Source organism: Podarcis liolepis (assembly GCF_965112155.1).
Source record: "Podarcis liolepis genome assembly, chromosome: W".
NCBI lineage: Eukaryota > Metazoa > Chordata > Lepidosauria > Squamata > Lacertidae > Podarcis > Podarcis liolepis.
In genome coordinates this window covers 13,358,874-13,490,585 of record NC_139568.1, presented here as the reverse complement: position 1 = coordinate 13,490,585, position 131,712 = coordinate 13,358,874, and the positions used below count along the sequence as shown (strand labels likewise).

General features: G+C 45.5%; 1 protein-coding gene across 8 annotated transcripts; it reads right to left on the bottom strand.

Moving 5' to 3' along the window:
• Window positions 1–16,852: 16,852 nt before the first annotated feature.
• LOC310697663 (zinc finger protein 711-like) lies at window positions 16,853–81,502 on the bottom strand. Of its 8 annotated transcripts, none has more exons than XM_083484334.1 (9): window positions 81,184–81,502; window positions 72,098–72,199; window positions 61,183–61,707; window positions 35,146–35,304; window positions 31,038–31,184; window positions 28,791–28,928; window positions 22,521–22,568; window positions 21,485–21,628; window positions 16,853–19,696 (listed from the first exon to the last, which is right to left on the bottom strand). In XM_083484334.1, exons 2-9 carry the CDS (start codon window positions 72,180–72,182, stop codon window positions 18,519–18,521), a joined length of 2,424 nt encoding a protein of 807 aa, XP_083340460.1. In that variant the 5' UTR covers window positions 72,183–72,199; window positions 81,184–81,502; the 3' UTR covers window positions 16,853–18,518. The 8 variants fall into 8 exon arrangements, with proteins under 8 accessions (XP_083340460.1, XP_083340461.1, XP_083340462.1 ...); XM_083484335.1 differs by having other exon boundaries at window positions 22,521–22,565; window positions 81,184–81,496; XM_083484336.1 differs by lacking the exon at window positions 21,485–21,628.
• Window positions 81,503–131,712: the final 50,210 nt, after the last annotated feature.

Below are 131,712 nucleotides of genomic sequence, written 5' to 3'. Positions count from 1 at the left end.
GGTTTGGATTCTTAGATCACGGACTGCAGTTTCTTGAAGATGGACTTCTGGCAAGCGATGGGCTGCACCTCACAACGGTTGGGAGAAATGTTTTTGCCAAAAATCTCAGAAACCTCATCAGGAGGGCTTTAAACTGACTAATGTGGGGGAGGGAGACAGTGCTCCTGAAGGTAGGAGTCTATCAATTGATGAAGATGATCATCCAAATGTCATAGACCAAATGGAGCAAACAGCACCCAAACCTAGTGGTGGGAGGAAAAAATCCTTAAATAAGAGGCACGGGGGAATGATTAATGGACTTCAATGTCTGTACACTAATGCGCAAAGCATGGGAAATAAACAAGATGAGCTTGAGCTCTTGGTACAGCAAACTAAATATGACATAATAGGCATCACTGAAACCTGGTGGGATAAGTCCCACGATTGGAATGTAAAAATGGGGGGACACAATCTATTTCAGAGAAACAGACCAGACAAGAAAGGAGGAGGAGTGGCGTTATATGTCAGGGATGTGTATACCTGTGAAGAGATCCAAGATTTAGAACCTCAAAGCCAAAGTGAGAGCATTTGGGTCAAAATTAAGGGAGAGAAGAATAACAGAGACCTCATTGTGGGAGTTTACTATAGATCCCCAAGCCAAACGGAGGACATAGATGATGCCTTCCTGGAACAGATGGCCAAGCATGCAAAAGGAAGGGAGATAGTAGTAATGGGGGACTTCAATTACCCGGATATTTCTTGGATGTCAAACTCAGCCAAGAGCATAAGGTCAAACAGATTCCTCACTGGCCTTGCAGACAACTTCATTGTCCAGAAAGTGGGAGAAGCAACAAGAGGAACAGCCATTTTAGATCTGGTCCTAACCAATGTTGATGACCTGGTTAGTGGGGTAGAAGTGGAAGGATCATTAGGCGCGAGTGATCATGCTCTTCTGAAGTTTACTATACAGCGGAAAGGAGCAGCCAAGCATACTAGGACTCAATTTCTTGACTTTAAGAAAGCCGACTTCATAAAACTTAGGGAAGTGCTGGGTGAGATCCCATGGACAGTAATACTAAAAGGAAAGGGAGTTCATGATGGCTGGGAGTTTGTTAAGAGGGAGATAGTAAAAGCACAACGTCACGCAATACCAATGATACGGAAACATGGAAGGTGCCTAAAGAAGCCAGGGTGGCTATCTAAAGAACTTTTAACTGAGTTAAGATTAAAAAAGGATGTGTACAAAAAATGGAAAAGGGGGGAAACCACCAAAGAGGAATTCAAACAAATAGCCAGCACGTGTAGACACAAAGTCAGAAAAGCTAAAGCACAGAATGAACTCGGGCTTGCTAGAGAGGTTAAAAGCAACAAAAAAGGCTTTTATGGGTATGTTCGTAGCAAAAGGAAGAACAAAGAAACAGTGGGGTCACTCAGAGGAGAAGATGGTGAAATGCAAACAGGGGACACAGAAAGGGCTGAACTCCTCAATGCCTTCTTTGCCTCAGTCTTCTCCGATAAAGAAAACAATGCCCGACCTGAAGAATTTGGAGCAAATGATTCAGCAGAGGAAACACAGCCCAGAATAACTAAGGAGATAGTACAAGAATACTTGGCTAGTTTAGATGTATTCAAGTCTCCAGGGCCAGATGAACTGCATCCAAGAGTATTAAAAGAACTGGCAGATGTGATCTCAGAACCACTGGCAGTCATCTTTGAGAATTCCTGGAGAACAGGCGAAGTCCCGGCAGACTGGAGGAGGGCAAATGTTGTCCCTATTTTCAAAAAGGGGAAAAGAGAGGACCCAAATAATTACCGCCCAGTCAGTCTGACATCAATACCAGGGAGGATTCTGGAGCAGATCATTAAGCAAACAGTCTGTGAGCACCTAGAAAGGAATGCTGTGATCACCAATAGTCAGCATGGATTTCTGAAAAATAAGTCATGTCAGACCAACCTGATCTCGTTTTTTGACAGAATTACAAGCCTGGTAGATGAAGGGAACGCAGTGGATGTAGCCTACCTTGATTTCAGCAAGGCATTTGACAAGGTGCCCCATGATATTCTTGTAAAGAAGCTGGTAAAATGCGGTCTTGACTATGCTACCACTCAGTGGATTTGTAACTGGCTGACTGACCGAACCCAAAGGGTGCTCATCAATGGTTCCTCTTCATCCTGGAGAAGAGTGACTAGTGGGGTGCCACAGGGTTCTGTCTTGGGCCCGGTCTTATTCAACATCTTTATCAACGACTTGGATGATGGACTCAAGGGCATCCTGATCAAATTTGCAGATGACACCAAACTGGGAGGGGTGGCTAACACCCCAGAGGACAGGATCACACTTCAAAACGACCTTGACAGATTAGAGAACTGGGCAAAAACAAACAAGATGAATTTTAACAGGGAGAAATGTAAAGTATTGCACTTGGGCAAAAAAAATGAGAGGCACAAATACAAGATGGGTGACACCTGGCTTGAGAGCAGTACATGTGAAAAGGATCTAGGAGTCTTGGTTGACCACAAACTTGACATGAGCCAACAGTGTGACGCGGCAGCTAAAAAAGCCAATGCAATTCTGGGCTGCATCAATAGGAGTATAGCATCTAGATCAAGGGAAGTAATAGTGCCACTGTATTCTGCTCTGGTCAGACCTCACCTGGAGTACTGTGTCCAGTTCTGGGCACCACAGTTCAAGAAGGACACTGACAAACTGGAACGTGTCCAGAGGAGGGCAACCAAAATGGTCAAAGGCCTGGAAACGATGCCTTATGAGGAACGGCTAAGGGAGCTGGGCATGTTTAGCCTGGAGAAGAGGAGGTTAAGGGGTGATATGATAGCCATGTTCAAATATATAAAAGGATGTCACATAGAGGAGGGAGAAAGGTTGTTTTCTGCTGCTCCAGAGAAGCGGACACGGAGCAATGGATCCAAACTACAAGAAAGAAGATTCCACCTAAACATTAGGAAGAACTTCCTGAGAGTAAGAGCTGTTCGACAGTGGAATTTGCTGCCAAGGAGTGTGGTGGAGTCTCCTACTTTGGAGGTCTTTAAGCAGAGGCTTGACAACCATATGTCAGGAGTGCTCTGATGGTGTTTCCTGCTTGGCAGGGGGTTGGACCCGATGGCCCTTGTGGTCTCTTCCAACCCTATGATTCTATGATTCTATGATAATATCTTGCATTGCCTCTAGATGGTGCTAGAGGACCAATCACATCAGCATACACTCGCTGAAAAGCTTTGGTTACTTTCGTAGTCTTCTGGACGTTTTTCGACACGCCTGCAAGAGAAATCATGTTAGATTCAGATGCAGGGGGTTGGACTCAATGGCCCTTGTGGTCTCTTCCAACTCTATGATTCTATGACTCTCTGGCATACATTGAAGACACAGCACATTTCATTCGACAAGTTGAACGGTTACAAGTATCAGACGCTACGGTTTTAGTACACAAAAATTCCTCTGGAAGAAGTATGCCACATCATTCTACAATTGTGGGAATCTAGACAGGACCTGCACCCCCCTCTGAATTCCTATTAGACTTATTGGATATCGTTTTTGAAAATAATTATTTTCGTTTTTTAGATCAATTCTATTTTCAGTCCCAAGGTGTGGCCTTGGGCTCACCTTTAGCTCCTTTGGTGGCCAATATTTTTATGATCTCATTTGAAAAAACTCATATTTTGAATAACAATCCATATTCTAAGTCTTTGCTGCACTATTATAGATGTTCTGGTTTTTTTTTTCTGTTCAGCAATGAACATTACTTTTTACAGTTTTCTACTTGGATTAATTCCATACACCCTTCCCTGTCTTTTTCAGGACAACATAGTACTAATTCCTGCAAATTCCTAGATGTGGAGGTGGTAAAACAGGATGGGTACTTACTTGTGAAACCTTTCCATAAACCCACTAATTGTAATTCTTTACTTCATTACTCTTTCTTTCATCCTAAGTATTTTAAGGACAATTTAAGGACAATTTACCGTATGAACAACTGTTGAGGATCAAGAGGAATTCCTCACTACATAGTGATTTTCTAATTGGAGCTGAAACCCTTTCCAAATCTCTATTAACCAGAGGTGTCGGCTGCATCCCATTGCTGACAGAGGAGGAAAGTGTGGAGAGACAGGAGGAGGTAATTAGGCAGGAATGCAGAACTAGGGAGGAGCAGCCTAGTTGCAGTAGATGCCTGAGCTCCGAGAACAAGGAGAAGGAAGGGGGGCGTTCAAGGGAGAAGACACAGACTGACAGTTTAAGCTCGGACTCAGAGGGAGGGCCACTGGAAATAGCCCATCCCATGACACATAGGCACGCAAGAATTAATGAGAGGTGTGAACAGGAAAGGAAGTGAAAGTGGGGCTTTAAATGTGGGAAGAGGAAGGGGTGGAACTCAGACTCGGCAACAGCTAATTTGGAAGCAGACGCTGAGTGACTGAGCTCCAGAGCGATTTGTGTGTTTGAGAAATAAACCTGAGTTATTTACTGCCAGAGTTGTCTCACTTCTGTGGGAGAGACCCAACCATTACAGATTGCTGAGTCTCAAGTTATCTCTCATGCTGGAGGACAACAAGAACGTGATGGATGGGCAAGTACTGGACATGGGAAATGCAGCTGGAGGAGCAGAGGGAGGGGCAGGAGAGTCCTCAGACACCATATTAGAGTTGCGAAGCTACACACGGCAGCTCAAATCTCAGGTAGACGTTTTAGCAGGAGCGTTAAATGAACAGAAGTTGAGCTCAGAAAATGAAAGGAGCCTCAGAGCCAGCAAGGGGCTTGGGGTGCACCCTGCTAAATACAATGGAGACACAAAACACTATGCAGCCTTTAAAACTGAAGCCAGATACATCTTGGACATAAGATCAGCTGAATTCAGCTCAGGTAAGCATCGCATCGTGGTTTTGATCAGTTGGCTGGGGGGGGGGGGCTAGCGAAGGACTGGGTCATTATGCTGATGGAGGGCCAACACAGCGCTCTAGGAAACCTGCGGGAGTTTTGGGAGCTGATGGATTCCATGTTCAAGAGCCCGCTGGAGCATGTGGCCACGGAACAGCAACTATTGAACTTGCGACAAGGAAGTGGCTCGGTGGCCTCTTATTGGACTGCTTTCAATTTGCTAGTGCAAAGAGTTGGCTGGGGACAGAACACAGGGCCGCTTGCCGCCATGTATCACACAGGATTGAACCCGTCAGTCCTAGATGAGATGGCAAAGATGCAACCCATGCAGTTGCTGGATGAGATAGTCTGAGCCTTCCTATAGCTCGGCTTACAGCAGGAGCAACGGAAGCTGGAAAAGAGGGGGGCAGGAGGACTATTGGGGTTGGGGTCCACACTCCTAAGCTGCCGGAGCAGGGGGTCAGCAGCACACGTAGTCAAGGAGAAGCTGTTGAACCAATGCAGTTTGGCTCGGTGGAAGGGGGCAGAGCTAGAATGGCATGGAAGGAAGGAAGTCAGTGTTAGGATCGTCCTACTCACATGTAGGACTCCGATAGAGCCACATGCCCAACCGGCATGTTCTCTCCCTCCTGGTCGGTTTGGGAGCTTCAAAAGCTTTCTCCAGCCCGAACATCACAGCGACTGATACCAAGAGGCATTAGCACGCTTATGGAACCTGCAGAGTACTGGCAGTTCACATAACAGACTCAATAGCTCAGCATTTTGGCTAAACTACTTTATTTACGTATAATGCACTCGGAGCATTCTGACTCGGCTCCTTCCTCTTTCTCATCAAACAACAAAGAGAAAAAACAAAGGACAATAGTCCCATATCACGGAACACAGTAAGACAAAACATTCTGTCTCCATCACTTCCCACTGTGGAATGAAAACATACACCATCATGTGACATAAAACAATCCTGTGACTGCAAGCACGGAGTAAGAATCTTAACAGTCAGCAGCATAGGGAGATGCACAGTTGCTTTGTGTGTGGGAGGTAGGGGCATTTGGCTAGACAGTGTCCCGATAGGAAGACAGGGGGGTCCCTGTCAGGGGCCAGTGTTGAGGAGAAGCTCAAATCCCAAGCAGCACAGTCAGGAAACGGCTGATCCCAGCTCTCCAGGGAGGCCAGAGACTGGGAGGCAAGCCAGTAGAGGGGCCTCAAATGGAACCAGCCGTTCCTGGGATAGCTCTGCCAGTGATGCTACAACTCCCAGATGGTTGGAGGGTGCAAGTGCCGGGGTTGGTGGAATCGAGAGCCTCGCTAGATTTTGTAGATGCAGATTTCGTGAAGCAACACAGCCTCGAGACCCAGTGGTTAGACTCCCAAGTAGAGGTCCAGACGATTGATGGTTGGCCCCTAGTAGCAGGGGAGGTGGTCCAATCCACACAGCCGTTAGGGGTGGAGGTGGCAGGGCACAACAAAACGAGGAGGTTCCACGTCATCAAGCTAGCTACTTATCCCCTAGTCCTGGGCATGATGTGGCTCACAAAACACGACCCCGCAGTGGCCTGGGTTCAATGGTCCTTAACGTTCACATCAGCCTATTGCCAAGCAAATTGTTTGGAGCGTGAAACACCTAGAGAGGTGGGAGTGAAAGGGGTGGAGGTAGGAGGGAAACTCACGGGAGAAGAGAGTTCCATACCCCCACAGTATAAGGCCTTCAGGGACGTGTTCTGCAAGGAGGAGGCAGATAGGTTACCGCCACACCGACCTTATGACTGCAAAATAGACCTGGCGCCAGGGGCCCAAATACCCACGTCGTCTCTACACCATGTTGGAGGCGGAATTAGCTGAGGGTGTTATTGCAGAAGAATTTGGCAAGGGGTTTTATCCAGCCAACCAAGGCGCCAGGAGGAGCCCCCAGTCTTCTCTGTATATAAGAAGGACACCCCAGAGAAAAGGCTTATTGTGGACTACAGGAAGACCGACCAACTAATGATTCCTAGCCGGTACCCCTTGCCACGTATTGGGGATCTGCTAGAGAGGTTGAGATCAGTGAAAATTTTCACCAAACTGGACCTGAGGGGGGGGGGCTACAATCTGATACGTGTGAGGCAAGGCAACAAGGGGAAGACGGCCTTCAATACCAGGTATGGGACTTTTGAGTACCTACTGATGCCATCTGGGCTGCAGTCGGGCACTGCCACCTTCCAGGCCTTCATCAACAATATTTTGGCAGGCTTGCTGGACTGTAATGTGCTAGCTTACCTCAACGATATTTTGATCTACTCGGAGAGCCCTGGCGAGCACGTGCAACACATAAAGGAGGTGTTGCGACGACTGCGGGTGCACAGGCTCTACGTGTGAGAGAAGTAGAGTTTTTGGGATATAGAGTGTCGCCTGGCGGAGTATACATGGATCCTGCGAGGGTGAAGGCGGTGTTGGAGTGGCAGAAGCCCAAGACGAAGAAGAATCTGCAGAGGTTCTTGGGCTTCACTAAGTATTACCAGAAGTTCGTGCCCAACTACTCACAACTCACTGCACCCCTCACGAACTGCTTGAAGGGTAAGAAGCCGTTTGCCTGGACAGAGGAGGCGCAGTGCGCATTCGAGAGACTCAAGGAGATGTTCGCAGCAGAGGAGTATCTGAACCATGTAGATCCATATCGACTGATGGTCTTGGACGGCTTGTCAGTACCCGCATAGGAGAGCATCACTCCCGTATTACTAACCAAATTATGGAGGCACCTTTGGTGGATCACTTTGTGAAGCATAACCATTCTGATACAGACTTACTCTATACAGTCCTAAAACACGGTACAGTGGTACCTCGGGTTAAGTACTTAATTCGTTCTGGAGGTCCGTTCTTAACCTGAAACTGTTCTTAACCTGAAGCACCACTTTAGTTAATGGGGCCTCCTGCTGCTGCCGCGCCGCCGGAGCATGATTTTTGTTCTTATCCTGAAGCAAAGTTCTTAACCCGAGGTACTATTTCTGGGTTAGCGGAGTCTGTAACCTGAAGCATATGTAACCCGAGGTACCACTGTATAAGGAGGGATTATGTCAAACTGTTACATCAGGAAGAAGCTAGGTTGATTTTCCTATTTAAATCCCTATATCCGGGGGGATTAAACAATGAATTAGACCTAAATTGTTTTGTTTAATTTGCATGTCAATGTGGCTGTTGTCTGTAGTCTCATTTCTGTATATTGGATGCTGTACCTTTAAATTTTATGTTATTTCATTCACCTGCTAGTAGTCTTTATAATGCAACCATGTCTTAGCTAACAGTGTCAGCCTATTACACTGATTAGTGAAAGCTGAACCATATGTATCCTGTGTAACCTTTTGGACGTTTTACTTGGTAATGTATCTCTTATTGTGTAATAACCATTTATAGAATATTCAGGTATATCATCTCATTTATTGTATTTGCATGTAATTGATTCTATTTGGTATTATTATCAGCTGAGGAAGAACACTGATTGAAACAGTCGGTTATCCTGGAAGGACTGTCCTATTGCTGTGTCTGGAGCACCAACATTATTCAGCTTACTCTCTGCAAATACTGCATAAGACACTTACCTTGGAAGGCATGTTGCCTCAAGCTTTAGTGTAAAGGGAAGTCTTCTTTCTGCACATAACTGTTAGTCTTCTTTCTGCACAAAACTGCTCCATTTTGGGGAAGCCTTGCTCCTCTTTTCTCTTGCTTTCTGAGAAGTATTGCTCGTAGGTTTTTCCCTGCTTTTGCACACACTGTACGAACCTGCTCTTCACGCCTAGCTGACCACAACTACAGAACCTGATTACATTGTTACATGATATGATCAATCATTAGTAACAGACATCCTAAGCTCATGGAAAACAAACTGTACTTGCTCTCCATGCCTAGCTGACCATAACTATAGAACCCGATTGTTATATTGTTTGTGCCAATTAATCCCTAGTTACAATTCAATTAGGAGGCTTCATGCCTGTCTAGTTCTAGCTCCGATTCTCAGCCTTCTCTCCATCAATGATAAATGATCACATGTAATCCCCACCTCTCACATGTAATTCCCGCCTTAGTACTTATGTTAACCAATCACAAGTTTCTGTGTGTATGTATCAACCAATCAGCCACAGGCACACCTTTGGCAATGCTTGTAATATTCAATAAAAAAGGCTCTCAGGGTCCGCCCAGACGCCTAGCTACACCTGCCTCTCTCGTCTCCCGTGATTTTTCATTTCTACATAGTGAGTTTTCGTGACATTATACTAGCCTAAAATCCCGCATTTTGGGACATTTTCTTAACTCACATTAGTAGATAGGTAGCCGTGTTGGTCTGCCATAGTCAAAATAAAAAAAAACCTTCCAGTAGCACCTTAAAGACCAACTAAGTTAGTTCTTGGTATGAGCTTTCGTGTGCATGCACACTTCTTCAGATACACTGAAACAGAAGTTGCCAGATCCTTCTATATAGTGAGAAGGTGGGGAGGGGTGTTACTCAGAAGGGTGGTGGGAATGGGAGATAGGCAGATAGCTGGGAGAGCCTGTTGACGACTCTTAACGACTGTAATAGGTCTTACAGGAGAAGGCAAGGGGTGAGGAGGTGAGAAATGGTTTAGTCATGTATAGTGAGATAAGAATCCAATGTCTTTGTTCAGCCCAGGTTTTTCCATTGTTTTAAGTTTGGTAATGAGTTGTAATTCAGCAGCTTCTCTTTCCAGTCTGTTTCTGAAATTCCTTTGTAGTAAAACAGCTACTTTGAGATCTTGTATAGAATGTCCTGGGAGATTGAAGTGTTCTCCTACTGGTTTCTCTGTTTTGTGATTCTTGATGTCAGATCATCACACATACCATCTCGGGACTATTTAATTGCTCATCGTCTAACATTGTGTATGCCATCAAATGCCAACAGTGTCCTTCAGCTCTCTATATTGGACAAACAGGCCAAACCTTACGCCAAAGAATAAACGGACATAAATCTGACATCAAGAATCACAAAACAGAGAAACCAGTAGGAGAACACTTCAATCTCCCAGGACATTCTATACAAGATCTCAAAGTAGCTGTTTTACTACAAAGGAATTTCAGAAACAGACTGGAAAGAGAAGCTGCTGAATTACAACTCATTACCAAACTTAAAACAATGGAAAAACCTGGGCTGAACAAAGACATTGGATTCTTATCTCACTATACATGACTAAACCATTTCTCACCTCCTCACCCCTTGCCTTCTCCTGTAAGACCTATTACAGTCGTTAAGAGTCGTCAACAGGCTCTCCCAGCTATCTGCCTATCTCCCATTCCCACCACCCTTCTGAGTAACACCCCTCCCCACCTTCTCACTATATAGAAGGATCTGGCAACTTCTGTTTCAGTGTATCTGAAGAAGTGTGCATGCACACGAAAGCTCATACCAAGAACTAACTTAGTTGGTCTTTAAGGTGCTACTGGAAGGAATTTTTTTATTTTAACTCACATTAGTTAGTGTCACCATGTATATATTACAGATAGGTAGCCGTGTTGGTCTGCCATAGTCAAAATAAAAAAATTCCTTCCAGTAGCACCTTAAAGACCAACTAAGTTACTTCTTGGTATGAGCTTTCGTGTGCATGCACACTTCTTCAGATACACGTATGTATCTGTGTGTATCTGTGTGTATCTGAAGAAGTGTGCATGCACACGAAAGCTCATACCATGTATATATTGTAAGTTATCTGATTGTAAATTAAGACATAATTCAATAGTGATATAAAAGTATTGTAATTATATTATTAGCCTACCATGTTGCTTTTGGATTGTCAGATTGTTCTGTTTGCAACACAGGGGTTCTTTTTTATTAGCATACTGATGGTACCTTGCCCCAAACCTCCTAATGACAACTCCCACATGGCTTCATGTAGATATCAAATAGCACAAGAGATAAGATAGTCCCCTGTAGCACCCCATAACATAGCCGCAAGAGGGCCAAAACACACTCTCCTAATCCTACCTTCTGGACTTGATCCTGAAAGTAGAATTGGGAGCACTGTAATACACACAGTGCCCTCAATTGCCATTCCATGTCATTTGGCACAGGGTTGGTGCTCAGCAGCTCTTTCTCATATTTTGAATTACTATGACTTTATTGAATTGTATTAATCATTTTGATGAATTTGTTGTTTTTTGATTTATTTATATGCTATTGTGTTTGATAGTATAGTAACTACAATGATTGTTTTTTTAATGCTATTGTAATTACTGTGAGTTGCTTTGAACTCAACATTTATTGTTGGAAAAGTGGAATATAAATATTATATCAAATCAGTTCCCCAGAGCCAGTCCAGGAGGATACCATGGTTGATGGTATCAAAAGTTGATGAGTGATCAAAAAGCAGGAGCAAGGTTACACTCACCCTGTCCCTCTGAAGATGTAATCCATCAGGTTGACCAAGGACAACACAGTTCCGTAGCCAAGCATGAACCCAGATTGGAATGGATCTAAATAATTTGTGTCCTCCAATAATGTTTACAGCTCTGCACCACAGCCCTCTCCACCACTTTTCCTCCAAAATGGGTATTTGCAGCCACCCCCTCAAGCAGTGAAGAGTTAATCACACTCTGGACCCAGGGATCAGGGATGCTGTTGAGAAGCAGGGTGGTTGGTAGACTAGCAGCATCCAATACCTGTCTCTCTGGCCCATCACCAGGTGCAGACCACCCATCTAAGTCAGGCTTTACCAAACTTGGGTCTTCAGCTGTTTTTGGACTACAATTCCCACCATCTCTGACCACTGGTCCTGTTAGCTAGGGATGATGGACCCTGATAGATTCAGTCAGGCCTTGCAGGACCCTGCTCCCTCTGGTGGCTCATTGGGTGAGCTTGTTGAGAACGCACCTAGACGCCCTCTGTGACCCTGCAGAAACTGAGCCCCCTGGTTCACTGAGGAGCTCTGGAAAATGAAGTGGGACCTCAGACGGCTAGAGTGAGTATGGCAGGGTGCCCGCAACAGAGCGTCAAGAACATCCTATAGAACGCTTATGAAAGCCTATGAGATGGCAGTGAAGGCTGCTAAGAAGTTTTACTTCTCAGCCTCCATTGCATCCGCTAGCTCTCGCCCAGCGCACCTTTTTAGTATAATTGGGTCTCTAACGTCCCTAGAGGGATGGCCAAATTTAAATATGAATTTGACACACAGCTGTGAGGCATTTGCAACCTTTTTCACGGAGAAAGTCTTGTTGCTCTGCTGTGACCTCCCTGCCAACTTGTACAATAACGGAACTGGATCCCCCTCGACTGTCTTCGGGTCCAGTATTGGACCACTCCGATCGGATACTCACAGCCGATGTGGACAGACTCCTCCAAGCTGGAAAGCCCACCACTTGCCCTGTTGACCCTGTGAGGAGAACCTGAGCTTACAGGGTTAAACAGCTCAGTGTGTACGTCCTGCCTACTGTGGGGTGGGGAGAGACTCTGCGTCACTTCCGAGAGTCTCAGTCCTTTGTTCTATTCTGCTTTCGCTTTTACGTGGAGCAGACGTGTCTCACGATGCTGCGTGCTGTGTTAGACAATGGATAGCTTTGCTGTAAATAAACTGCTTTTAGTTTCTTAGTATCTCTGTGTGAGACTGCTTTGTGCACACTGAAGCACGGAAGACAGCAGCTTTCTCTGGACGCTTCTAAACTCTGCTTTTGCTCAGAGCTTTGGAATGCAGAGGCCTGGCACAGCATTGGAAGCGGGCCGGACGCCAGGCTTATCTGGGCAATAAATCAACTCTACAGACCCGTGCCCATCCTGGTTGATTAGAGTGTGTCCACATGAGGTGTGTGACATCATTAATTTGTCCTGTGGAGTGTGGTGGTTAAGGGTTAACCTCCTGAATGTCCTTTATCTGGGAAGGAGCTTCGGAACGGAAGCTGTTAAGTTCTTTGTCTGTGAAAGTTAGTTTCACTTTGCTCCGAGAGCGAGAGAGAGCAAGATGTGATCAAGTTCCAATGGAACTGTTTGTTGTTTTTGCTTGTAAATAAACACTGTTAGAGATAGAAGAACAGTGTCTGGACTTTCTTTCCTTTCTCCTTCTCACACGGAGGCAACCGCTGCTACTCTACAAAACTGCCTTAGGTCGTTTTTCCACAGAGGCTGTGCGCAGGAGAGGCGCACAGTAGCTTGCGCAGAGAAAACGGACAGAGTTTTGGCACAGAGGAAACGCACCTGACAGGCAGATAATCCAACAGGTTATGGAAGGCTTTGTTTATTTTGCTGGGTGTGAGAAGGGAACACAAGGAAAAGGCCAGTTCTGAAATCCTGCCTGGGGATGAGGCAGTCCTGATTTCACTGGTGAAAGCAGAGCTTGCTGCAGATAGCATATTCGAAGGACCGGCCAGCAGAAGCGTGAGTAAGCTTATAGCCCCGGGGGAAGATGGCTCAACCGCAAGCACATGAGTCTTACAATGTGCCTTTTGAGAGGCTGAATGGCAGCAACTGGGAGGACTGGTCGCACCGAATGTATTACTGGCTGTTGGGAGAACAGCTCTGGTCTTGCATGCAACCCCCTCAGGCTGCTGAGAGAGCTACTGAGGCAGACGTGGCTGCAGCTCTGGAAAGGGAGCAGAGTGTGCTTGTGCTGGGCATGCAAAGAACAAGCGTGGACGCTTGGCTTTTGCCTCACCTTGAGGGAATTAAGGAAGCCTGGGTCGCTTGGCAGGCACTGCAGAGGGCGTGTGAAGCCACAGTGGGAGCCAAAGACCGAAAGGGGGCCGTGAGCCTAGTGAGGGCTGAAAGCAACGTTCCTGGAAGCTGTTTCTACGCTTCAACACATCTGTGTGATGGACAGGGAGAGAGGCAGAGAGCTGAGAGGAAAACAGTTGCAGGCTGTTCCTCTGGAAGCTGTGCACCCAGGAGTGGGGGTGCAGGCAGCAGAAGCTGTGAGAGCTCTGTAAAAGCCAAAGTCTCCAAGAGTTGTTTTCGCTGTGAGTCGACGTCACACCATGTGAGAAACTGTCCACTAGAGGCCCAAGACTCCAAGGACGGCTGGAAAGGAATGCAGGGGAAGCAGATAAGAGACGGTTCTCGAGACGGTTCTCAGGCACAGTGGAGTGGGAGAGCCAAAGGCCGGAGTGAGAAAGGCAAGGAGAAAACATCTCTTTTCCACATAGCTGCATCCATGGCAACCCTGGAGGAATGTAAACAACCAGCTAGTTTCTCTTTTGTCGTCAATACTGGAGCGACTCATACCCTAGTGCCATCAAGTGGGCTTCTTCGGAACTGCAAGTCTGTGAAAAGTGGACATTTTGTGTCGCTGGGTGATGGGAGCAAAAGACCTTTAACTGAGTCTGGCATGTTATATTGTTCTTTCCTAGACCATGAGGTCCAGGCTTTTGTGGTTCCAGAAATTGCTAACTGTCTTTTATCCGTGTCTGCTCTTGTCGCTGATGGTTTCAGTGTAACGTTTGCAAATAACGTGTTCTTTTTCCAGGGATGGGAAGAAGCTGTACAGTGTTGAGTGCAAGAATAGGCTGTTCGTGGTTGAGATGCCTATTGCTGTTGATGACCCCCCTGAGGTAACACAGGTGCAGTGCGGAAACGTGCCACCACACAATGATTGTTTTCATCTCTGGCACCGCAGATTTGCGCATACAGGTTGGTCATATATCAAGAAGGCCCCAGAGTGTACTGAGGGGTGCAAGTTTAAGGGATATGACAAGTTCCTAGACTGCAGAGCCTGCAAGCAATCCAAGGTAACCACATGCTCATATCCCAGATCCAGTCAAAAGACTAGCAGGCCTTTGAGCTAGTCCATGCAGATTTGTGTGGGCCCATGCCAGTGGCATCTTTGGGTGGGTCCAAACATGTTTTGTTGCTTTTGGATGGCCAACAGCACTAGAGTTGAAATTTTTAAACATCTTTATGCGTGCCCTCGCCAAGCTTGTCCGGAGCTTTAGTCTGGGCTGCCATCAGTATGCTGATGACACCCAACTCTTATCTGCTGATGGATGGCCAACCTGACTCTGCCCCAGACACACTGGTCAGATGTTTGGAAGCTGTGGCTGGAGGGCTGCGTGCGAGCCAGTTGAAGCTAAATCCTTCAAAGACAGAGGTTGGGGTCGAAGTATGCTGGGTCGGGACGATATGGGGTTGGAGGGCCAAGTCCCATCTCTTGCGAGGGCGCAATTAGTGCCAGCACCTTCTGTCAAGAGTTTGGGTGTAATCCTCAACGCCTCCCTTTCTATGGAGGCGCAGGTTGTAGCTACAACAAAGGCAGCATTTTTCCATCTCCGTCATGCTAAGCAGTTGGTCCCTTACCTCTCTCGCCCTGATCTCTCCACTGTGATCCATGCGACGGTCACCTCCAGGCTTGATTATTGTAACTCACTCTACGTGGGGCTGCCCTCAAAACTGACCCAGAAACTTCACCGGGTGCAGAATACCGTGGCAAGACTCCTTACGGGGTCCTTGCCGCAAGATCACATTCATCCAGTGCTATACCGGTGGAATACAGGATCCAGTTTAAGGTGCTGGTTTTAACCTTTAAAGCCTTATACAGCCTAGGACCCTCGTACCTACGGGACCGCCTCTCCTGGTACGCCCCACGGAGGACCTTATGGTCTGCAAATAATAACATCTTGGAGATCCTGGGCCTCAGAGAGATTAGGCTGGACTCGACCAGGGCCAGGGCCTTTTCGGCCTTGGCCTCAGCCTGGTAGAATGCTCTGCCACAAGAGGTCAGGGCCTTGCGGGATTTGACATCTTTCCACAGGGCCTGCAAGACAGAGTTGTTCCACCAGGCCTTTGGTCAGGGCTCAGCCTGACTCTTTTCTTTCTGTATAAGAACTAATATGAAAGAGGCCTCCCAGCATTCTCACAGGCCCATATAAGATCAGCGTAAACAGCTGGGCCAGTGAGCACTTATTGTTCCCAACCCTGCAGAAAGCCATCTAATTAGACTTTAGTTTGATTTTGACCTGTTTTTAGGAGGTAATTTAATTATTGTTTGATTTTATACTAATGTTATATATCTGATGATGAGCCCGACTTTGGCCGGGGAGGGTGGGATATAAATAAAAGTTGTTGTTTTTATTTTTATTTTTATTATTGGAGTTGTAGTCCAAAAACAGCTGGAGACCCAAGTTTGGGAAGCCCTGCTCTAAGTTTATCTCAACACCTGCCTCAAACCCCTTGCCTAGCCTGGTACAGTACTGAAAACCCAGGTGGGCACAGCTGGGTAAAGTCAGGCCCACCCAGCCTTCTCACTGAAGTCTCGGTAATGCAAGGCAGATCAACCTGCTCACCCACAATCAAGTCATGGATGAGTATGGACTGATCTGGCATTCAGCAACAGCAGCACCAGACCAGGGGGCTCAGCAGATATTCTACCAATAACTTATGGTGGAGTGAAAGAGCTGGAACAAGTAATTGAGGCCAAGCAACTAAGCCTCCACCCCCAATGTTGTTCAGCCTCCACTACAACTGTGCCCTTGCCTGCCCACCACCACTGGAATTAGGGCAGCATCTCAACCACTCCCTGCTACCTGCTCACCCAGAAGCATTAAAGCACCACCATTCACCCCATATGCAGCTAGGGGATTGGACCACAGAATAGGAAACTAAGGTCCTGTACTATACGTGCCCCACACTGTAAGTAGATGCTAAATCTCCTGAAGCTTAAAATGAATTTCAAACCAGACTACATTTACTTTTTGTCTACTTTAAATGTTACTGTTACAACTCTCATTGAACTACTGCAAATGACTAATATTGGTTCACTGAATAGAACACAGAAGAAGGAAAAGCTGAATATGAACACAAAAATGCCAAGCAATCACACATGACCAGTTAAATGGGAAAAAACCATTCTACAAACCTTTTTCTCTAAATGGAAGTTAAATTTCTGCGCATTTAACTGAGAAAAATTAAAGACACTATTATTTCTCCTCTTTACTTACTGTGATTGCAATTTACAGTAAGTTCTCAAAAATAATGACCAGGCTATCAAACAATTAAATTATGAAATAAATGATGAGTGAGCAATGCATGCCTGAAGTGCAAGAGATGGATTTTATTGTATGCTCATTACAATGAGTAATAATAATCTTGCATAACAGTGACAACCTTATTTTACAGAGTGTACATCATTTTTTTACAGCAACATAAAACACAAGTAGTTTTCTAAGGTTTCCCAAACTTAACTTTCTGAAGTTTAGAAATATAAAAGAAAATGGTTCTCAAGGAACGGATTCTCATCTGATGGAAAAACCAAGCATGAATATTTTCTGAAACACAAAGCCATAAAATAGTAGCATGAAGTAAAGTTACAATTTATCATGTGAACAGCTGTGTAAAAACATGAAGCAACTTAAAAAAGTTTTTTAAAAGTACACATTATATGCATAACATTTATGAAGTTTTTAGTTATTAAATTGTCCTAGACCAGCTTGTTATACTAAGTGCTATTTTGATTTGCACCATGCTAACACAAAGCATTGTTTAAAGGGATGCATATTTCAAATGTATACACTGTAAACTGAAGATCCACCTCCAAACTCCAGCGGTAGCATAATGTCCTGGTTAACTACTGCATATATAACTTTATTATAGATTGAAAATGCATGTTTATAATATGTTATATGTTTCACATGAATTGATTAAAAGGTGCAACTTTCATTTCTATACTGAAACATTTTTTATTAGCACGAAAACACCACAGTAGTCCTACCTTGCCAGGAACATTGCCCCATAAAATTCTCTAGGTATTTCTAACTACTGCAGTATTGATATTCATTTTGTTTATTATTTTTTAGGGAATATAATAAGGAAGCAAAAAAAAGAAGTGTGAAACCTTAGCACCAACAGCCGCATCTATCTATTTGTTTTCCTTTTTTAAAATAATAACAATAATTTTATAATAATTATGTTGGTCAAAAGGTACTTTTTGTTATATGTGCCATACTGAACATTCGACTGCATTTTTCACGTAAGAAGGGAAATTATATACATACACATCTTTAACCTTAGCACCAAACAATACCTTTTGAGCTCAAAAACAATGTTGTATTTTTAACATCACATCCTACAATAAAATGGGCTAGCAGTTCTGGGGAAACATTTAAATATTGCTCATTGAACTTAAATAAATAACAGAAACAATGTTTCCTGATGAAATGTGTATTTGCTTTAAAAATGAAAAAAGACAGATCTCAAAATTTGACTTAATTCCTGAATACTATTTCCCAGCACAATTTAAAAATGTAATGACAAAGTACTGACTTCTATATAGTGTCACTGTTCAAAAAATGCATAATGTTAGATTTGCCTTAACATACATTTTTAAAGAACTCCATCCCTGATTTTCATTAAGGATTTAAATTGCATTGTTGGTAAAGGGCTAAGATAATTGACTTAAAATATTTTATTTAGCTTAGTTATGTATAATACTTGAAACAGAATACATTCAGTCTCTTTCTACATCTTTTCAAACGTTCATCTCTTTGCATTTTACAGTGTTCTTTAGGTTCTGATGAGCAACTATCATAGAGCTATGAGATCCCATGTCAAACCCTAATAATTTAAAAGACTTATAACACAAATAATGTAAAGTTATGATTTAATATCAAACTTTGAAAAGAGGAGAAACAGTTCATGAGAATTTTGTTCCCCAATTATGATGTCACAGTTTCTAAACTGCTTTCTTCTATAGCTCATATATTATATTAAGGCCTCTTTGTGATGCCTCATTATATGCTGCTTTTTCTCTGATGGTCTACGGAATCCCTTTTTGCAGTACTCACACCTGTGTGGATAGTCTTTTGTGTGTATTGATATGACATGCCGCTTGAAGCCTGATGCATCTGTAGTGCTGTACTCACAATATTGGCATTGGTAGACTTTTCTTCCACTGTGGGTCTTCATATGCTTCTTCAGTTCAGTGTGTTGTCTAAATCCTTTCTTGCATCTTTTGCATTTGAAAGGCAGGTCCTTAGTGTGAACTGAGAGGATATGTCCACTAAGTACAAAAGGATCTGAAGTCTTAAAGTTACAGTGCCTACACTGATGTATCTTTTTACCTTTATGTGTTTCACTGTGCTTTTTGAGCTCTGATGGACGGTGGAAACCTTTTTCACACACCTCACATTTGTGAGGAAAGTCCTTTGTGTGAACAGATATTATATGTCGTTTCAGGTCACTCGAGTTGGTGCTCTTGTGGTCACAATGTGGGCACAGATGAGTCTTATGCCCTTGAAACAACTCTGTGTGCTGCTGGAGTTCTTTCTCATCTGTGAATGTCTGTGGACAATGTTCACACTTAAAGGGCAGGTCAGTACCATGCTTGGTTTTGATGTGTGTCTTCAGATTGGACTGATCAGCACAACGGAAGACACAATGCTGGCACTGGTAAGGCTTCTCCCCTGTGTGGGTCCTCATATGCTTTTTGAGCTCAGAAGGATGTCGGAAACCTTTTCCACACTCAACACAAACATGAGGGAAGTTCTTGCTGTGGACTGCAAGCAGATGTCTATTAAGCAGTCCTTGCTCTGCAGTCTCATAGTCACAATATTTGCACTTGTGCAATTTAGGTTCCTTATCTCTTAAGATCAATTTATTTGAACTCAGTGGGCTTGCTTCACTGTATCGCTTGGTGTACTCTGTGAATTCGTGCGTTTTGTCAACTCTGTTGATAAGCTTATGGCTTTCCAAATGATTATGAAAGCTTACTTTCTTGTTAGTTGTAAAATCACAATCTGTGCATTGGTACTTCTTCTTAATCATGTGATCTGGGTGGTTTTTCATATGCCTTTTCAAGAATCCCCTGGATTTAAATTTTTTTCCACATATGTGACAAGGGTAGACAGTTAAGGGCTGTCCATCAGGACCTATTATAACAGCTGTTTTAAATAAACATAAAATATCATGAAATAAATTGTAACAAGAAAAAGAATAATTCTTCAATCAGTCAAACACAACACAATATCATAAAAAATAGAGAGCAGAGCAATCCAAAAGTGGGAGTGGAGAGAGAACTAAAGGCAGATTAACAACTTTTCCTATGACCCACCAGGCTCAGGCCAGCAGGGCAAAAAGTGTGCAGGAGGGCAGGGCTGCATTTTGCCTTTTATAAATTTTTCCTTTCCTGTTATCATTTTTTATTTCTTTTAAAAAGTTACCTTCCCATTTACAGTGGAACCTTGGTTGCCGAACGTAATCCGTTCTAGAAGACCATTCGACTTCCGAAACGTTAGACAACCGACGCGCAATGGGAGGTCAGCAAAATCCATTGAAAAAAATGGAGAAACAAGCCTCGGAAGCCATTTGACTTCTGAGGCACATTAGAAAACAGAAGAATTCACTTCCAGGTTGTCGGTGTTAAAAAGCCTAAATGTTCGACTTCCAAAGCGTTTGACAACCAAGGTTCCACTGTATTCCAAATGGAGGGAAATAAACAATGCCAGCTACAGGGTTAGCATAGTTTCCCCCCAATTCTGGGGACATGTCAGTGCAGTGGGAGGGGGATGGATTCTATGGATCCAGTTTCAGCACATTATTGGAATGCCTCCTTTTTACGCTCTCCAAAATCTCTACTCTAACACTGCAAATCGTTATGCAGCCTCAAAGAAGAGGCATACAAGGCCAGACCTTCCTCTTACAGTCTTTTCAGTTTAGCAACTTAGCAACTTTCTAGTGTGACAAGTTCAAAACACTTGTCAATGGTATTTTGGCTAACAACTCCTCATCCAATACCAGAAAGCAACTATTATATATGGATTGCTTTGAGAGACAATTTACTATCCCAAGCCAAGTTCCAATGTACCTCAGGGTAGTTCCAAAACAAAAACATATATGGTGTCAGGCTTCCATGAATCAGTTTTTGTTTGAAAAATGGCATGGGACAGTTTTACCCCAATGCTTTAGGTTAGCAGGAACAAAAAGCTTCCAAATATGGGATATTTTATTCCCCCTGGTGTTTGGAAACACACACACATGGTATGTGTACTGTACTTATATCAGTTTTCCTGGATAGTTTTTGTTTGAAAACTTTTACTCCAGTATTTCACACTGGCTGGAATAAAAATGGACCTCTATTGCAAAATTCAGTCATTTTCTTTGGATATTTTTATTCCCCAATACTTTTTTATTTTTGTTTTCAGACAGAAAACTGTAAATGGTAAGTGGCTAAATTATGAGAATATTCTCTACTGCTGTGCAGGTGACAATGCACCACAAGGACTACATCGTAGTCTTATTTCTATATAAATTCTGCAAACAAAATGAACCTGGGTGGGGATTCTTTTCCTCTTGCTGATTGGTAAAATATTTCAAATTACAATTTCTGCTAGCTGTTTTATGTGTACAAACCCACAATGCAACACACTAAAGAACAATATCTTATAAATTATCTTTTTGCCATTTCCAACCCATGTCCCTCCTACTATGTTAATGTAACAAGAACTTAGCTACTACATGAAATTGCAGTATAAGTCAGGAAATACCCTTCTGACAGTGCAGATAATAAAATAAGAGAAAATTGGACAAAATTTTATTGTAGTTTTCTCTTTAAACAAACCACCCTCCTAATGATGTAAGAATGTGGCAATAACTACTCTTTTTTATTCTAATTTAATAATGTTAAAAGCTACAGGTAAGTAGGTAAATTCTAGCCAAGAAAGTAATTTTACCTGTTTGCCACTGCCTTGCTTCCCCTCTCCTCCTTTTTTTGGCTTTCTGTTTAAGAAGTCTGTTTGTGCTAATGCTATCACAGATTTGCAGGTATTGTGTTGCATTACCATTTTTGCTTTCTAATCTTGCATCCAAGTTGGGTCCTGATATGAAAGACCAGATACGCATCACAATGTTGCAAGTAGCTTCCTTGTAGGAGCTTATTTTGAAAACTGAAGCTGTTTATAGCGAAAGAACCAGCCGCTGCAATTGTGTTTGCACTGAGAGTGAGACAATGAGATTCTGCTTCGTAATAAGATGCTAGAAGCACTCGCCGGAAATAGCTACATACATTGTTTAATATAACACATAGAAAGCAATTATTTGCTATTGTTTCTATACATCTTACATAAGCCATTCTGGAGTCAGCTGAAGAGCAGGGAAAATATTTTGAGTTAATCAATCAATCAATCAATCAATCAAATAAATAAATAAATAAATAAATGCTGTCAGCTAATATGATTCTCATATATGAGTCTATGTATATTCAGGCTGCAACCATATGCACATTACTTGAAATAACCCCCAATGAACTCAGTGGGACTTATTTTTGAGTAAACACGCTTAAGTAAACATGTCCAAAAGCACTCCTATAATGAAAGATTCACTGGTTCCATAACTGATAGGGGAGAAAGGAACAAAAATTGTCCCATCAAAGAACCTAATACACAGCTCTCTGCTCCAACTTAGTTTCCCTTCCCAAATTCCTTCTTGCTTCCTTTAGATTCTTGATAGAGACTTTCACCCAAATGAAGCAGAGGTGAAGAGGGTTTATTTTGGTAATGTCACAGCTGTGGTAACAACGGCTGCAGCTATGGACAGCCCTACCCAAATAACTGATTAATATCATACTGTAATGTTGCTTTCTTTTACATTTAATTTATCTGCTATTCTAACATTCATGTGCTGATTCTTATTAAATTGCTGATGGAGCCTAAATGTAGTTAAGAACTGCTTTGCAATACTAGACATATAAGCAAGTCTTCATCTACTCACCTGGTGTTTGACAGTCTTCATACCTCCGGGGAAGTCTTCTATCATCTCCTAGGGGAAAAGGTTAGCCTTTAAATGTTTGTGTGAAACTATTTTTAAAAATAACATTTGCCACATAAGCAGAGTACTGTCACACCATTCAGCAACAACAAGCCTCATATGAATGAATGAGATTGGATCTACACTGAGTCTGACCTCTTGTCCATTTATTCCAGTTCTGTTGATGACAGTAGCTTGCCAAGATTTTAGACAATTGTCTTTTTCAGCAGTATCTACCTGAGAACCTTACTAAATGGAAATGCTGTGGATTGAACCAGAGACCTTCTAAAAGCAATGTATATGCTCTACCATTGAGCTATTGCCCATATATGTGTGTGTGTGTGTGTGTGTGTGTGTGTGTACACACACACACACAGAGAGAGATTATTTGGCCAACCATCTCTCGACCCTGCACTATAACACTTGATCAGGGACAGCCTGCCCAAGAGGCACAGTAAGGCCATCACCTCAAACAGCAGGTTGCGGACAGCTGGGAAGGATGGTAGATCTGGCCTCCAAGGAGTGTGCTGCTCGCCACCTCTTGCACTTGTTGGCCACCTCCACTGAGCACAACATGCTACCCATTCCCACCATCATGCACTGCCTGCCACTGCCCACCCCTCTCCAGCCTCCTTTTACTCTCAGGCCACCTCCAGCTGGCTCAGACAGTGGCAGCTGCTGAAGATGTGGTGGCAGTGGGGAGCTGTGGCAGCAGAGCATCATTTTAAGTTTTGCCTCAAGTGGCCAAGCATCCTGAGCCAGCCCTGCCTTTATACCAGTGAAAAGGAACAGATAAGGGTATATATGGAATAAGGGAAGTAGAAAGGAAGTTTAAAAATTATGCTGTGTGCTTCTGGTCAGCCACTTATGAGACAGGATGGAAGGCACAGCAGCAGCAACAGCAGCAGCGGCAGCCTATATTGTCTGCTTAAAATGGGAAATGCCGACAGTTAAAAGAACAAAAGGGCAAAATACAATAGCTTCTTCTACAATAACCATGGCAACTGTGGTGATGGTATTTGTAGACACCTGCTTTTATACACTGGTCAGATAGCATATGACCTGATCACACTTGCAACAGCTGAATTTGCCATCTAGCAGCAGAGGTTCTTTTAAATGAAATATATTTTTTATTTTATTCTGCAGGTTTGTTTCAAATGCTTTTCTAATTTCATCAGGTGAGATCAACTATTTCTGAGGAAAGGAGAATAGGTGGAACAGGAGTTGCCTCAGAGTTACCCATAACCTCTTGAACTTTGTTGGTCAGCCGCGGTCCCCGCTAATTGATTTGCGACTCCAATTAGCGATTTATGGCCGCCTGGCACACTTCCTCTTGCGCAGCTCTCAGTCACATCTCAGCAGAGTTTCGCCCAGCGGTGTAAACTGTCACGTAGTTTGGCTTAGCATCCAGACAAACACACACAGCACCGGTTTGTCTATTTACAGCTTTTATTCCAACAAATCTCCGGAACAACCAGGACTGCTTGCAGCCATTATAGGACTGCTTCCTTTCCCCTCAAAGCATAGAGTGAGAATGACAAACTCCTCCCAATCTCCTCCCAGCTTCGAAAACTGACGTCAGAATGGTGTGGCATCATGGGAACAACTTAACTCGTTAAGTTCCAGCTCCAACACCCCCCTTTGCCGCCCATTCTGACAAGACCCTTTTGAGTTCAACACCTTCCCCTTTGCCTTGTGCCCCTTCCCGGCATCTTTCCCAGGCACCTGTTGAACCCTTTCAACACTCCCAGAATCACGCTGTGCGAATTTTGCCCACGCACTTGTCGCTTGGTACCTTTCAGGTGGAATGCCCTTTGTTGTGCGACTAGACCTTCTGGGCACAAACTCAGATGTTACCTCTGACTCACTGCCACCAGGAACTGTGTCCTCAGCCTCACGGGATTCCCCTTCTGACTTAAAGCGTTTTCGAATCCTCTCCATTACACTCACAGGAGAACTAGGCTCACTCTTGGCCTCTCTTTTCACAACCTGTGGAGACACTACAGATACCTCCTCCTGTTCCTGACTTTGGTCAGTTACCTGATCGTCATCATCGGACTCAGCCTCTCTTTCCTCCCCCTCAGAATCTTCCTGTTCTGAGTCAGAGAGACACTCTGAGAGAACATCACGCTTGACAGCAGTCTTTGACTTTTTATCCTGCTCATAGAACTCAGCGTGCTTGCTGATCAGCAACTTACTCTGATCACCTGATGGAAATGCAAACCTCCATGCACACGCTGCTGGCTCATACCCACAAAAGATCATTTTCCGGAACTTGGATCCATCTGGCCCCTGCAAAGCAGCAGGTGCTGACACAGATGCACGTGACCCAAACATACGCAAAAAATGAATCTGGGGTTTCCTGCCATGCAACAACCCAAACGGTGTGTCACCTACCATTGAATTGTAGGTCCGATTCCAGGTGAAGCTTACATACTTGATTGCCTCCAGCCAAAACCTTGGAGGTAACCCAGAATCTTTCAGCAACACCTGTGCAGTTTTAACCAGAGCCTGACACTTGAGCTCTGACACTCCCTTCTCATTGGGTGAAGTCACTGTGTGACGTATCCCTTTCTTGCGAAAGAACTTCTGCAAAGCAGAACCTGTAAATTGAGCTCCTCTGTCACTTGTGACAGCTTGCACTCTGGTGGAAAACCTTTGTTCCACCTCCTCAATCCAACGTTTGATCAGCTGTGCTGCATCATCCTTGGATTTGAGACCGTGAGTCCAGGTATTCTGCGTAAAATCTTCCTGCATCGTAAGCAGAAACCTTGACCCTCCCAGACTTGGTTCCTTTACAGGACCCCACAAATCTATGTGAATTTGTTCAAAAGGTTTTGTTGTTATCCTCTCTACTTTTGGATAACTGCATCCTTTTACCTTTGCCAGTTTGCAAGTTTCACAACTTACAGCATGTCCACATTCTGAGATCTTACACCCTTTAGAAACCTCCGGCAGCACCTGTAGTTCTTCTAGAGAACTATGAGCTGTTCGTGTATGCCAAGCATGAACACATGCATCATGATTGGGAATTGTAGCACGCAGTGCTTGTGCTTCCTCAACCTTCCCATCACCCTCCAGAGACGTTTTAAGAATGAAGAGATCATTCTGTCCCTTTTTAACCTTGGCAAGCATCCTCCCTCCTTTGGAGATTGTGCACACATCATCCTGAAAACAAACCTTAAATCCCTTTTTCAGTAAATAAGGCACAGATAAAAGACAGTGGTGCATCCCAGGAACAGTACAACACTGCAACGTTTCCTGTAAAATAGAAAAATGCAAATTTACAGAATTAGTCATATTTCTTTTCTGTCCATTTGCAAAGAGAACAGTCTTTCCAGCCGAAATTGCTGTGCAATTCCACCTCTTGACAGCAGGTGTCTCTGGAATCAAATTGCAATTAGCTGCAGAGTCAATAACAAAACTTAGCTCTGGGCTTGTCTCACAGCTTTCTTCAGCCAACGCCAGACTAGCCGTGATCTGATAAGTCTCTTCCTGGCACCTGGCACATCCACCAGCCTCAGTCCCACGCCTGGTTGTTTTTCCAGACCGGTTGCCATGGAAACCTGCCTGATTCCCATGAGAGGTGTCCTTGAAGCCTTCCTGTGCAGCTGCCCTCCCTCTCTGTGGGCAGTCTCTTTTGAAATGACTGTGGGATCCACACACGTAGCACCGACGAGTGGAAAAAGCCTGAACAAAGCTCTCATCTGGCTTGCCCCCCCCCCTTTTTCCCGGTGGAGCTCCCTGCGCCAGACTTGCTCTCCCTGAGGCGCCTCTCCTGTTCGTCAGCCAAGCGTCCTGTGACGTACGCCAGAGTCAGATCCTGCGGACTCATAGACTCCAAAGTTAGACATAAATTGTCATAACTTTTGTCCAGAGAGCTTAGCAAAATATAAACCTTCAATTCATCTGTAAAGTTCACCTGCAACAGCCGCAGTTCATTAAACACAGAGAGCATCTCTGTAACATGCTGTCTTATGTCCCCACCTGGACGCAGCTTCATCTCAAACGCCTGGTGGTGTGGATTTTTGCACCAGCCGTGGTCCTGTGGTGCACTCTTTCAAGAGCAGCATAAGCTTCATGCGCAGTTTCCAACCCCTCCACATGGGGCAACTCTGAACCCTCCAAACTGAGCACTATAGCTCCCAGGGCTTTCTGATTTTTCCTTTGCGAAGCATGTGCATCTGCAATTACTGCAGCTGCAGCTCCGGCGGCTGGTTGAGGCAGTGGAGGCCTTAAGACCGCCTCCCAAAGACCCTTAGCTACCAGCCAGGCCTTCAGCTTTCTGCTCCATTCCGCCCAATTCTGGCCGTTTAACTTTTCAAAAGGCACGGAGAATGAATCATGTCCGTCCGCCATCTCCTTCCGTTCTCCCAAGGGGGCCCCAAGCTGTACTTACAAAAACACCAGCTCCTCTGGCTTCTCTCCCTGGAGAAACGATACCTTGCTGCTCTCAGCTCTCAGCAACACAGGCACTTTCTGCGTTTTTCAGCTTGCTTGCTTGCTTGCTTCCGCCCCTGCCGTGCTTCTCTGCTCGACACCGCAGATTTCAAAGCTCCCGGCAGCCTCTCGTGACAGGTTTACGATCGGTGATTTAGGTTACCCATAACCTCTTGAACTTTGTTGGTCAGCCGCGGTCCCCGCTAATTGATTTGCGACTCCAATTAGCGATTTATGGCCGCCCGGCACACTTCCTCTTGCGCAGCTCTCAGTCACGTCTCAGCAGAGTTTCGCCCAGCGGTGTAAACTGTCACGTAGTTTGGCTTAGCATCCAGACAAACACACACAGCACCGGTTTGTCTATTTACAGCTTTTATTCCAACAAATCTCCGGAACAACCAGGACTGCTTGCAGCCATTATAGGACTGCTTCCTTTCCCCTCAAAGCATAGAGTGAGAATGACAAACTCCTCCCAATCTCCTCCCAGCTTCGAAAACTGACGTCAGAATGGTGTGGCATCATGGGAACAACTTAACTCGTTAAGTTCCAGCTCCAACAAGGAGTACTTGGAGTCCAAGTGTAGGTGGGCTGGCAACTTTCTGTAATTATAAACAGAATATACAACTAAGTGCTTGAAAACGCATTTTTTGAGCAAGACTTTGTACCTCCCTTAGTAACAGTAAGTATTAAACTACAAAACATCATTTTGAAGGTATTATTTCAACCCATATATGAACTGGAAAAGGTGGAAAGCATTCTGGAGCCTTTAAAACATGGGTCGACAAACTAAGGTCCGCGGGCCAGATCAGGCCCAATTGCCTTGTAGATCCAGCCCACGGACGGTCCGGGAATTGCTGAGTGGATTGCCAGTGCGCATGTTCTTTCCCTCTCCATCCCTCTCACGGCAGCGCTTTTATTCTTGAGGACAGAGCAATCTTGTCCCACGCCAGGCGTCATCAATGGCGGGAGTTGGCTCGCCTGCCCACCCGCCTCAACAGGGTGGCGCTGTGAAGGGGGCGTGTGACGCCGGGTGCCAGCTACTTCTGCGTTTTCCTCCTGCTCCTCCTCCCTCAGTCCACCCTCCCTTCCTTCTCCACACCCCTTCTCCACACCCCTTTTCCGCGCCGTTTCCGCGCCGTTTCCTCGCACACTTTCTTCATTGCTGCCTGCCTCCCTCCTTCATTCCTCCCATGGCGTTCAGACGGGTTGTTGCGGTGGCCGTGGCCGCCGCTTGTGGGTTGGCAGGCGGCTCTGTCTTCTTCTCTGCGGTGCCTCTTGGGAAGCAGCAGCAACAGGTGGTGGGTAAAAGCTTGTGATGCCCCAGTTCCCCTACCTCCGTCTGTGGCTCCTCAACCGGGGCTGCTGCTTCTGTCTTCGCTGGCCAACACAGCCTCCTACCCCGCCACGGTGCCTGGCTGGCTGGAGAAGCCCAACTGCAGCTATTGGGATGACAACTGGGACAGGTAAAGCGAAGCATCTTCAGGCCTCTTTGTGGGCAGGCAAAAATCGTTCTCTCCCCCCCCCCCCCAAAAAAAATACAGTCCGGCCCCCCACAAGGTCTGAGGGACAGTGGACCAGCCCCCTGCTAAACAGGTTTGCTGACCCCTGCTTTAAAATGAATTCATACTCTTTGGTACAACGTGTCTTATTGCTCTCTTATGTCCACAAAATAGCAAAACATTATTTGGGCAGAAAGAGATTGGTCAATGCAATTAACTCTATGGGAACACTGCAAATTAAGCAAGAGTGGAGAAGAGACTCTCATTAAGATTAAGATATAATCTAGCCTCCTACCATAAGCAGCAGCCCACGCAACAGGAACAAAAGTTTTATTCACACAGGAGTCTTCAAGCTGTGCGTCGGAAAGTGATGTTGCTTCTTCTTCACCAACAATAACCTCCATGTAGACTTCATCAGCTATTTCAGCACAACCTATATTCAGTTTTAAAGGGTATGGGAATTAATGACACTATCCATGCAACTTTTCATCTTTGCTCAATTAATCCATATTTGACTCAGTACAGTTATCTACTACCAGAGTACATCAATCTATGTGTGAAAACCAAAATCTGAATGCCAGATTCATGAAATTGTCTTGAAAGGTTTACCCCCATGACTAAGATTGCAAACCCATGCATATCTACCAGGAAAGAAGCCCACTTAACTTGGTTGGGGTTGCTTCTCAACAGAAGCAGCCAGCGGGGAGAGGCGCAGCTACACCTGGCCTCCCATCAGTGGCATCAATGTGCATACCATGAGAAAGCTGCAGTTCGGAGGTTGGTAAGGCAAGGGCTATACCTACTTCTAAATGAAAATGCTTACAATTGCATTGCAAAGCTATTTATTAGCTGTGACAAGTTTAACATAGTTCCTCAGCACACAAGATTGACCTAAATATGGTCGTCTTTTGAATTTATTCACAACATAATATAGCCGCATCATAGAGTTCTAAGAATGTAACAACACCACCTATTTCTATAGCATTTGGAGTGATCAAATAACTTCACATACGTAACCAAGTAATCTTTACACCAGCTATGTAATATCATTTTTTCAATTTTGCAGATTGAGGGAATGAGTGGCTTGCCTACGAATACTAACCAACTAAGTCATACTTGGGAGTAGACTTATTAAAATTAATGAACATGAGTAACTTAGAAGCATTGTCTCTGTAGTAAAATTTCAACGAGGAACAAAACATGCATCTGTGCATGGCTTAGACATTAATTTGTTGTTTTTAAAAAGTACAGATTTTTTTTTAAAAGCAAACACTAACAAAAGAGTGGGTTTGGTGATGTTTCTTTATATTATTAAGATGTACAACGGTATAAACAAATTTTGAATACTGAATAAAAATGCAGTGTAATCCTAACCTGTAGTTCTGGCTGGAGGCATTTGGAAGGGGCAGGGGTGCCTCAAAAGCCCCTAAGAGCAGGCCCATGAACTATTCCAGGCTGAAAATGGTGAAATGATTCCTTCATTGGCTTTAATTGGTGCGTGTGGGGGGGGTAATAAAAACCCACAGATCTGCAAGGTTTGTTTCTCAGACAACCTACTCCTTTTCAACTTCCCACCCTGGACAGCATGAAGAGGTAGATTGTCTGCCACTTCACTCTACACCCCACCTTGGATTGCTCTGCCCACTAATAAAATTGTACCACATTGTAGAAAAATTACAAATTTGCAAGTGAGAAATTATTGGCATTTATGGATCACGAGTACAATCCTGTGTGCGTTTACTCTGATGTAAGTCTCACTGTCTTCCATGGGGCTTATTCCTTAAAATAGTGTTTACCTGCTTACCTTGGAGTAAACCCTGTTGAACTCAATGAGACATTGTCTTTTGAGTAGACATGTACAGAATTTCACTGCTAATCTATGAATAAAAAATGTAAAATTAATTAATGAAGGGCTTATGTATATGTGCTCTATGTATAGGATGTCTTATTTTTATGTTACGGTAACGTGTTGACATTAAACCTGACAGTGCTGTAGTTCATAAAATCACTTCAGAACGTCCAAAAGGCATAAATAAATAAGAAAAAGTGAATGTTGACAATCACCTACTTTGATGATCTACATTCATGGGCATAAGTCTAACAAACGGAGAAATACCTAGTTATTTTCAGACATTCACAAAATGCCTCTGGGATTGTCAGCATCCCCATGTAAATGCCGGCTGCCGTAACATTACTGAAATTCACTTAAACATAAAATAAATAATACACACTGCACAGATATAAGTGTGCTACCAATAGCAGCTAGGCAACTGTCCATCTACATACTGGATCACAAGTCTGTGATGTGGCAATATAGTGCAAACAATAGGACACTCATGACTAGGTTTGCTATGACCTCTCCATATGGGCTTTGCACATAGCTTGAGGAGATTGGATGTGTTAGGATCTCTATCCTCGTTTGAAGTATAAAATGATCAGTTATCAATATATGGATAAAATCAATTTACTTTCATAGTAATTGCAGGGGGAAGAGAAAAATGACAAGATTACTCTCTTAGCAACACAAAAATAAAATTCTTACTAATATCTTCATCCTCCTGAGAGGAATCCTTAACAGCCATATAAAGCATCTTCTCTCGCTGTACTCTGCCAACACCTCCTTGCTCTAGAACTCCAGCTACAGAATGCCCATTATGAAAGTCACTCTCTGTTACAATTTCTGTTCCACCTTGAAGAGAATAATTAATTTTCATTTAATAACATTTTAAAAGAAACAGCAAGATGTTTCATTTCTCTCCTGTGTGCTTGGTGAAATAAGAAGACAACAAAAGTCACTAGGGGAAACGATAGCTTGATGGGACAGCATTATAATTTGTAAGTAGCATGACAAATTGCCATGGCCTGGGCATATGGCAGGCATGAACTAACTTAGAAGAGCCTTTACAAGGGCATGGGGAGAGAAGTTAGTTCTGAAAGTGGACTGAGATAACTGAGGAAGAAGCAGGGGTTGACTGAAGCTATCTGGAATCTACGGGCACAGCTTTCATAGTATTGCTATGTTATTTGTTTTTGATTGTCTTATGAAAAACAATACAAGAGGTTTAACAGGAGACCATTTCAAGGAAGTATTCATTTTACACAATGTAGACAGCAGCCCTGGTGGGATCCACTTCAGTGAAGGGCAAGGGCAAGGGCCACCCCCTCAGCATTGCCTTTGGGGGGGGTTTGCCCTAAGTGTTTGTAAGTGTTTTAAATGTTTTTTTATTTCTATGCTTGACTTTTTAAATTTGTTTTGCTTGGCTTTGTTGTTGCTGTTAATGTGTGGGAAGGAGGAAGAGAAATACATGTCTGTGAAGAGGGGACTTGGGGAGAGCAAGGGCCTCCCCCCCCATCATAGTAGTTCTGGACAGGGGGAGGTATGGTGTAGGAGGTGGCACAGGCCGGGGAAGGGGCACATGACACAGGCAGTTAGTAACTGTGCCATATGCCAACCCCTCTTCCAAACTGGGGAAATTGTGGTTTTCTTATCAGACAGCTCTCAAATCTGCGGCTGCTGCTGTTGAATGCCAGGTTGGCTCTGAATAAGATCTGCCTTATGCATGATCTGATTATGAATGAGCAGGCGAGTCTGGTCTGTATCACTGAGACCTGAGTGGGTGAGCAGGACGGAGTTGGCTGCACCCAGCTGTGCCCACCTGGGTACTCAATGCAGTGTCAGGGCAGACTTGAGGATCAGGAAGCGGGAATTGCTGTGGTCTACAGAAATTCTCTCTCTCTCCTGGCTCTCTGTCCAGTTGCGTGGGGAACAATAGTGCTTGTTCCTGGCATTGGGTAATCAGGACAGATTAGGGATTCTGCTGGTTTAGCACAACACCTTGCTGCCCAGCAGTTTCCCTGACACAGCTGGTCTCAAAAGCAGTGTTGAGGACCCCCAGATTGCTGGTTTTGGGAGACTTCAACATCCATGCCAAGGCAATGGACTCTGGGGTGGCTCAGGACTTCATGGCTGTCATGATGACCATGGGGCTGTCACAACATGTTATCAGCCCAATGCATGTGGAATGCCACACTCTAGACCTTGTTTCCTCAGAAAACAGAGTGATCTAAGAGTGGGGGATACTGACATCAGTCCCTTGTCATGGTCAGATCACGTCCAGTTGAGATTTAGGCTTTCAGCACCTTTTCCCCCTCTGCAGAGGCAAGGGCCCTATGAGGACAGTCTACCTTTGGAGACTGATGGATCCAATTGACTTCCAGACAGCCTTGGGTTTCCATGCTGATATGACTCCTGTCGAAGCCCTCGCTGACTTGTGGAATATCCAAATGGCTCAGGCTATTGACTTGATCGCCTCTGAGCACGCTCTCCCACTTCATGGACCCCATTTGGTTCCCCGGTATACTCCAGAGCTCAGGACAATGAGCCCAAGCTGGGAGACGGCTTAAATACAAGTGGAGGAAAACGCCAAACGAATGCAATCAAACACTGGGGAGGGCTCATCATCAAGCCTACTTAGTGGTAGTGAAGACAACAAAGAAGGCATACTTTGCTGCCTCCCTTACATCCTCATTGTGCCATCTGGCAGAGCTTTTCCAGGCAGTGCGGGGCCTTCAATAGTCTGGCCCAAAGGAGCAAGCAGAACTAATGGTAGCTCACAGTGACTTGTTTGCAAAGCATTTTGAGGATAAAGTTGCTTTGATCTGATGGGACTTTGACTCTGCTGTTACAGCAGATGAATCTCAAGGGGTGTCCAGAGCACTGTCTAGTCTTGTTGTGTTGCATGAGTTTCAGTTGTAAGGTTTGAGGATGTCAACAGCATGCTTGGATCAGTCAGGGTGATGACTTATGCTCTGGATCCTTGCCTCTCTTGGCTGACAGAAACTAGCAGAGAAGGGACATTTGGCTGTGCCGGGAAGGTGACTAATGCCTCCTTGTGAGAGTGGATGGTCCCTGCCTGCTTGAACCACTCCTCAAGAAACCCGCTCTGGATTCGCAAAATCTAAGTAATTACCAGCCAGTTGCCAACATCCCCTTCTTTGAGTGGGTGTTTGCAGAGCAGATCCAGGTACTCTTGGAGGAAACTGATTTTCTAGATCCATTTCAATTGGGGCTTAGGCCCAGTTTTGCCACAGAAACAGCTTTGGTCACCCTGTATGATGACCTCTGTCAGGAGAGAGACGGAAGAAATGTGTCACTGTTCATTCTCCTTGACCTTTTTCAATACCATCAACCATGGTATCCTTCTGGAGCAGCTATCTTGAGTTGGTGTCATGGACGGGCAGGAGAATGAGAGTTGGGGGGATGTGTGGGCAGAGGAGTCAGGTGAGGTTGAAAATCCAGGTGAAGAGGCCAGTGATTTGTGGGGGTTCCGTGCCACCCATGGGGCAGCTGCCGGAGTGGAGCTAGAGGTGGCCAGAGACCAAGTGAAAGGAGGTGGGGAAAGAGCTGGAGGAAGTATCAGAAGCTGAAGAGCCTGTGACGGGTCCAGAGACAGTTGTGCCTTTGGAATCCCCTCTGTCCCCCAATCTACTGTCTCCACACTTATGGAGAGACTTAAAGCAATGGGAGCAGCTGGAGCTGCCAGTCAGGAGAAGCCATTGGGTACTTGCAGGCACAGCATCAGACTAGTAAGTTTAAGAAAGCAGGAACGGGAGTGGCTATACTGTTGCTCAAATTGTCCAAGACAGAGAACCGGCCGGAGAGGTAGATTGCCTAGCCAGCTAGTTAGTGTGGAATAGTGTGCATATCCTTGCACCTTAGGAGCTGATGTAGCTGAGTGCTTTGCTAATAAAGAAATAAAATTCCAGTCACTTGTCCTCATTGGTCTGGGTGTGTGCAGGACAGATGGGCGGCCCTGCTTTGTGGTGGTCCCAGGCCTACTTGGATGGTCATTTCCAGAGGGTGATGCTTGGGGAGAGCTGTGAAGCCTTCAATGTGGGGTTCCTCAGGGTTCGATTTTATCCCTCATGCTGTTTAACATCTACATGAAACCGCTGAGTGGGGTCATCCAGTTTTGGAATACGTTGTCAGCAATATGCTGGAGACACACGGCTCTACTTCTTCTTTACACCTTCAGTTATGGAAACAGATGTGCTGGAATGTTGTCTTGCCTCAGGAATGAACTGGATGAGAGCCAACAAACTGAAGCTCCATCCAGGTAAGACTGAGGCACTGTTTGTTGGCGGTGCCCTAGTCCACATGGATGGGAGGTGGCCTGCTCTTGATAGGGTTTAGATCAGGCATAGGCAAACTCGGCCCTCCAGATTTTTTGGGACTACAATTCCCATAATCCCTGAACACTGGTCCTGTTAGCTAGGAATGATGGGAATTGTAGTCCCAAAACATCTGGAGGGCAGAGTTTGCCTATGCCTGGTCTAGATTACTGCTCTTCCCAGAGAGGCTTGCCTGGTTACTTCACTACATATTTTTAGGCACCAGGCAAAAACGTTCTTCTATAATCAGGCCTTTGGTTTATTAAACAATCTATGGCCCTTTACATGTGCTTGTACACAGGAGTTATTGATTTTTGTTGTTCTTATTATTATGATGATCGGTATTTTGTGTTTTCATTTTGGACTGTTATTTTGTAAACCTTGTGATCTTTGGATGAATAGTGGTATATAAAATTAATAAATAATAATAATTTTTGAAAACACTAGAAACTAGCAATAACAGAAGCTGGGATACATACCTATTTCCACATCATCCTCAGCTTCAGCTTTAAATATGTAAACTTTAATAACTTCAGAACCAAAACCATCATCTTTAGATACGTTTTCATGTGAAACCTCACTGTTGATTTTTAATGGTGTGTTTCCAATATGGTCGAGCTTTCCCCCAACATCATCCACTATAAAAACAAAACAAAACCAGTTAGAAGGAAGCAAGAAGTGTTAGCAATGTTGGTCCATTGTTCTTAGCTCATTTGTGCAAAACCTAATATGACTGGTAATATAAAGCTGGTGCACAGACCAATCACCTTGTTCTTGTTTATTTTGTGAAGATTACACATAATATGAAGAGATTTGTTTTAATTTTTTGTTTTACTGTTTTAATAAGTCAATGTAGTTAATTTCAGCATAAAAACGATGAAGTGCAGTGTAGAAACATTTCTGTTACATTATAATGTCTGATTAAACAACTAAATAAGTCAAGATACTTTGTTTTTGTATTGATACGCTTCCCTCCCCCTTCAAACACAGTTATATAGTATTAAATGGTAGGTTTGTTCATGTTACCAATTTTTTTTAAAAAAATTATCATTGTATGTATTTATCTTTGCAAGATCTTCAAAATACCAAACACTGCTATGATGAGAATCTCTTTGAAGGGTACAGGAGAATCGCCACTTATGTGGGGGTTCCGGTTTGGGCCGCTGCACATGTCACCAGGATGTGCATGAGTGGGGATTCCCCCGTTCCACTCCTGCCTCACCCCCTTTTGGTATGTGTGTCAGCGGGAGAACACATGCTCTTCACACGCAAGTAGGGAAATGCCTGTATAGCATTCCAAAAGATGAAAGGGTAACAGAACAACAGTGTAAAATGTTAGTGAGTCACCCTGTAAGAACCAGGAGAGATGTAACACTTAGAATTTCATAGATCAGAGCAGGATGGTACATTCAATCCCTGCATCTTACCCTTCCTCATAGTTAAGTTTATGTCAAACTAGATTTAACCATGGATAGGACTGAGGGCTTTTTCTTAACTAGAGAATTCAACAGTATGAGTTGTACAGGTGAAACTCGAAAAATTAGAAGTGCCACAGGCTGATAGCATCCATGCCACGCCGCATTGAGGCAGTAATTGATGCAAAAGGGGCCCAACCAAGTACTGAGTACATATGCATGCTTCTACTTCTCAGAGGTCCAATATTGCTCTATTTGCAGTCCTTGTTTTGCTGATTTCATTTAATATTCTAATTTTCTGAGATTGTTAATTTGGGGTTTTCATCAGCTGTACGCCATGATCATCACAATTATAACAAATAAAGGCTTGACATATCTCGCTTTGCATGTCATGAGTCTATCTCATATATATCTCATATATTAGTTTCGCCTTTTAAGTTGAATTATTGAAATAAATGAACTTTTCCACGATATTCTAATTTTTCGAGTTTCACCTGTATTCAACTAAGTCCTAATCAAAAGCTAGTTATGTCAATTCACTTCAATGGGTCTACTATGAGTAGGACTAGCACTGAGTATCACCCTATATCTTGTTTAAATGTAAACTATGCTTAAGGTTGGTGCCAATACAAGTCCTAACCTTAGTTAGCCTTACAGTGGAGGAGCAGGAGAAGGGAGGGAAGTGTGTGTCATATGAGCCCACTCCTGATCTCTTAACCATGATTTAAGAGATTCAGAACATTACATCTATAATGGGCTTAATTCTGAACTCACAAGCAACCCTTTCACAAAATCAGCAATATCATCTAATCCAAGTGCTTTAACAAAATTTAGCATAATTTACTTTGCTGGAACTTGGAATTAAATGCCCAAGATGATACCGCTCTGCAACTGGTCAGCAAGAGGTAAAACTCCTTTGTAGCAATTAATTCTTCCAGGAAATTTTCACATATACTTTCCCAAGTTAAAGAAAACTACATTCAACATGTACTAATAATATATAATGCTAATAATATATAATACTTAAACATAATAATGCATATTTGTTTTATGTGTGCTCATATTGCCTGTGCTGGATGTTATTTAACAATACCTGCTAAACCCTTTGTTGTTTTCGTTGCATGCTCTACAGTAGGGCTGACCAATACCTGCTTTCCAACATTGCAATATATTGCCAGCTAAGCTTTCTGATATGGCAGTATATTACCAGGTCAGCAAAGAGAAAAGAAAGAAGAAGAAGAGTTTGGATTTGACATCCCGCTTTATCACTACCCAAAGGAGTCTCAAAGCGGCTAGCATTCTCCTTTCCCTTCCTCCCTCACAACAAACACTCTGTGAGGTGAGTGGAGCTGAGAGACTTCAAAGAAGTGTGACTAGCCCAAGGTCACCCAGCAGCTGCATGTGGAGGAGCGGAGACACGAACCCGATTCACCAGATTACGAGTCTACCGCTCTTAAACACTACACCACACTGGCAGGTAGGAAGAAGGCAGCTGCCAGCCATGCATACAATTAGCATCACCGTGCACAGCAGCTGCCTCTTTCTGGCAAGGCTGGCCGACCGGAGCACATCAGCCAAGGCACCACATGGCATGGCACTGTGGAGCCGCCAGCCTCCCCCAAACCACCTCCCACGGCTCGCCTCGAAGATAGGTTTCTCACCACGCAAGCGGCATCTACCAGGAGCCACTGATCTGTTTGGTGGAAAAGAATTTACATTATTTTCTACTCTATGAAACTAGTAAAAGATCAACAACTTGACAGTCAGCATTAAGTATGTCTTTTTATTTGTGACGATGCATGTGTATGACTGGCTGCAGTAATATAAAATCATGCTTGGATTCAGTGATCTTTTATTTTCTAGCTCTAATCTACAACAGCACACCAGCAACAAACAACGTTAACAGCCAAAACGTAACAGCGTTTGCAAATGAAAGTTTTTTAAACATTATTTGCTAACAACAACAAAAAATGGAACAGATTTTTTTTTATGTTTGAACCATTTTATGTTCACGTCTCTTTGATTTTCCTGCTATTTTGGAAGCGGCAGCCATTTTCTGACTTGTGTCCTTAAAATTCCAAATTTGAGCCCCCAGACCAAAAGGCTGGTGACCAATGACTTAGCATGTTTTCTGAACCAGAGAGGTGAAGGTCTCTCCTCTTTAACTACAATCTGTAATCTTAACCATGATCCTGGGTTCAGATGACATGCTAAGCCAAATACTGGTTTAGATGCTGCTCTGTACTGAAAAGACCAAGGAGGGGCAAAGTAGGTGCAAACTCCTTGACCCGTCCGGTACGTTTCCACAGCAACAGAATTCCCGGACTTGTAGCAGAGCGGGCACAGCGAGTGCTTGACGTGTGAGTGAAGAAACAGTCCACACGCTGTAGTTCTTCTAAACTAGACAGCTTTATTTACATCAGACAGATAAAATAACAAACACTCCATCAGAAACAGCAGACATGATGTCTCTGCCTCTCTCCGCAGAAAAGTGAAAGTACCTCACAGACAAAGAACTCAGCTTTCCCGGATGTTGGGAAGGCTCCTCCCCAGATGCAGGACACACAGAGATGTTAACCTTGTAAACACCAAAGCTCACCCCCTCTTGTCCTGCACTGGGGGAATGTAAGTGTGACCACTTACCTCTAAACACAGACCTTCACAGAACTCCCCATGACGCTGGAAGGTCAGCGGTTTCGTGAACCCATCTGCCAGGTTCTTCGAACTGGGACAGTACTTCAGTTCCACTAATCCCAACTGAACACTCTGACACACATTCTGGAAACGGATACCTAGGTGTTTGGTTCTGGCCTTAAACTGCCCAGACTCTGCCAACTTCAGACAGGGTTGATTGTCCTCCCAAACCGTGACGGGCAAGCAACACTCTCCGCAGATCTCTTGAACCAAGCACACATAGAACTCCAATTCCCTGCAAATCTCAGACAGCGCGCTGAACTCAGCCTCAGTAGAGGAGAGCGCTATGAAACTTTGCTTTCGGGACTTCCACCCAACCAAAGAGTCCCCAAACTTCACCACCATACCAGAAACAGACTTCCTGTCCTCCAGATTCGCCCAATCGCTGTCTGCCCAGGACGTCAACTTGACATCGCCTTTGGCTGACAGCTTGAGACAGAAGTCTTTGGTATCTTCAGCACCCGCCTGACACCATTCTAGGCTTGGGTTTGTAGCTTCCCGGCTGAGCAGATTGGTAGCAAAAGCTATGTCAGATCTGCTCCACTGGGACAGATACAACAGACTACCCAGGCCTGACTGAAAGAAGTCAGCATTTTCAAACTCAGTGCTTCCCACTTGCTGACTGTCTTTCACGTAGCTTGTCTCCATGGGTGTCCTGACCCCTGCACATTCAGACATCCTGAACTTCTCAAGCAACTGCTCAATCTTGCTTCTCTGACTGAGCAAGTAACTTCCATCTTCAGTTCTAAAAATCCCCACGCCCAGGTAGATCTTTACTGCACCCAGGTTCTTAAGTTTAAAACGTTTACCAAGCTCTTTGGCAAACTTCTCCACCTGTCTATTTGTCTTTGAGACATGGACTATATCATCAACAAAGACTAAAACAATTTCCTGTGACTCTCCTGACCCTTTAAGGTACAGGCAGCTGTCAGAAAGACTCCTCTTGAAACCTAGCTTCTCTAAGGCTTCATTCAGACAAATTCCTGGCTGATTGTTTTAAACCGTAAATCGATTTGTGCAATCTCCACACAATGCCTTGCCCCTTGCCCTGAAACCCTGGAGGAGGAAGCATGTACAACTCCTCCTGGAGGTCTGAGTTCAAGTAGGCTACATCCACATCAAAGTAATGCACCTGCAAACCTCTTTGTGCAGCAATGGCTAAGAGCGTGTGCAGAGTTTCACTTCTGGAAGTAGGAGCATACACCTCAGTGTAATGCAGCCCCTTCCGCTGCGTGAACCCTCTGGCTACTAACCTAGCCTTGTACTGTGGTTCTCCAGTTTCTGTGGGTTTAAGGCAATAAACCCACCTGCTGCTCACAGCCTGTTTGCCAGCCAGCAATCTTGTGAGGGAGAACACACCTAGAAACTCCATTGAGCTCATCTCCTTCTGCATCGCCTCTTGCCATTTGCTGGCTTCTTCCTGAGGCAGTTTCTGAACATCCTCAAAACTTTCAGGTTCACACTGAGCCACCCCAACACATACACTTGTGGCCTCAAACCTGTCAGGTGGTTTACCTTTCATGGCCCGGGTTGACCATCTTAGTGTGAGCTCTGGTACCCCTTCTGACCCACTAGGGCCAGCTAGACCATCCCCAGTGTCAGAGAGGTCCCCCTCTGAATTGCTGCGCCTTTTGAACCTTACAACTGGACTTGTGGGCAAGGACAGTTCACTTTTTGGCTCTGACTTGACAGCTTTAGGAGAGGTTCTAGGCTGCTCCTGCTCTGGACTCTGTTCCTCAGCAGCAGGATCAGGCTCCACCTCTTCCTCATCAGCTGAGTCAAGACAACTCTCTGAAAGTATATCTGGGTTACCATGTATGCGTGTCCACCCACTTTGCTCACAGAACTCAGCACTTCTGCTGACTAGAAGTCTGGACTGACTGCCTTCTGGATAGGCAAATCTCCACCCCTTGGTCCCTGGTTCATACCCACAGAAGATCATCTTCCTGGACCTTGGTCCACCCTTTCCGCGTTTGGCATTTGGCACAAGAACCAAAGCCTCACAACCAAAAACACGGAAGAAATGCACCTTGGGCTTCTTGCCATGCAGCAGAAAATAAGGTGTGTCCCCTACAACAAAACAATAGGAATGATTCTGAGAAAATGAAGCACACCACCAGGCTTCAGCCCAAAAACATTGTGGGAGACCAGAATCAAAAAGCATAGCCGCAACAGCCTCTTGTAGCATTCTGTTCTTGCATTCAGCAATGCCATTTTTTTTAGGACTATGTGGGACTGTCAACCTGTGACGTATTCCCTTCTGGCGGAAGAAATTCTGCAGCACAGACGCGGTGAACACTGCACCACGACCAGACTGAAAGCTTCAGATCTTTGAAGAGAATTGCAATTCTACAGCAGAGATCCAGTCTTTCACCAATGCTGCATCTTCCCTTTTGTGTTTAAGCGGGAAGACCCAAGAATTCCTCAAAAAATAACCCAAAAGCAAAAGAATGTGTTTTGCCCCACCCAGACTGGCTACTGGCATAGGGCCACACAAGTCTGCACGCACCAGCTCAAAAGGCCTGGTTGTCACCCTACTAGACCAGGGGTATGAGCACGTTTTTACCTTGGAATACTTACAAGCTCTGCAAACTCAAAACTTATCACATGCCTTCATTTTGCACCCCTCAGTGCACCCTGGGGCCTTCTTAACGTAACCCCAATTCACATGTGCCATACGTCGATGCCACAAATGTTGACAGCCATCATGTGCTGGAACATTGGCACACTGCACATGTGTTGACTCAGTGGGACTGTTACCTGCAACAGGCATTTCTACCACAAACAGCCTGTTTTTGCATTCAACACTGAACAGTTGATGCCCACCCCTGGAAAAAGAACACGCTATTCTCAAAACGAACACTGAAACTGTTGGCAACGAGGGCAGTGACGGATAGAAGACAGCTGGACATTTCTGGAACTACAAAGGCCTGAATCTTGTCTGCAAGAAAGGACAGTACAGTGAGCCAGACATCATCAGAGCACGTCGACTTCCATCTGCCAACTTGACAGTTCTTCCATTTTTAACAGCCTTACAATCCCGCAGAAGCCCACCAGATGGCATGCTCCACTGTCAATCACGAAGGTCAGCACAGCGTCCTGTTTACAGCTCTTGACTGTTGCCATGGAAGCTGCCAGATGATACTGCAAAGACTTGTACTTGCTCTCAGTTCCTTTGGAACTTTTGTGCATTTTCCCACATCTTTGCACTGAGCTAATCTGCTTGACCTTGCATTCCTGAGCCTCTACTGGGCAGCCTCTCACGAGATGGGAGGGGGACCCACATCTGTAGCAGTGTCTCAAAGCAAACACTTTCACAGATTCCTCATTGCTTTTCCCTGCACCCCCACTCCTTGGTGCACAGCTTCTAGAGGAACAGCCAGCGCCTGCTCGCCCCCCACCTTTCTGTCTCTTCTCCTGTTCATCACAAAGATGCGCCGAAGCATAGAAACAGCTTCCAGGAACGTGGCCCTTAGCTCCCACATGGCCCTCGACTCCCTCACAGCCCTTGGCTTCCACTGTGGTTTCACAAACCATTTCCAGTGCCTGCCAAGTGGCCTGGGCCGTCTTGAGACCCTCAAGGTGGGGCAACAGCAGATCGTCCACGCTAAGCCTCAGCATGCTCAGCACACTCTGATCCCTCTTCAGAACAGCTGCCACGTCTGCTTCACTCCAGCAGCGGCCTGGATCGGTGGGGTTTGCATGCAATTCCAAAGCTATTTTCCCAAAAGCCAGTACTTAATTCTCCTCGACCAGTCTTCCCAATTGCACCCATTCAATCTCTCAAAAGGGACGGTGAAAGCCTCCTGAGCCTGAGTCATCTTCCTGGGGCTATAAGCTTACTCACGCTTTCTGCCAGCCAGTTGCTTCAAAGATGCCTCCTCCAGCAGGCTCCTGCTTTCACCAGCGAGATCAGGACTGCCTCTGCCCCTTCACAGCAGCAAACAAGATCTCAGAGCTGGACTTCACTTCTTATCAGGACTGCCTCTGCCCCTTCACAGCAGCAGACAGGATCTCAGAGCTGGACTTCACTTCTTCTCCTCCTCACACTCAGCACAAACGTGGCTGGCAACTTGCCATAACCTGACCGGTCCAGTAAGTTTCCACAGCAACAGAATTCCCGGACTTGTAGCAGAGCGGGCACAGCGAGTGCTTGACGTGTGAGTGAAGAGACAGTCCACACGCTGTAGTTCTTCTAAACTAGACAGATTTTATTTACATCAGACAGATAAAATAACAAACACTCCATCAGAAACAGCAGACATGATGTCTCTGCCTCTCTCCGCAGAAAAGTGAAAGTACCTCACAGACAAAGAACTCAGCTTTCCCGGATGTTGGGAAGGCTCCTCCCCAGATGCAGGACACACAGAGATGTTAACCCTGTAAACACCAAACCTCACACTCCTCTCTAAAAACTAACATATTTGCACGGTCCTAGTAAGCCATAGCTTGGTTTACCATGACTTGTGAATCAGGTTATTGACTTCATGCACACACATGTAGAGCTCATATTAAGCTGATTTTGTCACTGGATTTGATATCACAGCTTTATGCAGATACCAGAAAAATTAATAAATAAAAGGGGTGAGAGACCAGGAACTCCGTCCCACCCAGAACGGCCACCTGATATCTCACAGGAGCCCTCGTGTGAGCTTCCCAGAGCTTGGTAAGCAAGGCAGTGGGCTTAAGCAGCTTTTTCCAACACCATGTTTTTCCACCACGGAAAGAGTTTTTTAAGTAACCCTTCCCCCATCTTGCTTTCTAGGCTCTGGGAAAGTCCTGAGATATCTCAGACTACCCTGTGAGATCTTGCAGAAGTGTTGCAGAGCCTTCTAGAGGACTCATGTGACCTGCCCAGAGCCCCAGCTTGCATGGGGAGCAATGCCCACTCAGCACTTTAGAAAGTCTTTAGAAAGGTAGAGATGGTTGTGCAGGGCCGTTCCAGGGGTTGTTCTGGTTTTGCACAATTTTGCTTAGATGTGTGATAAGCCAGAAATATAACCCTCAAGTAAGAGATCTACCTGTATCTGTTCTCCTACTGCACCCAGCCTGTGTAAGCTTCAGTGCACAAGCATTGCATGAGATGAGATGTTAAGTCTCTGAGTTGATGACAGTAACTCAAGTATTTCAATGGTCAAGTGTAATTATATTCTCCACCATTTCTTGCCCACTTATCCTATCTAACTGTACTCTATCATAGTAGTGTTTGTTTTAACATAACTGCATGGGTGAGGAAGAGGAACCCCAGGAAAGATATTTGATCATAAAAATAGTACCCTCAGGTAAAATATTTGTAACAGTATTATTGTAGCACATAAAAGTGCATGAAGCATATCTTACCTTTATATATATATATAAAACTCATGTTAAAAATTGTTCAGTCTCCAGTCTGAAAGGCAGCAGTTTTAAATTAAGTGATATAATAATGAACTAGTATCCTAAAATCATCATCCCGGACTCAGAGGTGTATACTACACAACAAAATTAAAACTTGAACAGACAAGTTTGAATCCAGTGACAAAATGTGTGCAATGCATAGGGTATTTTAATTGAATATAGTAATTGCAACTTCTAGAATGTAGTTTAATATCAAATCTAGGCCTAGGCGATATGAGGGCCAGAGCACGGTGGAGGCTTCACCAGGCGGTATACCACGAGTGAAACCACCATTGCTCCCAAGTCCCTCCGCCCTCAGTGTCTGGCAGGAGGAACAAGAGCCCCCGGCCTGGGCTTGAGATTGGGTGGATAGGTGAAGGATGCTTGAAATTGGGGTGGTGGTGGGTGGGTGGAGGATCGTGGAGCATCAGGCAGGGTGAAGGAATGGTAATTGGGGGGTTGATGGATGAAGGAGTCCAGAGAATCAGGCAGGGGGTGAAGGAGTGGTGAATTTGAGCGGGAACACACTGGAGCCCAGAGGAGAAATCTGTTCCTCAGGAAATAGGCTGCCCTGAGGGGAAGGGACTGTGGCACTGGGGAGGTTAGCGAGTGATGCAAACCAGGGAAACAGTGCTTGTCCTTCCCCTTTCCTAGTTTGCTGTGTGTGTCTGTTGCATCCCTTCCTTTTCAACATTGCAATGTATAGTCATATCGCAAATGTTTCGCTGGTGATACATTGCGATGTTGAAAAGCTGACATCACCCAGCCCTAATCCAATCTATATTAGTAATATTTAAATGTGGAACTGTAAGGTGTAGTTTAGACACTACAGTGGTACCTCGGGTTAAGAACGTAATTCGTTCTGGAGGTCTGTTCTTAATCTGAAGCACCACTTTAGCTAATGGGGCCTCCTCCGCGCCACCACCGCACGATTTCTGTTCTCATCCTGAAGCAAAGTTCTTAACCCGAGGTAATATTTCTGGTTTAGCGGAGTCTGTAACCTGAAGCTTATGTAACCTGAAGCGTCTGTAACCCGAGGTACCACTGTACTTGCTGTCTAGAGTTCATACAGTAGGTAGTATTCCCTTTATACTGCTTTAAAATGTGAAATAGTTGCATGGATTTAGTCTGATGTAACCAAAGGGTGATGCTGGCCACATGACCCGGAAGCTGTACGCCAGCTCCCTCGGCCAATAAAACGAGATGAGTGCCGCAACCTCAGAGTCGTCCGTGACTGGACCAAATGGTCAAGGGTCCCTTTACCTTTTTAACCCTACCTTAAGTACATCCCAACTAGATGGGTCAACAAATTATTCTAGTGACCAATTTTACTGAATTTACATCAACACAACAACACTTTTTTTCTTTTACAGCAAGTCTTTAGTGAAAATATATTAGTACATGTCAGATTCACAGTAAAAATTTGGTAAAATAGTTAACTTGTGTATTCCCACCAAGATGACAATAAAATAATGGGAGCACAACGATGCCAACTGATTAACACCAGAGCTGAAGTAAGACTGAGTCTCAAAACTCATCACTGAGCCCTGGACAAGAAGCCACAGCTTGTCCATACAGATCAAAGCCAGTCAGTGATGGTTCAAACAAGCTGAAACTGTTTTGGAACACATTTTTAAAAGAAAAGCCTGACTAGCTTTTCAGGTACCCTTTAATTGAATAACTTTTTTAAGAAATACCTGAAGTAACTGATATTATGGTTTCAAGTCTTCTTTATTCTGTTACATTTTAATCCAGGAAGACCCATTTATCCTAAATAGAACCCAGTAAGGCCAACATGTACAGTTGCAATTGAAATTATTCAACCCCCATGGCAAATCATGTTTATCATCAAAATTTACAGACTTCCAGCTGTTTGCAGTGAGCGAATCAAACAAAAGCAATTGAAATAGCTCCACACAACAGATGCTTCAAGTGGTTTCCCGAAATGCAGTTGAAATTGCAACTTATACTGGCTTCTCTAGTCTTGCTATTATTCAGCCTCCTGAATAGAATCCCTCACAACAGCACAAATACAACAGGTGTTGTCTCAAGCACACCTGATGCAATGAATCAAGGGCTTCATTAGTTGCACCAGGTGTACTTGAGCTGCAACACATGAAATACCTGAGCTGGCTAGGGGGCTGAGGAGTGTCAAATTTGGATGCATGTTAGATATATGGCTAAGTCAAGAGAATGGTTCAAGAAGGTAAGAGAAGAGAACATCACCCATCACAAACAAGGAGCAGGATACAAGAACACAGCGAAGGGACTGAATGTTCCTAAAGACACTATTGGAAGCATAGTTCCCAAGTTCAAAGTTACGGTGGTTACACTATCTGGATGGGGCAGAAAGAGGAAGCAAACTGCAGCAGAAACCACATTTTTGAGAAGACAGGCTGGGAAAAACCCTTCGAGTGACTGCAAAAGAGCTGCAGTAAGACTTGGTGGTAGCAGGCACTGATGTTTCAGTGAGCACAGTAAGGCGCATACTAAACGCAGAAGGTATCCATCAGTGTTTGAAACTCCCATTGTTCTAGATGCATTTTGCGACGAAATTTCATTAGAGCGAGCAGTTTCTGAGCTCTGGGTGCAGTACTGCACCTAAAATTTCAGATAAAAACTGCAGGGTGGAAGGAAAGGAGGAGCTTTTTCTGCCTCCTCACTTCCAGCTGCTACTCTGAAAACTGAAGAGACCCTCTTAATAATATTAGGGGGGTGGGCTAAACCATGTGAAAAATGAAGATAAAAAATTAGCTGCAGTTCATTCATTTTCAGCTTTGTATCTCGTTATAAAAAACCATGCCTAGACATTCCATTGTTGCACCCATAACCTGCTGGAATGTAGTGGCGCCCGGCACGCTTCCCCTTGTGCCTTGTGTGTGGGTGATAAATCAAAGACTGTACGCAGGCTTCTGCTATCGTATTTTTCGCTCTATAATACGCACCTGACCATAACACGCACATCATTTTTAGAGGAGGAAAACAAGGGGAGGGGGAATTCTGAATGAAACAGTGGATGTATCATTTTTGTGCCTCATGCTGTGGCCACAGACATGTGATCTGATGGTGAATTTGGGGTGACCCAATGCAAAGATCCTGAGGATCCATGTGGATCCATGCTTTGTAACCACGTTTTAAGTGGGGAGGGAAGGAAAAACGCAGAAGGGACAAGGAGCATGAGAGGGGTGTGCAGAGAAGCAGCTGGCTAAGAATGCAGGAGAGGGATTTAATGGGAGGGAGGAAAGGAAGGCAAAAGTTTTCCCCCACCCACCCAAGCCAGCCCCCCCTTTCTCTCCCACCTGCATGTTTTCCGGCTGCCTGCGAGTCCCTAAAATGCTTCCCTGGACGCAGCAGCACCAGAGCACGGAGAGGAATTAGAAGGAAGGACGCGATCCTTTCCTTTCCCCTCTGCTTGCCTGGAGGGAAGGGGATTTGCCTGCTCTTTGTTCCGTTTGAGCAAACAGCAACCAAAACAGAAGAGGGTGGGCAGTAAGACCCTGAGGCAGAATTCAGGAAAGCAACAGCTTCCTCATTCGCGCGATCGGATTTTTGCCTGATTTTTGCCCCTGCACTCGGACCAGTCGGCTCCAGGGACCACACATTCGCTCAATAACACGCACAGACATTTCCCCTTACTTTTTAGGAGAAAAAAATCTGCGTGTTATAGAGAGAAAAGTATGGTAATCTAAAACAGTCTTTAATGAGTAGAAAAACATCATAAATCAGACCAGTGATCGAGCGGACATCTTCTCAGCTCGACAGCCAAAAACGAAAGCAACTCACACACAAAGAAAGATTCCCGTATGTGAACAAAACCACGCCTCAGAATGTGAGACGTCACACAGAACTGTTTAACCCTGTAAGTTCTGATTCTCCTCACATAACCTAGGTTTAAGGCGGTATTTAGCTCCTAGATTTCATGTTCCTTTTTTTAAATACATTTTTATTAGAAATTTAAACAAAACATATTATGCAAAAACATGTCATCCTTAATTTTTCCCGTACCATAAATATGCGTGCCAACCAAATCTGTTGTCATGTCCTTCTAATTCTAATGACTCTTGCTTATCCAACCTCATCAAGTCCCTGATCCATACCAAACAAGCAGATTCATAATGCAATTTAAGGTCTGGGAGGGCGAAATATTATAAGAAATTAAATGAGCAGTTAGTGAACCCATTGAAAGATGTCATGAATGAAATATTGAATACAGGCGAAATCCCAGAAACATGGAAACAGGCCTATATAACAATAATTCCAAAACAAGATGCAGACTTACTGCAAATTAAAAACTATAGTCCTATCTCCTTGTTAAACAATGATTACAAATTGTTTGCAAATATATTAGATTAGAAATTAGATTTTAAAAAAATTAAATGAGTATATATATCACGATCAGGCAGGGTTTTTACCAGGCAGACAAATGAAGGAGAATATAAGAAATATTCTGAATATAATAGAATACCTGGAGGCTAAAAATGAAAAGAAAGTGGCAATGATGTTTTTGCCGTAAAGCCATGCGGGCCTGGAGACTTGCCATTTTTAGAGCTTTTTATTGCCTCAAGTAATTCTTGCATTCTTAGCTGGGAGTTAAGAATGATCCTTTGTTATTTTATGTGTGGCATATTACTACTTCTGATATACTCTTCTATCTTAAATGTTTTTTCTTTCCCTTGCCTATACAGCTCAGAAAAATATTTAACAAATCCTTCTCTTATTTCCTTCAACTTGTCTGTGATTCTGCCATTTATGTTAATTTTGTTTATGGAGTTCCTTTGTTCACTTTTTTTCAGCTGCCAGGTTAACAACTTTCCTGGTTTATTTGCATGCTCAAAATATTTTTGTTTTACCCTTTTTATTTTCCAGCTAATTTCCTCGTTTATGATCATTGAGTATTGAGTTTGTAGTGTTTTAATTGCTTGTTTTACTGCCTCTTTATTTGCTTTGGTAGCTGTTTCTCCTTTTTCATAATTTCCTCTAAAATTCCTTTTTTTCTCTCAATTTCCTTTTAAATGCCTTGCTTGCGTCCCAGACCATCTGTAATTTTGTTTGCCCTTGACTGCTTATTTCAAAATAATCTGTGAGGGTCTTTTTTGCTTTTTCCACAAATTTTTGGTCATCTAATAAATCATCATTTAATCTCCATCTAAAAGAAATTTGGCTTTCTTTTTGTAGTTCCATAATCAAGGAATTGTGGTCTGAAAAGGTTCTGGGATTAATTTCAATTTTTTGACTCTTATTTCCAATTCTTTGGAAATCCATACGGAGTCTATTCTTGAGCTGCTGTCATCTACATGGCTGTAAAAGGTATACTCTTTATCAAACATATGTCTCATTCTTCATAAATCTATCAAATTTAGATTTTGAGTCATATCAAAAAAGGTTTTTGACAAGTTGCCTTCCTTAGTCTCTCTCTCCCCCCCCCCCCTTCATGGATCACTGCCTTGCCGTGGCGAAGGGGCTTGAATAACTCGGAGAAGCTATGAGCTATGCCATGCGGGGCCACCAAAGATGGACAGGCCATAATGGAGTTTTGACCAAACGTGATCCACCTGGAGCAGGAACTGGCAAGCCACTCCAGTATCCCTGCCAAGAAAACTCCATGGACAAAGACAACAAGCATATAAAAGTTATGATGCTGGAAGATGAGCCCCTCAGGTTGGAAGGCATCCAACATGCTACTGAGGAAGAGCGGAGGACAAGTACAAGTAGATTCAGAGCTGATGAAGCGGCTGGGCCAAAGCCGAAATGTCTCTCAGTTGCAGATATGCCTGGAAGGGAAAGGAAAGTCCAATGCTGTAAAGAAAAATATTGCATAGGAACCTGGAATGTAAGAACCATGAACCTTGGTAAGTTGGATGTGGTCAAAAATGAGATGGCAAGAATAAATATTGACATCCTGGGCATCAGTGAACTAAAATGGACGGGAATGGGCAAATTCAGTTCGGATGACCATCATATCTACTACTGTGGGCAAGAATCCCATAAAAGAAATGGAGTGGCCCTCATAGTAAACAAAAGAGTGGCGAAAGCTGTACTGGGATGCAATCTCAAAAATGACAGAATGATCTTGATACGAATCCAAGGCAGACCTTTTAACATGACAGTAATCCAAGCTTATGCACCAACTACTGGTGCTGAAGAAACTGAAATTGACCAATTCTATGAAGATTTACAGCACCTTCTAGAAATGACACCAATGAAGGATGTTCTTCTCATTATAGGGGATTGGAATGCTAAAGTAGGGAATCAAGAGATAAAAGGAACAACCGGCAAGTTTGGCCTTGGAGTTCAAAACGAAGCAGGGCAAAGGCTAATAGAGTTCTGCCAAGAGAACAAGCTGGTAATCACAAACACCCTTTTCCAACAACACAAGAGACGACTCTACACATGGACATCACCAGATGGGCAGCATCGAAATCAGATTGATTATATTCTCTGCAGCCAAAGATGGAGAAGCTCTATACAGTCAGCAAAAACAAGACCTGGAGCTGACTGTGGCTCAGATCATCAGCTTCTTATAGCAAAATTCAAGCTTAAACTGAAGAAAGTAGGAAAAAAGCACTGGGCCGGTAAGATACAATCTAAATCAAATCCCTTATGAATACAGGGGAAGTGAGGAACAGGTTTAAGGATTTAGATTTGCTGGACAGAGTGCCTGAAGAACTATGGATGGAGGCTCGCAACATTATACAGGAGGCAGCAACGAAAACCATCCCAATGAAAAGGAAATGTAAGAAAGCAAAGTGGCTGTCCAACAAGGCCTTACAAATACAAAAAACCATCTTTAGACCCGGCCAGTATGGCCAACTATCGCCCAGTCTCAAATCTTCCATTCTTGGGCAAGGTGATTGAGCGTGTGGTTGCTGAACAACTCCAGGCACGCCTGGAGGATGCGGACCATTTGGATCCCTTCCAATCGGGGTTCAGGCCTCATCATGGGACTGAAACTGCCTTGGTCGCACTGGTTGATGATCTCCGGTGAGCTAGGGACAAAGGTGAGAGTTGTTTCCTAGTTCTGCTGGATCTCTCAGCGGCCTTTGATACAATCGACCATAACATCCTTCTGGACCGTCTAGAGGGGTTGGGAGCTGGGGGCACTGTTATACAGTGGTTTCGCTCCTTCCTCCTGGGCCGTGTTCAGAAAGTGGTGGTGGGGGATGAGTGTTCAGACCCTTGGGCCCTCACTTGTGGGGTGCCTCAGGGTTCCGTCCTCTCCCCCATGCTTTTTAACATCTATATGAAGCCGCTGGGAGAGATCATCAGGGGGTTTGGACTGGGTGTCCATCAATATGCAGATGATACCCAGCTCTACCTCTCTTTCAAATCAGAACCAGTGAAGGCGGTGAAGGTCCTGTGTGAGTGCCTGGAGGCGGTTGGAGGATGGATGGCGGCTAATGGATTGAAGTTGAATCCTGACAAGACAGAAGTACTGTTCTTGGGGGACAGGGGGTGGGCTGGTGTGGAGGACTCCCTGGTCCTGAATGGGGTAACTGTGCCCCTGAAGGACCAGGTGCGTAGCCTGGGAGTCATTTTGGACTCACAGCTGTCCATGGAGGCGCAGGTTAATTCTGTATCCAGGGCAGCTGTCTACCAACTCCACCTGGTACGCAGGCTGAGACCCTACCTGCCCGTGGACTGTCTCGCCAGAGTGGTGCATGCTCTAGTTATCTCCCGCTTGGACTACTGCAATGCGCTCTACGTGGGGCTACCTTTGAAGGTGACTCAGAAACTACAGCTAATCCAGAACGCGGCAGCTAGACTGGTGACTGGGGGCAGCCGCCGAGACCACATTAACACCGGTATGGAAAGACCTACATTGGCTCCCAGTACGTTTCCGAGCACAATTCAAAGTGCTGGTGTTGACCTTTAAAGCCCTAAACGGCCTTGGCCCAGTATACCTGAAGGAGCGTCTCCACCCCCATCGTTCTGCCCGGACGCTGAGGTCCAGCGCCGAGGGCCTTCTGGCGGTTCCCTCATTGTGAGAAGCAAAGCTACAGGGAACCAGGCAGAGGGCCTTTTCGGTAGTGGCGCCCGCCCTGTGGAACGCCCTCCCATCAGATGTCAAAACGATAAACAACTACCTGACATTCAGAAGACATCTTAAGGCAGCCCTGTTCAGGGAAGTTTTTAATGTATGATATTTTAGTGGTTTTTTGGTTTCTATGGAAGCCGCCCAGAGTGGCTGGGGAAACCCAGCCAGATGGGCGGGGTACAAATAATAAATTATTATTATTATATTATTATAGCGGGGGAGAGAAGGCAAGCAAAATGCGAGGGAGATAGTGAAAGATACAGGAAATTGAATGCAGATTTCCAAAAAATAGCAAGGAGAGACAAGAAGGCTTTCTTAAACGAGCAATGCAAAGAAATAGAGGAAAACAATAGAATGGGAAAAACCAGAGACCTGTTTAAGAAAATTGGAGCTATGAAAGGAACATTTCGTGCAAAGATTTCCATAATAAAGGACAAAAGTGGTAAGGACCTAACAGAAACAGAAGACATCAAGAAGAGGTGGCAAGAATACACAGAGGAATTATACCAGAAAGATATGGATGTCTCGTACACCCCAGGTAGTGTGGTTGCTGACCTTGAGCCAGACATCTTGGGGAATGAAGTCAAATGGGCCTTAGAAAGCAGTGCTAATAACAAGACCAGTGGAAGTGATGATAGTCAGGCTGAACTATCTAAAATTTTAAAAGATGGTGCTGTTAAGGTGCTACACTCAATATGCCAGCAAGTTTGGAAAACTCAGCAGTGGCCAGAGGACTGGAGAAGATCAGTCTACATCACCTCCTGGGCCCATCACCTCCTGGCAAATAGAAGAGGAAGAAATGGAGGCAGTGAGAGATTTTACTTTCTTGGGCTCCATGATCACTGCAGATGGTGACAGCAGTCACGAAATAAAAAGACGCCTGCTTCTTGGGAGAAAAGCAGTGACAAACCTAGACAGCATCTTAAAAAGCAGAGACATCACCTTGCCGATAAAGGTCCATACAGTTAAAGCTATGGTTTCCCCAGTAGTGATGTATGGAAGTGAGAGCTGGACCATCAAGAAGGCTGATCACCAAAGAATTGATGCTTTTGAATTATGGTGCTGGAGGAGACTCTTGAGAGTCCCATGGACTGCAAGAAGATCAAACCTATCCATTCTTAAGGAAATCAGCCCTGAGTGCTCACTGGAAGGACAGGTCCTGAAGCTGAGGCTCCAATACTTTGGCCACCTCATGAGAAGGGAAGCCTCCCTGGAAAAGACCCTGATGTTGGGAAAGATGGAGGGCACAAGAAGAAGGGGTTGACAGAGGACAAGATGGTTGGACAGTGTTCTCGAAGCTACCAGCATGAGTTTGACCAAGCTGCGGGAGGCAGGGGAAGACAGGAGTGCCTGGCGTGCTCTGGTCCACGGGGTCACAAAGAGTCGGACACGACTAAACAACAAGTCTCTTTTTTCCTGGCTGATCTGTCTTTAACTAGAGATGGAACTCCATTTAAGTCTCCCATTAGAATGATCTTTTGATCTGCGAATTCAAGTAATTCTGTTTCTAATTCTAATTGTTTCTAATGCTTTCTTGTCATTGGGTGCATAAATGCCAACCAGTATCACTTCCTCTCCCTGAATTTTAATTTGTATTATTAGAATTCTACCCTTTTCATCCTTCTGAATCAATTTGGGTTCAAGTGAGAGTTAATATAAAAGACAATTTGTTTTATCTGATGAGATGAAATCCATACCTATTTTTTTTATTAATTAAGACCCTTTTGTGCTTTTTTGCAATATGTGTCTCTTGTAGACAAATTATATCTAATTTCTGTTTTGCTATTACATGTTCAATCCAATGACGTTTGGCTTCACAGTTTAAACCATTTATGTTCCATCTCAGTTAATTTAAGATTGGCCATTTTCAGAGTCAGTTACAGTATCTACTTTCCCTGATGCAGCCTCTTCCAGTGCTAGTTGTTCCAGAACTTTCTTTTGCTAAGCTCGGGGGTATCCCCTATCTTGTTTGGGATCTAAGTCTCTCCTGCTTTTGTCCAGAAATTCTCTCGCCTGAAATTCTGATGTGAGTCTATATTTCCTCTTCATGTATGTAAAGGAAATGCCCTCTGGGAATTCCCATTTGTATCTGATGTTGGCTCTCCAAAGAACCATTGTCAAAAACCTATATTTTGTTCTTCTTAATCTCAGTTTCAGCGGAATCTCTCTAAAAATGTCTACTTTCTGCCCAGCAACCACGAGATCATTTTCAAAACTGTTCTGAAGGATTGCGTCCTTCACTTTTTTTGTCACTAATGTTAGGAAAATGTATCCTGGCTGCTTCCGTTCTCTACTCTGAAATGATTTAATTCTAACACAGCTTTCTACTAGGCCGTCCAACCAGTCTGTGCTTTCCCTCCATCCATTCTGAAATTGTCTGCATCACATATGTCTCTAGAATTGGCTCAGAGTCAGAGTCTGGTAGGCCTCTGATTCTGATCGTCCTGTCTCTTGTAATTGCAAAAGTAGAACCTGAACCTCTAAGTCATTCTGTTTCTCTTGAACCCCTTGTACCAATCCCAACACCCCTTTTTGTTTCTCTTTTACTTCTGTGACCTCCTCTCTTAGTTTTTCTAATTTGTCTACTTTTTTCCAAGTTGTTGACCTTATCTCCCAATATCCCAAACTGTTCTTTCAAAACTTTGAGTTCTCAATGTCTCTATGTATTTCTTCCTTCAGTGATAAGTTAGATTTTTCCATATCACTGCGGACCTGTTGTGTAAATTCTTTCATTGAGTTCAACATCTCTTTTCTAAATTCCGAAAGCTACAAGGAGGAGGAGGAGGAGGAGGAGTTTGGATTTGATATCCCACTTTATCACTACCCGAAAGAGTCTCAAAACATTCTCCTTTCCCCCCCCCCCCCACAACAAACACTCTGTGAGGTGAGTGGAGCTGAGAGACTTCAAAGAAGTGTGACTAGCCCAAGGTCACCCAGCAGCTGCATGTGGAGGAGTGGAGACGTGAACCTGGTTCCCCAGATTATGAGTCTACCACTCTTAACCACTACACCACACTGACAATGCAAAAAGATCTGTCTGTTCTTTCTCTCCCTTATCCCCATTGTCACCAAGCTGTACGCTGGTCCATCTAGTAGCTGCCGCAGCAGCGGGAGCAGTCGCTTTCCTTGTTACTCTGTCTGTTCCAGACATTTCTTATCTGTTGGTTCCCAGTATTGTGTGAATTGATCAAGGTCACACCTGCAGGCTCTGAGTCTATTCAAGCCGTGAGACTGACCCCCCCCCCAGATCTCTCTTGGTTTCACTTTCCCTTTTGTCTGATTTCTCCCTCCCCACCACACTGTAACAAATACTTTTATCACCAAAGCAAAAGGGAAATGTAAAAAAACAACCCCAAATTTCCATTAGATCAAGAAATATAAAATATACAAATACAATATTGTGCAGTGAAAGAAATAGTTCATTAATATTCCAAAAGGCAGAGAAAGTGAAGTGGTATAAATATGTTAGGCCAGTCCAATTTCCTGTTATTGTCTTTTAGAGAAAAGGAGTAGAAGAAACATTGTTCTTTAAATTGTACTTATCTACTTGCAAGGTCTCAAATGATGATGGTTTGCGAAAGTTCCAAGACTTATAGTTCCTTTTTATTTTTATTGTAATCCCATGGCGTGTCTTCAAGCTCAAAAACAGGCCGGATTTTTAATCAGAAAATCTTATTTGGGGAGCTCTTTCAGGTTTTTTGGGGGGGTTCAGAATGCTTGGGAAGCTGTTCCAGGCTATTTTCCACTTTTGGGGAGTTACCCCCCAAATGTGCAAGAGTTCCCTGCAGGCTTCCTTTCCTCTCCTCCCCCTTTTCTTCTTTAGCTCCTCCAAATTTTTATATAAAATTGCTAAAACCACCAGCAGTCAGTAAAGTTCCATTTGTATCTCACTAGGTATCTGGATACAGTTAAAGTTGCAAGCCGTTAGAATGTAACCATCCATCCAGTCAAAGTTGAGTGTTACAGTTCCCCTTTGCTATAAGCAGAATCCGAGTCCCATTCACAAAAAAGTTCCCTTTGCAGTGCCTGTCCGCAAATATCGGAAGCTGACTTCCTGTTTTGCTTCCGTTTTGCGAAATAGTAAATTTAGAGTCTGATTCCACGTTTAAAATATTTTATTGACTTTTACATCGAATCTGTCTGCTGCTTCTGGTGACATATCATAGCTTCGGCAGCAGGCTGCGTTGATGCTGAGAGCGATCTCAAGCCTCTTCCCCTTCCCTCCCGCGCGCACAGCAGCGGCCGAGAGATGATTGGGGGGAGGCGAGATTTTTCACTCTGCTGGAACCCTCAGGTCCCCACTTTCCTGTGGGGGGTTTTTTAGGGGGTGTGCTGAGATCCAGAGCTGCCCTCCAAGCCTTTCCTGCCAGCTCCATGTCGCAGACGACACCCAGCACACTGCCATTATCCTTCGCAGCAGACTGGAAGTGATTTCATATGTTTCTAACACTGGTTTCCATGCCAGAACTCCAAGGCATACACCACTAATGACCCAAAGGAAGGAAGCTGCCTTTCCTCTAATTGCTTCTTTGACTGCTCATTAACCATGCTGGTGTCTCCTGGGCCCTCATGGTACCTTGCCTCAACTGCCCTATACATGCCAATTGAGTTTCTAATAGTGTATTTTTCAACAACTCACAAGCGTTTTGGAGTGATTTGACTCTGCTGACTTTGGCTTTCAGCTTCCTTTTTACCAGTCTCCTCATTTAATGGAAGTATCCTCTTTTGAAATCAAATGTGAGCATGTTGGATTTTTTTGGCAACTGGCCATTTGCATGCTTATTTAATTTAATAGCACTATGGCCACTGCTCCAAATTGGCTCAATAATACTTACATCCTGGGCACCATTCAAGATTAAGTGCAGGTTTGCCCCCCCCCCCCAAGTTCATTCCAACACCAACTCTTCTAGACAGAGTCGTTTAGAATATCTAGAAATTTTACCTGATTTTCGATAGTTGTGGGCCTATTACTTTCTGGTCTGGTCCACACAGTAAGCCCAGAGAAAAAACTGAGCAAATTACTGCTAATGCAAATTATCAATATCATATTGTTGCTCTCAGCACAAAGAAGTATACAGTGGTACCTCGGGTTACAGACGCTTCAGGTTACAGACTCCGCTAACCCAGAAATAGTACCTCGGGTTAAGAACTTTGCTTCAGGATGAGAACAGAAATCGTGCGGTGGCGGCGCAGTGGCAGCAGGAGGCCCCATTAGCTAAAGTGGTGCTTCAGGTTAAGAACAGTTTCAGGTTAAGAACCAACCTCCGGAACGAATTAAGTTCTTAACCCGAGGTACCACTGTAGTATCCCAATCAAGGGAAGTAATAGTACCACTCTATTTTGCCTTGGTCAGACCACACCTGTAATACTGTGTCCAGTTCTGGGCATCACAATTTAAGGAGGGTATTGACCATCTGGAATGTGTGCAGAGGAGGGCAACCAAGATGATAAAGGGTCTGGAAGCCAAGCCTTATGAAGAACGGTTGAAGGAGTTAGGTATATTTAGTCTGGTAAACAGGAGACAGAGGTGAGATCTGATAGCCATCTTCAAATATCTCAAGGGCTGTTACATGGAGGATGGCACTGCTCCAGAGGCAAGGACCCGAACCAATGGATTCAAGTTACAAGAAAGGAGGTTCTGACTTTCTGACAGTAAGAGTTGCTCAACAGTTGAACAGACCCCCTTGTGAGGTGGTGGACTCTCCTTCCTTCCAGTTTTTAAAGCAGAGGTTGGATGGCCATCTGTCATGTATGATCTAGCAGAGATTCCTGCATTAGAGTTTGGACTTGATGACCCTCGGGATTCTTTCCAACTCTACAATTCTATGAATTGTGGAGAGATTATTTAGAAGATAAATGCTGCAGAAATGCCTGTTTGCCAAAGATCAAGAAAAATACTATTTGCCACCTCTAACTTACCTTTCTTGGCTGTTTCCAGGTGTGAGATGTTCAGATTCACTGTAGATTGCCAGCTCCCAGTTTATGTGATGTCTTAGCATGTACTATGCTGGTGATATCACACCCATCCTAGAAGCCCTTGAGATATGTGCCATAGTTCTACAGCTGTGCTATTTCTTTTTTGGGGGAAACCCCTTCCCTAGTATCTATCTCATAGGAAACAATAAAGGAATGAATTCATAACATTTGCAAAATAAGCAATGCCATTTTACAGGCTAGGTAACTTCTGGCCAACATGCCAGATGTGGATGGCATATTATGAGTCTCAGAATAATTTCTGAAAATGTGATCTGCAGCAGGAGCAACAATGTTGTTCTACACATTGCTAGTTACAAACTCCACTACCTTTCAAGACTGTCATAATGATATCACTGGGGTGGTGGAATTCTACTACAATTAAGGCAGACTTGCTAGGGGAAATGGAATAGCACCAAGAAAAAGTTGCCCAATATATTGCTTATATTGTAATAAGCATAAGAACGGGCCCTGTTATTACTAGATTTTTGTATTTTTCTCTGATTTTATTATACAATTTTAATGTTTGCATTTCTGCATACCGCTTATCAATTTTAAATATTAAGCAGTTATAAATGCTGTTAAACAAAATAAAAAAATTATGGAAGAAGGTGGTGGTGGAATATTACCTTACCCCTAAAAGACAGCTCCAGTGTGGTTCTGTAGTGGTTAGTATAGGATCATCAAAGAGTAAAGTTACTGTAACTTCCGTCATAGAGCTTCAGTATGCTGATGACAACGTAGTGTGCGCACGCTCAGAGGATGACCTCCAAACCATCCTAAACATCTTTCCAGAAGCTTACGAAAGGCTTGGCCTATCACTCAACATCCAAAAAACCAAAGTGCTGCACCAACAAGTACAAAATAACCCCTCTGCAGCACCACAAATCCAACTCAATGGTGTAACCTTGGAAAATGTCCATCAATTCTCCTACCTAGGCAGTTATCTTTCCACAAGGGCCAACACTGATGCTGAAATCCAGCATCGCCTGAGTTCTGCGAGTGCAGCTTTCTCCCGACTGAAGTGCAATGTTTGCAGTGTTTGAGGGATCAGGACATTCGCAGGGAAACCAAAATGCTTTTTTACAAAGCTATTGTACTGCCAACCTTACTATATGCTTGTGAAACATGGACCACTTATAAACGCCATCTCCAACTCCTCGAAATATTCCATCAACAGTGTCTCCAAAAAATTTCACACATCACTTGGGAAGACAGGCGAACTAATACCAGTGTACTGGAAGAAGCAAAGATCAACTTCGTTGGACTGGTCATGTGTGGATGCCTGATGATTGTCTTCCAAAGCAACTACACTATTCCGAACTTAAAAATGGAAAGCTTAATGCTGGTGGTCAACAAAAGAGATTTAAAGAATGTCTCAAGAAAAATCTAAAAAAAATGTAGTATAAACACTGACAACTGGGAAACACTGGCCTGTGAGCGCTCCAGTTGGAGAACAGCCTTTACCAAAGGTGTCAGGGGCTTTGAAGACACTCGAACTCAGGACGCAAGGGAGAAACATGCTAAGAGGAAGGAACGCTTGGCAAATCCACACCGTGATCAACTCCCACCCGGAAACCAATGTCCCCACTGTGGAAGGACGTGTGGATCCAGAAATGGTCTCCACAGCCACTTACGGACTCATTGTTAAAACTGTGTTTATGGAAGACAATCTTACTCGGCTACGAGTGATCGCCAAAGAAGAAAAGAAAGAAGGATCATCAGTAATGTACATGCAGTGCCATCATAAGGATCAAGAGCTAGCAATCCACTGTGGGTGTTTGAACATCACAAACCTGAAAAACAAAAACAAAAGATGTTTTATGTTATTTGTGTCACATCTCTTACAGCAAAATCAATGGCACCTTAAGGACAAATTTCTTATGGTATAAGCTTTTTAGGACTACAGTCCACTTCATCAGATGTTTGAAGTGTTATCCTGAGTTGCAGTCAGATAGTATGTGTATGTATAAAACAAACACATACCCCTCTCTCTCTCTCTCTCTCTCTCTCACTCACTTTCACCCACGACACACACGTGCCCCCAACCCAACAGTGTGTGTGTAAATATATATACACACACAGAAAGACACACATGCAGTTGATAACACTTCCTATATCTGATAAAATAAATGGTATTTCACAAAAGCTCATGTCACAGTAACTTTGATAGTCTTTAAGGTCCCGTAAGAATCTGCTGTTTTTATTGAGTATCTGAGCTTCAATTTATGTATTGCCATTAATTTCCTGAAACAGGTCATTATAAAATCTAGATTTTTTTAAAAAAAAAACCTTTAAAAATGTAGAGTAACGTACTCCATTTGGAAATGTATGCTAAAGAGCTCAAGGAATAATAAAATCTGCTATGTCATATGTGTTCTTGAGATTCTTTCATAACGTTTTCCATTAAGTCCTGCTCCCATGGGTCCCAGAATGTATATACTCTAGACTGGTGCATCATTCCCATGGACCTCTAACTGTGAAAACAAAATCTCATTATATGGGTTGTATTAGAGCCACGTGTGACAGAAGGCTCTTCGATTTAGCAGGTGTTTTAGTGGAAAGTAGGGTAGTGTCATTTTTTTCAGACTCCTCCATTGTCTCCCAAGACAGAAGGAAGCCAACTCAACTCTTTCCTCTGCAATCTCCTACAAGCCCTCCAAAATCAGCTCAAAAGAGTTGGGGAACCCTTTGGAATAGTGAAGTATGTAGTGTGTGTGACTGTCAGAGAAAGGAAAATTTGCAGAAATCCCTTCACTTCCATTCTGGGCCATGGAAGCCTGTGCTAGATCCAACAGTCTTCCATAAGTGAGGGGATATGAGTGGATTTAGGTACACTAACTTACTTACTACAAACCACATTTAAGCTGTATTGACTATTCGACTGGCATAACACTATTTCTGCCAAAAATTTACTGGGAAACTACATCATACTCACAACCAATTATATTTCATAGCCTCTCATCATTGGATCATTTCTAGTCTGAATAGTCAAATGTTGTATAAACCTTTACTTAACTTACAAGATATCATTAAGTAGTCTTCTGATGTGCTCTTGCCATCATCCTCATCTTCAGTCTTTATAGTAACTGTAGAACCAGGAATAGTGCCAGATGTTTGAATCACAGTTTCTGTATCTGAATTGGTTACAAGAACCTCTTCTGAAACCATTGTGGGAGAATCAGATCCTGACACAGAATCTTGTACCACATGTTCCAAATGTCCATCAGGACTCGTAACAAGATCAGCCACAAAAACCTCATCAGGAACGCCAACAGTTTCTGCTACTATATCTGAAGTCAAAACATGATCACGGGTATCTAGTGCTTCTTCAATAGATACATCAGCTTCCAATACAGATTCAGGAACTATCACCCCTTCTGTAACATCAGTTTCGGTTATGATATCAGGTCCTTGGACAACTTCAGTGGCTAAGCCATGATCAAGGGTGATCCCATCTGTGACAAAATTGGAAACTAGTACAGCTTCAGGAACTGACACAACAATATGATCTCCATCAATGTGAGCAGTACCAGTCATTCCAGCCACTATGAAACAATTGTGAATGAGATAAAGCATTAATAGTTGCATTGCTGTAGCATAACAATTAGCATCTAAGAAATACATCCTACGAATATGACATAAGAATCAGAGACCCAGGGTGTATATTTTGATTTAATTGTTTCAAATATTAATGACATTTAAAGTTCAGAAAGATAGAACACGTCACTGAATAGTTTTTATATATGGCTCCTGTGCACCTACATTTTATAAGGTTTTATAACCCCTGTGCTCTTGAGGCCATAAACAAGAAACCCCATCTAACCCTGAAAGTGGCACAAACGATCATTAAGGATGTTGTTCTAATTAACATTGGAGTGTAAATCCAAACATATCCTTGAAGCTTCCTGGGAGATAGGTGAGGCAAGGAAAGTGAGATAGAGAAAGGAATGTCAACAGCCCTGCCAAAGGCCTAGTTGCCAGGGTAACGGTGATAGAAATGTAACATTTGAGGCCCAAATGGTCTGGGCACTTGGAACACCCAAAGTTAATTGCGGGGGAGCAGATGGCAGTATACATACAGTTGCAATTCAATCCCCATGGCAAATCATGTTTATCATCAAAATTTACAGACTTCCAGCTGTTTGCAGTGAGCGAATCAAACAAAAGCAATTGAAATAGCTCCACACAACAGATGCTTCAAGTGGTTTCCTGAAATGCAGCTGAAATTGCAACTTATACTGGCTTCTCTAGTCTTGCTATTATTCAACCCCCTGAATAGAATCCCTCACAACAGCACAAATACAACAGGTGTTGTCTCAAGCACACCTGATGCAATGAATCAAGGGCTTCATTAGTTGCACCAGGTGTACTTGAGGGGCAACACATGAAATACCTGAGCTGGCTAGGGGGTTGCAGAGTGTCAAATTTGGATGCATGTTAGAAATATGGCTAAGTCAAGAGAATGGTTCAAGAGAACATCACCCATCACAAACAATGAGCAGCATACAAGAACACAGCGAAGGCACTGCATGTTCCTAAAGACACCATTGGAAGCAGAGTTTCCAAGTTCAAAGTTACGGTGGTTACACTACCTGGATGGGGCAGAAAAAGGAAGCAAACTGCAGCAGAAACCACATTTCTGAGAAGACAGGCTGGGAAAAACACTTGAGTGACTGCAAAAGAGCTGCAGGAAGACTTGGTGGTAGCAGGCAGTGATGTTTCAGTGAGCACAGTAAGGCGCATATTTCTTGTTAGTATTTCATGCCTCCGATGCTGCAGATGTGATTGGTATAATTCACATGCCTGTCTGGGAAGAGTGTGAGAACGGAAGACAGTCTTATGTCTTCCGCTATGTGTACTGTTACACTGAACTTTTGCTTTTGACCTGTCTGTTCTCTCAGAGCTGGAGAGAAAGGATGCAATAATTCCTTTGTCTGTATGTAGTGTTTAAATAAATACGCAGATTAGCTCTACAATGTCTCGTTCTTCTTGCTGTGTTATGCCAGAAGATTAGTGTGCATATATCAGTTGATATATGTAGCTGAAGCGCACTGAAGGTGAATGCCTTTTCCAGAGCTGCGCATACCGGAGGACGCTCAGAGTTTGGGGGCTGCAGGGGCACTCCAAGGCGTTTTCCCAACAGTTAGCACCTACCCCCCCCCCCACAGAGGCGGGGGATCTATTAGGAAGGTCCACTCTTGGAGACTGATGTATCCAGTGATCAATGCCTCTTTAAGAGAGGGGGTGGTCCCTGCCTGTTTGTAGGAGGAAGTGGTAAAACCACTCCTTATGAAACCTCCCCTGGATTTGGAAAACCTAACTACCAGGCACTTGCTAATCTCCCTGTCCTGGACAAGGTTCTGGATTGAGTGGTCGCAGACCAGATCCAGATGCTTTTGGAAAAAACTGATTTTCTGGATCCATTTCTTTCTTTTTTTATCAGAATAATTACCGGAGGACGCTCAGAGTTTGGGGGCTGCAGGGGCACCCCAGGGCATTTCCCCAACATTTCTATGCCAGAACTCCAAGGCGTACACCACTGCTGACCCAAAAGCTCAAGAAAAGTTGGCTCCAATAAGCTCAAAATCATATAAATAAGCCACAGTAGTTTTGGGATTCTGTTCTGTGGAGCGATGAAACAAAATTGGAACTTTTTGGCCCCATGGATCAGCGCTATGTCTGGAGGAAGATGAATGAAGCACACGCTGAAAAGAACACTCTGCCTACAGTGAAGCATGGTGGTGGCTCAGTGATGCTCTGGGGCTGCTTTGCATCCTCTGCCACTTGCAGTTTGCAATGTGTGGAAGGCAGGATGGATTCATTGAAGTATTGGGAAATCCTAGGAGGAAACGTCATGCTGTCTGTGAGGAAGGTGAAGTTTGGGTGTCACTGGACCTTCCAACAGGGCAATGGTCCCAAGCATACCTCAAATTTCACCAAGGTTTGGTTGCAGAAGTAGTCCTGGAAGCTTCTACAGTGGCCATCAGTGTCACCTGACCTGAACCCCATAGAAAATCTCAGGTGGATTTGAAGAAGGCGGTTGCAGCACACAAACCCAAGAATATTGCAGTCATACCTCAGGTCACAGACGCTTTAGGTTGTATGTTTTCGGGTTGCGCACTGCGCCGAACCCAAAAGTACCGGAACGGGTTACTTCTGGGTTTCTGCACTCACACATGCGCAGAAGCTCAGGAACGCTGCCAGAAGCTGTTGTCTGGCAATGCATCTAGTTTGCAGTAGGCTGTAGCAGCAAAAGGCTCCTCTACTAAGTACTAAAGACGCTTGCCATGAAGGGGTTGAATAATAGTGAGACTGGACTTCCGGGGGCGGCGCAAACGACAATGGCGGTCTCCTTCCTGCTGTGAAGGGGAAGCTCCGCAGAAACGGGTCGTCCGCTACGGCGAAGCGGAGACCCATACTGGAAAACCACAGGCAGAGCTAGCCTGTGGCTGTGGGACTCGGCGGGCACCATCAGCGCCCCCCAAAACGTTGAAGGAACCCCGTAAGGGGATCCGGAGCGTGAAGGGGCTGGCGCGGTGCTGTGAGTCGATCGCTCTTTCTGTGGAGTGAAGCCACAAAGCTGCTGTCGGTGACCGATGACCCTTTTCCTGGAACAATTCGGCTAAAGAACGTAACAACCCGTGAGTAAGGGGAAAGATCGATTTGGGGACCAACTTTGAATTGAGATTTCGGCCAAAACGGGAGACGCAACCAGGAAGTCCATCTCCCGGTACTGTTTAAAAGATTCAAAGCAAAGATTTTAAACTTTCTAATGCCTTTGAATTCGTGCTTTAAAAGGAACTAATCCGAGCATCAATCAAATTGGACTTGGTTTTGGTATTATCTGACTTTATCTTCCTATTCTTGGATGTTATCGTACCTCTTTCTTAGTGGATTTACAAATTTTTTAAGAAACCCAGGCAGTTGGGCTGCCAGACTGTCAAAACTGTCAGTTTGTGGATTTGGCTATTTGGATTGCTACATTGGACTGTTACTTGTTCTGCTGAACTGATACACTGTTTCATGGAACCTGACACTTTTTGAGACATTGTAAGTAACCTAAGGAGTAACTCTGCTAAGATTTAAAGCTCTGAAGGACTTTTGGGACTTAGAAGCTGTTGGACATTGTCATAAATGCTTAAGGGATTTTGGAGAGCATAAGAAACTTTACATGAACATTAACTTTGTTTTCCTCCCTAAGACTCATCTAACCTCCCTCTAGAGGAATTGTGGATTATAACTGCTGGGGAACTGTTATTCTTCTTTTTCTTTGTTTATCTCCTGGCTTGTGGATTCCCAAGGGAATAGTTCACTGACTGACCTTGACACGTAGACAGAACTGGGATGAGTGGAACTGGGAGAACAAGATCAGCTCAAACTAAGACACAACAAACTACTGTAATTTCACATCTGCGCAGATCATCGGTTCCTATTGTACTGGCACAAGAGGAAGAATCAGAGCAGGCCAGGCCAGAAGGAATGGCTGCAGGAGGGGATTCTCCTTCAGTACTTGACAAAATTTTTGAAAAATTGGAAGGCCTGAGCAGGCAAGTATCTGAACAATCATCTAAAATTGATCAAAATACAGCTAGTGTTGACAATCTGACTAAACAAGTGGCTTTAAATGCACAATCAATTGGGAAGTTGTTTGAAGCTACTACAGAAAATCGCAAAATAGCTGAGGAGGCTAAACAGAAAGCAGAGGCCGTACAAGAGGAAGTTAAACCTATGCGCAAGCAGATTGGTGAACAGCAGGCCTATCTGTCTATGATTGAATTACGAAGTAAGGAGAATAATTTGAGACTGAGGTCAGTCCCTGAGCTTGAAAAAGGGGATTTAATTGATTACTTGACAAAAGAATTTACAAAATTTTGGCCTTTGGAAGAAGACAAAGATTTCAGAATTGTAAGTGCATTCAGACTGGGAAAAGTAGTGAAAAGGGGGCAAGCCTAGAGACTGTTTGATCTCTCTGAGAACGAAGGAGGAAAGAGATAAGATACTGAGTGCACATTTTCAAAAATCACTTGAAATTCAAGATTTGAGAGTGGAAATCTATAAAGATATCCCGAAACATCTATTGGAGCTCAGATCTTGCTACGCAGATCTTGTTAAATTGTTGAGAAGCAATTCAATTGTCTTTAGGTGGGAATTTCCCCAGGGATTATCCTTTAACTTTAGAGGGAAGAAAGTGAAAATCAAAACAGCTGAAGACAAGGAAAAATTTTTGAGTGATCACGGAGAAGACCTTCAGAAAGGGACTGTAGAACCGGGAGCCTTGGGTTCTGGACTACCAGGATTGTTACCTGCACCTTTGGGGCCTGAAGACCAGGAGAAAGAGACACCACCACAAAAGGGAGAATAGAAACGTTCAGGATGTCTCTGCAGCTTTTAAGTTGGAATATTAACGGCTTTAATTCCCCGGAAAAAAGGAAGAGGATCTTTCATTTATTAAAAAAGGAACAATTAGATATCATCTGTTTGCAGGAAACACATGTGATCAGGCTCCACAGAAAAGTGTTAATCAACAAGAGACTAGGCCAAGAATTTATTTCATCGGATCGAGTGAAGAAAAGAGGAGTTGTGATATATGCAAAGGAGAGCCTGTCACCAAAATTCTTTTTTAAAGACGAGCAAGGAAGCATTTTGGCAATTGAAGTGCAAATACAAGGGGGGAAATTTTTAATTTTGGGAATCTATGCACCGAATGAGGGGAAATCGGAATTTTACAAGAAGCTGCATGAGACAATGTTGGACTATATGGACTATAACAACAACATTATGATGGGTGATATGAATGGGGTGGTATCCACGAACATGGACAAAGCGCAAAACCAAAGTATGACAAAAGAGGGCAGACTACCAAAACCTTTTTTGAACTAACCGACAATATGGACTTGGTTGACATCTGGAGGACAAAGAACCCCCTGGGAAGAGAGGGGACATTCTTCTCTGAAGCCAAAATGACATGGACAAGAATCGACCAAATTTGGATAACTAGAGGACTGGCACCTAAGACTAGAAAGGTGGAAATCTGCCCAAAAACCTGCTCCGACCATAATGCAGTAAAGATGGAAATGAGACTAACTACAACCGGCTCCTTTAGATGGAAGATGAATTACACCTTATTTAGAGACCAGGAGATTGTTAAAAAGGCCCAAAAGACTCTGAGTGATTATTTTGAAATAAATTTGAAAACTACAGTGGAAAAAAGAGTAATCTGGGATGCAAGTAAGGCGGTTATGAGGGGGTTTCTGATACAACAGAATACGATAAAGAAAAGAGCCCAGAATGAGAAAAAAAATAAGATCTTGGACAAAATAAAAGAAGGTGAGAAAAAGTTAAGACTGAAACCAAAGTCACAGGAGATTCTGAGAGAAATTAAACTTTATCAAGCACAATATTCAAAACTGATAAATCAGGAAGTTGAATGGAAAATCAAACAAATGAAACAAAGGACCTTTGAATTGGCAAATAAATGTGGAAAACTGCTAGCTTGGCAGTTGAAAAAGAGACAAAAATTGAATACGGTCACTAACCTAGAAGTTGAAGGGAGAAATATTCAGAACCCTGTGGAGATTAGAAAATGCTTCCAGAGATATTTTAAACAACTTTATACTCAAGGGCCGCAAAAAGAGATTGAGATAGACCAATTTTTAAGAAACAATGGACTACCAAAACTTTCTCAAGAAAATAAGACAATATTGAACTATAAAATAACAGAACAAGAGATTGAAGGTGCCATTCAGAATATGCAATTGGGCAAATCTCCAGGGCCGGATGGGCTTACCTCTAAGTATTATAAGACTTTGAAAGACCATTTGATTCAACCATTAAAAGAGGTTTGCAATGAGATTAGGGGGGGGGGGGAGAGAAGGCACCGGAGTCGTGGAAAGAAGCTTTCATCACATTGATACCTAAATCTGAAACTGAAAAGACACAACTTAAGAACTACCGTCCCATTTCCCTGTTAAATGTGGATTACAAAATTTTTGCAGATATTTTGGCAAATAGATTAAAAAGAGTGTTAAATGAAGTGATTCACAAGGACCAGGCAGGCTTTCTCCCAGGTAGACATTTGTCTGACAATACAAGGAACATTATTGATATTTTGGAACTTTTGCAAATGAACACCAATACAAAAGCAGTATTGATTTTTATTGATGCGGAGAAGGCCTTTGACGATATTTCATGGAAATTTATGAAGGAAAATCTTAAAGGGATGGGAGTGGGACGGGGGTTTGAAAATGGTATAGAAGCAATTTATTCTGAACAAAAGGCAAAATTGATAGTTAATAATGTGGTGACAGAAGAGTTTAAGATTGAGAAAGGAACACGACAGGGTTGCCCTATTTCCCCATTGCTATTTATTTCGATCCTGGAGGTGCTCCTGAACATGATCAGAGGGGACCGGTTGGTTGAAGGAATCCAGGTCGGAGCTAAACAGTATAAACTTAAAGCTTTTGCAGATGATTTGGTTTTGACATTACAGGAGCCAGAATCTAGTACGAAAAGGGTGTTAGAACTGATTCAAGAATTTGGTCGGGTGGCGGGATTTAAATTAAATAAGCAGAAAACTTAAGGTTTTGGGAAAAAACTTGACAACTTCAGAAAAAGAAAGGTTTCAGAAGGAGACAGACCTAAATGTGGTGAAAAAGGTGAAATATCTAGGGGTTAATATGACAGCTAAAAATCTGAATCTATTCAAAGATAATTATGAAAAATGTTGGTCAGAAATTAAAAAGGACCTAGAAATTTGGTCAAAATTGAAGCTTTCCTTGTTGGGTCGAATTGCTGCTATAAAGATGAATGTATTGCCAAAAATGTTGTTCTTGTTTCAGACCTTGCAGATTGTGGACAAGATGGAGTGTTTCAAGAGGTGGCAGAGAGATATCTCCAGGTTTGTCTGGCAGGGCAAAAAGCCCAGAATAAAATTTAAAATATTAACTGATGCTAAAGAAAGAGGGGGGTTTGCCCTGCCAGACATGAAATTGTACTATGAATCAGCAGCTTTCTGCTGGTTAAAAGATTGGCTACTTCTGGAGAACACTGACATTTTGGATTTGGAAGGGTTCAACAATGTATTTGGGTGGCATGCATATTTGTGGTACGACAAGGTTAAGCTCACAAAGCTTTCAAGAACCATATTGTCAGGAAGGCAGTGTTTAATGTCTGGACAAGATATAAAGATTTATTAGAAAGTAAAACCCCAAGGTGGTTGTCACCAATGGAAGCTAAGGCTCAGAAAAGACTCAATATGGAGGCCAACTGGCCAAAATATTGGGAAATAGTAGAAAAAGATGGAGACACATGGAGGTTGCAGAGTTTTGAGAAATTAAAGGATAAAGTGCGAGATTGGTTACATTATGCTCAGATCAGAGAGGCCTTTAATATGGACAAAAAAACAGGCTTCCAGGTGGAAAAATCGAAACTAGAAACAGAACTGTTAGAACGAAAAATTGAGGTACTTTCAAAAATGTATAACTTGCTGTTAAAATGGAACACTCAGGATGAAACGGTTAAATCAGCTATGATAAAATGGGCGCAAGACATTGGCTACAATATTATGTTTGCTGACTGGGAACGGTTATGGACCACCGGTGTGAAATTCACGGCATGTAATGCCTTGAAAGAAAATATTATGAAAATGATATATAGGTGGTACATGACCCCAGTCAAGCTTGCAAAAATATACCATTTGCCAGACAATAAGTGTTGGAAATGTAAAGAAACTGAAGGAACATTCTTTCACCTTTGGTGGACGTGCCCAAAGGTTAAGGCTTTCTGGGAAATGATCTATAATGAGCTAAAAAAGGTATTCAAATATACCTTCCTTAAGAAACCAGAGGCCTTCCTTTTGGGCATTGTCGGCCAAATGGTGCCAAAGAAGGACCGAACTTTTTTTATGTATGCGACAACAGCAGCAAGAATACTTATCGCAAAGTACTGGAAGACTCAAGATTTGCCCACCCTGGAAGAATGGCAGATGCAACTGATGACTACATGGAGATGGCAGAAATGACTGGCAGAATCCGAGACCTGGGAGAAGAGATAGTGGAAGAGGACTGGAAGAAATTTAAGATCTACTTGCAAAAGTACTGTAAATTGTATGAATGTTAGAATGATGCAGGATATAAAGATAACGTGGCATTAGTGAAAAATTTGAAAGGAGTATGTAAAAATTGGTTTATAAGAACAAAGGTGAAATTCGAACAATATTATGTTAAGCTCAAATAACTGATAAGAAAAGGGAAAAATTGGAGATGTAATAGCTGAATTGTATAACATAAAATAAGATTTGAAAGAAGGTGAAGTATTGCTGAATAAGATTTTATAAACAGGAACACAGAAAAGGGAGATGCGAGGGAGTCATGAAAGAGGGTTATGGAAATAATATTTAGGAAATTGAATCATTTTCTTTTTTATGTCTTTTTATTTTTTTTGCTTGTTTTTTCTGTATGCTTTGTAGGGTTTTTTTTGCCTTTTGGTGTTTTTCTTTTTTTGGATTGTGAATGGGAAGTTTGTTGTGTTGTTTAAATTGTTTAAAACCCTTAATAAATATTTTATAAAAAAAAAAGAATAATAGTGAGACTGAAGAAGCCAGTGTAAGTTGCAATTTCAGCTGCATTTGTATTGTGTATTTACCATCTCGTGACCTGTAACCTTTCTTGATGCATGTAGAAAATTTAACAATGTTATATTTTGATGTTTTATGACTCTGTGTGCTGTGTCTATAAAACTCTTGTTCTGATGCTCCTCGTAGCACACCTTTTTCTTAACTGGATAGAACCATCATGTTAAGTTGAGCTCTGCCCTATTGCAATAGCTATAATAAAAGCTGGGTTCCTCCTGGATGCTGGACTTAAATTAATTTCCTTGGTTCCATGTTTTATTTAAAAGATGGTCCCTCACCTGGGTAACAAACAAAGTGGTGTAGACGTAATTTTTTACCACAAATACAGTCTGGTAAACTACTCTACCTTCCAATACATTTAATTATAGTTTTAAGAAGTTATGATAGCTGAGCTACTAAGCTTCAAAAGATCCCCATAGGTAGCTCATGTTATTGTCTTCTGAAGGAGAGGATAGGTTAGGCTGGCTGTTTTTTGATAGCCATATCTAGTCCATTCTAAGTATACACATACACACACACACACACACACACACACACACACAGAGCTCACTGAGCCTGTTTCCGTCATACCCTTTTGCACAGCATTTTAAATGTGTTTGTGGGAGGGGGAGCTGTTGTTTGTTGTTTGGTTTTAACTATTTATGCTTTTATCTTGTATTTTTATCTTATGAACCACCCTGAGATCTTTTGAAGAAGGTTGGTAACTAAGTAAATAAATAATCTTAAGATCCGCTGAGCTCAGCTCAGTCAGCTAGGTTCTGGCTGAGCTGGGAGAGATACAATAATGTATCTCTGGCTGTGTTCAGAACCTCCTGACTTGGATGAAAATCAGCTGGATCCTAACCTGCTCATCCCAGTGGAACTTACTATAGGATTGCTCTCCTAGTATACAGAATATTATTAATTAAAACAAAAAATTAACTCTCAATTGCCATTCAATACTGAAGCTTACATTATTTAAAAAAATACAGTAGTATTATAAACAATAATTGTTTGGGCATCCTTTTGGCAAGCTCAAAGTAAAAATAGCACCACTCTAGTGTGTGTTACAATCCATACACATCCCTCAAGCCTCTGGTCTACTAAAGCAGCAAGTTGGCAGCAGTGCAACATAGAACAGGTTGTCAAGAATGCCAGCCAACCCCTGTGCTACAGCCAGGCCTTTACGTCCTCAGGCTCCTGCTTAGTAGTGCCAGAAATGCCTACTTCCTGTGTCATGTTTGGCACCTATGCCACATGTTATTTGTTCATTATACACTGCAAAAGATTAACAAGCATGAGTTAAAAATGAAAGGTCGTTTTACCAAAATCCTGCATAATCATGGTGTGAGGCATTTTGCATTCCTCTGTCTGCAACCCAAGACTTCCACCACCTGGATCCATAATCATCTATGCTCATTCACAAACTGTGAAAAGAAAAGTATATAGAAATTACTACTTGTACTAAGATAAATGTCTTAGAATGATGCTTTAGCACTTAATACAGAATTCAATGCAAGCCTCTTTAGCAAGCACATGTAAAGTTATCTTATTACTAGATTTCACAACAAGCGCAAATATCAGCATCCACCCCCAGCATCTCCTAGTAGAGCAGAGAGAGAACCCTGTTTGAAATCCTGGAGAGCTGCTACCAGTCAGTGTAGACAATATCTGGCTAGAAGGAACAATGGTCTGACTCAGTATAAGGTGGCTTCCTATGTACCTACCAGCAGACCAGCTGAGGAATAAGAAAGTAGACTCAGTTGCTATTTGGATGACAGGATTTGCAAATAATAGCATAACCAACCTACAAACATTTATAAATAACACTTCAATTTATAGTGGTACTCTAAGCATGTCTACTGATAAATAAGTCCCACTATGTTCAGGGAGGCAAATGCCTTAGCAAATCTATTTCAGATTGCAGCCTAACACAATGTTATTTATAGAGTCATACCATGGAAGCTGAATGGAATCCATTCCAGAAGTCCGTTAGACTTCCAAGGTGCGGATTCGGATTGGCTACAGGAGCTTCCTGCAGCCAATCAGAAGCCGCAGAAACTCCGCCGGACGTCCGGCTTCCAAAAGAACGTTTGCAAACTGGAACACTCACTTCCGGGTTTGCGGCGTTTGGGAGCCAAAACATTCAACTGCCAAGGCATTCGTCAGCTAAGGTACAACTGTACTGAACACAGTAGTAAGTACCCAGATAGTAGGGCTGTTTAATAAATTGCCGTATCATTGAATATGGTATTGAAATAACATCATGGTAAGTGCTTCAACAAGGCAATATGCTGGTGAACAAAAGGTGGAGACTTAACAGCTTCTCAGGGCTCAGCTGAAGATACTTTACAGATATTGCAGGCACTGTGTCTCCAACTTTGTTTCCTCTTTCCCTCCTCACCAATAAGAAATGATGATTACTCCTTAGACAAACCAGCAAACTTTTTCAGCTTCACTGGTATCTTTCCACTTAGAGCTCAGCTAATTATGCACAGCCTGATAAACAAAGAACTGAAAAGCTCTTCTTTCTTTCCTCACCTCCATCCTACTTTATTGTCCCATCCTGCTATATCCAGTAAATTAGTATTCTTTAAGATCATCCATTCCTTTCCAGTGAAAGGCCGTGAGGGATTTTTCAGGATTGAAGTTGTTGAGCTTTTTTTCCTGATTTTACCCCAAAGATGTTGAGCTTTTTTAGGATTGAAGTTGTTGAGGTTTTTTTTTTAGGATTTTACCCTAGGAAATAAACTGCCACATGGGCTGGATTAAACCGACTGGCGGGCCGGATTAGGCCCTCGAAACAAACTTTGGACATGCCTGCTTTAACCATACAAAACATGCTGCTTCGTAGTACAACCTACGGTCTGGCAAAGCGAAGCCACCTCTTTCTTTTAAATCTGTTAATAATTTACATTTTATTCTGGGTTTCTTACCTTGCCAAATGTAAGATAAAGATAAAAACCAAATACCTGTGCCATTCTTTGAAACAGTTAAATCCATTAATAACTGGAATGGTTTGAAAAAGGAACAACATTTTCGGAAGGACTACCATTTTAATTGTAGAGATTCTCCCCCATAACGACAGTTTTAATCTATTCCAGTTCTCTAGCTCTTTTTTTTATACCATTCCAGGCCTCTATATAATAATCCTTATAAAGATTGATGTTTTTCATAGTAATCCAAACTCCTCTTAAGTATCTGGCTTTGTTCATAACTTTTAATCCTGTCTCTTTTTCCAACTCTACTTTTTCTTGTGCGTCCAAATTTTTCACCATAAGTTTTGTTTTTTCTTTGTTGATTTTGAAACCGGATAATTGGCCGAATTCGTTCATTTTCTCCAACAGTTTTAAAATACTTTCTAATGGGTTTTTTGTTGTAATTATCAGGTCATCTGCAAAAGCCTTGACCTTATAGGATCTTTTTCAGATTTTATTCCCTTCTATTTTTGGGTCGTCCCTAATTGCTTTTAAATGTGTTTCTAACACTGTTATGAAGAGAAGGGGAGTCAGTGGGCAGCCCTGCCTTGTCCCTTTCGAAATGTCAAAAGGTTCTGACAGTTCATTGTTTATAATCAGTCTAGCCCTTTGAAATGTATATATTGCTTGATGTTGTGGCAGGAACCCAAAACAAAGAAAGACTTACAAAGATTCTTAGGGTTCGCCAACTATTATTGTAGGTTTGTGCCTGCCTATTCAAGACTGACTGCACCGTTCACTGATTGCCTCAGGGGCAAAAAAAACCTTCCGGTGGACAAATGATGCGCGACGGGCATTCCAACGTTTAAAAACCATGTTCTCTTCAGAGATGTATCTGGCACATGCAGACCTTCATCAACCACTAATAGTGGAGATGGACGCTTCAGATAGGGCAGTAGTGGTGCTGCTGCTACAAGAGGACATAGAGGGCAACCTTCGGCCGTGCGTGTTCCACTTGAGAAAGCTGAACCTTTCTGAGAAGAACTACACAATTTGGGAGAAGGAACTTTTGGCAATCAAGGAAGCCTTTGAAGTGTGGAGAAATTTCCTGGAGGGAGCTCTGCACCAGGTAGAAGTGCACATGAACCATTGGAATTTGGAATGTTGTCAGGCGGTGAAACAGTTGAATCTGAGGAAAATTTGGTGGGCAGTTTTTTTGATAGGTTTGACTTCAGAGTCAAGTATGTGGCCGGGAGCCAGAAACAAGGGGCAGACGCCCTTTCAAGGAAACCTGAATACCAGGAAGAAGAATCAGTCTTGGTATACAGGCATATCTTGACACCGAAACAGTTGCAGTTGGCGGCAGGATTAGTGAGAGACGAGACAGACTTTCAGCGGCAGACAAGAGAGGATGCTTTCCCCAGAGACAAATTGAGGGCACCGGAGGGAGATAATAATGATATTGAGGGTTTTTCAGAAAAAGAAGGACTTTTGTACAAGGGTGAGACTCTCTACGTTCCAGCAGGGGACCTTAGAGCCACCGTTCTGCGTCAATGTCATGACAACCCTACAGCAGGTCCCTTTGGTCAGTACAAAACATTATACCATGTGACGAGACAGTTTTGGTGACCAAGGGTAAGAGAAGATGTAAAGGATTATGTGCAAGCTTGTAAAACGTGTCAACAGGCAAAGAGACCCAAGGAAGCCCCACCGGGCTTACTACAACTGCTACCTACCACTCAAGAGCCTTGGGAAACCATTGCTATGGATTTTATAACTGGTCTACCAAGGTTGCAGCAACAGACAGGAATTTGGGTGATGGTGGATTCCCCCCCCCCCCAAAATGGCCCACTTCGTGCCTCATAAAAGACTCCCAACAGCCCCCAAAACAGCACAGTTGTTTGTAGATCATGTGTTCAAGTTGCATGGACTTCCCTCTCAAGTGATTTCAGATCGCAGAACCCAATTTACCTCACAGTTCTGGAAAAAACTCATGCAGTTGCTCAAAGTGGAAATAAGCCTTTCCTCGGCCAGGCATCCAGAAACGAACGGAGAGTCAGACAGAAGGAACACAACATTGCAGCAATACCTACGTTGCTATGTTAATTACCAGCAGGACAATTGGGTAACCAAGCTTCCTCTAGCGGAGTTCGCATATAATAACGCCCTGCATGTTTCAACAAAACAAACCCCATTCTTTGCAAATTACGGTTACCACCCTCGTGCGTTCCCGTCCCCGTCCCCAACCAACACCTTGCCAGTACCTGCCACGGAAGAATTTTTAGAGGAGTTGGCAGCCATTCAGGAATTACTGGAGGAACGGTGGAACTATGCTAAAGAGGCTTATAAGAAGGCAGCAAATGCTCACCGCCAACCGGGTAGGGAGATAAAAGTTGGGAATCAGGTATGGTTGTCAACACGTGATCTACCGCAAAGAGGCAGATGTAAGAAATTAGATCATCAGAGAGTGGGTCCGTTTGAGGTGACAGGCCAAATTAAGCCTGTGACTTTCAGACTCCAAATACCTTCATCTATGAAGATTCACCCCATGTTCCACAGGTCAATGTTATCCCCAGTGGTGCTGGTGCATCCGTATCAGACATCTAGGGAAACTCCTCCCCCTCCCATTGTAGTGGAAGTGTAGAAGAAGATTATGAAGTTGAGCAGATTTTGGACTCTTGATAGCAACGTAAAGAATTACAGTACTTGATTGGGTGGAAGGGTTATGGACCAGCCAAGCACTCATGGGAATATGCAGAGCATGTGCATGCACCTGATTTGCAAAAAAACGTTTCATGCGAGACACCCCCAGAAACCCAAACAAGAGGGGTGGGAGGAGGAGAGTCTTAGAGGGAGGGATGATGTGAGGAACCAGACTGAAGGGTATTGCTCTGAGGAAGAATGGTGGGAGCCCCCCTCTCCCTCTCTCTCTGTTGCTGCAAAAGACTGCTTTCGCTTCATGCTGTTATCTACAGAGAGGGGGAAGGTAAGCCTTGCCTGGCAGCCTAACACTTATGCTGAAATGGGAGGTTGGGTACTATGTGAGAATGATGGGGAGGATGTTTTTCTGTAGGCAGTGCAAGCAAATGTGTGTCTACTCACAAGCAAGCACTACTGGATTCAGGAAAGTAGAAGTTTAGTTGATCTCAGTAAGGCTTATGCATGCGGATTCCACTCAGACCTCTGAGTGGGGAAGCAGATGCAACTTCGTACAGTGGTACCCCGGGTTAAGAACTTAATTCGTTCTGGAGGTCTGTTCTTAACCTGAAGCACCACTTTAGCTAATGCGGCCTCCTGCTGCCGCTGCTGCACGATTTCTGTTCTTATCTTGAAGCAAAGATCTTAACCCGAGGTAATATTTCTGGGTTAGCGGAGTCTGTAACCTGAAGCATATGTAACCTGAAGTGTATGTAACCCGAGGTACCACTGTATTGTCTGGAATATAAGACGAACCCACAAATAAGCCGCACCTTTAAAATTCAAGGCTTATTTGTGTGTGTGGCCCGCCTCCCGGCATTACTGTACTGAACAGGGGATGGGGGGGGCGATGGGCGCCCCACTCCCCAAGCTGGCGTCTGGTTCCGAGCGTGCTGCGTGTCTGCCTCCTAGCACTACTGCCCTGAATGGGGGGCAGCCGACGATCGGCTCCGAGCACACAGTGTGCCCACCTCCCAACACTACCACCTCGTGGCACTACCTCCCCAAGGGAGGCTTGGGAACGGCAGGCAGGCTGTGCGCCGTTGCCCCATGCCCCCGGGCTTCTTTCCCCTTCCCCTTTCCTTACGGCAGCTCTGGGGAAACTTGGCAGAGGGAAACTGTGCCATTGCCCCATGGGCTGATTCCGGGGGGCGGGGAGCAGTGCCGCTTTGCTGCAGCCTCCCCCCTTCCGCTTTCCTTACAGTGGCTCAGGGGAGGCTTGGGAGACGCAGATGGGATGGGCGCAGTTGTCTTGCACCCCCAACGGCCCTCGTGAGCAGCTGTTTCAGCAGTGATACTGTAAGGTCGCAAATATAAGCCACACTTTTAACTTTTCACAATTGGAATTTGGGGGGAAAGTGTGGCTTATATTCGGGCCAATACGGTATATTATATGGAAGTTTATTTAATATTTTTATTGAATCTACTACTTCCTTACATGTTCAGGTCCTCCTCCGCTGCAGGGAGCCTCAAGGGCCTCAGCAGCTGCAGGGAAGCGTGGTGCACCCCCTGCCTGCTGCAAGGGGGTATAGCCTGACTCTCTGCTGCCAAGGGGAGGTGTGGCAAGGCCCTCTGTTGCTGGGGGGAAGCATGGCACACCCTCCACCACTTTGGGGAGGTATGGTGGGACCAGTGTTAGAAACTGAGATATGAAAGCTAGGAGCTAAATGGCACCTTCAACCTAGGTTATGAGCATAACAATGGAATGTCCAGGCACACTTTTTTTTAACAATAAGAATACAAAGCTGAAAATGAATGAACTGCAGCTAAAATTTTATGTTCATTTTTCACATGGTTTAGCCCACCCCCCCTAATATTCTTAAGAGGGTCTCTTCTCCAGTTCCTCCTTTCCTTCCACCGTGCAGTTTTTATCTGAAATCTTAGGTGCAGTAGAGCTCAGAAATTGCTCACCCTAATGAAATTCCCTGTCGCAAAATGCACCTAGAACAATGGGAGTTTCAAACACTGGGTGAGACCCTCAGCCGGCACAGGGAGGCGCAGAAAAGCCCTCTGCTGCTGCAGGGAAGTGTGGTGAACCCTCCACTACTGTGGAGAGGCACGTCAAGACCCTTTGCTGCTGCGGGGAAGTGCAGCACACCCTCTGCCGCTGTGAGGAGGTACATTGGGACCCTCTGCTGCCACAGGGAGGTTGAGCAAGGCCCTCTGCCGCTGCAGATATATAGCACTTGATATATCGAAATATCGTAATATTTAGCTGGTGATATATTGTGATGTTGAAAACCAGATATCGCCCAGCCCTACCAGGTAGAAATACTAAGTGAGTTGCATCCAAATGTGTTCCACCACTCACTGAAGGCTTTTCAAGCCACTGAAGGCTTTCATGAACAGAAAATGGTGGAAAGCAATTTTTGCCAACTACCCTTCCCTCTGCAGTCTCCTCAACTTCCACACAATTCTACTCCAGAAGGTTAGATGAGCCTTTGGAACAGTGTGGGAGGGGGAAGGAGGGCTGCAAGAGGAAGCGAAAATGGCGAAAATGGCTTCCCTTCTTTCCATTCATGAAGACTGTACTGGAACAAAAAGCCTTCTGTGAAGAACACCATACCATAGGTTCATTTAAATTTTATAATCACAATTTTTGACAGCTAAGGATTTCTGTTGTTGTTTTTACACATTTAGTGTGAATAGTAAAAAGTGGTGTAACAGGTGTATAAGACTACTGCAACAAGAAAGGGCTGGAGCAATAATCTACCACCAGGTAACAAAAGACCACCTCAGGTTCCTGTAAACGTTCCTGTAAATTATTATTTTGAAATAGCTGTGATTCACTTCTGAATATCCATTTCCAATTGCAGGATGTTTAGAACTTAATAGATTATGAAAATCCATTACATATCAGTACATACCATAATACTACATTAATTCAGTTTATGCATTGTACAGACTCATTTTATACTTTGTCAAAATCCTTTGCTGCTGTAGTAGACAACACATTACAATTTTGGGGTTCTGTTTTTAAAAAACTTAGCACTTTCTTAATGACATCAAACACATGAATTTCTTAAGTCTCTTGGATAGGCATTTTAACTCACTTTTAAGTTCCCCAGAATTAAAATAAAAACATTTTTTCACTCTTCTGCAAATGCAGTGCTCAATTGCCCAGTGTGTGCAAACTGTATTTACTTGGCTCCATTCCAGTCTGGCTTTACGACTGTTCATGGCACAAACTGCCTTGATAACACTGAGTTATGACATTTATCTGGAGAGAGATGCAGGGTGTGCCACCCCACTCATTCTCCTTGATCTCTCAGCAGCTTTTGATACTGCTGGCCACAGTATCCTTCTGGAGAGGCTCAGAGGAACTGTGTTTCAGTGGTTCCAATTCTACTTACAGGGCCATTTTCAGAAAATAGTAATGGGAGGCTACTGTTCAGCACCATGGGTGTTGCTCTGTGGTGTCCCACAGGACTCCATCTTGTCCCTCATGCTCTGAAGCCTGTGGGAACTATCATTAGGAGATTTGGAATGAAGTTTCATCAATATGCAGATGTCACCCAGCTCTATCTCTCTGTTCCACCTGCATCGGGAGAGGCAGTTGAGGTGGTGCTTAGAGGTGGTGGTGGTTTGCATGTGGGCCAATAAACAAAAGTTGAATTTTGAAAATACAGGTTGTATGTGCCCCAAGTCCTCATGAAGTAGGCTGTAGTCTATATCATTAAAGTTTATGCAGTAGATGCATTTAATCTTAAAGAAGCTGAAAGACTAAGCCTGGGGTTTTTTGGTAAACATGTGCAAGTAAAGGCAGCAAACCACTGCAAACTTAAAAGCACATGGGCAAGTACCAACAAAACTTAAATGTAAACACACAGAAGGGGTCAGACTGTTTCTGGCTGGAAAGAGCTCTCCCAAACCAAGTCGTGGGGCTCAAAACGTAAATTCTTTTTCCCAAAGGCTTCCAAGGTGGTGGCTACTCAATAAAGGGGATGGGGAACCTTGCGCTTGAATGAGGCGGAGACCCGCATGCCTATATACACACACAAAATGCTCCTCTTCCCCTCGCTTCCAATCAGCGCCCGTGACGGGCAAACAATAAAGCGGCTCTTTAGAGCGCGGGTAGGGCAAAAGGGGGTGGGGTTGTACCCATCCTTCCCAGAGCTAGCGTTGCACGGCCGAGGAAGGCAAAGAGCCAGCGATGCCTCGCGCGGGATCTGATATAAGACATGACGACGAAGGCTCCCATCAGCTGTGGGCTGTCGGGGGAAAGAGGAAGTTTTCAGCCGACAACTCCCCTGACAGCCGCACCGCCGGCGCTTCCTTCTTCCCCTGCACCCTTTCCGTTTTGTCTTTAACATCCCACAGTACTATAAGGCGCAGAAGCGAGGTTTGTCTGGCGCTACAACCACTGGCTATTAGAAGACTTCGGGGGGAGGTGTGTGTTTTCTAAAAGTTGAATAAGGCAGAGGAAGAAAAAGGCCTCTGTAAGCTGTGCTTCTCTGTTATCTCTGCCGCTGATTCTGACAGCCGCCATTTTGTTTGCCGCCATTTTCTGGCCGCCTCTCGGGGACAGCTACAGTGCTGGGTCGAACCGCGCGGCGGAGTAGAAGCCGAACGCACACTCGCGCCCCTCTGGTTGTAAAGCCCGAGCGGGTTTACATGTGAAGCGGGGAGTAAATTTTAAAAAGTGGTGTGCTACGTGAGTGTTGGTAGGCGTTGGGGCCTGTTCTGGGGCCTAAGCAGCCTGGCACCTCTCCCACACACCCGCCCTTTAAAAAACAATTAATTAAAATTTTCAACAATCCCCTTTCTGCGATTGAGCACCCCCACCCACTCCTCACCTTCGCTTGGCGTGCTCCTGCTCGAGCTGGAGGAGTGGAGAAAAGAGGACTTGACTGCCGCTTTCCGGGGTTCGCCAGGTCCGAGGCCTGCACTAATCACAGGCTAAGCTTAGGAAATTGCAGGTGAGCGAGAGAGCGAGCGGCCTGCTCACTCGCAAACCCACACGCACATCCCCCCCCGCCCTTTATCCCTTCTTCTCCCCCTCCCCCCAATAGTCTAGCGACCAGTCTTTGCTAAAACAAACGTCACAAAGGAGCGGGCATCAACCTCTTGTGCGCACCGTTCTTCTTTCACTTGCCCCGCCCCCTTCCCGACAGTGTTCTGAGCACGCGTAGCAAAGTTAATTAAGTTAGCTGTGCCCATGCCTTCGTGCCATTAGTGGGGAGAGAAAGGGAGCTGTAGCAGAAAAGCAAGCTGAAGGCTCCTTCATTTACTGCAGTGGAGGAAAATGGGAGAGGAAGGAGACCGACAACCAAATGCATTGAGTGCTTGATTTTGCGTTTCATTTTATCACGCCATTGTCAGTCCGAAAGTAGGAAGGCAGAATCTGCTCTTGACAAAACTCCAGAAGCATGAAGAAGATGGGTGGTTTTTGTTTTATTTTTTTAGGGAAATAAAATGAATTTTAGTTTTGAACCCTTTATTAAAAATGAGAAGTTAACAGGTATTGTTACCAGAAAAGTGTATTACCAGAAAATAGGGGGGGGTGCCTTTAACAGCCCAACTCCCCTTTTATGGGACTCAGAGCATAACTGAGTCAAAGTATCCACAAACATTTTAAAGTTAGATGTGTGAATACTTAATATAAGTTGTACTAGCAGGGACTTGGGTTCAATAATTGTGTTCCAATATTGGAACTGAGGACATTCAGATGTTTTCCACGTAATCCATAGTTCAATGTTTACGTCACTGATGGTGGAATCTGTTTCACATGCTTTGTGGAATGCTTGTACCTGTAGACAGTGTAATGCAGTTAAAGTAACTTGATGAGCATATCAATATCTTTTCACATATGACAATGTGAGGCAGGATTCTGCAACACCAGAACTGACACTACCAGTTATTTCCAATTGTTGTTACTAATTCAGTTAATCCACTGCAAGTTAACCACTTGCCAAGTAAGTTAATGACCATCATTTCACTATGAAGGCCACACTTCATGAATATAATGTGATCCTCACTATACTTGTCAGGAAACGTCCACTGCGGTTCCTTTCCAATTGCATATACAGGCATTTGATTTCCATTTAATTTAGCTGTTGCCATTATTATGATATCCATAACATGACGTACCATTGCTGGTGTTGCAATTTTGTCATTTAAAAGTGGAAGCAATGCTGCATTACATTTTAGTTTCCCTATACCAGGTTCATTTTTTGCATGAAAAGCAGCAAAGAATACTCAAGGTACTTCCTCCATTCTTTGTGTGTCTTGAATATGCATTCTCTCCAGGACAGAGTTTAGCCAAGGATATAAAACTTCCTTGGGGTGAAGGCAGGATTGTGATCAATGTAGCATGGATTAACAGTTGGCAAACGTAGGTCCCTTGTCACTTTACCAGTTGCAGGAAAAGTAGTGTAAGATTCGGGGAGGCAGTTGACTATTTTCTGGCTCCTCTGCTGGATATGAATGCTGTCGTCATCATCCTCCATATCTACTTCATGTTGAGGATGCTGAATAATTGTAACACTTGAACCATGGAAAGAGGTTACGGCAATAGATGATTGATCAATATCTATTGTTGATGTTACAAAGATATTGAGACACTGTTTGAGCAGGCACACACCATTTTTCATGTATTGTTTACCAGTACATTTCAGGCATAGGCAAACTCAGCCCGCCAGATGTTTTGAGACTACAACTCCCATCATCCCTAGCTAACAGGACCAGTGGTCAAAGATGATGGGAATTGTAGTCTCAAAATATCTGGAGGGTCGAGTTTGCCTATGCCTGGTACATTTGTTACTGTGGCTGATACTTCTTGCACTCGAGTATATGTAACACTCAGGCCCTGATGAGACAGTTTATAATTTTCTTCTTCTTAGTGACAGCCTGAATCATGAGACCTATATACAGTGGGAGGGCATACTGATGTATGTTTTGGTTAGGAGACTTAGTTTGGTCAGAATCGGGTATACAATTCCACATTTAACACTAAGTACACTACTTCTAGTACGGGAGCCACTATAGTCTCTAGAAGGCCATGAAAATTTGTTCCCCGGGCTTTTTAGACTTGTCTACCAATGGGCTATCTGAACCAAAGTGGTGCATTGTTGCCTACTGTGATTTTTTTCCCCAGCTCTCCCACTCAACCTATTTTATGTGCATCCTGTGAACATGTGGTGGGACACAGGATGGCACAAAACAGATGTATGGAGGCATGGTTATTGAAAAACAGTCCTTGTCTCTGGCCTAAAGCACTCAAATTCTACTTCATATCCTCCCTAAGTGGTGTAACTTTATGCATGTGGGGGGATGTCCTGGTGTGTGCATGTGTTCATGAAGAGGTCCTCATACTGCAGGTTTCTAAAAATAGTTCTTTTAGAGAAGTAGAGCATCTGGATAACATTACACAATGGCGTTATGCAGAAGTTAGCTGAGAGGAATAGATGAATTCCCTCTTTCAAAACTTTGGTTTTCCTTATCAATTGTTATTGGCATCTTTCTTTTCCATTTCTTAATCTGAAGGTTTATACTTTACACTCAGCAGGAAGGAGTATCCTTCTTATTTTCAGCTTTTCTTGGTTCCCTAGATTGCAGATTTAGCCTTCCGCATCCTAACTCCTCAGCATTCACCTTTTTATGAATCCCTGTGAAGGGCTTTCATTTGCTTTCATTTATCATAAGCAACTTCCCATTTGGCACAGGTGTTGACATATCTTGAGAGAAATGTATTCACCTTGGCATTTCTGTAGGAGTTTTACATTGGCTGTGGTCTTTCACTTAAGGGATATGTCAATTAGCTTGCTCTCCAAAAGGGATGCAAAAGGCTAATTTGTACCTTGGGCACATTGTCTAATTTACAGGGGAAATCCAACTGGAATTTTATGTGGCCCCATGGTTTTCAAATCTTGAAACCCAATCCATTAAAAAAAATACTAAAATTGGTCCATATTAGTGATTTTGATTATATAGGGCACACACACACATAGTGACATATGGGCATGCACCATTTTCCTGCTCAATCAAAGCATACTGTCTCACACGGTTTCTGAACTTTCTTCTGGGTAAAAGGGACAGGGAGAGATTGGTACAAGTACAGTGACAGGTGAAAACAAAGAAATAATATGATTACCAAGGAACCTGTTTAAACCTTTGGAAGGGTTGAAGAGTATGTGGAACTCAGCCCTCATGTTGACGTAAAACACTTGGGTGCAAATCAGAGTATCCCCTTAAGTTTCTACGTCAGCTAGTTGCTCTCAGATGGAGAGCCAAAGATACACACAGAGGTATTCACTAGGCCTGGGCAATACATCGATATATTGCCCAGGACCAGTATGAGGAGCAGACCATGATGTCGGTTTCACTCAGCAGCATATCGCTGGTGAAACCACCACCACTTCTGAGTGGAAGCTGATGGAAGGCACTCCGGGCCACTGAGGCCACCCGAGCCTTGAGCAACAGCAAAGGATCTAGGAGTACCCCCAAGCTATGAACCTGCTCCTTCAGATGAAGTGTAACCCCATCAAAAGCAGGAGATCTCCCACTCATCTGGTCTAGGGAACCACCCACTAACAGTGCCTCAGACTTATCTGGAGTTAATGATAAATAATGAAATTACAGAGGGATTTGATATCGAGAGAAGGGTTAGACAGGGATGCCCCCTGTCACCACTATTATTCATTACGGCGCTGGAAAATCTTCTAGGAGCATTAAAAAAAGACAAGGAAATTAGAGGGATAAATGTAGGAAACCACTGCTACAAAGTTAAAGCATTTGCGGATGATGTGATTATAACGATGGAAGCACCATTAGAAAGTATTCAAAGCAAAGAACCCTAGAAAAAATGAAGGAATTCGGCAAGGTTTCGGGTTTTAAGTTGAATAAAGAAAAGTCGAAACTATTGGCAAAGAATATGGGAGAGAAAGACAGAGAAGAGTTAGAGAAAACAACAGGGTTAAAAATAGAAGGTAAAGTGAAGTATTTCGGCCTTTGGATAACAAATAAAAATATGAACTTATTTAAAGACAACTATATCAAAAAATGGAAAGAAATCAAAGAAATCTTAGGAAAATGGAATAAATTAAAATTATCGCTATGAGAGAAAGTATCAATGATTAAAATGATGATACTCCCAAAAATTCTGTTCCTCTTCCAGACCGCACCTATAATAATAGGGACTAAATATCTGAAAGACTGCCGAAAAGACCTTGCCAATTTTATTTGGCAAGGGAAAAAAGCTAGAATTAAATCTGAAATTATGACTGGGTCTAAAGAAATAGGAGGCTTTGCAGTTCCAGATTTAAAAAGATATTATGAAGCTGCATGTTGGAGCTGGTTGAAAGAGTGGATGCTACTTAAAAATATGGAGATTTTGGAATTAGAAGGTTGGGATAGAATTTATGGCTATCTAATGTATGAGAAAATACAGGTACAAAAAAGATTTACGAATCGTTTAGTGCAAAAGGCTCTATTTGAAGTTTGGGAGCGAACAAAGCAGAAAATCATAGAAAAAACTCTGTGGTGGACCTCCCCAGTAGAGGCAACCTCGACACTCAAGAATAATGCAAGAAAACTGTGGCCAGCCTACAAAGAGTTAGTGGAAGAAATGAATGGAAAACCAAAATTAAAAGTTTATGAGGAATTAAAAAAGATGGGAATAAATTGGTTGGAATATTTTCAATTGAAAGTGACTTTTGAAAAAGATACAAAAAGCAGAGGGTTTGAAAATAAAATACAGTGGTACCTCGGGTTACATACACTTCAGGTTACATACGCTTCAGATTACAGACTCCGCTAACCCAGAAGTATTACCTCGGGTTAAGAACTTTGCTTCAGGATGAGAACAGAAATCATGCAGCGGCGACACAGCGGCAGCAGGAGGCCCCATTAGCTAAAGTAGTGCTTCAGGTTAAGAACAGACCTCCAGAACGAATTAAGTTCTTAACCTGAGGTACCACTGTATCAAAGTTAGATAAAGAAGTCTTACAGAGTAAACAAAATATACTTACAAAAATGTATAAATTATTAAATAATGTACAAACAGATCAAGAAATCAAAAGTAATACTATGTTAAGGTGGAAACAAGATTTAGGTTATGAAATTGAATACAAAGATTGGGTTAAATTTTGGGGGGGAAATATAAATTTTACGGCTTCTTATCAATTGAAAGAAAATTTCATGAAGATGCTGTTGGGATACTGCCAGGGAGACATAGGCCATCATGCCTCCACGTCGTCTCCCAGTCTCCCGTGGAAACAGTATCAGTCAATTAGCGACACAAGCCTCAGAAATAGCTGTCCACATTCCAGGACTCGTGCATGCACTTTTTGCAGAGTTTCCACAATGAAAGATTCACCCAGGAGAGCATATTCTACAGATTTATTCAACGTTGGTCAGAACAAAGGAAAAACATGACTGACTGCCTCCGTGTCGAGGCAACAGACTGAAAACAAAAGCTATATACAAAACAGAAACTTCCTGTGAGCAGGAAGTACGCAGGCTTGTGACCCACAACAGCCTGCTCCCTTTTTAAGGTGGAACGGAAATATCCTAACACCCTCCCCCTTTCCGTGTAACCTGTAGAACCTGTGGTTCAACCCGATTGCAACCTCTGTACGTAAACCTTAAGTTGTTCTCTGTTAAGAACCTTAGACAACAGATCAGCAGGAATTTCATTTCCTGGCATGTAGGACACCTGAATGAGTCCTTTCTGAATACACTCTCTTGCACGATGTAGCTTAATCTGCAAGTACCTGGTTCTTTGCTTGCAACTCACTGAGTTCAACAAAGCCAAACAGGATCTATTGTCTTGGTACACTTGTATAGGACATTTCACAGAAACTCTGATGTCTTGAAACAGTTGCATCAACCATTCACAATCCATGAGTGAAAATGAAAGAGCATTGAGTTCTGCTTTTTTCACATCATCTTCATCTTCCTCTGAGTGACTCTGGAAAATTCCCACATTTCCCCCCCACTTAGGATTGTACTCAACACTCTTTGTGAACCTAATGGACTTAGAGTCAGTCATCCATACCCTGTATGCACCTTTTTCATACCCCATGAACAAACCATGTGCCCCACGCTTCCCAAGCTTGCTGCTCTGTGGGGTGTGGACCCACATGTCAGAACCAAAGATTCTCATGTGCTTGACGTAAGGTTTCTTACCAAACCTCTTCTCATAGGGAGTACAACCAATAGGTGATGACAGTCTGCGATTATAAGTGTAAACAAACAAGTTCAAAGACTCCCCCCAAAACTTCTCAGGGAGATTGGTATAATGCAGCAAGGTTTTCAAGCCTTGAAGCAATGTTTGATTTCCTCGCTCACAAAGTCCATTCATCCATGGAGATCTAGGCGTTGAGAGGTTGTGCTGGATTCCCTTCTCAGTCAGGAAAGCTTCAAACTGCTGAGAAGTGAATTCACCACCTCGATCAGTAAACAAACAGCCAATACGTTTACTGTGAGCATTCTCCAACCATGCACAGAACGCCTTGAACCTAGGAAAAACTTCTGATTTCTTTTGAAGCATAAACACATGAATGTACCTGGAAAAAGAATCAATTAAAACCATGAAGTACCGTATTTTTCGCTCTATAGGACGCACTTTTTCCCCTCCAAAAATGAAGGGAAAATGTGTGTGCGTCCTATGGAGCGAATGCAGGCTTTTGCTGAAGCCTGGAAAGCGAGAGGGGTCGGTGAACACCGACCCCTCTCACTCTCCAGGCTTCAGGAAGCTATCCGCAAGCCTTCGGAGCGCGGTGGGAGTTCCCGCCGGGCTCCGAAGGCTTGCGGATAGCAACCTGCAGCCCGAAGCCCGGGGAGCGCAGCACTGCACACCCTGGGCTTCGGGCAGAGTTTGGTGGTTATAGGGTTAAACTCCTTGGTGTCCTGTATCTGGGGAGGGGCCTTTACACAAGGCCATGCTTCACAGTCTTTGTCTGTGAGTTGGTTTCAGTTTTAGGCAGAGAGACGCTGCAGACAGACACTGCAGACAGTCTGTGTGTGCTTTCAGCACAGGAAAGATGCCGAAAAGTTCCGGTGGTGTACAGATGATTTACTGCTGTAAATAAACACTTTAGAGATAGCAAAGAACTGTCTCTGGACTTGATTTATCCCTCTATCTCACACGGACAGCAGGACCGCTGCGACTCTGCATTTTCTGCCCAGGTCGCCCCAGCAGATGTTGAGCAGCGGGAGCGCGACTGGACGGCAGATTTATAGCCACAGATTATGGCTCTTACGTGTTTACTGCCAAGTGTGAGGAGGGAGACAAGCAAGGCTGCCAGCTTTGAGCTCCTGCCAAAGGGAAAGGCAGTGAGAGAGCGCTGGTGAAGAGTGGAGCCAAGAGGAGGCTGCTTCTTCAAAGGACTAGCTGGCTAGCAACGCGTGAGTACACTTAAGCCCCGGGGTGTGGAAAAATGGCTGCTCTGCAACCGCAAGCCCATGAGACTTTTAACGTGCCCTTCGAACGCTTGTATGGTTCAAATTGGGAAGACTGGAGCAAGTGCATGTACTACTGGCTGGAAGGAAAACAGCTTTGGGAATGTACGCAGGCTGATCCAGTTCTTTCTGTGCCCGGAGCTGCAGCTGGAGAAGTTGAGAGGGCTGCAGGGGCGGTGAGGACAGACAAAAAAGCTATGTCTCACGTGGTGATGGCGATGGAGGCGTCGCAACTCCCTCATATTGATGGCTTGCGAACTTGTCACCAAATTTGGTCCGCTTTGACTAGAATACATCAAAGGACCACAGCTGGGGCAAAGATCCATGTGATACGTTCTGTTTGAGAAGAGGCTGTCCCTAGGGGAATCAATATGGGACCACATTGCTCAGATGCTATTTTCAGCAAGCTGCGTCAGATCAATGTACCCTTCCCAGACGAACTCAGATCTTATACCCTGTTAAGCTCTTTGGACAGGAGTTATGAGAACTTGGTTCTAACGATGGAAACGATGCCACCGAACGATTTAACGATTGAATATATAAGCGGACGCTTGATTGATGAAGAATCGAAACGGCAGAGGGCTGGGAAGGAGGGCACAGGTTGCACCCCAAGAAGGAGTGGGGGGGTGGCAGCCAGAGGCAGCGAAGACTGTGTAAAAGCTTTCGCTTCCAAAAGATTCTATCGATGTGGCAGCAATACACAATACGCAATTGTCCGCTAGAGGCCCAGGAAGGCAAGGACAGTGGCCGGAAAGGAATGTCAACAAAGCAGATAAGCGGCAGTTCCAGAGCCGGTTCCCAGCAGAGACGTGGGAAAGGAGCAGGCCAGGAGAAAAACAAGGACAAGTCGTTTTATCATCTCACAGCTGCGATGGTGTCTCTGGGAAGCAACAAAGGCCCCAGTCGGGGGGGAGAGTGTTGCTATGGCAGCGTTGGAAGACAGCCAGAGAGCCACTATGACTCTTGTTGTGGACACTGGAGCTACCCATTGCCTAGTGCCATCTAGTGGGCTCCTCAGAAACTGCAAGAAAGTTAAAACTGGTCGATTTGTGTCACTGGCTGATGGTTCGAAGAGACAGTTAACTGAATCTGGTTCTTTGTACTGTTCCTTTATAGATCATGAAGTGCAGGCTTTTGTGGTGCCTGAGATTGCCAATTCTCTTTTAAGTGTGTCAGCTCTTGTTGCTGATGGCTTTGATGTGGTGTTTACTAACAACATGTGCTATTTTTACAGGGATGGAAAGAAGATCCACAGCGTTGAGGGGAGAGACAGGCTCTTCCTGGTGCAGATGCCTGTTGCAAATGCTGCTGTTGCAGAACCCCCTGAAGAGGCACAAGTGCAGTGTGCAAATGTACCACCACATGATAATTGTTTACATCTATGGCATCACAGATTTGCGCATGCGGGGTGGTCTTATGTTAAAAGGGCCACTGAGAACACGGTTGGGTGTGGGTTTAAAGCATGTGACAAATTCCTAGATTGTCGAGCGTGTAAACAATTGAAGGTCACGACATGCACATATCCCAGGTCAGACAGGAGGACCAGCAGACCCTTTGAGCTGGTTCACGTAGATTTATGTGGACCGATGAAGGTAGCTTCTTTAAGTGGATCGAAGCATGTTCTGGTCCTGATTGACAATCCGACACAAGGGGGAGGCGGCTGCATTGATCAGGGATTGAAATTCAACCAAAGGTAATCTCGGATCATAATGCAATAAAATTGGAAATAAAGGGATTTGAAGAAAAAACGTTTAGATGGAGAATAAATGAGAACCTTCTCAATGATCAAGAAATTTTAATGAAAGCACAAAAAAATTTGACAGACTATTTTGTAAACAATTCTAATAAAGAAACGAAAATGAATATAGTATGGGATGCCAGCAAAGCCGTGATGAGAGGTTTCTTTATTCAGCAGAATTCGATTAAAAAATTTTTTAGAGAGAAAGGGAAAAAAGAGATTTTGAAACAAATAATGGAAAATGAGAAAAAAACAAATCAAAAGACCAAACAATTTGAAAATAAAACAAAATATAAAGATTCTACAAACACAATTTGCAATGATAATAAATAAAGAAGTGGAATGGAATATTAAAAGAATGAAACAAAGAAATTTCGAATTTGCTAATAAATCAGGAAAATGGTTGGCTTGGCAGATTAAGAAAAGAAAGGAACAGAATACAATTAACAAAATCATCGTTGAGGGAACTGAAATAGATAATCCGAAAGGAATTAGAAAAGGATTCTTGGATTTTTATAGACATTTATATAAAAGAAGAGAGAAGAGCAATATGAAAAAAATAGAAAAAATTTTAAAGGAAAAAGAGGTGCAGAAAATCCCGACTGATAAAAGAGACAGACAGAATGACCCAATAGAAACTGAAGAGATAAAAGAGGCTATAAAGGAATTAAAAAAGGAAGGACACCAGGACCAGATGGATTTACGGCAAGGTATTATAAAGAGATGAAACACATCCTACTAGTACCATTGAAAGAAGGTATGAATAATATCTTAAAGAAAAAGGAAATTCCTGAAACTTGGAAAGAAGCTTTTATCATGTTTATTCCAAAACAAGACTCTGATCTAACACAAGTAAAAAACTATAGGCCTATTTCGTTGTTAAACAATGATTACAAGTTATTTGCAAGTATTTTAGCTAAGAGGATGAAAAAGTTATTATAAGAAGTGATTCATAAAGATCAAGCTGGTTTTCTACCTGGCAGACAGATGAAAGATAATATAAGAAATATAATTAATATTTTGGAATATCTGACAGCCAGAAATGAAAAACAAGCTATGTTGATATTTATAGATGCAGAAAAGGCCTTTGATAATATATCTTGGGATTTTATGTTAAAAAATTTAGAAGCTATGGATGTAGGTCAAGAGTTTTTTAATGGTATAAAAGCTATATATATGGAACAAAGAGCAAAATTGATTGTAAATAATGTGATGACAGAAGATATAAAAATAACTAAAGGTACAAGGCAGGGATGTCCTCTTTCACCACTATTATTCATCTTGGTGTTGGAAATCTTTCTGAGATCTATAAGGAAAAATAAATCAATAAGAGGGGTAACAGTCAGTCATAATGAGTACAAGGTTAAAGCCTTTGCCGATGATCTGGTATTGACTGTGGAAGAACCGTTAAGAAGTGTTAAAGAGGTATTAGAGGAGATAGAACAGTTTGGTCAAGTAGCAGGATTCATACTTGTTATGTACTGAGTTGAATAGGATCCAAACTGCAGCAGTCTGATTGGGTGTGGAGGGGATGGCCCAGCAGCAGCCCTGGGCCAGAATTCGCTGGCTACACAACCCGCAAACATGAACTGTCGGCCCACAAGGGGTGCCTGTTATGGGGAAGCAGGGTCGTTGTTCCCCAGCCCCTCCGCAAAAGGGTCCTCACAGCCCTACACGAGACACACCCAGGGGTAGTAAGAATGAAGGCCCTTGCCAGGAGTTATGTGTGGTGGCCAGGGATCGACGGAGAGATAGAGGCCTGGGTCAAACACTGCCAGGCCTGCCAAGAATCCCGCCCAGATCCCCCAAGGGCCCCAGTCCAGTCCTGGGAGTCCACCCGAGCACCATGGTCACGCCTGCATGTGGACTTCGCTGGCCCCTTTCAGGGGAAAACATTCTTCATAGTGGTGGACTCCTATACCAAATGGCTGGAAGTCGCACTGGTACCGTCCACTTCTACATCCGCAGCCATCCGGGTACTACGCAGGCTGTTTGCAACCCACGGGCTCCCTGACACTCTCGTCTCAGACAACGGGACTGCATTTACGTCAGGAGAATTCCAAACCTTCACAGTACAGAACGCCATCCGCCACATCCGTTCGGCGCCATTCCACCCTGCCACCAATGGCCAAGCAGAACGCATGGTGCGGACCACCAAGGACACCCTTCGCCGCATGACGCAAGGGGATTGGGAGTACCGCCTTGCCACATTCCTCCTAGCACAGCACAGCACCCCCAGCTCAACGACTGGCCGGAGCCCCGCTGAACTACTAATGGGTCGGCGCCTTGCAATCAGATTGGACCACCTTCACCCCGATAGAGCTCAGGATGAGGTAGTGGTGGGGGAAGGCAGGAACCCCCGGACCTTCGAGGCCCAGGACCCAGTGTACGCAAAGAATTTTGGGGCAGGCCCAGCATGGGTACCCGCCACAGTCACCAGGGTCACTGGCCCCGTGTTGTATGAGGTGCTAACGGATGGGGGGCAATGCTGGCGCCGCCACTGCGACCAGATACGGCGACGATTCCCAGGAGAAAACCAGGAGGAGGAAAGGTCAGAGGAGTCCCAAAGGAACAGAGGGGCAGTGAGGCCCATAGACCAGGAGGGGCCAGCAGGAGAGGCAGAATCAGTAAATACAGAGAGGACCCTCGAGGCCGAAAGGACACCGGAACCAGAACCACGACTGAGCGAGCCGGTTGCGCCAAACCAAACAGGCCCATCACAGCCAGCATGCTTGGAACACGAGCCAGAACCTGAACCCCGGACCAGGGAACACCACAGGCTGCAACACACACGTAGGCCGCTGGCGTACCTCGAGGACTATGAATGCGACCTCCCGGGCAGGACTGGAACTTAGAGGGGAGGGGTGTTATGTACTGAGTTGAATAGGATCCAAACTGCAGCAGTCTGATTGGTACTAGAACAATAGGATCCAAATTGCAGCAGTCTGATTGGTCCTAGAACAATAGGATTCAGAATGCAGCAGTCTGATTGGTCCAAGAACAATGCAGCAGTATGATTGGTTGGCAGGAACCACCCAATCATGCTCCAGATATAAGTGAATCCACAACCTGATTGGCTTACAGTAGAATTCCAGAATTAACTAATCATGTGCAGCCCATTGTGTAAATAATGTATATAAAGCAGATACTTTGAGGGGACATTCATTCATTCCTCCTCACCACTATGAGCTGAATAAAGAGCATGAAATCACTTTGCGACTCTGAGTATATTTCAATACTAAATAAGAAAAAAACTAAAATAATTGCTAAAAACATTGAACAAGGTCTGATAGAAACAATGCAACAACAAATAGGAATAGAAGTGGTTAAGAAGGTTAAATATTTGGGAATTTGGTTAACCCCCCAAAATATTGATCTGTTTCAAAACAACTATATACCAATGTGGAATGGAATTAAAAGGGACCTGGAGGTGTGGGGGAGGATGAAGTTATCATTTTGGGGAAGAATTTCAACGATAAAGATGAGCGTGTTACCAAAGATGCTATTTTTATTTCAGACAATCCTGATAATCAAAGGGGCAATAATATATAAAGAATGGCAAAGAACAATTTCAAGGTATATCTGGCAGGGTAAGAAGCCAAGAATACAGTTTAAGTTGTTAACAGATGCTAAAGAAAGAGGAGGCTTCGCCCTACCAGACCTGAAATTGTATTATGAAGCATCATGCCTCTGTTGGTTGAAGGAGTGAATGAGATTAGAAAATGGAGAATTGTTAGACTTGGAAGGATTTGATAACAGATTTGGTTGGCACGCATATTTATGGTGTGATAAGAAAAAAAAATCACAAAGGCTTTGAAAACAACATCTTCAGAAGATCTCTTATAGAAGCTTGGGATAGGTATAAAAACCTATTAGAACCAAGGATACCACACTGGTTGTCTCCATTAGAGGTGATGAGTGTAAAGAAGATCAATATGAGGGGGAATTGGGTAACATATGGGAACTTGATTGTTAAAGAAGGAGGTAAATGGAAATTGAAACCCTACGAGGAAGTTAAAGAATATGTTAATGATTGGTTGCATTATTATCAGGTTAATGAAATGTTTAAAAAAAGAACTAAAAGAAAAAGGTTATGTTGAAAAAGAATCGAAATTTCAAATAGAGATATTCAATAATTAATTTAAAATTTTATCGAAGATGTATAAATTGCTGCTAGAATGGTATACTAAAGATGAAGAAATTAAATCGGTTATGATTCATTGGGCTAGAGATTTTGGATATAATATACAGTTATGTGGATGGATAAAACTATGGAACGAAAGGTTAAAATTTACGGCCTCTACTGCGTTAAAAGAAAATGTTATGAAAATGGTATGTAGATGGTATATAACACCAGTGAAGTTAGCAAGAATGTATAAAGTGTGTAATAAATGTTGGAAAAGTAAAGAAAAGGAAGGGACTTTTTATCATATGTGGTGGGAATGTAAGAAAGTGAAAGGCTTCTGGGAAATGATATATAATGAATTGAAAAAAATGTTGAAATATACATTTGTTAAGAAACCAGAGGCATTTTTGTTAGGAATGGTAGGAAATGAAATAAACAGAAAAGATTATAAACTTTTTTTTATACGCAGTAACAGCGGCAAGAATACTGCTAGCCCAAAAATGGAAACAAGAAGAATTACCGTCAATGGAAGAATGGAGAATGAAGTTAATGGAATACGCAGAACTTGATAAACAGGAAGGATCCGAGGCCTACGAGACCACAGATTCACTGAAGACTGGAGTAAATTTGTAGACTATTTGAAAAGTATTTGCGATGAACAATTAACATTTGTAGGTTTGCAAGAGGCTCTGTGAAAATAATATTAGAAATATTGTAAAAAAGGCAATAAGAAGAAGAAGGTTTTTAATATAAGGCAATACTAGATTAAGAAATGCGGAAGAAGGACTAAAACAGAGGATTTGCAGAAGAGCTGAGGTGACGGAAGCAAGCCGTCAACGGATGGTGCACAACATAGAAAAAACACAGAGACAGCGAGTATCTTTCAGGGTGGAGAGCAGCTCACTCGAACTGCTTCTTCCTCCGGTATCTTTATTGTTCTCCTCTCTAACAGCCTACGTCACATCGCCCGATCATGGCTTTACAACACTCATCACCATATAAGGTAATACTACAGAGCGGGAACATAACTCCGTATAAGGTAATACACTTAATACACTGCAAAGCACGGACATGCCGCGTCACCGAGGTCAGCGAGGCACCAGGTGGCGCTACAAGCCTCTGCCATGGCTTCATGGCTCCCACACTTAGGGAACTCCAAAAAATGTATTTGTGAAAAATTGTGTTATGTGTTTTTATATTTTAGTATTGTAAAATGAATAAAAAATAATTCCAAAAAAAAACAAAGAGCTGCGTTTTTCTGCCAGGGTGGTTTCCTGTGATGGCCTGGGAATCTGATTCAGAGGCTGAACCGGAGGAATCCCAGCCTGCACAGGAGTCCCCGCCTCCAGGGCCGGCTGAGCCGGGGCAGGGCCTTGAATCTGAAGCGCCTGCACCTGTGCACTCTGGCTCCGGAGGTGATTGAGGACCCAGCCCTGTCAGGGGAAGGTGAGCCTCCCCCTGGGTCCAGTAACCCTCCAGCCTCTCCTGAGCTGCAGAGGCTCAGGGCAGTGAGGCAGAGGGAACTGGGTTCTCTCAGGAGGAGTGCTCGCCTTAAGGCCAGGAGAGGTGGGTCACCTGTGGGCTGGGACCGCCCCTGGCCTCAGAGAAGATAAAGGCCAGTCAGCCTGGTCCCAGGTTGCGGGAGCAACGTCATTGGAAACCTGTTTCTGCCAGCACCCAGCCCTGTTTTTCCAGAGTTCCCGAGCTTGCCCGGTTCCTCGCTTTGGACCCCGCTTCACCCTTGGTGGACAGTCTCCAGACCCTCGACCCAGGACCGGACTCTGACCACGCCTCACGGTAACCTCCCCCTGGGACCAGCACAGTTTGCTCCCGCCACACCCGCACTCCCCCTTCGTTGGGGTGCGTTCGGGAAGAGCCAGAAGCCATGGCCGATCAGGCAGCTGCGTTGGTGGCATTGGCCCAGGAGAACCAGGCCTTGACTCACACCGTTCAGCAGCTAAGCAATGCGCTTATGGCGCTTCAGCAGCAGTTGGACACCTTACCAGCTCCTGGGGCCGACGCCCCAGTTCCTGGCAAGTACCCAGTGGCCCTGCCAGAGAAATTTGATGGGTCTCCAGCCAGCTTTCCCATGTTCCTCGCCCAGGCCAAGCTGTATATTCAGGGGCGAGCATGGAATTTTCCTGACGATCGCACCAAGGTGCACTTCTTGATCAGTTTGTTAAAGGACCAGGCAGCCAAGTGGGCCTTGACACTGTTCCGGCAAGACTCCCCTTTGCTAACAGACTATGTGGGGTTCTGTAACCACTTGGAGACTGTGTTTGGCAACCCTCTGAAGGGGAGCCAAGCCAATCGGGCGATTCGTCGGTTGAGACAGGACAAGTCCACAGACGCCGCCTACGCCACAGAATTTCGGCTGTTGGCACAGGACTTGTCTTGGAATGACTCTACACTTCTGGACCAGTATCTCGAGGGACTGTCGGACGAGATACTGGACCAGCTGGCCACGATGGATCGCCCCACCATGCTGGACGCCCTCATTCAGCGGAGCCTGCAGATAGACGATCGGTTGGAGGACCGTTGCCAGACCCGGGACCGCCAGCACTCCCGGCTCCTGGCTCCAGTCCTTCCCAGCAGATCCACTGCCACAGCCGAGTTGCTGGACGAGCCAGCGCAGCTTGGGGCAGCGTGAACTCGCCTCTCCCCCTCAGAGAAGTTGCGGCGTCGGGAGGGGAACCTGTGTCTCTACTGCGGTGGGAGTGGACATTACGCCCGATCCTGTCCCGAGAAGATGCAGGCCACAGGGAAACCGCCAACCCCGGTAGTCGAAGGCCCTGGGTACCCGGGGTCCCAAACAATGCAAGAGGGGCCCTCACCGGTGGAATTGCGACACCTCATGGTTCCAGTGCGCCTATACCCCCCTGGCGGGCCCTGGATTCTCACCCATGCTCTGGTGGATTCAGGGACAACCCGCTCGTATATGGACTCTGCCTTTGCCGCCCATCATCAGGTGCCACTCCAGGATAAGTCGGAACTGGTACAGGTGGAGGCAATTGACGGGCGGCTCCTGCGCTCGGGCACCGTTACTCAGGAGACACAGCCCTTGGTTCTGTGTCATCAGCAGCACCGGGAGGTGTGAACTCTGGACATTGCTACCATGCCTTGGTTTCCCCTGGTGCTCGGGATGGACTGGCTGGAGTCTCACAATGTTCGGATTGACTGGGTCAATCGGACTGTGCACTTCCCAAACTCGTGTCCCCATGCGTGGTTCGAGATGTTAGCAGCCACGCCCACTGATGAGGCTGCGTCAGCGCTCCCGGCTATTTACCGGGACTACCAAGACGTGTTCGAGGAATGGGGGGCAGACCAGCTGCCACCCATCGGTCTTTTGACTGCGGCATAGACCTCCGCCTGGGGCACCCCTGCCTGTGAGTCGCCTATACTCTCTTACGGAGCCGGAGCGTGAAGCTTTGCAGGACTTCCTTCGCAAGAACCTGGAGCCTGGGTTCATTTGGCCTTCCACCTCACCCACCGCTGCTCCAGTGCTCTTCATTAAGAAGAAGTGTGGGGAGCTTCGTCTTTGCCATGACTACCGGGCCCTGAACAATATTACTATCCCAGGCGGCACCTCGGAACCACAAGGACCTACAGCGATTCCTGGGGTTCACCAATTATTACCGGACCTTCATTGCAGTTTATGCTCATCGCACCACCCCGTTGACCCGGCTGCTGCGCCCCAAGACACCATTTTCCTGGGACAAAGAGGCAGAGGAGGCGTTTCAGGGGTTGAAAGCCTGTTTCAAGAGGGCGCCAATCTTGCAACATCCTGATCCCTCTCAACCCTTTATGGTAGAGACCGACGCCTCCAGCATGGCTCTCGGTGCCGTCTTGTCCCAGCAGCATGGACCTGATGCGCCACTGTTACCCTGCGCCTTCTATTCCCGCCAGCTCCTTCCGGTGGAGCGTAACTATACCGTGTGGGAGCAGGAACTACTGGTCATCAAGGTGGTGTTTGAGGTCTGGCGCCACCATCTTGAGGGGGCACGACACCCGGTGGAGGTGAGAACCGACCACCGGAACCTGGAGTACCTCCAGACCACCCGCAAGCTGAACCAAAGGCAGATCCGGTGGGCATTGTTCTTCTCCCGGTTCCAGTTCCGGATCCGCTACATCCCCAGCTCCCAAAATCAGAAGGTGGATGTCCTGTCCCAGAAACCCGAAGACATCGCAGACACGGTACAGCAAGCAGTACCAACCACGATCCTACCACCGGCTGCGTTCCTGGCCACTCAGGAGGCTGAGCCACTGCAGGCCCAGGAACGACTCTGGGAACTGGCCGAAGGGTCATGCCCTCAGTATCCGGGGCTGGTCTTGCACCAGGCCCTCTCCTGTGCCACGGTTGCCTGTACATCCCGCCAGGGCCACTGCGGGCTGAGGTTCTCTGGATGACCCATGATGCCCCAGCAGCGGGACACTTTGGGCAGTATTGGACCACCCATCTGGTAAGCCGCGAGTTTTGGTGGCCCCGCCTGAAGGCTGATGTGGCTAGCTACGTCGCTGGTTGTGACGTCTGCCGGCGGGCCAAGGGCCCTACCGGGTGACCCCCCGGCCTACTTCAGCCGTTGCCAGTCCCACCACATCCTTGGCACACGGTTTCGCTGGACTTTGTGGTGGACTTACCCCCGTCTCGTGGCTGTACCTGCCTCCTAGTTTTCTCCAACCATTTCACTAAGATGGTGCACTGTGCCCCCTGCCCATCTGTACCCACAGCTAAGGAAACCGCTCAGCTATACCTTCAGCATGTCTTCCGCCTGCATGGCCTACCTGAGCGTGTGGTGTCCAACCGGGGCGTCCAGTTCACATCCCGTTTCTGGCGAGCATTGCACCAGACCCTCGGGACAGAGGTCTGTCTATCATCAGCCTACCACCCACAGACTGATGGCCAGACGGAACGGGTGAACACGGTGCTGGAGCAGTACCTCCGGTGTTACTGCAGCTACCAGCAGGATGACTGGGTCGACCTAGCATTGGCGGAGTTCGCCTACAACAACGCCTACAACAACGCGGTGAACGCGTCCACCCAGCAGACCCCGTTCCAGGCCAGTTACGGTTATCATCCGCGGCTGTTCCTGGATGTGCTGCCGGCATCCGTGGTCCCTGCAGTGACAGAGTGGCTTCAGGAGCTCCAGTCTCAGCAACAACTATTGATGGAGCAACTGCGCCAGGCCAAGGAGGCGTACAAGGCCCGGCCAACCGTCACCGCCAGGTGGGGCCGGAACTCCATGTCGGTAACCTGGTATGGCTCTCCACTTGTCACCTCCACCCCTCTTGACCTTTGCGGAAGCTGGACGCCCGTTTCACCGGCCCGTTTCCCATCGTGGACCAGGTCTCGCCTGTGGCATTCCGTCTCCGGTTGCCCACAACCCTGAAGGTTCACCCGGTCTTCCACAGGTCCCTTCTGAGTCCGGTGGCCCCGCCCGACAAGTTCCACCCGAACCGTCCCCGACCACAGCCAGTTTTGGTTCAGGGGGAGCCTGAGTACGAGGTGGAACACATTCTGGACTCCCAATACCGCAGGGGAAAGCTGCAGTATCTCATAGACTGGAAGGGGTATGGACCTGAGGACCGTTCCTGGGAACCAGCAGCCAACGTCCACACGCCTGCCTGCCTCCGTGATTTCTGTGCGGCGTACCCCAGCAAGCCGGGTCCAGACCCTCGGTTGAGGGGGGGGCCTGGGAGGGGGGATGTTGTGATGGCCTGGGAATCTGATTCAGAGGCTGAACCGGAGGAATCCCAGCCTGCACAGGAGACCCCGCCTCCAGGGCCAGCTGAGCTGGGGCAGGGCCTTGAATCTGAAGGGCCTGCACCTGCGCCGGATCCTCAGGAGCAGACACCAGATGCATCCACTCTGGCACCGGAGGTGATTGAGGACCCATTGCCTACAGGTGTGCCTCTCCCAGCCCTGTCAGGGGAAGGTGAGCCTCCCCCCGGGTCCAGTAACCCTCCAGCCTCTCCTGAGCTGCAGAGGCTCAGGGCAGAGAGGCGGAGGGAACTGGGTTCTCTCAGAAGGAGTGCTCGCCTTAAGGCCAGGAGAGGCGGGTCACCTGTGGGCCGGGATTGCCCCTGGCCTCAGAGAAGATAAAGGCCAGTCAGCCCGGTCCCAGGTTGCGGGAGCAACGTCGTTGGAAACCTGTTTCTGCCAGCACTCAGCCCTGTTCTTCCAGAGTTCCTGACCTTGCCCGGTTCCTCGCTTTGGACCCCGCTTCGCCCTTGGTGGACAGTCTCCAGACCCTCGACTCAGGACCAGACTCTGACCACACCTCATGGTAACCTCCCCCCGGGACCAGCACATTTCCTTTCAGTCTGATCGGGGGGCGGAATTCACAGGTTCTGCGCTGCAGTCTTTCTTCAGACAGAAGGGTATCAGTCATAGACTGACAGCTCCACATAGTCCCCAACAGAATGGAATTGCGGAACGGAAGAATCAAACGCTTCAAGAAGCGGCGAATGCTATGCTTGCTGACTCAGGTCTCCCACAGCGTTTTTTGGGCGGAGAGTTACAAGACTGTGTGCTTCATACAGAATAGAGTGTTCAATTCAAGTGTAGGGGACACGCCCTATTCTCTGCTGCACGGTAAGAAGCCCAAGGTGGATTTCTTGCGTGTGTTTGGCTGTGCGGCTTGGGTCCTCATCCCAAAGGCCAATCGCAGAAAGGGTGAACCAAGTCCAGGAAAATGATCTTTGTAGGCTATGAGCCGGGTTCAAAGGCATGGCGTTTTGCATATCCTACTGGCAACCAATCTAAGGTGCTTATTAGCGGCAGTGCTGAGTTTTGCGAGCAGAATGGGTGGAAACGCATCCACGGGAACCCAGATGTTCTTTCAGAACAGTTTGTCTCAGATGAGGAAGAGGAGGAGGACACAACAACTGAACCTGTTGCTGAGGAGCACAGTCCACAGCCACAGAGTCCAGAACCGGGATCCCCAAGGGAGAGGTTCCGAACCCCTCCAAAGGGAAGTCCCAAGACCCCTCCACAGGTCTCTGTGAAGTCTGAGCCAAGGAGTGAGCCGTCCTCGCCTACAGGCCCAGTTGTGAGGCCTAAAAGGTGCAGCAGGTCAGAGGGGGAGGTTTCTGACACAGGGGATGGTTTGGCTGGCCCTAGTGAGTCAGATGGAGTGCCGGAGTTCATGCTGAGAAGGTCAACAAGGTCAACCAAGGGAAAGGTACGAAGCCACTAGCGTGTGGGTAGGTGTGGCTAGATGTGAACCTGAATCCTTTGAGAATGTTCAGAAGTTGCCTCAGGAAGAAGCTAGCAAATGGCATGAGGCGATGCAGAAGGAGATGAGATCAATGGAATCGCTTGGTGTGTTCTCACTCACACAATTGCCGGCTGGCAAACAGGCTGTGAGTTGCAGATGGGTTTATCGTCTTAAACCCACAGAAGCTGGAGAACCACGGTAAAAAGCGAGATTAGTGGCCAGAGGTTTCACTCAGAGAAAGGGAGTCCATTTCACGGAGGTGTACACCCACACTTCTCGAATTGAGACTCTACGTGTGCTTCTAGCTGTTGCTGCACAGAGAGGTTGGAAGGTGAACCACTTTGATGTGGATGTTGCCTACTTGAACTCAGATCTCCAGGAGGAGTTCTACATGCTTCCTCCTCCAGGTTTTGAGGTCAATGGGCAAGGCATCATGTGGCAGTTGCACAAATCTATTTTATTTTATTTTATTTTATTTTATTTTATGTTATTTTATTTTATTTTATTTTATTTTACAAATCTATCTATTTATCGTGTATCTGAAGAAGTGTGCATGCACACGAAAGCTCATACCAAGAACTAACTTAGTTGGTCTTTAAGGTGCTACTGGAAGGATTTTTTTAAATTTTAAATCTATTTATGGTTTGCGTCAATCTGCCAGGAACTGGAACATGTGTCTGAATGAAGCCTTAGAAGAGCTAGGTTTCAGGAGACGTGTTGCTGACAGCTGTCTTTACCTTAAAGGGTCAGGTGAGACACAGGAAACTGTCCAGATCTTTGTTGATGATATCTTATTCCTTGCACAGACAGGTAAACAGGTAGAGAAGTTTGCAAATGAGCTTGGAAAGCGGTTCAAGCTCAAGCAACTTGGAGATGTCAGGTCGTATCTAGGCGTAGGGATAACCAGAACAAGAGATGGAAGCTTTTTGCTCAGCCAGAAAGGTAAGATTGAGCAGTTGCTTGAGAAGTTTAGGATGTCTGAGTGTGTAGGTGTCAGAACACCCATGGAGGCTGGTTACGTGAAAGAATGTCAGCAAGTAGAACACGCTGTGTTCGGAAATACTGAACTCTTTCAGTCAGCTCTGGGTAGTTTGCTGTATCTGTCCCAGTGGAGCAGACTAGATATAGCGTTTGCTGTTAATCTGCTCAGCAGAGAGGCTTCAAGTCCAAGTGTACAGGCCTGGAATGGCATCAAGAAAGTGTTGAGGTATCTCCAGGATACCAAAGACTTTTGCCTCAAGTTGTCAGCTGAGGGTGACGTCAAGCTGACCGCGTGGGTGGATTCAGATTGGGCTAACCTTCAGGATCACAAATCAGTGTCAGGCCTAGTGGTGAAGTTTGGGAACTCAGTAGTTGGGTGGAGGTCCCGAAAGCAAAGTCTCATAGCGCTTTCGTCTACTGAAAGACGCTATCTGAGGTTTGCAGAGAGCTGGAGTTCTATGCGTGTTTGGTCCAAGAGCTCTGTGGAGAAAATTGTCTGCCCATCGTTGTTCACGAAGACAATCAACCATGTCTCAAAGTGGCCGAGACGGGGCAATTCAAGGCCAGGACCAAACATCTAGACATACTGTCAGGGCTGCCGCCCAGTCCCAGCTCACATAGGACCAAGTCAGCCAGCGTTCAGTTTCAAAGAGTCTTTATTGGATTACAGGTTCCATTTCCAAACTGCAACGTGCAGCCCTACTTCTTCTAGGTCAGAACGACGAAGACCCGTCTGAGTCTCCGCCTCTAGCGCACCAGCTTAATACCCTAGCCTTGCTCCACCTCCTGCGCCTTTCCTTCCGTCTCTGGGTCCTCCTGCCCCCCTGGGTCTCTCCTTTCCTACTCTCTTCTGGCGCGGACCCCCCTGACCCTTCCGCCTCCTTGCGGCGGGCTTTGGGACTCGGTTCACTCTCTGGGCTGCTGGCTGCGCCAGCTTCCGTTACATTTGAACTTGGCGCGCGCGCCCAACTCTCCACTTTCCTCTTGATCGTTTCCTCGCTCCCCGAGGTGGGCGTGACTACTCCTGACTCATGCCCTCCCTCCTTCTGAAAGTCTCCGGAGCCCGATATCTGGTCCCCTTTCTCCCCGCTGCTCCCGGCTGGGAACGTGGGTCCCGATCTCCAACTGCTGCTTTCTGATCCCTCTCTGGACCCTTTTTCCTGGGGTGTCCCCCTGCTCTCCCCCCTTGCTCTGGCTGCTGGCGCTCCCTTCTGGGAATCCTCGGACTCGCTAGACAGGCTCGGTGATCTCGGGTCGTCATCCCCACTCATCCTTCCTTCGTATTCCTCCCCCTCGCTCTCTGTCTCCTCCCTTCTCTGCGTCTCTGCTCCTGAACCCCTGACATCCATCCCCCCCTCGAAGCCCCCCCTTCCCCCCTCCCCGCTTTCAAGGGTGGTTGGTGGGTGCTCCGTCATCACGGGAGTGAATGTCGGATACAGTTCGCTCCCCGTTGCTGGCCGCCAACTGAAGACCTCCGAGTCTTCCTCCCCGCGTTCGTCAACGGTGGTCTCCTCCGCCTCCATCTCGGTGCCGCCGTGCTCGAAACCAAGGTCCTCCCCGCAAACGTCCATGTTCGTCTCTGCGTCTGTCGCTGGACCTGGTGTCTCCTGCCACTTCCGGCGCCACTGCTCCTCTGGCCGATCGTCCCACCAATACGAGTTGTCGGACGCCGAACCCTCCGGTGTCCCCTCTGGGGAACGTGTGCGCGGTGCGGGTTCCCCTTCCGAGTCGAAGCCATGGAACGTGCTGGAGGAAAGCGTGGGCGTGAACAACCAGTCGTCGAAGAAGCCCGCTGGCATAGGTCTGTGTGGGAAAAGGGCATGAAACTCATCCTTGAGCAGGGGTTCCTCCAAGGCGTAGTCCGGCACCCAGCTATTAGTACTGGCCCGGGTGCCCTCCCTTGCTAGTAGATATTCTACTCCGTCTTCCCCCCATCTGGAGTCCAAAATCTCCGTGACTTCGTTGATGGGGTCCTGCTGTGGCAATCTTCCCACCTCCGTCCGCTCCGGAGACTGACTCGGTGCCGTTCCTGGTTCCTGGAACCTGTGCGGTGCCCTGTAGGGAGTGAGCACCGACCTGTGGAACACCGGATGCATCCTGGAACCCTCTGGTAGCACCAGCCGGAAAGCCACCGGGTTGATCTGCGCTTCGACTCTGTATGGACCGAGTTGCTTGTGCCCTAGCTTCCTCTTGGCTAACGATCGGGTCGGCACTGCGTGGGCTGCCAACCAGACCCAGTCTCCCACTCGGATCTCCTCGCCAGCTCGCCTGTGCTTGTCAGCTTGGACCTTGTATGCGTGCTTCGCCAGCTCCAGCTGCCGTCTGAGTTGATCGTGGACCTCTTGCAACTCAGATGCGAAAGCGTCCGCCGTCTGTGGTTCCCCTTCCCCCACTCTGTCCAGTCCCGGGAAGGTTCTGGGATTCCTCCCATTGTTGGCGAAGAACGGCGTCACCCCTGTGGATACGTGTTTCGTGTTGTTGTAGGCGAATTCGGCGAGCGGCAGGTAATCCACCCACGTCGCCGGCTGTTGATTGGCATAGCATCTCAGGTACTGCTGCATGATGGCATTGACCCTCTCCGCTTGCCCGTTGGTCTGCGGGTGCCTTGCCGATGTCAGGTTGATCTTGACGTTCAGGAAGCCCATCAGCTTTTGCCAGAAATTCGAGATGAACTGGCGTCCGCGGTCGGACAGTATAGACCGTGGCAGCCCGTGCACTTTGAACACGTGATCTATGAACAATTTGGCTGTTTGTTCTGCCGTGGCCACCTTCGCACACGGTATGAAATGTGCCATCTTGGTGAACAAGTCCACCACCACTAGTACAGCTGTCTTGCCTCTCGAGCTGGGTAGATCCGTGACAAAGTCCAGGGCCACCCTCTCCCATGGTTCAAACGGCGTTTGCAGCGGTTCCAGCAGTCCCGCCGGTGGTTTGTGCACCGGCTTGGCCCTCTGGCAGGTGTCGCACCTCGCGACGTAGTCCGCGACTTCCCCCCTCAGTCTGGGCCACCAAAAGTCTCTTGCGACCAATTCCACCGTTTTTTCTGTGCCAAAGTGCCCGGCCGTGGGTGCGTCGTGCAGCTGCTGCAGTACCCGGGCGCGAAGTTCGTCTCCCGGCACGTAGACGGCCCCTTTACGTAAGAGCAAGCCGTCTCGTATCTGGAACTCGTCGCCCTTCGCCGTGCCCCTGTGCACCTCTGCCATCTTCGCCTGCGCGAATGAGTCGTCCGTCAACGCCCTTCGCACCGCATCCAGGTCTACTGTGGCTGAAGCGCACGCCCACGCTGTTGGCGCGAAGATGTGCATGGCCGCCGCTGGCGTCGCCTCTTCGAGGTACTGCGGTTTTCGGGACAGGGCATCCGCCATGATGTTGGTGTCGCCCGGGACGTACTCAATTCGGAAATTGAAGTCAGCAAAGAACTCCGCCCAACGGATCTGCCTCTGGTTCAGGAACCGAGCCGTGCGCCAGTGCTCCAGATTCTTGTGGTCCGTGCAGACCTGCACCGTGTGCTTGGCGCCGATCAGGAAGTGCCTCCACGCCTTGAAAGCTGCATGAATGGCAAGCAGCTCCCTATCCCAGATGGTGTAGTTCTGCTCCGACTTGCTGAGCTTTCTGGAGTAGAACGCCCCCGGCCTCCAGACCCCCTGCGGGTCCTTCTGCAGCAGTACCGCTCCCACTGCTCTATCGGACGCGTCTGTCTCCACCCTCAGCGGTCTGCTGGGGTCGATATGCAGCAGTTGCTCTTCCGACGCGAAGAGACGCTTGAGTGTCTGAAAGGACCGCTCCGCCTGCTCCGTCCAGATGAATTTCTTTTTCTTGGAGCTTAGCGTGTCCGTAATAGCTGCCGTCTGCATCGCGAACCCCTTGATGAACTTGCGATAGAAATTGGCGAATCCGACAAACCTCTGGACCTCTTTCCGGTTGCGCGGGCTCTTCCAATCCAACACCGCACGAACCTTGGCGCTGTCCATGGCTAGCCCCTTGTCCGACAGCTTGTAACCCAAGAAATCCACCTCCGTCGTGTCGAACTGGCACTTCTCCAGTTTGGCGTACAGTCTATGCTGCTGCAGCCTCTTCAGCACCTCCCGAACGTCCTGGTCGTGTGCTTGCTGCGAGTCAGAGAATATCAGGATGTCATCCAGAAAGCAGACGCACTTCTTGTAGAGGAGTCCCGCCAACACGTGATGCATAAAAGCTTGAAAAACGTGGGAGCCATTTTGCAATCCAAAAGGCATAACTCTATATTCGTAGGTGCCCAGAGGCGTGAACATGGCTGTCTTCCACTCATCGCCCTCCCTCATACGGATGAGATTGTACGCTCCTCGCAGGTCCAACTTGGTGAACACGCGTCCCTTGCGCACCGTCGCCAGCAGGTCGTCAATCCTGGGCATAGGGAAATCGGAGGGCTTGGTCATTCTGTTTAAGAGGCGGTAATCCACGACCAATCTTTTTTGGGGCGTGTCCTTTTTCTTCACGAAGAAAACAGGACTGCCCCCTACTGCGCTGGACTCCCGGATGAAACCGCGCTGCAAATTGTGATCGATGAACTGTTTGAGTTCCTGTAGTTCGTCCTCAGACATGGAATATAGCTTTCCCTTCGGCAGCGTCGCCCCTGGCAGGAGGTCAATCTTGCAGTCATATTGCCTGTGCGGTGGTAGCTTGTCTGCCTCTTTCTCGCAGAAGACCTCCAGAAAGTCCGCGTATTTGTGGGGAACTGCTTGCAACGTTCCCAACTGCAGTTGTGAGTCCTCCTCCTCCCCCTCCTGCCTGGGCAGGATGCAGTGTTCTGCGCAGTAAGAGGAGCCGAAGATCAGCTGTCTCTGGTACCAAGCCAGCGTTGGACTGTGCCTGTCCAGCCAACTCATGCCCAACACAATGGGCGTGTCCGACAGTCGGGTGACATTAAAACTGATGACTTCCCTGTGGTTACCAAGTTGCATCACCATTGGTGGTGTCTGCTTCACCACCTGCCCCCCTAGCAACTCTCTGCCATCCACTGTGACGACTTGCAGGGGCAGAGTGGCAGGCAGCAGCTTTATAGCGTGCTGCTCCACAAAATCCTGTGCTATAAAGTCTGTGTTGCTTCCAGAATCCACAGAAAGCGGCACTTCGATGGTGACTCCATTGGGTAGCTGGAGAGACGCTGTGAGTTGCACTACTGGTTTGGGTGGGAGGGGGTCCGTGGGTTGCAATATCGCTGGGGACTGCTTCACTGATGCGTCTGGCTGGGCCCCAGTGCCTCTGTCTCCAGCCAGACATCGTCGTTTCCCTGCTGGGCTTCGCTGCATTGTGTGGCCACTTTCACCGTTGCGGAGGCTGCAGTGTGCTTGGAGCTCCTCTGGGGACACTCTTTCGCCAAGTGTTGAGGGCTCTCGCATATGTAACACTTCCTGGTCCCTCTAGGAGGTTTAGTCTTGACTGCTGTCGGTGCAGAGGCTCTGCTAGCTGACTGAGCCCTGGCGCCTCCCACTTCCATAGGTTCCACTCCCCCTCCTGGCGGAGGTGTGGATTGCGCACGCGCTGCTTCCCTTGGAACGAAAGAGAAACTTCTCGCTGCTTCGCGCCCTCCACGTCCTTCATCTCTGCACCATGGACGTTCTTCCAGCCTCACCCCCACAGTCAGCGCCCTTTGGACCACCTCCTGCGTGCTTCGGGGCCTCTCCCCCCTCGCAATTTCATCCTTCACAGCAGAGCTGAGACCCTCCCAGAACAGGTCCCTGACTGGGGGCGAGTCCCGGTCCCATTCCAATGCACTGACCAGCGCAAAAAAGCGGGCGTGGTACTGTCGGACGCTCGCCCTCCCTTGTTTCAGTCCATGAATCTCCCGTCGGGCAAGATCCACATCAATGGTAGACAAAAAACATGCATCCATCGCTTTGATAAAGGCATCTGCACTCTGAAGCGCCGGATCTTTATCCCTCCACAAATTGCGCAGCCACGCCTTCGCATCCCCATGCAAATGGGACAGTATAAACCCCACTTTCTCTTGCTCATCTCTAAAGTCTTTTGCCAGCAGTTGCAGTGCGCACATCACATCTGCTCGAAAGTTGGGGTACTGTTGTAAATTCCCATCGAAGTGAGCCACCAGCCCTCCTGCTCTCCGTGCCAACCCAACCCCCTCCGGTCTGGGTCCTGGCTGCCCATGCTTAACCCATGCTTCAAACCTGGCGTGGAGATCTCGGTAGGCGGCTGCCACATCCTCCTCCCTTTTCTTGGATGCCAGTACCTCCGCATTCAATTGGGTAACTGCCTGTTGCAGCGCTGAAACTTTCTCTGCTTCCGTCATCTTTGCCAACCGTCGTGAGCTTGCTCCCACACACCGATCCCCTCCTCCAGCTGCTTCTGTCTCCGCTGCGAGGTATCAGGTGTCAGAAGCTTGAGAGACGGGTCTTACTGTCAGGGCTGCCGCCCAGTCCCAGCTCACATAGGACCAAGTCAGCCAGCGTTCAGTTTCAAAGAGTCTTTATTGGATTACAGGTTCCATTTCCAAACTGCAACGTGCAGCCCTACTTCTTCTAGGTCAGAACGACGAAGACCCGTCTGAGTCTCCGCCTCTAGCGCACCAGCTTAATACCCTAGCCTTGCTCCACCTCCTGCGCCTTTCCTTCCGTCTCTGGGTCCTCCTGCCCCCCTGGGTCTCTCCTTTCCTACTCTCTTCTGGCGCGGACCCCCCTGACCCTTCCGCCTCCTTGCGGCGGGCTTTGGGACTCGGTTCACTCTCTGGGCTGCTGGCTGCGCCAGCTTCCGTTACATTTGAACTTGGCGCGCGCGCCCAACTCTCCACTTTCCTCTTGATCGTTTCCTCGCTCCCCGAGGTGGGCGTGACTACTCCTGACTCATGCCCTCCCTCCTTCTGAAAGTCTCCGGAGCCCGATATCTGGTCCCCTTTCTCCCCGCTGCTCCCGGCTGGGAACGTGGGTCCCGATCTCCAACTGCTGCTTTCTGATCCCTCTCTGGACCCTTTTTCCTGGGGTGTCCCCCTGCTCTCCCCCCTTGCTCTGGCTGCTGGCGCTCCCTTCTGGGAATCCTCGGACTCGCTAGACAGGCTCGGTGATCTCGGGTCGTCATCCCCACTCATCCTTCCTTCGTATTCCTCCCCCTCGCTCTCTGTCTCCTCCCTTCTCTGCGTCTCTGCTCCTGAACCCCTGACACATACGTTTTCAGAATGTGTGTCAGAGTGTTCGTGAGGGGTTAGTTGCGCTGAAATACTGTCCCTCAACCAAGAACCTCGCTGATGTGGCAGAATTCGAGATCAGGGAGAAGAGTCGGTGAAAGAAGACTGGAAGAAATTCAAAGACTTTTCTTTAGAGTCTCGATAAAAAAAGTTCTGTCCTTCTTTGGCACCAATTGGCCGACAATGCCCAGAAGAAAGGCCTCTGGTTTCTTCAAAAAGGTATATTTAAATACCTTTTTCAGTTCATTATATATCATTTCCCAGAAATCCTTAATCCTTGGGCACGTCCACCAAAGGTGAAAGAATGTACCTTCAGTTTCTTTACATTTCCAACATTTGTTATCGGGCAGATGATAGATTTTTGCAAGCTTGACTGGGGTCATGTACCACCTGTATATCATTTTCATAATATTCTCTCTTAGGGCATTACATGCCGTAAACTTCATACTTGTGGTCCATAACTGTTCCCAGTCAGCAAACATAATATTATGTCCAACATCTTGTGCCCATTTGATCATAGCAGATTTAACCGTCTCGTCCTGAGTGTTCCATTTTAACAGCAAGTTATACATTCTTGAAAGTATCTTTGTTTTAGGATCTAACAATTCTATTTCCAACTTTGATTTTTCCACCTGGAAGCCAGTTTTCTTATCCAAATTGTATGCCTCCATTATCTGATAATAATGAAGCCAATCTCTCACTTTATTTTTTAATTTCTCAAAACTCTGCAATTTCAATTTGTCTCCTTCTTGTTCCAAAATCTCCCAATATTTCGGCCACTTGGCCTCCATATTGAGCTTTTTCTGTGCTTTTGCTTCCATCGGTGACAACTACCTTGGGGTTTTATTTTCCAATAAATCCTTGTATCTTATCCAAACATTAAACAATGCTTTCCTGACAATATGATTCTTAAATGCTTTATGTGCTTTAACCTTATCATACCACAGATATGCATGCCATTCAAATACATTGTTAAAACCTTCTAAGTCCAAAATATCTGTGTTTTCAAGAAGTAGCCATTCTTTCAACCAGCAAAAGGCTGCTGATTCATAATAAAGTTTAAAGTCTGGCAGGGCAAATCCACCCCTTTCCTTTGCATCAGTTAATATCTTAAATTTTATTCTGGGCTTCTTGCCCTGCCAGACAAATCTAGAGATATCTCTCTGCCACTTCTTGAAACAGTCCATCTTGTCCACAATTTGCAATGTTTGAAACAAAAACAGCATTCTAGGCAATACATTCATTTTTATCACAGCAATACGACCCAACAGTGAAAGCTTCAAATTTGACCAAATTTCTAAATATTTTTCATAATTATCTTTAAATAAGTTCCAATTTTTAGCTGTCATATTAATCCCCAGGTATTTCACTTTCTTAACCACAGTCAAACCTGTCTCATTCTGAAACCTCTCTCTTTCAATCGGTGTTAAGTTTTTCCCTAAAACCTTAGTTTTTAACTTATTCAGTTTACCGTATTTTTCGCCCTATAGGACGCACTTCCCCCCCCCCCCAAAATGAAGGGGAAATGTGTGTGCGTCCTATGGGGCGAATGCAGGCTTCCGCTGAAGCCTGGAGAGAGGGGTCGGTGTGCACCGACCCCTCTCGCCCTCCAGGCTTCAGGAGAGCTGAAGCGCCAGCCCCACAAGGTCGGGGGACAGCGGGGAGGCGGAACGCCACTATCCCGCTGTCTCCCGATGTGGTTTGGAGGCTGACGGCGGGGAGACGCGTGCTTCTCCCCGCCGCCAGCCCCGCAAGCTCCGGGGACAGCTGGGAGGCGCAGCGCGTCCTCCCGCTGTCCCCGGACCTGGTCTGCAGGCGGGTGGCGGGGAGAAGAGCGCTTCTCCCCGCTGCCTGCCCCGCAAGCTCCGGGGACAGCGGGGAGGTGTAGCGCGTCTTCCCGCTGTCCCCGGACCTGGTCTGCAGGCGGGCGGCGGGGAGAAGAGCGCTTCTCCCCACTGCTTGCCCCGCAAGCTCCGGGGACAGCTGGGAGGTGCAGCGCGTCTTCCCGCTGTCCCCGGACCTGGTCTGCAGGAGGGCAGCGGGGAGAAGAGCGCTTCTCCCCGCTGCCAGCCCTGCAAGCGCCTCGGGGGAAATATTTTTTTTTTCTTTATTTCCCCCCCAAAAAACTTGGTGCGTCCTATGGGCCGGTGCGTCCTATGGGGCGAAAAATACGGTAAGTCCTGCCACTTGACCAAATTCCTGAATTAGTTCTAAAACCCTTTTCGTACTAGATTCTGGCTCCTGTAATGTCAATACTAAGTCATCTGCAAATGCTCTCAGTTTGTGCTGTTTGGCTCCGACCTGTATACCTTTAACCAACCGGTCCCTTCTAATCATATTCAGCAAAACCTCCAGGACCGATATGAAAAGCAATGGGGAAATTGGGCACCCCTGTCGTGTCCCTTTTTCTATCTTAAATTCTTCTGTCACCACATTATTTACAATTAATTTAGCCTTTTGTTCAGAGTATATTGCACCTATACCATTTTCAAAACCTTGTCCTACCCCCATCCCCTGTAGGTTCTTCTTCATAAAACTCCAAGAGATGTTGTCAAAAGCTTTCTCCGCGTCCACAAATATCAAAACTGCTTTAGTATTTATGTTCACTTCTAGTTTTTCCAAAATATCAATTATATTCCTCAAGTTGTCGGACAAATGTCTTCCCGGGAGAAAGCCCGCTTGGTCTTTATGAATCTCTTCCATCAACACTTTTTTCAATCTCTTGGCCAAAATGTCTGCAAAGATTTTGTAATCCACATTAAGTAATGATATGGGGCGGTAGTTCTTAAGCTGAGTCTTTTCAGTCTCTGTTTTCGGTATAAATGTAATGTACGCCTCTTTCCACGACTCTGGTGCCCTTTTCCCTTCCAATATTTCATTGCAGACTTCCTTTAAAGGCTGTATTAACCACTCTTTCAAGGATCTATAATATCTAGAAGTCAGCCCATCCGGTCCTGGAGATTTGCCCAATTGCATGTTTTGGATGGCACCTTCTACTTCCTGTTCAGTTATTTTATAATTCAACATTAATTTACTTTCTTGAGAGATTTTTTGTAATCCATTTGTTTTCAGAAATCGATCTATGTCCATTTCTTTCTGTGGCCCAAAGAACTGTCTCTGGACTTGATTTATCCCTCTATCTCACACGGACAGCAGGACCACTGCGACTTTGCATTTTCTGCCCAGGTCGCCCCAGCAGATGTTGAGCAACGGGAGCACGACTGGACGGCAGATTTATAGCCACACCGCAAGCCTCCGGAGCCCGGCGGGAGTTCCCGCCGGGCTCAGAAGTCTTGCGGATAGCAGCAAGCTCCGGGAGCGAAGGCGAGGTTGCGTGCAACCTCGCCCCCGCTCCCAGACCCATTCTGGGGTCGGGGGAAGCTCGGGCTTCCCCTGCCCCAGCCCCACGGCTAAAAAGGAAGCCAAGACAGCGAGCGGGATCCATCCCCCTTGCTGTCTTGGCTTCTGCCAAAGCCGCGCGCAGCCTCTCCCGGCTGGAGAGGTTGTGCGTGGCTAAAGAGGAAGCCAAGACAGCCAACGGGATGGATCCCGCTGGCTGTCTTGGCTTCTTTGCTCTTTGGGGCTGGGGGGGAAATAATTTTTTTCCCCTTTAGTTCCCCCCCCCAAAAAAACTAGGTGCACCCTATGGTCCGGTGCGCCCTATAGAGCGAAAAATACGGCACCTTGCTCCACCCAGAGGGCGCAAGTGGACCAACCAGGTCTGCATGGACTAGCTGGTAGGGTTTGGAAGCCTGACTGCTAGACACCTTGCCTTTTTGAGCAACCTTCACCTTGTTCTCTGCACAAGATACACATTTCATGTGAAACTTACAGGGCTTGATGTTCAAACCCTGAACCAACCCAGGCATCTTGGCCAGTGCCTGCCAAGACATGTGACCAAATTTTAGGTGCTCCTCGTGAATACATCCTGCATGAAGAACTTTGTTAGTTTGTGCAACACAACAAGATTCAAAATTAGACACATCAACACCATTCTCATCATAAGTTATACAGAACAAGCCATTTACTGTATTTCTGTTTTCTATGGAAGCCGCCCAGAGTGGCTGGGGTGGCCCAGCCAGATGGGCGGGGTATAAATAATAAATTATTATTATTATTATTATTATTATTATTATTATTATTATTATTATTATTATAAACTTTGCATGCAAAATGTCCTCTTTGCCTTTCCTGATGACACAGACGCTCTTCTTGAAGGAAATCTCAAAGCCACGCCCAGTCAGCTGTGGGACGCTGAGCAAATTGTCTGCAGAATCTGGAACATAAAGTACGTCACTAATGGTCATGTGCAGACTTGCCAGTCTCACTGTCCCGACTCCTGCGATTCGCAACGTCTTTCCATCAGCCTGTTGAATCTCCCCATCTTGAGACGTGAAGGAGATAAACAGGTGCCACTTTGCACACATGTGCCTTGCGGCTCCAGAATCGATGACAAATTTTCCTTTGGCTTTTGGAGAAGCAGAGCCAGCAAACAAAACCTTGTTTTCCATCGGCTTGGGCTGCTGCTTGCCCCCCTGCTCCTGGCCATCAAATTTGCCTTTGGTGAAGCAGTGCCAGCAAACAAAACCTTGTTTTCCCCTGGCCTGGGCTTTCCACCCCCCCTCCTGCTTTTGGCCATCTGCCGGCTTCTTCTTTTGTTTACATTTCTCCTTCCGGCCTCTGCAAAGACGACCTTGGCTCTCATGGGAAACAGAGCTCTCAGCTGCCGACTCATTGGCTCCCCCTGGAGGCTGGAATGCTGCCTTGGATGACATCACATTCAGCTCCCCCTGCAGTTTGCAACCGGTGCCCTCGGCATCCCTGCAATCACTCTCAATCAGGGAAACAGCCAGGACCTCCAACGCAGTCAAACTCTGTGCTGGGAAGGCTGCCAGATGGGCTACTTTCAAAGCATTCCACATCTGACCTGCTGTCGTGTTGCCAGCCAGTGTTACAATTTCCTCCAGAGAGACGGACAAGACAATCACGTCTATGGCCCTTGAATCCTCAGCCCTCCATCTATCTGTCAGAGGAACTGGAGGGGCTTCACACACTGTATGCCAGACTCCAAGCTGTCGCAACAGGCCCTCACACCACCTTGCCCAGGTCTCATAATTGTGGCCATTTAGCTTTGGAACCCCATCTGAGGCTTGTAAAAGCTCCATTCCAGGTTTTACTTGAGCCGTGAGCCTTTTTCACTTCAAAAACTCCTTATCTTGGCAACTCATAAATCATGAGGCCTTCTGGCTCGTCTCCCAGGCTAATTTGCCTGCTGGACTTCAAAGACTCTGCCGCGGCAACAGAAAAGTCTTGCTTTCCCCCCACATACCTCTCACAGTCTTCAGCAATCTTACTCTCCTGTAAGTGCCATAAATCTGGGCCCGAAACCTGTTGTTGGGATACTGCCAGGGAGACATAGGCCATCATGCCTCCACGTTGTCTCCCGGTCTCCCATGGAAACGGTATCAGCCAATTAGCGACACGAGCCTCGGAAATAGCTGTCCACATTCCAGGACTCATGCACGCCCTTTTTGCAGAGTTTCCACAATGAAAGATTCACCCAGGAGAGCATATTCTACAGATTTATTCAACGTTGGTCAGAACAAAGGAAAAACATGACTGCCTGGCTTCAAGTCAGGCAACAGAGTGAAACAAAAGCTATATACAAAACAGAAACTTCCTGTGAGCAGGAAGTACGCAGGCTTGTGACACACAACAGCCTGCTCCCTTTTTAAGGTGGAACGGAAATATCCTAACAGATGCATCATAGATGGTATATGTCATCAGATAGGTTGGCAAAAATGAAAAAAATGGGTGATAATAAGTGTTGGAGGCGTTGCTTATTATCGGGTGATAATAAGTGTCAGGGAACTGCCATCGGAGGAACAGGTGGTGGAAGGGCTCACGGAGGCTGGGAGAGACCCAGCAGCTGAAGCAGGAACCAGCAGGGGGAGAGGTGGGTCTCTGAGGGAAAGCGAGCAAGAGGGAGGGCTCAGGGATACGTCCAGCGAGAACAGTGGGGAGGTTTCTGAACCTCCCATAGGGAGACCCACTCCTCAACGGAAACTGTCATGCCGCGAGTCCAGAAGACGTGTTTCCGTTAAGGAGCTTTTATGCTGGAAGCGATTCCGAAAGCAACCACTGTCGGAATCTGCAAGTGACTAGAGCAGCCATGTCTGAGGGGCTCTGTCACAGACAGAGGTTTGGGGGCTTGAACAAACTCTGAGGGACTACAATTTTACGCACAAGCAGCTCATCATCCCATCACAGCATTCCGACAGTCTTTGTAAGCTGTTTGTGCAGGAGAAGGCATCATGAGCGACCCAGCCGGAACCGGAGAAGCAGGAGTTGGAGCAGGGCCAAGCCTGGAGGAAAGGTACCGGGCGTTGGAGATCCAGCTAGCGCTGCAGACGGCGAGGCTTGAGGAGAGAAGGGCTCAGGATGCAGACAAGAAGGGGAAAAGCCACCCAGTTCCCCAGAAAGGTACCAGGATTGGTGCAGAAGTTTGGGGGGGACCCCAAGGACTACCATGCCTTTAGGACAGAGATGCAATATGCCCTCAATGTGCAGTTTGATGAATTCCCTGACGAGGAATCGCGAGTGGCTTTCGTGATTGGGCACCTTGAAAAGGGGGCGAGAGACTGGGTGAGACCCCTGATGGCAACGAATAATGACGTCCTAAAGGACACAATGAAGTTCTTTCGTGCCATGGATCTGATGTTTTCCAGCGATATTGAGCAGGGAGTGGTGCGCAGACAGCTAATGGCTTGCAAACAGGGGAGCCGATCTGTCCGTGAGTACTGGACTGAGTTCACCATGCTGGTTCACAGATTGGGGTGGGACTTATCGGCGGAACCCATTCAAATGCTATTTGAAGAAGGTCTTGCTTCGGCTGTGAAAGACGAACTTTCCCGGGGTCCCAGGGCGGATTCTATGGATAAGTTGACCAAATCTGCGCTGACCATAGGAGCGCGCCAGGAGGCGAGAGCTTTGGAGAGGCGGGAAGGGAAGGGGGAACGTTGAAAGGAGTTCCGCATTCCAGACATTCCAGAGACAACTTTCCCGCCGGCAGAGCCGATGGAAATCGGAACAGCGCGCGCGCGCGCGCAGTTTCAAAGCCCAGTGAGGGGGGAAAGAAGGAAGGAAAAGGCGCCCGGAAATGCTATCTCTGCCAACAGCCAGGTCACTTTGCCAGAGTCTGCCCCCAGAGGAAGGAATGGCAAGGGATGGTGGGAGCTGTTGAGGGAAGAGAGGAGGAAAAACCGGAGCAAGTAAAAGCCAACGCCTGGTTGCCACCGTCGGGGCACAGCAGCCAGGCCAAAGAGCAGTGAAAGTGCCCACGCCAGAACCTCCTAAACCTGCCCTAGTGATAGAAGTGTCACTAGAGCTGCAAAACGGACACCCCCTAAAGATAAAGGCGCTGTTGGACTCAGGCAGCTCCTGCAATTTCATGAGCAAAGAGTTTGCAGCTGAACACCAGATACAGACGATCCCTTTAAGCAACCCCCTGCAGGTGACCACGATCGATGGCAGGGAGTTGTTGGGAGGAGAAGTCAGCTTGCAGACCGTCCCAATGATAATGAAGGTGGCAAGGCACACCGAACTGATAGCGTTTAATGTGGCCACCTTGGGAGGAGCTCCTATTATTTTGGGGATGAGCTGGCTAGCGTTACATGATCCGCTGGTGGGCTGGCATCAGAGAGTGGTTTCCTTTGGTTCAGCACATTGCTTAGAACACTGCAAAGGGGGAAAGGGTTCAGCAGGGGCCCAAGCCACCCTAGCAGGGACGGAAGTAACGGAGAAAGTGAAGGTACCACGACAATACGCAGATCTCAGCGACGTGTTCAGCGAAAGGGAAGCTGACCAACTACCCCCGCATAGACCCTTTGACTGTCAAATCAATTTACTCCCTGGGGCACAGCTTCCTGTAGGCAAGTTGTACGCCATGTCAGACAGAGAAATGCAGGAGCTAAGAGAGTTCATTGACAAGAACCTGAAGAGAGGTTTCATCAGAGAGTCCAGAGCGGTGGGAGGTAGCCCAGTGTTTTTTGTGGATAAAAAAAACACGGACAAGCCGAGACTTGTGTGTGACTTCAGGGCTTTAAACGCAGTGTCAGAACCATTGGCCTTCCCTATGCCCAGGATTGACGACATTTTGACCAGGGTGCGGAAGGGAAATTTTTTTACAAAGCTGGACCTAAGGGGGGCGTACAACCTGATACGTATAAGGAAAGGGGATGAATGGAAAACCACCATGTTCACCCCTTTGGGGGCATTTGAATATTTAGTTATGCCTTTTGGATTACAAGCAGGCTCGGCGTGCTTCCAATCGTTTATGAACCACGTACTGGGGCCTTTGCTTTACAAGAATTGTGTGGCCTTCCTAGATGACGTGTTGGTGTATTCTGAGAATGAGGAGCAGCATGTGAGAGACGTCAGAGAAGTGTTGAGCAGGCTGCAAGCCAACCGGCTGTGGGTGAAACTGGAGAAGTGTCAGTTTCATACCAAGGAGGTGGAGTTCCTGGGGTACCGCCTGTCAGACAAGGGATTGGCCATGGATCCCGGCATGGTCCAGGCAGTGCTGGAATGGAAAACACCCAAAACAAAGAAGGATGTGCAGAGGTTCCTAGGGTTTGGGAACTTTTATCGTAAGTTCATCCGAAACTTTGCTCACCTGACGGCGCCCATTACGGACTGTCTCAGCAGTAAGAAGAAATTTGTTTGGACTGAGGAGGCGGAGCGAGCATTTGAGGAACTAAAAAGGGCCTTCGCCTCTGAAGAACAACTTCTGCATGTGGATTTACAAAAAAAGATGCGAGTCGAAACTGACGCATCAGACAGAGCTATAGGGGCGGTGCTTCTACAGCCAGGGAAGGAGGAGTCAGAGTGGAGACCGTGTGCCTTTTTTTCGCGCAAGCTGAACAAATCCGAGAGGAACTACACGGTGTACGACCGAGAACTACTTGCCATTCATGAGGCTTTCCGGAGATGGAGGCACCTGCTAATTGGAGCACAACATAAGGTGCAAGTGTGCACTGACCACAAGAACCTAGAGTATTGGAGAACGGCACGAGTGCTCAACCAACGGCTAGTGAGATGGGCCCAGGAGTTCTCCAAATTTAACTTTGAGATTTGTTACGTGCCAGGCCCAGAGAACATTAGGGCGGATGCTCTCTCACGCAAACCTGAATATTTGGAGGGGGAGGGAGCACCCGAAGAAAGACATGTCATTCCAGAGGACCGCTGGGTGTGTGGGGCGGCATTGGTGGGGCAAAGAGAACTGGTAGAGGGAACGGAGAATGATGAATACGCCCAGGACAAACTCAGGGGTCTCAGGGGGGAGGGAGATAAACCCGGAGGTTTTGAGGAGAGAAACGGGGCGTTGTATTACAAGGGAGCGTTATATATACCTGAAGGAGAGTTGAGGGGGAAGGTACTCAAGCAGCTGCACGATAGCCCCACAGCGGGGCATTTTGGGCAACACAAAACCATGTGGCTGATTACCAGGGAATTTTGGTGGCCCAAGGTCAGGGAAGATGTGCGGGAGTATGTGAGAGGTTGTGACCAATGCCAGCGAGCCAAAGGGGAGAGGCGGGCGCCGGCAGGGTTATTAGAACCGCTACCCACACCTGAAAGACCATGGGAAGCAGTGGCAATAGATTTCATGACTGATCTGCCAAGTTCCTGAGGGAAAACAGCCATCATGGTTGTGGTAGACCTGTTAACCAAAATGGCCCACTTTATAGCCTGCTCACATGCTGTCACGGCAGAAGAAACAGCTAAATTGTTTGTAGAAAATGTGTTTAGGTTGCATGGCACCCCCTTGAGGGTGGTTTCAGACCGAGGGAAACAATTTACTTCCAGGTTCTGGAGGAAGCTCATGAGCTTACTGCATGTAGAGGTCAATTTTTCGACTGCCCGGCATCCTGAAACCAACGGGCAGGCGGAAAGAACCAATGGCATCCTCCAGCAATATCTGAGGTGTTATGTCAATGACAGAGAGAATGATTGGGTGGAGAAGCTGGCGTTGGCAGAATTTGCCTACAACAATGCGGAGAACGTGTCCACAGGGATGAGCCCCTTTTTGGCTAATTACGGGTGCCATCCCAGGGCTTTCCCAGGGGGGGAGGGGGAGAGATGGAGCGTCCCGGCTGCCGAACAGTTCGTAGAAGAAATGGAAGCGATCCATCGTCAGCTCCAACTTAACTTAGACAGGGCCAAGGAGGAGTATAAGAGGCAGGCAGACAAAAACAGAAGGGAAGGTGAAACCATTAGGGTGGGGGACCAGGTGTGGCTGTCAACCCAAGGGTTACCATTCAAGGGGGGTTGTAAGAAGTTAAGACCCAAAAGATTGGGCCCATTTGAAGTCACGCAACAGGTCAACCCAGTGGCTTTCAGACTCCGGTTACCGAACCACATGAAGCTGCACCCAGTTTTCCACAGGTCGTTGCTGTCACCGTATAGAGGGGACAGAGAAGGGAGGTTCACTCGGGGACCAGCAATGGAGGAAAGGGAACACAGCAACCATGTGGCGGAGATCCTCGATTCCAGGTGGAAGGGAGATCAAGTGGAGTATTTGGTAATGTGGGAAAGGGAACCGGAGTCGGAAAACACCTGGGTCATGGCAGAGGATGTCAATGACGAGGTCTTAATAGAAACTTTTCATCAGAGGTTCCCACGTAAACCTCAGCCTGTAGCGAGGTTCCGGAGGGAATACTTTGCCACCACAGATGAGGAAGAGGAGTTGGAGGGGTTCACAGATTCCGAGGAGGAGGAGGATTCAGCGACCCGGAACGGCGACCGATGGAGGGAAATGTTCGAGACGTCTGAAGATGAAGAGGATTCTTTTAGGGGTTTTACCTCCTCACCGCCCAGAGGAGAGGGAACGGGAGGGGGTGAAGGGGGTCCTGGAGGGGAGGTGGATGTCAGGGAACTGCCATCGGAGGAACAGCTGGTGGAAGGGCTCACGGAGGCTGGGAGAGACCCAGCAGCTGAAGCAGGAACCAGCAGGGGGAGAGGTGGGTCTCTGAGGGAAAGCGAGCAAGAGGGAGGGCTCAGGGATACGTCCAGCAAGAACAGTGGGGAGGTTTCTGAACCTCCCATAGGGAGACCCACTCCTCGACGGAAACTGTCACGCCGCGAGTCCAGAAGACATGTTTCCGTTAAGGAGCTTTTATGCTGGAAGCGATTCCGAAAGCAACCACTGTCGGAATCTGCAAGTGACTAGAGCAGCCATGTCTGAGGGGCTCTGTCACAGACAGAGGTTTGGGGGCTTGAACAAACTCTGAGGGACTACGATTTTACGCACAAGCAGCTCATCATCCCATCACAATAAGTGTTGGAGGCGTTGCTTTCTCTGAAGCCTGGAGAGCGCGAGGGGTCAGTGCGCAGCAATCAGGGGGCAGTTGGGTCATTCGTTCATTCGTTGGTTCAGTATGGCATACGTTCGAGAGTGCTCCATCTCTCCCATTGGTGCAGCTGCCCTCCATCCATCAGCTCCCTTCGTCCCCCCACCCCGTTCCATCCGACCGTGACCTCAGATCAGACGTGGCGACCCGCTGAATTTAAGCATATTAGTCAGGGGAGAAAAAGAAACTAACCAGGGACTTCCGGGTTGGTGCCTCCAGTAATGGCAGAATTCCTCTGATCGGGAGGAATTTGCCCCGTGGGAATTTGGGTCTGGCCGCCACGGCGAAGGTGGAGACCCGCAAAAAATCACAGGCGGGAGAAGCCTGTGAACGTGGGATTTGGCGGGCACCTTTTACACCTCCCCTACTCGCGGGGAAACCCGGTTTCGGGGGTCCGGAGCGACGTGAGGTGAGTGGCGCGGTGCTTCAAATCGTCTGCTTCTTCCACAGAGCGAAGCCGCATAGCTGTTGTCGGAGAGCGCTGACTTTTTCCTGTGGACAATTTGACTTTAAAGTAATTACCCGTGAGTAGAGCTGAAGCGGGAGAATTCGATTTTTAAACGTTTAATTTGGTATCGTAACAGGGAGGTTCAAAACAGGAAGTCCGCCTTCCCCTTTTGTAAATAGACTGAAGCAATAAGGCTGCAAGCTGAAGTCTTGGAAAGCCGTTTGTAAAAGACTAAATTTTCATCGGTAAAGAACATTAAACCCCCCCTTGGAGGCAGGAGAAGAGGGGGGGGGAAGTCGTGGACTGAGTATGCCTGCAGGAGAGAGCAAAGAGAGTTAAAATACCGCCGCTCTGACCCTAGGAACGGGCTGCTAGCAGGACTGACGTCTTTTGGAATGTTCATTGACAGTGTTTAGAACGTTCATTGACAGCTAGCATAAGAGAAATACGTTGTTTCTACTGTCTCCAGCTGCCTTTAAAAAGGAGTAAAAATAACTGAAAACTGAAACTAACTTTGGATTGTTTGAACTGTGTTTAAAAGAGGACAATACTGACTAATATAAATAGAAACTGTTTCCCCCTAGTGGAAGCCTTTGAAACTGGTGGCTTTACAAGAGCTGGACTAGGGGAATTTCCAGCTGCAAGATAAAAAAACTGTGAGACTCTGGGACTGTCCTTGAATCTTTTAAGTGTTATGGCAAATGGAAAGGAAAAAACAGACCAGTCAACTGCTGAAAAAACATTAAGGTCTGGGAGGACTTGGCAGCAATCCAGGAGAGGCTCAACACCAGGCCTCCCTGCTTCTTCTGCTGCTGCTTCTGCACCAGTACATGCAAAACCAAGAGGAATGTCGACAGAAGAGGCCTTAGCGGTTGCATTAAATAAGATAAATGATTCATTGGAACAGCTTAATAAGAAAGCAGATGCGACAAATGCGAAAGTGGATGCTGCAACTATTAAAATTGACTTAAATACAGAAAGTATAAATAATCTGGGACAAAAGGTGAATACCAATACAGAAACCATCCAGAAATTGATACAGGAATCTACTTTGATACGGCAAACTGCGGAGGAAGCCAGGGAGAAAGCCGTTGCTGCTGAATGTAAAGTAACACAACTGGAGAGAGAGAGTGTCCCAGCCCTACAGAGGCAACTTGATGAACATAAGTTGACGCTTGCTATGATTGAACTTAAAGAAAAACAGACGAGGACTTCCGGGGTGGCGCCTCCGGTGATGGCGGACTCCCTCTGAACTGGAGGGACAAGAAACGGGTCTTTCCCACTGCGGCATAGCGGGGACCCTTTTGAAAATCACAGGCGGATGAAGCCTGTGACCGTGGGACTCGGCGGGCACCTTTAGCGCCCCCCACCCACTAAGGAACCCAGAAACGGGCTCCGAAGTGAAGAGGGGGAAGTGGCGCTGTGCTGTGAGTCAACTGCTTTTTCTGAAGCGAAGCTGCACAGCCGTTGCCGGTGAGCGCTGCCTTTTTCCTGGGACAATCTGGCATTGAAATAACCAACCGTGAGTACTGGAACGCTAAATAACTGGATTTTAAACAAGTATTGGCGAAATAAAAGGAACTTGGACTCTAAAATTTACCCTAATTTGGTACTGAAATGGAAAGGGGTAAACAGGAAGTCACCCTTCTGTTTTCTTGTAGTTATAACAAAGCAAAGACAAAGTAAACTAGAGCCTTAAAAATCACTTTTAAAGGATCGTCTTTCACCATTCAAAACTGCGGAACCCCCCTTCGGAAGCAGGAAAAGAAGGGGGATTGTTACTGAGTTGTTTAAACCTGCGGAAACAAAGTTAAAGCAAAGTATCTTTCCACTGTCCTGACCCTGGAGCGGGGTGTCAGATTTGGCGTTTGAAGCTCATTGACCAGAAATAAATGCTTTGACAGATAGTCAAAAGGAGGGAAACATTGTGATTCCATTGTTTCCTTTCGCTTTTTAAAAAAAGGACAAATATGGACAGAATATCTTTAAAGAAGAAACTTTGTCGCTATTGTGCTTAAGGAAAAGAACAACCAGAAGTTTCTCCCCCTAGAGGGGAACTATGAAATTGTAACTAAATCCTGGGAACATGCGGCTGTTTACTGATTACAACTGTGGGAAAGAGTTTGGTGACCTTGCAGGACAATGCCTTCAGAAGCACTGTTGGGTGCTTTCTGTAACATAAGTGCCCTATTGGACCAGTTAAGCCAGAAGATGGATTTTATGATAAAAGCCGCTAGTGCCTTTGATCAGGCAGTCAAAAATTATATGGAGCCCATTCAGGAACCAAAACAGGAGTGTGTCATGACAGAACAACAGAAAGAGGAGGACCCTGCTGAATCTGGGACGCCAGGGACGGAGGGACTCTCGGCCCAGCAGGAAAGTGAGCCTTTGGATTTGGCTAATGAACTCGGAAAGAACCAGACTTGGAAAGATAAAGTTTGGACTGAACTGGAAATGGGGGGTTGGATTGGCCACCCTATGCAGGGATGTTTGGACTTTCCGAGTCTGGAAATGGGTCGTCAGAGGTTTGGAGTTGTTGGGACTTCCAATTTTGGAGGGAATCTGAAATATGCTCTAAAACATCATATGGAGCTCAGTTTGGTCTATGAGAAAGGGGCTGATTTGGTGAAAAGGGTCAAAAACACTACAAAGCCGGAGTTCCCGCGAGTGAAAGGAAAATATGAAGAAGAGCTGCAAAAGGGACATGGAAGAGATTTGAAGGCCTCGGATATTAGGGTACCAGGTTAATGTGCCAGACTAAAGGGAAACAGAAAGGACTGACAACCCCGGGACCGGGGGGAGGGGACGCTGGAAGAAGATTGGATTGCTTTTATTCTATTGTATTTTCTTTTCTGTATTATTATTATTATTAGAAATGTCTGATGAATGTTGGGAAAATGCTGAAATGAAAGTACTTGGCTCTTGTTAAAATGTTTAAAGAATATGGTAAAAAGGTAATGGTTATGAGAAGGTGGTAAAAAAGATTTAAGTTTTAAGCTCTAAGATTATTTTCATAAGATAAAACGAGAATAGAGTAAGGTAATGTAATGATTAAATACTATGAATCATGGATTTAAGTTTTAAGCATCAAGGATTTTTATAAGATAGGATGATAATAGAGTAAGGTAAAGTAATGACAGAATATTATGAACTTTGAAAAGGATTTGCTGTGACAATTATTAATCAAGATACAAGAGATGGGAGGAGGAGGAGGAGGAGGTCGTGGAAAGAAGGTAATGGAAATTGGAGAATTTGAAAAGGATGGTTTTATTTTTGTTTGTTTTTTCTTATGTTTTTGTTTTTTTTCTTTTTTGTAATGTTGTCTTTTTGTGTGTGTGTATTTTTTGTTAAAAAAACATTCTTCTGTCTCAATAAATATCATTTTTAAAAAAATTAAAGAAAAACAGACGAATTTGAGGATCAGAGCTCTACCTGAATTGGAGAAGGAAAGCTTGACAGACTTTCTCACACAGGAATTTGCTGACTTTTGGGGCTTGGACTTGGGTCAAGAAGAGTTTAGAATTGTGAGGGCCTTCAGACTTGGAAGAGGAGGGAAAAAAGAGAAGAATAGAATAAGAGACTGTTTGATCACCCTTTGAACTAAAGAAGAGAGAGATAGAATCTTGGGTTGGCACTACCAGAAGAACCTAGAAGTACAACAGTCAAGAGTGGAAATTTTAAAAGACGTCCCGAAATATCTTTTGGATCTTAGGCCTAACTACGGAGATATTGTTGCCCTGCTGAGAAGGAATAAAATCATCTTTAGGTGGGAGTTTCCCCAAGGTCTATCTTTCAGTTTCAAAGGAAGGAAAATAAAAATAAGATCAGTAGAAGATAAAGTAAAGTTTTTGTATAAATACGAAGAAGATCTGCAGAAGGAACTTGGAAAAGAGCCAAGAGCATCGGATAGAAGATCATCGGATAGAGGACTAGAGCAAAGAGCATCGGATAGAGGATCACCAAACAGGGGAATATTGGATATATCAGCATTATCCTTTGGATTGGATCTCCCAGTGAACGTGTCACCACCACCACCAACAGAAGAAGAGCAAGCATTGGGTGCAGTTGGAGGAATATCTTTTTTTTATATAAGATATTTATGAAGATTTTTTAACATATTACAATAAAAATGGAAAAAGAAAAAGAAAAATGCAAAATAAAAACAATTAAAAACACATTAATTTTCCGTTTCTTATTTTCCTTAGGCTTATTTCCCCGGACCTCCTCATACCTCCCTTTTTTGTATTCCACTTAAATTTATTAGTTCAGCAAATCCTTACCATTAAGCTTTTACCCATTTATAAGCCTTTTTTTTTCATATTCTCTCAAAGCATTACAGCTAGAAACCACTTGATTTCTATCCAACATCATTCTAACATTCATTAATTTATAATATTTCTGTAAGTAATCTTTAAATTTCTTCCAATCTTCTTCCACCGACTCTTCTTCCTGGTCCCGGATTCTGCCAGTCATTTCTGCCAATTCCATATAGTCTATCACCTTCATCTGCCATTCTTCCAAAGTGGGTAGATCTTGTGTCTTCCAATACTTTGGAATGAGAATTCTTGCAGCTGTTGTAGCATACATAAAAAAAGTTCTATCCTTCTTTAACACCAATTGGCCGACTATGCCCAGGAGAAAGGCCTCTGGTTTCTTCAAGAAGGTATACTTAAATACCTTTATCAATTCATTATATATCATTTCCCAGAAAGCCTTAATCCTTGGGCACGTCCACCAGAGGTGAAAGAATGTACCTTCAGTTTCTTTACATTTCCAACATTTGTTATCGGGCAGATGATAGATTTTTGCAAGCTTGACTGGGGTCATGTACCACCTGTATATCATTTTCATAATATTCTCTCTTAGGGCATTACATGCCGTAAATTTCATACCTGTGGTCCACAACTGTTCCCAGTCAGCAAACATAATGTTATGTCCCATGTCTTGTGCCCATTTAATCATAGCAGATTTGACCGTTTCATCCTGAGTATTCCATTTCAACAGCAAGTTATACATTCTTGACAAGTTCTTAGTTTTGGGTTCTAACAGTTCTGTTTCTAATTTTGACTTTTCCACCTGGAAGCCAATTTTCTTATCCAAATTGTATGCCTCCATTATCTGATAGTAATGAAGCCAATCTCTCACTTTGTTTTTTAATTTTTCAAAGCTCTGCAATTTCAATTTGTCTCCTTCTTGTTCCAAAATTTCCCAATAAGTCGGCCATTTGGCCTCCATATTGAGCCTTTTCAGAGCTTTTGCTTCCATTGGTGACAGCCACCTTGGGGTTTTATTTTCCAATAAATCCTTATATCTTATCCAAACATTAAACAATGCTTTCCTGACAATATGATTTTTGAATGCTTTATGTGCTTTAACCTTTTGGTTTAATCTGTGGGAGTACGGCCCCTGATGTTCCAGATGCTCCAGATGTTGAACCCCTTCGCTGCTGCGCAGTATCTATCTGGTATTTTCTGCCAGACCTAGTGATTTTTTTCCTGCGACAGCTCTATCTTCCCTTTCCCATCTGCCATAACAGTCTCATAAAAATTCAAGGTCGCTCCCACAGTTAGAAGTTTGTTTTGAAGTGGAATTTTCCTCTAAGTCAGTTGTTATTGTAACAATGTCCAGCTTCCTCTAGGGGGACACAGTATCAGCCAGAACTTGCAACTTTTAAGGACAAAAATGGTCTTTATAAGTCCCCCAATTCACTTAAAGACAACAGTTTCAATGCACTTAAACAGTTACTTTCAAACCAGGAGAAGTCCAGAAACACTGTATCTCTTTTACAAAATTAGCTGTCAAAGATAGGCTTTCCACTGTGCGGCTTTCCTTATCTAGGGGCAGTCCGTTCCCAGGTTTTAGACAGTGGATTTTAGCTTCCTTTTCCCTTCTTTTTTGCAGGTAAATTCAACTCAATCTTTCCCCCCTCCTCTCCTGCAATCCGGAGGGGAGACCACTTTCCAGATGTTGAGATTTAGCTCTTTTTTCAAGCGACTTTCTATGTTTCCGCTTTACAGTCTCTTTGCTTTGATCTGTTTACAATAAAGGAAGGCAGACTTCCTGGTTGTGCCTTCCCGCTCAGTACCGCATTAGCTGTCTTTTCCTTTTAAATCCAATTTTAATCCTACTCACGGGTAGTTGTTTTCAGAGTCCAATTGTCCCAACGCTCTCCGGTAACAGCTTTGCGGCTTCGCTCCACGGAAGAAGCAATTGGCTCACAGCACCACGCCACCCCCACTCCGCTCCGGAGCCCATTGCCGAGCTCCTTTTGCAATTGGGGGGGGGGCGCAAATGGTGCCCGCTGAGTCCCACGGTCACAGGCTTCCCCCGCCTGTGATTTTTTTAAAGCGTCCCCGCTGCGCCGTAGCGGTAAGACCCAAATTCCGTAGAGCCGGTTCAGTTGGAGGAATATCAGTGTAATTACATGATGGCATTGCAGGTTTCGAGCTGGAATGTGAATGGATTGAATTCTCCAGAAAAAAGGCGGAGAGTCTTTCATTTATTGAAAAAAGAACATTTGGACTTGATTTGTTTACAAGAAACACATGTGATAAGGCTACACAGGAAGATATTGAGTAATAAAAGACTGGGCCAAGAATTTATCTCATCAGATAAAGTTAAAAAAAGAGGAGTGGTCCTTTATGCAAAGGAGAGCCTATCACCGAAATTCATATTCAAAGATGACCAAGGAAGATTTGTTGCAATTGAAATTCAATCACAAGGAGAGAAATTCCTGATTGTAGGTATTTACGCACCAAATGAAGGAAAATCAGAGTTTTTAAAGAAGCTACACGAGACTCTGATGGATTATATGGACTATAATATGATCTTGATGGCGGTTGGAGGATGGATGGTGGCTGACAGATTGAGGTTGAATCCTGACAAGACAGAAGTACTGTTTTTGGGGGACAGGAGGCGGGCAGGTGTGGAGGATTCCCTGGTCCTGAATGGGGTAACTGTGCCCCTGAAGGACCAGGTGCGCAGCCTGGGAGTCATTTTGGACTCACAGCTGTCCATGGAGGCACAGGTCAAATCTGTGTCCAGGGCAGCTGTTTACCAGCTCCATCTGGTACGTAGGCTGAGACCCTATCTGCCTGCGGACTGTCTCGCCAGAGTGGTGCATGCTCTGGTTATCTCCCGCTTGGACTACTGCAATGCACTCTACGTGAGGCTACCTTTGAAGGTGACTCGGAAACTACAACTACCATATTTTTCGCTCTATAACACGCACCTGACCATAACACGCACATCGTTTTTAGAGGAGGAAAACAAGGGAAAAAATATTCTGAATGAAACAGTGGACGTATCATTTTTGTGCTTCATGCTGTGGCCACAGACATGTGATCTGATGGTGAATTTGGGGTGACCCAATGCAAAAATCCTGAGAATCCCTGTGGATCCATGCTTTGTAACCATGTTTTTGCACCATTGCAGCCCCAGGCAACAGTGGGTGCGTGATTTTGGGGGCCAGGCTGTAGTCATGGACATGCTATGTGCTCTGATGGTGAATTTGGGGTGACCCAATGCAAAGATCCTGAGGATCCATGTGGATCCATGCTTTGTAACCACGTTTTTGCACCATTGCAGCCCCAGGCAACAGTGGGTGCGTGATTTTTTTTGGGGGGGGCAGGCTGTAGCCATGGACATGCTATGTGCTCTGATGGTGAATTTGGGGTGACCCAATGCAAAGATCCTGAGGATCCATGTGGATCCATGCTTTGTAACCACATTTTAAGTGGGGAGGGAAGGAAAAACACAGAAGGCTAAGAATGCAGGAGAGGGCTATAACGTGAGGAAAGGAAGGCAAAAGTTTCCACCCACCCAAGCCAGCCAGTGCTCTCTCTCTCTCTCTCCCTCCCACCTGCATGTTTTCCGGCTGCCTGATATATATATATTTTAATTGCCTTGACAGAAGAAAGCATTTTAACTGCATTAAGAACTATTTAGCAGCGAAACCTAAGCTTTGCCATCCCTTAAGAGGTACAGACACTGTAATCTTCCAGATCGCATGAATTTACAGGCAAAACACTGTTTAAGGATTTCATCCTTTTAAATGGAAGAAAGCATATTTGAATGCTGTGTGTCCCCAAAAACAAAAAGCAGGAAGTCAAATCAGAATTTTAAGCTGAACCTGTAATCTCTCTTCCCTTCACAAACATTGTTCCCTCCGGAGCATGGAGAGGAATTAGAAAGACGCTCTGCTTTCCCCTCTTCTTGCCTGGAGGGGAGGGGCTTTCCCTGCTCTTTGTTCCGTTTGAGCAAACACAGCAAGGAAACAGAGGAGGGTGGGCAGTAAGACCCTGAGGCAGAATGCAGGAAAGCAGCCACTTCCTCTTTTCAGGTTTCCCTTCTCCCTGAAGCGCGGTTTGATTTTTGCCTGATTTTTTGGCTCCAGGGACCACACATTCGCTCAATAACACGCACAGACATTTCCCCTTCCTTTTTAGGAGAAAAAATCTGCGTGTTATAGAGAGAAAAATACGGTAATCCAGAATGCGGCAGCTAGACTGGTGACTGGGATCGGCCGCCAAGACCATATAACACCGGTCTTGAAAGATCTGCATTGGCTCCCAGTACGTTTCCGAGCACAATTCAAAGTGTTGGTGCTGACCTTTAAAGCCCTAAACGGCCTCGGTCCAGTATACCTGAAGGAGCGTCTCCACCCCCATCATTCTGCCCGGACGCTGAGGTCCAGCGCCGAGGGCCTTCTGGCGGTTCCCTCATTGCGAGAAGCAAAGCTACAGGGAACCAGGCAGAGGGCCTTCTCGGCAGTGGCGCCCGCCCTGTGGAACGCCCTTCCAGCAGATGTCAAAGCGATAAACAACTACCTGACATTCAGGAGACATCTTAAGGCAGCCCTGTTCAGGGAAGTTTTTAACGTGTGATATTTTATTGTATTTTTGGTTTTTATGGAAGCCGCCCAGAGTGGCTGGGGAGGCCCAGCCAGATGGGCGGGGTATAAATAATAAATTATTATTATTATTATTATTATTATTATTATTATTAATAGATATGAATGGAGTGGTGTCTATAAATATGGACAAGGCACAGAGACAGGTAGTCACCAAAGATGGTAGACTACCAAAAACCTTTTTTGACATGACTGAAAGTATGGACTTAGTTGACATTTGGAGAATGAAGAACCCTCTGGGAAGAGAGGGAACTTTCTTCTCTGAGGCTAAAATGACATGGACAAGAATTGATCAAATCTGGGTAACCAGGGGATTGGTTCCGAAGATCAGCAAAGTGGAGATTTGCCCCAAAACTTGTTCTGACCATAATGCTGTGAAGATGGAAATGAAATTGATGCCAATTGGCTCCTTTAGATGGAGGATGAACGATACTTTGTTCAGGAATGAAGAGGTGACTAAGAAAGCCCAAAAAACTCTAAGAGATTATTTTGAGATAAACATGAATACTACAGTGGAAAAAAGAGTAATTTGGGACGCAAGCAAAGCGGTTATGAGAGGATTCCTAATACAACAGAACGCAATTAAGAAGAGAACTCAGAATGAAAAAAATGATAAAATCCTGGGGAAAATAAAGGAAGGAGAGAAGAAACTGAGAAGAAACCAAAGTCACAGGAGATCCTGAAAGAGATAAAGTTATACCAAGCACAATATACGAAGCTGACGAATCAGGAAATAGAATGGAAGATTAAACAGATGAGGCAAAAGACATTTGAATCGGCAAATAAGTGTGGAAAATTGTTGGCTTGGCAAATGAAAAAAAGACAAAAACTCAATACTATTACGAATTTGGAAGTGGAAGGAAAGAATATACAGAACCCAGTGGAGATCAGGAAGTGTTTTCAGAGGTATTTCAAGCAAC

Bases quoted from the DNA above. Each gene is read 5' to 3' on its own strand.
- LOC310697663 (XM_083484334.1), bottom strand. From the start codon at position 72,182: ATGATTATGGATCCAGGTGGTGGAAGTCTTGGGTTGCAGACAGAGGAA. The intron at 35,305-61,182 runs GTAAGTTAAGTA...TTGTTTTTATAG, and splicing joins AGACTACTTAATGATATCTT to TGGATGATGTTGGGGGAAAG. The intron at 19,697-21,484 runs GTAAAATTACTT...TATTTAAAACAG, and splicing joins AGCAAGGCAGTGGCAAACAG to CTGTTATAATAGGTCCTGAT.